Below are 144,179 nucleotides of genomic sequence, written 5' to 3'. Positions count from 1 at the left end.
TGTCTCACGTGTGGTATGTTCCATGCTAGCCTGCTGTCCACACGTCCCCCTCTTTCTGTCTTCACATACAGCAGCAACTTGGAGCCCCTCCTGCTTCCCAGGACCCTTGCCAGTACTGCTATGGTCAAACTTTTTCTTTAATTAGAGAAGTTGTAGATTTACAGAAAAATCATGCAGAAAACACAGCATTCCCATACACACACACACACGCCCATCATTAACACTTGACATTATGTGTTGCCTTTGTTAATATAGTATTATTAACCATAGTTATGGCCAAACTTTTTTATCTTTGCCATTTTCATAGGCAAGAAAAAAAATAACTGGTAGTTTTAATGTGTATTGGCTTAAGGCATCTGGTATGTTTAAGACTTAGATGTATGTCCGTCCTTTTCTGTGAACTATCTGTTCATGTCCTTTGACAATTTTTCTATACAATTGTAGCCATTTTGTAATTGATTTTAGGAGTTCTCTATGTAGTAAGAAAATTAGCCCATTGTGATACAATATGTTGCAAATATTTTTCCTATTTTGGTATTGTTCTTTGGCTTTATTTAAGGTGGTTTATTCAATGCAGAATTTTGTTATTTTTATGTATTTAAATTTATCAAATTTATATTATTTTTGCACAAATTTACTTTATAACTTTTGGGTTTTGTGTCCTAATTAGAAACACTTTTCCACTGAGATTATTTTTAGAGTGGGTGATGGTGGTGCGGTGGCAGAGTTCTCACCTGCCATGGCAGAAACCTGGGTTCAATTCCCACTGATAATATTTTAAAAGTTAATCCAATAGTGTTTTGTTTGTTTCATTGTCGGCAAAAATATGTATGTATAACATAAAATTTTGCATTTAACCATATTAAATGTATAATTCAGTGGCATTAAATACATTCCAAGGGTCCTACAGCCCCCACTCTCTAATTCCAAACCTTTTCCATCTCCCACTCACAACCAATAGCGTCTTCATGGTTTGAGTTTTTACATGACGTTAAGAACCCACAACACATACTTTCAAACTCCCTCAGGCGCAGCAAATCATTGTTTCAGGATGGATTTGTTTTAGAACCAGTCCAGAGTTATGGACAGGCAAGTCTGATGTTCAAATAGAGCAATACCATGTTTGGTGAGAATCAAGCAGGACTGTAAAGTAATGGGCCAATTCCTAAAGGGAACTTCAAAAGGCATGTGAGACCAGAGCAGTAGCAGTTACATAAACAATGTCCCAGGGCTAGAGCTTGGAGGAAAGCCCTACCCCTGGATATGCAATTTCTGCTGAGTTGTTTTGAAAACAACTTGCCTGGAGATGGTAAAGCAACTGGGGGAAGAAGCCTGGGGCTGGATGGGAGATGACGCTGTCCTCAGTATTACTCCAAAGATGGTCAGACAGGAGCCTTCTCTGTGCTGCTCCAGAGGCCATAGATCCAGTAAGTGTGTCAGAGTCACAGGAAGGCTAGTTTCTAACTGTCCTGAAAGAAGACCGGGTCTCACTGGGCAGGATCCTGAAAAGGATCCTTGCATCAAATGAGAGGTTAGAATCAACAACTTCCAAGGTCTCTTCAACTCCTAAGGTCCTCGGAAATTATCTTGAAGTTTATGTCTGAGTAGGCATATTCAGCTATAATTCCATTCATTTTTAAGTGAAAACCATGATAATAGCTGATACTTATTAAGTGTTCACCAGGCGTCCGACATGGTGCTGAGGCTTTGTGCATCTCAGTCTGGGGGCGCAGACACTACAGCAGCCTGCGGGGGAGGTACTACTATCTCCATTTGCTCTAGTTTGCTAGCTGCCAGAATGCAATGTACCAGAAATGGAACAGCTTTTTAAAAGGGGAATTTAATAAGTTGCTAGTTTACAGTTCTAAGGCTGAGAAAATGTCCCAATTAAAATAAGTCTATAGAAATGTCCAATCTAAGGCATCCAAGGAAAGATACTTTGGTTCAAGAAGGCCGATGAAGTTCAGGGTTTCTCTCTCAAGCGGAAAGAAACACAATCAGAGTTTCTCTGTTGTCTGGAAAGGCAGAAGGCAAATATGGCATCATATGCTAGCTTCCTCTCCTGGCTTCCTGTTTCATGAAGCTCCCCGGGAGGCATTTTCCTTCTTCATCTTCCAAGGTCGCTGGCTGGTGGACTCTGCTTCTCGTGGCTATGTCGTTCTGCTCTACTCTCTCTGAATCTCTCCAAAATGTTTCCTCGTTCATTGGACTCCAGTAAACTGATTACTCCAGTAATCAAGATCCACCCGAATGGGTGGAGACACACCTCCACCTAATCCATTTTAACAACCACTCTTGATCACTCAAGATCACATCAAGATCACATCAAGATGTGACTCCCTAAGTCACATCTCCAGGGAGATGATCTAATTACAGTTTCAAACATACAGTACTGAATTGGGATTAGAAGAAACGGCTGCCTTTACAAAATGGGATTAGGATTAAAACATGGCTTTTCTAGGGTACATACATCCTTTCAAACCAGCACACCATTGTATGGCCGAGAACGGCTCAACAACACCCAGGGAAGCCCAGGCTGGAAAATGAGAAATGGAGGAGTCACCATTCGAACCCAGGTCCAGGGAATATCCAACCCCAAATGAGGACGCCATGTTGCATTCAAAGTTAAAAGTAGCAACCAAGGAATTCTTCCTAATCTCGTTAGGCCTTTTACTCAACTCATTTATCAAAAGGCAGTCTCTCCAGTGAAGAATCGATTGTCATGCTAAAGTGCACTTTGCAATATTTCCAAAAACAGTTATACAGTAAAAAAAAAGAAAAAAATTGAAAACAGTGTCCACTTCCTTACTGTCTCCATTATCATTTTGGCAGCCTCTCATTCTTTTCCTCTGTTATTGATTTGGGGGAGTGATGGTTAAGTTCACATGTCAACTTGGCTAGGTGACAGTATCCAATTGTTTGGTCAAACAAGCAGTACCTAATTGTTGCTGTGAGAATATTTCATGGACTTCAATCATCAGGCAGTTTATTGCATCTATGGTTGATTACATCTACAATTAACAGAGGTGATTGTCTTCAGCAACGAGAGATGTCTTGTTGAATCAGTCAGCCAGTTTCCTCTTTTTCATTGAAAACCTTTGAAGTTCCCAGCTTGTGACCTGCCCTACAGAATTTGGGCTTGCCTATCCACACAGTCGTGTGAGCCAATTCCTATTAAACACCTCATAATATTTACATTATATATATATATATATATTCATGTATGTAGAGTGTGTGTGTGTGTGTGTGTGTGTGTGTGTGTGTGTGTGTCTGAATTCCATGTTGAAGCTTGTCATGGTCAGGTTCATGTGTCAACTTGGCCAAGTGGTGGCACCTGTTTGTCTGGTTGGGCAAGTGCTGGCCTATCTGTTGTGATGAGGACATTTCATAGAATTAAATTATGATCATGTCAGCTGCATCCACAGCTGATTCCATTTGTAATCAGCCAAGGGGATCATCTTCTGCAGTGAGTGATGCTAAATCTAATCAGTGGAAGCCTTTTAAGGAAGATTCAGAAGAGACAGGCTCTCTTCCTGCTTCGGCCGGCAAGCATCTCCTGTGGCGTTCATCCAGACCCTCCATCGGAATTGTCAGCTTCACAGTCTGCCCTGCGGATTTTGGACTCTGCATTCCGACAGTTACGTGAGACACTTTTATAAAATTTTATATTTGCGAGTGTTTCATGTTGATTCTGTTTCTCTAGAGAACGCAAACTAATACAAAGCTCAAGGGTTTAGAAAGGGCTCTGATGGCTTGCATGGGTAGTTGGTTTAAACATGGAAAAAATGGTGGCCTAATTATATTATATTCTAATTATAGAAATGCCAGACCACCCTGGTATAATGTAGATGAAGGGATCCAAAGGCATAGAGAGATTGGAGTGTTAGAGTAGATTTATCATCTAAGACCTGTCCACCCACCCCAGAAATGTCCAGAAAACACACCTTTCACCAGGGCGGTGAGGAATTAATCTGAGACTAAATGCATCATTCCTGAAGAGCTCTGTGGTCACTCTTCTGTGTAGGTCAGATATGACTGTAGGAACTAGAGTCACTGGACTTTGATCCTTTCATACAATGGGGATGGTCAGATTTCAAATTGGCAGAAGCCAATGGTAGCGCTTATTCACCAAAGGCAAAGTGGGCCTGTCATAATGGACAGCAGACTTGAAGCAGCAGTCAAAATAATCTGACTTGTACAGTCCTATAGCTTTGGCTAGTAAATCATGGGGTACCTGGAAGTAAAATATGTGGACAATCTACTAAATTCTTACTTGATCTGTAAAAAAAAGCGGGAGAGTTCTAATTCAAATGAATAAAAGTTGAAATTGAATTACAAAAATAAGGAGCTATGGCCCCTTAATTCCCAGACATGAGATGGTTTACAAAGCCAGAGCCCCTTGAGTGAAGGGAAGGCCGAGTCCCCTTAGGAAGGACTCCCCTTTGGCAGTTACACTGCCAAAAATTTACACTGTTATTCTTCCTCCCTGCCTTCTCTACTGCTTTTTACCAGGTGTTCTAGTTTGCTAGCTCCTGGAATGCAATATACTAGAAATGGAATGGCTTTTATAAAGGGGGAATTTATTAAGTTACAAGTTTATAGTTCTAAGGCCATGAGAATGTCCAAATTAAGGCACTAATAAGAGGTTACCTTCACTCAAGAAAGGCCAATGAAGTTCAGGGTGTCTCTCAAGTGGAAAGGCACACAACAAACAGGGTGATGTCTAACAGCTTCATGAAGCTCCCCCAGGGGCATTCTCCTTCTTCATCTCCAAAGGTCGCCGCTGGCTGGTGGACTCTGTGTCTCTCTTCAAAATGCTTCCTTTTTTTAAAGGATTCCAGTAAACTAATCAAGACCCACCTGGAATGGGTGGAGTCACATTTCCATCTAATCAAAAGTTAATACCCACAATTGTGGAAGTCACATCTCTATGGAGATAATCTAATCAAGTTTCCAACCTATAGTGCTGAATAGGGATTAAAAGAGATGGTTGCTCCCACAAGATTGGATCAGGATTAAAACATGGCTTTTCTAGGGTACAACATCCTTGCAAACCAGCACACTGGGTTAACTGTGCATTGGGGAAAAGGAAATGACAGGACATTTCAAGATCTTTAGTTACAGGCTCAGAGGTGATATTAATTCCAGGAGAACTGAAACATCACTGTGGTCCACCAGTCAGAGTAGGGACTTATGGAGGTCAGGTGATTGATGGAGTTTTAGCTCAGGTCCATCTCACAGTGGGTCCAGTGGGTCCCCAGACCCAATCTGTGGTTATTTCCCCAGTTCGGGAATGGATAATTGGCACAGATATACTCAGCAACTGGCAGGATTCCCACATAGATTTCCTGACTTGTGGATTGAGGATTATTATGGTAGGAAAGGCCAAGTAGAAGCCACTAGAACTGCCTCTACCTAGCAAAATAGTAAATCAAAAGCAATATTCCTGGAGGGATTGCAAAATTCCTGGAGGAATTGCAAAGATCAGTGCCACTCTTAAGGATTTAAAGAATGCAGGGGTGGTGGTTCCTGCCATATCCCATTCTATTCTCCTGTTTGGCCTGTGCAGAAAACAGATGAATCTTGAAGGATGACGGTGGATTATCATGAACTTAACCAGGTGGTAACTCCAATTGCAGCTGCTGTTTCAGATGTGGTATCATTGCTTGAGCAAATCAACGCATCCCCTGGTATCCTGGTATGCAGCTATTAATATGGCAAATGTTGTTTTCTCAGTACCTCTTAGAAGACCACTACAAATAGTTTGCTTTCGATTGGCAAGGCCACAAATATATCTTCACTGTCCTAAATCAGGGATATATCAACTATCCAGCTCTATATCCTAATCTTGTTAACAGAAACTTGATAATTTCCCCCTCCCACAAGACATCACACACATATTGATGATATCATGTTGATTGAACCAGTGAGTAGATGTAGCAGCAACTGTAAGTTTATTAAGACATTTGCATGTCAGAGGTTGGGAGATAAATTCAAGAAAAATTCAGGGACCTTCCACCTCAGTGAAATTTCTAGGCGTCCAGTGGTTGGGGCATATCAAGATATCCACTCTATGGTGAAGGATAAACTGTTGCATCTGGCCCCTCCTACAGCCACAAAAGAGGTGCCATACCTCTTGTGGCCTCTTTGGATTTGGGAGACAACATATTCCTCATTTGGATGTGGTATTCTGGTTCATTTACTGAGCGACCCACAAAGCTACTACTTTTGAGTGGGGACTGGAATAAGAGGAGGTTCTGCAACAGGTCCAGGCAGCTGTGCAAGTTGCTCTGCCACTTGGGCCACATGACCCAGCAGATCCAATGGTGCTGGAAGTGTCAGTGGCAATTAGAAATGCTGTGTGGAGTCTCTAGCAGGCCCCTATAGGAGAATCACAATGTAGGCCCTAAGCATTTTGGAGTAAAGCCTTACCATCCTCTGCAGATAACTACTATCCTTTTGAGAAGCAGCTTTGTTCTGCTACTGGGCCTTAGTAGATACTTAGTGATTAATCATGGGCCACCAAATTATCATGAGACCTGCATTGCCTGTCATAAGCTGGGTATTGTCTGACCCACAAGCCATAAAGTTGGGTGTGTGCAGCATCACTCCATCATTAAATGGAAATGGTATATATGAGACAGGGCTTGAGCAGGCCCTGAAGGCACAAGGAAGTTACATGAGGAAGTGGCCCAAATGCCCATGGCGCCCACTCCTGCCACATTACCTTCTCTTTCCCAGACCAGAGCTATGGCCTCTTGAGAAGTTCCTTACAATCAGCTGACTAAAGAAGAGAATATTCAGTCCTGGTTTACAGATGGTTCTGCATAATATACAGGTGACACCTGAAAGAGGACAGCTGTAGCATTGCAGTCCCTTTCTGGGATGTCCCCGAAGGATAGTTGTCAAGGAAGTCCTCCCAGTGGGCAGAACTTCAAGCAGTGCTCCTAACTGTTCATTTTGCTTGGAAGGAGAAATGACCAGAGGTACGTTTGTGTATTGACTCATAGGCTGTTGCTATTGTTTGGCTGGAAGGTCAGGGACTTGGAAGGAGCATGATTGGATAATTGGTGACAAAGAATGGGAGAGAGATATGTGGATAGACCATTCTTAGTAGGCAAAAATGAGGAAATTTGTTTCCCATGTGAATGCGCAGCAGAAGGTGACTTTATTAGAGGAAATTTATAATAACCAAGTGGATAAGATGCCCTGTTCTTTGAATACAAGTCAGCCTCTTTTCCCAATCACTCTTGTCATTGCCCAATGGGCTCATGAGCAAAGTGGACATAGTGGTAGGGATGGACGTTATGCCTGGGCTCCACAACATGGACTTCCACTCACCAAGGCCGACCTGGCTACAGGCACTGCAGAGTGCCCAAGCTGCCAGCAGCAGATGTTACTAGACAAAAGCTGTGGATTCTTTTGCCCGACATGCTCAACAAATTCCTGAGACACCGGGGTTCAAAGAGAGTTTATTACTACTTTTCACTACGCGTGTAGTAGGACAGCAGATGGTCTAATGGCCCAAAATCTGTCTTCATCGAGTTTAGGGGATTCAAGGTTTTTCAGGATTTTAGCAAGGGGAGATGAGGTCATTTCAGATAGTAAATTCAAAGCAGAAAGGAGACAGTTTTATCATTATCATTTCAATAGGAGAACATAAGTAGAAAGAAGGGGGAGCAGAGCTATCACTTCAGTACTAAAGGCTTGAGCCAAAAGGAAGGGAGACAAGTTATCTTTCAATAGCAGAATCTAGCTGATATGATTTACAAACGTCCAGGGCTGAGACTAGTTAATGGGTTACTTCATTAGCAATAGGGCCTTTGCACTACAAGAAAACTACCAGATAAAGGGCGTAACAGCTCTTATAGTCTCACACACAAGATAAGGGCTTTTACAATAATTTCAGATCTCAGGGCAGCTTAATCAGTTTAGGCTTTCAGGTATTACCCTCTGTCTATTCCAATATCCCAGAAAGCAAAAGGGAATATCTATATAACGATTCAGTAATTAAAATCATCCCTTAAATCCTGATTTCTCAGTTACACAGAGACCCACATTCAGTCCCCAGTTGGACATTTGGACCACTCCCATAATGCAAGGGTGGCAATTTATTCTAGCTGGAATAGACCCATACTCCACATGTGGGTTTGCCGTCCCTGCATGCAATGCTTCTGCCAAAACTACCTTCCATGGGCTTACAGAATGCCTTAATCACTGTCATGGTAATCCACACAGCATTACTTCTGATCAAGGAATCCACTTCATGGAAAATGAAGTGTGGGAATGGGCACATGCTTATGATCCACAGGTTTGCAGGCACCTTTTAAATGCCTGTTAAATGATAAAAAGCTGCCCGAAAGAATGAAGGAGAATTCAAAACCCTGGCAAGAAGGTATTGACCTTCGGCCTCTCCCACATTTCCTCGTGGTGCCAATGAGCCTCTTCTGTTTCCTCAATGGGTGTGCCCAGCCAGGGCTCAGCCCAAACCAAACAGCCAAGGTTGAATGGGTTTGGCAAAGCAAACAGGCTTTCCTTTGCATACCCTGTGGACAGGACAGTCACACTTGGTTCAAAGTTTCAACTGAAATTCCTGGGCACAAAATGAATTTCTAGAAGGAACTTTGTGCTTCTTCCTGGAGACCTACAGATTCAAATGCTGCTTGTTTGATGTTCTAGTTTGCTAGCTGCTGGAATGCTGGAGATAGATTGGCTTTTAATAAAAGGGGATTTATTTTGTTAGTTCTTAAGAGGAAAGGCAGCTAACTTTTAACTGAGGTTCTTTCTTATGTGGGAAGGCACAGGATGGTCTCTGCTGGCCTTCTCTCCAGACCTCTGGGTTCCAACAACTTTCCCCAGGGTGATTTCTTCCTGCATCTCCAAAGGCCTGGGCTGAGCTGCAAGTGCTGAGATGAAGTATGTCAAGCTGCTTGGGCTGTGCTACGTTGTGCTCTCTCATTTAAGCACCAGCCAATTAAGTCAAATATCATTCATTGCAGCAGGCACGCCTTCTAGCCCACTGCAGATGTAATGGGCAACAGAATGAGGTTCACGTACCATTGGCTCATGTCCACAGCAACAGAACTAGGTGCCTTCACCTGGCCAAGTTGACAACTGAATCTAGCTACTACAGCTGTGTTTGTTACTTGAGCTCTTTCTGGCTTTTTGCCTTTACTCCTGACCTGGCACATTTTTGTTAAAGAATGTTTTGTTTTTTTTTTTTAACTCTCATTTTCATTCAGTGAAATGCACAGACCTTAAAGATACAGTAAAGCACAGACAATACATACCATAGAGCCCACACCCCTACCAAAATACAGAAAATTTCCTGAGAATCCCCACTCCCACCCCACCTCCAGGCAAGCACTGGAGTTCAGATTTCTATCACTTTTGCCAGTTCTGGAACTTCATATACATGGAATCATACAGTATATACTATTTGTGTCTGGCTTTCAGCTCAGCATAATGTGTGCATTCACAATGGCCATAAGTAAGAGTTCCTTTTGCTCCACATACTTATTGGCATTTACTGTTTCAATATTTTGGATTTCAGCCATTTTAATAGGGTTGTAGTGGCATCACATTGTTTTAATTTCCAATTTCCTAATGATGTGTGATGATGATCACCTTTTCATGTGCTTATTTGTCATCTGTGTATCTTCTTTGGTGAGGCATCTGTTCAGATATTTTGCCCATTTTTAATTGCATTGTTTGTTTTATTGTTATTGAGTTTTAAGAGCTCTTTGTATATTTTGGATACAAATCCTTTATCAGATATGTGTTTTAAAAATATATTCTCCCAGTCTGTAGTCCCATTGTGGTTTCAATGTGCATTTTCCTAGGTGACCTAATGAATTTCAAGAATCCTCCTGTAACATATAGAAATAAAAAGAGCTATAAAGGAATACCATGAACACTTGCAAGGAGAAAACTTAGAAAATTTAGATGGAATGGACAAATTGCTAGAAAGTAGTCAAATACCAAAAAACTCAAGAAGAAACAGACATTCTGAATAGACCTATAACACATGAAGAGATTGAATTAGTAACAACAACTAAAAACTACACACAAAGAAAAATTCAGGCTTATATGGATTCACTATCAAAGTCTACCAAACATTGAAAGAAGAATTAATACCAATTATTTACAAACTATTCAAAGAAGAGGGAACACTTCAGAACTCATTTTATAAGGCCAGTATTACCATGATACTGAACACATCACAAGAAGAGGACACTTCAGGCCAGTATCTTTTATGAATATGGATGAAAAAATCCTCAAATACTAGCAAACTGAATCCAGCAGCATATGAAAAAAATGTACAGCATGACTAAGTGAGATTTATCCCAGAAGTGCAAGGTTGATTCAACATCCAATGGTCAATTAATGTAATCTACATCAATAGAATAAAAAACAAAATCACGTGATTAACTCAATAGATGCAGAAAAAGCATTTGCAAAACCCAAGACTCTTATATGATTAAAACACTCAACAAACTAGGAATAGAAGGTAACTTCCTTAACATGATAAAGGGCATCTATGAAGAAATCACAGTCAACAACGTACATAATGGTGAAACACTAGATACTTTCCCCTAAGATCAGGAACGAGACAAGGCTGTTCACTGTCACCACTTCTATTCAACATTGTACTGGAGTTTCTTACCATGCATATTGGAAAGGAAGAAGTACAGCTATCTCTATTTGCAGATGACATGAGCTTTAAATACACAGAAAATCCTTAGGAATCCAATAAAAAAACTGTTAAACTAATAACTTCACCAAAGTAAAGCATACAAGATTGATGTCAGGAAGATGGCAGAGTAGGCAGCTCCTAACTCCTATCCCTCTATAGAAACATTAAAAAATAAGCAGAAACTCTCACAGCTAAGTTTTTCAGAACTCTAGAAAACAGTCAAAAGTTTATGGCAACCAAGAGAATGCTGACTCAAGAAAAAAAGCAACTTAAAAGTGGTAGGAAAGCTTTGTAGTTCTTTTACTCACTCTTACCTCTCACTCTTTCCCAGCTTGGCAGCAGTCTTGAAGATTGAGAAACCTGCATTCCAAGTTTTTGATTCTGGTCTATGGTTCTGGAGGTTGCAAAATAAACCTTATTCATAAGTTAGTGTGTACATCTGTTCTAACCCATGTGGTAGCTACCTGAAGGACTAACCCAAGATGCTCACCTGTATTTTCCCTACTAGGAACTGAGGATGGAGAAGTGACAGGCATTGCTTGAAAATACTGTAAGGGAATGATTAAAGTGCAGCTGGCTAGAGCAAGAGATTATGACTGAGACATATAGAATAGAGTGTCTGGGACCTAGGACGGAAAGCTGGGAGAGTTTCTTTGGGGAATTAGGCATTCAAGAACACACATGTATACAGGGAAATTTGGAAATCCACATCACAAACCCAGGGAAATATGCATGTTCAGGAAAGACCTGAGAAAACCTAAGTTTTTACCTTGGGCTAATCTCTAAGCTCAGTGCCAGCATGGCATTAAAGGAGAACATGAGCACTGATTTTTTTGTTTCACTGGTTTCTCTTTTTTTCATTTAAATTTTTTATAGCTCATAGCATTCAAGGAAATCTCTGTCAGAATATTAGCTGAATACAAACAAAAGTAACAGAGACTTCAGTGACCAACATGAAAAGGAATACAGTATTTGCAAAGTTTTATCTATATATATATATTTGGAAATTTGGAAATGTCATTAAGTAAACAGACTACTACAGTATTCAGTAATCAAAAATAATAGAAGTCTGGACTTCTGGGCCAAGATGGCGGCTTAACAATGTGCGCATTTTAGTTCGTCCTCCAGAACAACTATTAAATAACCAGAAACAATACAGAACAGCTCCTGGGGCCACATCAGTGACCAGACACACAGCGTACCCCAATCTGGACCAGCTGGACTGGCTGTGAGCCCTCCCAGAACTGTGAGTTCCCCAAGCCATGGTGGCTGGTGCACCTCCCCCACAGGCCACTTCCCAGAGGGGGAAGGAAAGAGACTTTACCAGCAGCAGGGGCTGAGCCCAACCAAACACCAATTGTGGAATTAAATAACAAATTCTGACCACTAAAAATAGGCCCCCGGCTCAGGTGAACCTGGTCAAAGCAGAGGTCGCTCACTTTTGCCCTGGCACCTTCCCCAGAGGAGGGGTGAAACCCAACTCAGGTCGAATCCCTCTCTCAAGGAATTCAGACACCAGGGCTTGGTAATTTGAAACCATTAAAACCAGCCTACAACCTCTCCTTGGTCTCCACCACACCCCCAGCCAAAGTTAAAGGTACTGCATCATCTTATGCTGGTGGGACATGCAGGCAGACAAGCACCACATACTGGGCAGGATAAGAAAAACAGAGTCCAGAGACTTCACAGGAAAGTCTTTCAACCTGCTGGGTTTCACCCTCAGGGAAAACTGATGTAGGTGACTCTTTCTTCCTGATAGGAGGCCAGTTTGGTCTGGGAAAATCCAGCTGCGGTCTATAATACCTAATTAGACCCTCCTAAATGTGGGGGGAAAAGCCACCATACAAGCAGGGCAAGAAACTAGAAAACAAAAACTGAAAAATTCTCCCCTGTTAAACAAAACTTAAGTTAGAGGTCCAGATAAAGCGGAATTGAATGTCAAAAAACAGATAGACAACAAATTCATCCAGCAAGAAAACCCTAGGTAAAAGAAGTGCAAGCAATCTCCAGAATAAACTAATTAAGGTAATTAAATGCCTAGACGCCAGCAAAAAATAACAAATTACACTAGGAAAATTGAAGGTATGGCCCAATCAAAGGAAAAACCAACAATTCAAATGAGATACAGGAGCTGAAACATTTAATTCACAATATACGAACAGACATGGAAAACCTTATCAAAAACCAAATCAACGAATTGAGGGAGGATATAAAGAAGGCAAGGAATGAACAAAAAGAAGAAATTTAACATCTGAAAAAACAAATCACAGAACTTATGGGAATGAAAGGCATGGTAGAAGAGATGAAAAAAAAAACAATGGAAACCTACAATGGTAGATTACGAGAGACAGAACATAGGATTTCTTAACTGGAGGATGGAACATCTGAACTCCAGCAAGAAAAAGAAAATATAGGGAAAAATTGGAAAAATATGAGCAGGAACTCAGGGAACTGAAAGACAATATGAGGCACACAAATATACGTGTTATGGGTGTCCCAGAAGGAGAAGAGAAGGGAAAAGGAGGAGAAAAACTAATGGAGGAAATTATCACTGAAAATTTCCCAACTCTTATGAAAGACTTGAAATTACAGATCCAAGAGGTGTAGCATACCCCAAAGAGAATAGATCCAGGTAGATGTACTGCAAGACACTTACTAATCACAATGTCAGAGGTTGGAGAGGGGGAGAGAGTCTTGAAAGCGGCAGGAGGAGGATGGTCCATCGCATGCAGGGGGAGCCTGATGGGACTATGCGTGGATTTCTCAGCAGAGGCCATGGAGGCGAGAAGACAGTGGGATGATATATTTAAATTATTAAGGGAGAGGAACTGCCAACCAAGAGTTCTATGTCCAGCAAAGTTGTCCTTCAAAAATGAGAGAGAAATTAAAACATTTTCAGACAAAAAATCACTGAGAGAATTTGTGACCAAGAGACCAGCTCTGCAAGAAATACTAGAGGGAGCACTAGAGACAGATACAAGGACAGAGGAGAGAGGTGTGGAGAAGAGTGTAGAGGGGAGGACTATGAGTGAAGGTGGAAAGAAGGAAAATTGGATATGACAGATAAAATCCAAAAGGCGGATTGGTGGAGGTGCAGTATTAACACTAAATGTTAATGGGTTGAACTCCCCAGTCAAGAGACATGGGCTGGCACAATGGATTGGGAAACGAGACCCATCTATATGCTGTCTCTACTCAAAGGACATGAGAGCAGGGACACGGATGGACATTTGCACACCAATGTTTATAGTAGCATTATTTGCAATTACTGGGAGATGGAGACAGCCAAAATGTCCATCAACAGAATGGTGGCTAAACAAACTGTGGCATATGCATGCGATGGAATATTATGCAGCTGTAAGACAGAATAAAGTTGTGGAGTATGTGACAACATGGATGGACCTAAGGACATTGTGCTGAGTGTGATTGGCCAAGAACGGAAGGTCGGATGCTGTGTGGTCTCACTGATATGAACTAACATTAGTGAATAAACTGGGAATGTTTCGTTGGTGACAGAGACCATCAGGACATGGAATTAGGGTGAGATGTTGGGTGACTGGAGCTGGGGGGATACAGGTTGTGCAACAGGACTGAATATAGAGACTCAGAGATGGATGGCACAATGCTACCTAGCTGTAATGCAATTGTATTGGGACACTGGATGAAGCTGAGTATGAGAGTGGTGGAGGGAGGAGCGCTGGGGGCATAGGTGAAATCATAAAGAGAGATGGACGATAGAGATTGGGATGGTGTGGTCTGGGAATGCCTAGAGTGTGTGATGGTAGTGACTAAATGTACAAATTTTAAAATGTTTTTGCATGGGGAAGAACGGGGGAGTGTCATTGCTGCGGGGTGCTGAAGATAGATGGTAATTAATATTTTAAAATTTCAACTTATGTGTGAGACTGGATCAAAAAATGTCTATTTGGTACAGAATTTGTGTTTTGACTGGTGCATCTCTTAATATAACTTAGGTAGATAGTTGGTTGAACAACGTGAGTGCATGGAACCTTGGGTAGGACATTAGATTTTATTGGTTTGCTCAGAGTGGTGTCCCAGTGAATCCTGGGGTGGTTTGGTCAGTGAGTGGAAGGGTATTTGCAGGGTCCCCGTCGGGGAGTGGTGAGAACGGGGGAGAATTCAACCTCCCCAGGTTGAATTATTGATATTCTCGCAAGCAGTGCGGCTGGCCAGGGCTGTGGGCTGGGCCCCAAGTCTTGGGGTTTGTTTGCGTGAAGCTTAGCCCCACAGGGGATAGGTCAAGCCTACTTAAAATTGGGCCTAGGAGTCACCCCCAGGAGAACCTCTTTTGTTGCTCAGATGTGGCTTCTGTCTCCAGTCAAGCAACTGTCTCCAGTTGTTAAGCAAACTCACCACTCTCCCGCTGTCTACATGGGATGTGACTCCCAGGGGTGTGGACCTTCCTGGCAACATGGGACAGAAAACCTAGAATGGCTGGGACTCAGCATCAGGGGATTGGGAAAGACTCCTGAATGAGCTGAGACGCAGCATCGAGGGATTAAGAAAACTTTCTCGACCAAAAGGGGGAAGAGTGAAATGAAACAAAGTGTCAATGGCTGTGGGATTCCGGGCAGAGTCAGGAGGTTGTCCTGGAGGTTATTCTTATGCATTAAGTAGATGTTGCCTTGTTGTCCCGGGTGTGGTGGAGAGGCTGAGGGGAGCTGCCTGAGGGTGTGGAGCTGTGTTCCAGTAGCCATGTTGCTTGATGATGATTGTGTGGTGATGTGGCTTTCGCGGTGTGACTGTGTGATTGTGGAGGCCTTGTGTCTGGTGCTCCTTTTGTCTACTTTGTCAACAGACGAGTAGAACATACGGAATAAAAATAAATAATGGGGGAAACAAATGTTAAAATAAATTCAGTTTGAGATGCTGGTGATCGGTGGAGGGGAGGGGGGGTATGGTATGTAAAATTTTTTTTTCTTTTCCTGTTTTTGTTTTGTTTTTCTGTTGTCTTTTTGTTTCTTTTTCTGAACTGATGCAGATGTTCTGGGAGGTGGTCATGATGATGAATGTGCAGCTGTGTGATGATGTTGTGAATTGCTAATCGTGTGTGTGGAGCGGAGTGAGCATGTATTGGGGATGTTTGTGTTGTAATTTTTTTAATTAATAAAAATTATTAAAAAAATAGAAGTCTGGAGAAGTGAGAGAATCTGATTTCTATAGTTACCACATTATAATATTCAAAGGTCCAAATTTTTAATAGGCATTCAAAGAAACAGGAAAGGATAGCCCATCCAAAAGAACAAAACAAAGTGACAAAAACTACCCCTGAGGAAGCCCACATGGAGATGGTACATTCTAGGCAAAGACTCTAAACCAACTTATTAAAAATGCTCAAAACACTACAGGAAAACATGGACAAAGAATGACAGGAAATCAGGAAAACAATTGTTTTAGTTTGTAAGCTGCCAGAATGTGATATACCCGAATTGGAGTGGCTTTCAAAAAGGGGAAAATTTAATAAGTAACAAGTTTACAGTGCTAAGGAAGTGAAATGCCCAAATTAAGGCACCGACAAAAGGTTACAGGTTACCTTCACTCAAGAAAGGCCAAAGGGTAAGTGTGGTAGTTAGATTCAGTTGTCAACTTGGCCATGTGAATGTACCTAGTTTTGCTGCTGTGGACATGAGCCAATGGTATGTGGACCTCATCTGTTGCTCATTACATCTGCAGTCAGTTAAGAGAAGTGCCTTCTGTAATGAATGATGTTTGATTTAATTGGCTGGTGCTTAAATGAGAGAGCTCAATATAGCACAGCCCAAGCAGCTCAGCATACCTCATCTCAGCACTCGCAGCTCAGCCCAGGCCTTTGGAGATGCAGAAAGAAATCACCCTGGGGAAAATTGTTGGAACCCAGAGGCCTGAAGAGAAGGCCAGCAGAGATCACCCTGTGCCTTCCCACATAAGAAAGAACCTCAGGTGAAAGTTAGCTGCCTTTCCTCTGAAGAACTAATGAAATAAATCCCCTTTTATTAAAAGCCAATCCACCTCCAGTGTGTTGCATTCCAGCAGCTAGCAAACTAGAACAGTAAGGAACACCTCTGTCAGCTGTGTAGTCATGTGGTTGGCATCTGCTGGCCCCCTGCTCCTGGGCTCCATTGCTTTCAGCCTCTGTTTCTGTGGGGGTTCCTCACTTTGCTTCTCTGGTCTGGCTTTCTTCTCTTGGCTCCTCTTGGCTCTCTCCAGGCTCTGGCTCACTTGACATCTCATGGTGATGTCTGCTGGTCTCAAACCCTCTCCAAACATTGGTATCTCAGTTCTCTGAAGCAACTGTCCTCAAAGTGTCCATGTGCTGGTTTGAAAGGATTATATACCCTAGAAAAGCCATGTTTTAATCCTGATGCATCTTGTGGAAGCAGCCATTTCTTTTAATCCCTATTCAGCACTGTAGGTTGGAAGCTTGATCAGATTATCTCCGTGGAGATTTGACACACCCAATTGTGGGTATTAACATTTGATTAGAAGGAGATGTGACTCCGCCCACTCCAGGTGGGTCTTGATTAGTTTAGTGGAATCCTTTTAAAGAGGAAACATTTTGGAAAAAAGCTTCAGTGCCACAAGATCCATGAGAGCCAAGAACCATGCAGCCAGAGACCTTTGGAGATGAAGAAGGAAAATGCCCCCAGGGGAGCTTCATGAATTATGATACCTGGAGAGAAAGCTAGCAGATGTCACCATGTTCACCATGTGCCTTTCCAATTAAGAGAGAAACCCTGAACATCATCAGCCTTTCCTGAATGAAGGTAACCTCTTGTTTTTGCCTTAATTTGAACATTTTTATTGACTTGTTTTAACTGGGACATTTTAACTGCCTTAGAACTGTAAATTTGCAACTTAATAAATTCCTTCTTTTAAAAGCCATTCTGTTTCTGGTATACGCATTCTGGCAGCTAGCAAAATAGAACAGTCCGCATCTGCTGTGTCTGTTGGCTCTGAGGCTTCTGTTGTTTGTCTTTTCTCTCCAAAATGTTTCCTCTTTTAAAGGATTTTAGTAAACTAATCAAGACCCACCTGGAATGGTTGGAGTCACATCTCCATCTAATCAAGGACACACCCACAACATCGCTGTGGGGATAATCCAATCAAGCCTCCAACCTACAGTGCTGAGTCAGGATTAAAATAAATGACTGCCTTCACAAGATTGAATCAGGATTAAAACATGGCTTTTCTGGGGTATGTAATATTTTCAAACCAGCACAACAATACATGAACAAAATGACAAAATGAGGACACCAATAAGGAAATGGAAATTTTAAGAAGGAACCAAATAGATATTGGAGCTGAACATACAATAACTGAAATGAAAAATTTACTAAAGGAGTTCAGCAGGAGATTTGAGCAGGCAGAAGAAAGAATCAGTGAACTTGAAGATAGAACAATTGCAAGTATCCACCTTGAGGGGCAGAAAATAAAAGGAAATGAAGAAAAGTAGACAAAGCATAAGGAACCAGTGGGACACTATAAAGCAGGCCAACATGCACATTATAGGGGTTCCAGAAGGAGAAGAGAAGGAGAAAGAGGCAGAAAGAATACCTGAAGAATGAATGGTGAAAACTTCCCAAGTTTGAGGAAAGATAAGTTCTTAGTTTGCCAGAACTTCTATCACAAATACCACACAATGGGTTTGATTAAACAATAGGAGTTTATTGACTCATGGTTTTGAGATTAGGAAAAGTCCAAAATCAAGATACAGCTAAGGCTTGCTTTCTTTCCAGATTGCAATGTTCTGGGACTGGCTGATAGCAATCCTGGGGTTCTGTGGTGTGCATCTCTGCCTCCCATCATATGGAGATGTCCTCTCCTTTCTGACTTCTGTGTTCTGTTTATAAATCTCCAGTAATCTAGGTTAAGCCACATCCTGGTTAAGTATGCCACCTTAAATAAAAATAAAATCTGCAGAAGGCTCTATTTACAGTAGGCTCACACCCACAGGGACATGGATTAAGATTGAGAACATGTACTTTGGAGGGTACATAACCCACCCTACCACAGACATGAATCTACACTTCTAGGAATCTTAACAAATTCCAAATAAGACACACCAAGAAATATAATCAAACTCTGAAAAGCCAAAGATAAAAGACAATTTTGAAAACAATAAGAGAGAAGTGGCTCCTCACATACAAGTGATCCTAATAAGGTCAACAGCTGATTTCTCATCAGAAACCATGTAGGACATAAGACAATGGAATGGCATATTTAAAGTACTGAAAGAAAAAAAATACCAAACAGAAATTCTATATCTGAAAAAAAAAAGACTAAATGAAGACATTCCCAGATCAGCAAAAGCTGAGGATATTCATTAACCTGAGACCTTCCCTACATGAAATATTAAAAAGTGTCCTTCAGATGGAAATTAAAAGCCACTAAACATAATTTTATGAAGTCATAAGAAGAAATAATAACATAACGATATGTGGGAACGTAACTACATGGGTAAATATAAAGACCAGTATATTGTATTTTTGTTTTGTAGGTTCACTTTTTACTGTTTCACGGTTTAAAATATGAATGCAAAACATAATTTGGGACAACAATATATAAGGCAGGAAAAAAGTTTTCATATTCTATTGAATTTAAGTTGCGATCAATACAACCTAGATTGTCATGAATTTAGAATTTAAAATGTAATCCCATGGTAATCACAAAGAAAATATCTTAAAATTATGCAAAAAGGAGATGAGAAGGGAATCAAAGTGGTTTGTTATAAAAGATCAATTAAATACAAAATAAGGCAGTAATGGAAGAAATGAGGGACATAAAAGTATTACATCCTAAAATCAAATAACAAAATGGCAGAAATAGGTCCTGCCTTATCAGTAATTTTTTTGCACATGTGCTTGGGCCAGTAATTGAACCTGAGTCTCCTGCATGGCAGGCAAGCATTCTATCACTGAACCACCAATAATTACTTTTAAATGTAAATGCTTTAAAGTCTTTAATCGAAAGGCAGAGATTGCTAGAATAGATACAAAAGCATAATCCACCTACATGTGATTTACAAGAGACTTACTTTTGATCCAAAGACATGAAGAAATTGAAAGCAAAAGAATGGAAAAAGAATAAGCCATGCAAATAGTAACAAAAAGAGAGTTGAGATTACTATACTAATATCAGAAAAAATAGACACTAAGTCAATATTGTTACAAGAGTCTAAGAAGGACATTATATATTGATAAAAGGGTTAATTCATCAAGAAGATGTAACAATTATAAACATGTATGCACTGCATTAGTCAGGGTTCCCCAGGAAAACAGAACTGATAGGAGATATACATAGTACTATGAGATTTACTATAGGAATTGATGCACATGACCATGGGGAATAGCAAACCCAATTCTGTACGGAAGGCCACAAGCCAGGTACTCTGATGAAGATTTTCAGAGAATTCACCAGGAGAGTCTGGGTAGCTGAAGTAGAGATAGAAATTCCTTCTCACTGCTGAAATCATTGCTTCTCCTAAACAGACCTTTAACAGATTAGATGAGACATCTCTCATTATTGAAGGCATTCTCTGCAGTCAATTGTAGATGTAATCAGCCATAAATGCAATAAACTAAATAATAATTTAAATCCATGAGATACCCTCATAGTTAACAATCAGGCCGGTCCTTGCTTGATCAAACAACTGAACACTACAACCTAGCCAAGTTGGCACATATACTTAACCAACAATAGCACACCAAATACAAGAATTAACAGAATTGAAAGGAGAAATAGATGGTTCTACACTAATAGTTGGAGACTTCAATTATGGCTGTAACATCTAGACAGAAGATGGATGTGTTGGTTTAACGCTGTTATGTATCCCAGAAAAGCCATGTCCTTTTTCCTGATCCAATCTTGTGGGGGTAGCCATGTTTCTTTTAATACTGATTTAATATTGTGCAGTAAAAAATTTGGTTGGGTTGTTTCCATTGAGATGTGACACACCCAGTTGTGAGTGGGCCTTTTTGATTAGATGGAGATATGACTCCACTCATTCAAGTGGAGTCTTAATTAGTTTACTGGAGTCCTTTAAAAGAGGAAATATTTTGGAGAAATCTCAGAGCTGACAGAGATGCAGACATTTGGAAATGCTTGAAGTGCTGACAGAGAGAGCAGATGTCTAGACATGGACGTTTAGAGTTGCAGAGCCAAGCAGACATCGCCATTTGCCTTCCTAGGAGATGCTAAGTACGCTAGAAGCTGGAGAGAGAGAAGGGAAGAAGTATTTCTCTGAATACCTTAGTTTGGATGTTTTTATGGCCTTACAACTGTAAACTTGTAACTTAACAAATTTCCTTTCTAAATGCCATACCCTTTTTGGTATATGGCATTCTGGCAGCATTTGGCAAACCAAAACAATGAGTAAGGAAGCAGAGGATGTAGACAACATGAACAAACTATAAACCAATTAGACCTTACAAAGGTATATAGAACCCTTCATTCAACATCAGCAAAATATACATTCTTCTCTAAATGTGTAGAGATCATTCTTCAGGATAGACCAAACGGTAGGCCACAAATCAAGTATTAATACATTTTAAATTATTGAAATCATACAAAGTCTCTTTTCTGACCAAATGGAGTGGAGCTAGAAATTAATAACAGGAGGAAAACAGAAAAATCTACAAATATGTGGAAATAAAGCCACACCCTCTTAAACAACTTGTTGGTTAAAAAGAAATCACAAGGGAATTTTAAAAATACTTAGAGATGAATGAAAACAGAAAAATAACTTATTAACATTTATGGGATACAGCAAAGGCAGTGTTCAGAAGGAAATTTATGGCTATAAATGCCAACATTAAAAGAGAAGAAATATTCTAAATTAATAAACTAACTTCACATCAAGAAGAAGTGGAAAAAGAACAAATTAAACCCAAACTTAACAGAAAGAAGAAAACAGTACATATTAGAGCAAAGACAAATGAAACAGAACAGAAAAACAGAGAATCATTGAAACCAGAAGTTGATTTTTTGAAAGATCATAATATTCACAAACCTTTAGTCACACCGATAAAGAAAAAAATAAGAGGAAGGATGCAAATAGCTAAAATCAGAAATGAATGTGGGGAAATTTACCACTGATTTTACAGAAATTAAGGAGGGTTATAAGCAAATAAGTGAACAATTGCAAGCCGACAAATTTGAAAACTAGATGAAATAGACAAATCCCTAAAACACACAAATTACCTAAACTGAATCAAGTAGAAATAGAAAATCTCAACAGACCTATAACAAGTAAGATATTGAATTAGGCATCATGAGTTTCTCAACAAATAAATGTCAGGACGAGAAAACTTCACTGAATTATACCAAACATTAAAAAAAGAATTAACCTAATCCTTCTCAACCTTTTCCAGAAGATAGAAGAGAATAGAACATTTCCTAACTCAGTCTATAAGGCCAGCACTATTCTAATTTATTATTTTAATACCTAAGTCAGATAAAGATATCATAACAAAAGAAAATTACAGACCAATATCCCTAATGAAAATAGATGAAAGTCCTCAACAAAATCCTGATAAAACAAATCCAGCAATATATTAAAATGATTATATACCATTTCCAAATAGGATTTATATGGAATGCAAGAGAGGTTCAACATACAAATATAAAAAGTGCAATGTACTGTGTTGACAGAATAAAGAAAAAAATGCATAATCATCTCATTTCATGCAGAAAAAGTACAGGACAAAATCCAACATATTTTCATGATAAAAACACTCAGAAAACTAGGAATAGAAGGGAATGTTCTCAATCTGATAAAAGCTGTTTATGAAAAACCCACAGCTAACATCATACTCAATGGTGAAAGACTGAAAGCTTTTCCCCTAAGATCAGGAACAAGACAAGGATGCCTATTGTCACCACTGTTATTCAACCTTGTACTAGAAGTTCTAGCTTGAGCAATCTGGCAAGAAAAAGAAATAAAAAGCATCCAATTTGAAAGGAAGAATTAAAACTCTCTCAATTCACTGGTGAAATGATTCTTCATATAGAAAATCCCAAGGATTCACAAGAAAGCTACTAGATCTAATAATTAAGCAAAGTTCCAAGGTACAAGATCAACATGCAAAGATTTGTTGTGTTTCTGTACACCAGTAATGAACAATCTGAAAGGGAAATGAAGGAAACAATTCCATTTACCATGGCATCTAACAGAAGCAAGTATCTAGAAGTAAATTTAACCAAGGAGATGAAAGACTTGTATACTGAACACTAAAAAACATTGCTAAAAGGAATGAAAGAAGATACAAATAAATGGCAGGACATCTTTGTTCGTGAGTTGGAAGACCTAATACTGTTAAAATGTCAGTGCTACCCAGAGGAATCTGCAGATTCAATGCAATTCCTATCAAAATCCCAACAGCTGTTTTAGCAGAAATGGAAAATCCAATCCTTGAATTCATATGGAATTGCAAGGGATCCCATATAGCCAAAACAATCTTGAGAAGTTGGAGGACTCTCCCTGCTTTAAACTTACTGTTTTGCCAGTAATCAAAACAGTATGGCAGCCTCTCTTTCTAAGCCAACTCAGCAGGTGAGCTCACTGCCTCTCCCCTACATGGGACATGACTCCCAGATCCTGGCAATGTGGGATATGACTCCAGGGAATGAGCTTGGCCCTGGCATCATGGGAGTGAGAAAGCCTTCTTGACCAAAAGGGGTAAGAGAAATGAAACAAAATAAAGTTTCAGTGGCTGAAAGATTTCAAATAGAGCTGAGAGGTTATTCTGGAGATTATTCGTATGCAGTATATAGATATCCCCTTTCAGTTTTTGGAGTATTGGAGTAGCTAGAGAGAAATACCTGAAACTATTGAGCTATAATCCAATAGCTTTGATTCTTGAAGATGATTGAATAACTATAGAGCTTTTAAGATGTGATCATGTGATTGTGAAAACCTTGTGACTGACACTCCCTTTATCCAGTGTATGGACAAATGAGTAAGAAAAAAAAGACAATAAATAAATAAATAATGGGGGGGAATGGAGGATGGGATGTTTGGGGTGTTCTGTTATTTTATTTTTACATTTATTCTTATTTTTCTGGAGTAATGAAAATGTTCAAAAATCTATTGTGATGAATGCACACCTGTCTCATGATACTGTGAACCATTGATTGTATACTTTGGATGATCATATGATATGTGAATATATAATATATTTCAATAAAATTGCACTTAAAACGAGTGTGGCAGTGATATAGGAACAAACATACAAACCATTGAAATAGAATTCAGAGTCCAGAAATAAGCAAATGCATTGGGGAAAGAGTAGGCTCTTCAACAAATGTGTAGGTGCTAGGAAAATTGGATATCCGATGCAAAAGAATGAATTTGGACCTTTACATCTAACCATATGCAAAAAATAGCAAAATAGGTTAACAGCTTAAATATAAAAGCTAAAACAATAAAATTCTTAGAAGAAAACAGGAAACAATCTTCAGGACCTTGCAGTAGGCAATGGATTCTCAGATGTGACACCAAAACACAAGCAACAGAAGAAAAAAATAGATAGATTGAACTTTATCAAAATTACAACTTCTGGGTGCACAGGTAGCTCAGTGGTTAGAATGCCCACCTTCCATGTGGGAGACCCAGGGTTGATTCCAGGACCATGCACCCCAAAAATAATTACAACTTCTGTGCATACATGGACATCATCAAGAAAGTGAAAAGACAACCTACAGAATGGGAGAGAGTATTTAGAAATTATATACCTGCTAAGGGTTTAATATTCAGAATGTATAAAGAACTCCTACAACTCAAACAGAAAAAGAACTTGTAAAAATAGTCAAAGGGTCTGAATAAACATTTCTCCAAATGAAAGTTTGAGAAAAGCTGTCTTAAGGGGACATGTCCTCTCTGAAAGTGGGTGGCGCTCCATCTGATCAGGCTAACCCTGCCTGACAACACTCCAAACAAGAAATCTGGCTAGAGAAGCTTTTCCACCCTAGTTGCCTTATGGTGGTTTTATGCAGCTCACCACCGGCGTGCTTCCTAACAATCCTCTCCGTCTGTCCCCGTGTCACCCTGTCTCTCTCTCTCCAGGTAGCTACACAGAGGCGGGTGCACCAGATGTCCCCTGAGTGATGGGGCTTGAGGAGCCTCTCTTGTCCAGAGAGGCAGGATGGGGCAGTGGACAATGCCCGGGTTCCAGCCCTCTGTGACCCAAAGAGGTCCCTTTCTCCCTGTTTCTCATCTGTCCTGTCCGTGAGGCCCAAGTCCCTCCAGGGGCACTGACTCTAGTTGATTCAGGAGACTTCTGTTGACTAACAGGAACAATATATTAAGGACCCTTAATAATCGAAGTGCCAACTGGTGGATGGAGCTTGCCCACAAGTAACTGACTAATGGGAAGAGCAGAAGGCGGCAGGCTGCACATCCATCTGAGAGACTCCTCCTAACCCCTGACTCTAAATCCTCCGAGCAGATCCCTTCAGTCCTGCCCCTTGGATGAAACTCCGGACGGGTCCTCCCGCCTCTCTGGTCACTCTTGTGCAGCAGAAAGTCCAGACTAATGATCGACTACTAGGTTATCATCTACATCCCCAGTGCCCATCCAATTTAAAGCTCACCCACTCACAGCACCCAAAGTCTTTCAGAGAGGCTCCTCTCTCTTTGACATGTCCATCACCTCGGCCCTTCACCAGCTCCTGTTTATGCCACCTCCACCTACCACAGGGGATTAGGGGCGGCGAGCCGTGAGGTAGATATCCACTGCTTACTTTTGCCACACACAGGTGGTACCCTCAGCTTCAGGATTTGCCTTTTAGCTCCTGTAAAAGAGGGGTCTTGGGCCAGGGTTAGGGTCTTGAGGCACCAGATGAGCCAGAGACCAAGTCCTATTGATGAAAGCCCAGTGCCCACACCCACCCCTGGGGCACTTCAAGGGGCATCTAACTGCACTCCTATTTTAACCCAGGAACCCCAGCCAGTGTTAGGAAGGCCCCCTGGGGGACAAAAGAGACTCTGAATACTGTACAATGAAAAGAATTCCACACAACACATGATCCTGGATAGAATCTAACAATGAAGGAGAAAAGGCTCCAAAGGACATCATTATAAGTGAAGCTGTGTCCTTCTCAGTGCCCCGAATCAGGAGGCACATATTTTGATTTGTCCCCTTATTGGTGGTACTTAAGTTGGATCACTTCATTGGTTGGAGTCTGTGTCTTTCTCCCCTTTATAATGCTCTATTTTTTACCCTTGATAATTAATAGATAATCTGTGGGGTGACAGCCTGAGATTGTATGAATAGCCTGTTCCCCTGTAGCCATGGTCCAATGGTTCAAGCAGCCAATGATCCTTGCTAAATAGTGGTTTTCTAGTTCTGTGACTCAACATTTCTTAGCTGGCATTCTTCTGTAGGGCGAAGTTTTTCTTCCCTCCTCCCCACCCCATTTTATTTTATTTTAGTCTTACACTCATGGGTTTTTTTTTTTTAAGTCAATGTTTTAAAATATATAATGTCATTAAGAATGTGTTTACATACGCCATCAAAGAAAGGGCCCTATTTCCTCAGTATCATTACAGCTGGTGGTATTTACTCTACAGGGATTTATGATTACCAAACTCTCAAAAACAATTGTATTTGTGATTTGCCTCCTATTTCCTAAAAGGCATGGCCTGCACTTAATCGACCAGGCACAAATAGACCAGTTAGTTGCCAGGATCCCAGAGAGATTCTTTGCTTTTGGCATATGCATTCTCCCCAAGGACTGGAGATACTTTTGAGTGATTCATTTAACAAATATTTATTGGACAATTACTATCTATGAGACACTTGTCAGGTCCTCAAGTAGCTTAAGCCTAGCAGACTAAAAATGTCTGTTTTTCATGATCAATTTCTTCTAACTCCCAAAGTATTTCATTGCACACACAAGATGTCTCTCATTTCTATTTCTGAGGGGAAGGAATTGCTACAGACTCTTAAATGCCATTTTCATATGAAACTTATCCCAGAAAAGGATAGACTAAGCCTACTTAGATTTAGGCCTAAGAGTCACCCCCAGAGAACCTCTTTTGTTGCTCAGATGTGGCCTCGCTCTCTCTCAGCCAACACGGTAAGTGAACTCACTGCCCTTAGCCCCTCCATGTGGGACATGAATCCCAGGGGTTTAAACCTCCATGGCAACGTGGGGATTCTGTAATTCTTAGAATGAGTTGGGACTCCACATCAAGGAATTGAGAAAACCTTCTCGGCCAAAAGGGGGAAGGGAGAAATGAGACAAAATAAAGTGTCAGTGGCTGAGAGATTTCAAACAAAGTCAAGAGGTTATCCTGGAGGCTATTCTTACACACTCTATAGATATTCCCTTTTTAGTTTATAATGCTCTATCTTTTTTAATGCTCTATCTTTTACCCTTGATAATTAATAAGATAATCTGTGGGGTAATAGCCTGAGACTGTATTAATAGACTGTTTTTAGAGTGGCTAGAGGGAAGTACCTGAATCTGTAGACCTGTGTTTCAGTAGACATGTTTCGTGAAGATAATTGTATAATGATATAGCTTTCGCAATATGACTGTGTGATTGTGAAAACCTTGTGCCTTATGCTCTTTTTATCTATGGTATGCACAGATGAGTTAAAAATATGGTTAAGAAATAAACAAATGGGGGAACAAAGGTTAAAATAAATTGAATAGATTGAAATATTAGTGGTCAATGAGAGGGTGGGTAAGGGGTATGGCATGTATGAATTTTTTCTTTTTTCTTTTTTTTTGGCTGGAGAGATGCAAAAGAATATTTGTATGTCAAGAATGTTTGCATGTTTATTGTTCATAATAATAAATAAATAAATAAATAAAAATATCATTTTCAAAGAAATTTCAAGGTACTTATCATACCAATGGCTGTTTAGTCTCCTGGCTGCTAAACCAAATACCATGTAATGGGTTGGCTTAACATAGGGGATGTATTGGCTCATGGTTTCAGAGGGTAGGAGGTTGGCTTCCTCCTGGAGTTAGTATCTTCTGGCTGGCAGGCAATCTTTGGGGCTCCTTGACTTTTCCATCACATGGCAATGCAAGTGGCAGCGTCTCCTCCTTTCTCTTTCATGTTCTGTTGATTTCCAGCTTCTAGCTTCTCCAGCTTCTGGCTCCTCTCTCTCCATCTGACTTTCACTCTGCCTATAAAGGGCTCTAGTAATCCAGATTTAAGCCTGATGTGATTCAGTTGATCACACCTTAAATGAAATAACATCTTGAAGAGATCATATTTACAATGGGTTCCATCCACTGTGGTGGTTTGGAGCTGTTACAGCTGCTTCTGTACCCCAGAAAAAGCCATGCTCTTTTTTTAAAGTTTTTTTTTATTGTAAAATATAACATATATACATAGCAAAGAAAGAAAAAATCAGTAATTTTCAAAGCACACTTCACTGAGTAGTTACAGAACAGATCCCAGAGTTTGTAATGGCTACCATTCCACCACTCCAGAATTTCCCTTCTAGTTGTTCCAAAACACTGGAGGCCAGAAAGAATATTAACACTCTGAGTCAGCAGTTGTGCTCATTTGTTAATCCTATTTTCTCTGTTATACCTTCTCCTTCTCCTTTAATCCTTCTCCCAATCTTTAGGGATCTTTGGACAACTCCCATTCTGACTTTTTCATGTTGAGAAGGGGTGTCCACATCAAAGGATAGGGGGATTAATTAATTGATAGCCTTGGAGACGCTGGTCCCTCTGGGTTTCAGAATTTATCTGTCCTAGGAACCACCTGGGAATGATAGATTCTGGGAAAGCAAACATAGTGCACGAAACTTTTATAGAATCTCAGTTTGAGCCCTACATGTTCTTAAGAGTCAACAAAAGTGATGTTGTTTGGGGCTTAGCAAACCATGGCAATTAGCACTATCTAGTTGAAGCCTGCAGAGAGCAGCCTCCGGAATAGCCTTTTGACTCCATTTGATCTCTTTTGGCCAGTGATGCCTTATTTTACTACATTTCTTTTCCTCCTTTTGGTCCAGAAGGCATTATTGATCCCATTGTGCTATGGTCAGACTCATCCCGGAGAATCAAGCTCCACGTTATCGGGGAGATTTTCACCCCTAAATGTCATGTTCCATTTGGGGGCAGGGTATAATTTTCCTTCCAGAGTTGGGCTTAGAGAGAGACAGGTCACATCTGAGTAACAAAAGAAGTTTCCTGGAAGCAACTCTTAGGCCTCACTATGGGCGGTCTTACCTTCTCCTCTACAGAAAAAAGTTTCATAAGGGCAAGCCTCAAAATCAAAGGCTTGTGATGCTGCAAGTGAACTCACTGCCCTCCCCTCCTACATGAGACATAATTCCCAGGGGTTTAAATCTCCCTGGGAATGTGCGACAGAAATTCCAGGATGAGCCAGGACCTGGCATCAAGGGATTGAGAAAACCTTCTTGACCAAAAGAGGGAAGAGAGAAATGAGGAAAAATAAAGTGTCGGTGGCTGGCTGAGAAATTTTTAAGAGTGGAGCAGTTATCCTGGAGGTAATTCTTACACATTATTTAGTTCTGTATTGGAGTGGCTAGAGGGAAGTACCTGAAACTGTAGAGCTGTGTCCCAGTAGACATGTTTCTTAAGGATGATTGATAATGATATAGTTACAATGTGGTTGTGAACACCTTGTGTCTGATGCATCTTTTATCTAAGGTATGGACATATGAATAAAAAATACGGATAAAAAATAAACAAATAATAGGGAGAACAAAGGATAAAATAAATTGGGTAGATGAAAATACTAGTGTTCAATGAAAGGAAGGGGTAAGGGCATGGTATGTATGAATTTTTCCTTTTTTCTGTCTTTTTCTAGAGTGATGCGAATGTTCTAAAAAGTGATCTCAGTGATGACTACCCAACTATGTGATGATATTGTGAACCACTGATTGTACATTATGTATGGCATGTTTGTATGTTAAGAATGTTTGTATGAAAAACTCAAAAATGGACAGCACAATAATACCTAATTGTAAAGTAATCTTGTTTAAACACTGAATGAAGCTGCATCTGAGCTATTGGTTTTTGTTTTGTTTTGTTTTGTTTTGTTTTGACTTTACTATTATTACTTTTATTTTTGTCTCTATATTAACATTCTGTATCTTTTTCGGTTATGTTGCTAGTTCTTCTAAACCGATGCAAATGTACTAAGAATTGATGATCATGCATCTATGTGATGATGTTAAGAATTACTGATTGCATATGTAGAATGGTATGATTTCTAAATGTTGGGTTAATTTCTTTTTTTCCGTTAATTAAAAAAAAAAAAGGGAGAAGGGGTAATTGGAGCTGAAGGGATACAGACTGTACAACGGGACTGGATATAAAAACTCAGAAATGGACAGCACAATACTACCCAATTGTAATGCAATTATGTTAAAACACTGAATGAAGCTGCATGTGAGGTATAGGGTTTTTTTTTTCTTTCTATTAATGTTTTAATTCTTATTCTGTTGTCTTTTTATTTCTTTTTCTAAATCGATGCAAATGTACTAAGAAATGATGAATATACAACTATGTGATGTTATTAAGAATTACTGATTGTACATGTAGAATGGAATGATTTCTAATTGTTTTGTTAATTCTTTTTTTAATTAATAAAAAAAACTATAAAAAAAAAGAATGTTTGTATGCTAAGATTTATCAATAAAAATATTTTTTTTAAAAATCAGGGGCTTGGGCAGGCCACGGCAGCTCAGTGGCAGAGTTCTCGCCTGCCATGCCAGAGACCCAGGTTTGTTTCCTGGTGCCTGCCCATGTTAAAAAAAAACAAAAAAACAAGGGCTTGCTCACTCTCTTTAAGCCTAGCTTTGCAAGTGAAATCATTGCTTTCCCCGCTACGTGGGACATGACATCCAACGGTGAAAGTCTCCCTGGCAAGGTGGGGGATGACTCCCAGGGATGGATGAATCAGGCCCTGGAACCATGGGATCAACAATTCCATCTTGACCAAAAGGGGGAAAAGAAGTGTGATTAATAAAGTATGAGTGGCAGAGAGAGTTCAAATAGAGTCAAGAGGCTACTCTGGAGGTAGCTTTTACGCAAGATTCGTTAATTGCTACCTATCATAACCTGCCAACCTCCAAACAGGACCATTCCAGCCAATCTTAAAGAACACCCTAGGGCAATATATGAGATTCCACAAGGGTTCCATGCACTAGTGTAACTTTCCAGAAACCTACCACCTCCAGATAGGTCCCTGGATCAGATAAGTCTTGAAACCTAGAGGGCCCAGCCTCCCTAAAACATCAGATAATTCCATTTCCCTACCCCATATTAGTGACAGACCCTTCCAACATGAAAAAGTTTGAATCGCCATAGCCCAAACACCTCTAAAGAGAGGGATAGAAAGATCAAAGGTGATGGTGGAGTTATACAGAGAAGATAGGATTTAACTAATGAACATGACAGCTGAATCATTAAGTTGATATCTCTTTAGTCTCCAGTATCTTAGAGCAGCTAGAAGTAAAAACCTAAAATTTTGGAATCATAACCCATGTCAAACTCTGAAATATTTTCTACAACTAATTGTGGTGCTGTGCTTTGAAATTTATAGCTTTTTTGTATATGTTATTTTTCACAAAAAAGAAAGAAAAAAGCCAATTGTGGTGATAAAAAAATATTTAAGCCTTCTAGCCTCCTATATTCTGGAGCAACTAGAAGGAAAAATCTGAGAGGATCATATGGTAACCCATAACAAACTCTGGAATCTGTCCTTTAACTAATAGTTGAAGAGTGCTTTAAAAGTACTTTAAAGGTGCTTTAACAGTTTTAGGGAGGCTGGGCCCTCTAGGTTTCAGGACTTATCTGTTCCAGGGACTTATCTGGAGGTGGTAGGTTTCTGGAAAGTTACACTAGTGCATGGAACCCTTGTGGAATCTTATATATTGCCCTAGGGTGTTCTTTAAGATTGGCTGGAATGGTCCTGCTTGGAGGTTGGCAGGTTATGATAGGTAGCAATGTCTAACGAATCTTGCATAAAAGCTACCTCCAGAGTAGCCTCTCGACTCTATTTGAACTCTTCAACTATTAGTTAAAAGACAGATTAATAGTTTTTTGAAAACTATTGCTTTTTTATTTCTTTGCTTTGTATGTGTGTTGTACTGTACAGTAAAAAAGTAAAAAAAAAAATGAAAAGATTAACAACTGCCAAGAAAATATAGAAATATAAAACAAATAACCTGGAATGATGAGACATAATAGAATTCAGAAATTAAATTTGCATAAATTCAGACCTAAAACATAACTTTAATTTATAAAAGAGATAATTGATTGGTGATTTTTCATTAATAGTACATGAAAATTAATCAGTCAAAGGTATATGCTAATATGAAGACCAGAAATAATATAAGGTTAAAAGTCATAATGATAATGTCACAAAGAAGAACATTACAAGGCACACACAAAATTTTAGTGGTATATATCAGTAAATATTTATTACAATTCTATAAAGTGCATTTATTCACATATGAAATTAACTTAAAAATAAAGGACAAAACTGATCTTATTTGAAAAGCATAATCTCCCAAAATCAAATGATGATAATGAAAAAAATGTATGTTTCTGGGACACGCTAGATTAATATATTTGAAATTAAATATTTTAAGAATTGCAAAAAAAAATCAAGGGCTTGGCCTATTTTCTTGAGGGGGTAACTGGGGTTTCTCAAATAGGAAAGTTTAATAGTTAAACTTTTATATTTAACAGTTTAATTAAATATATATATATTCCCCCTTCGGAAGCTCAAGGGACTCTACAGTACTTTTTAATTATCAGCCTACCATAATCTGAGATGTATCCTGGTATTACATTAAGATACACAGAATTACATTAAGATATACACAATCGCTTATATGACTCTTCTCAAGGATGGTCAAATCACTTTCAGAAAGATTGTGCCAGCTTTGCGCTCAACCTTGCAGAACTTGCCCTGCGGGCAAAATTGCTAAAATCCAATCCTGCTGGTTTAACATCCTCGGGAAATAGTACAGAAGTGGATTGAAGTACGGGAGCCGGAGGGGATGCAGAGGGTGGGGCGCCAGGGGCGTTCGGATTTACTGCCCCTTGAAAAGTCTGTGGCTGGCAGGGGATCCAGGAAAGGAGACAGCCGGACACATGACCCCGGCATGCCCCTTAGGCCCTGCGTAAAGAACTTTTAACGACATCTCTCCTGCGGACAGTTGTGACCGCCGTGTAATTCGGGTCACTTTGCAGGGTCCTAGCCCAATCAGACTAAGCCCACCAAGGACAAGTCTGTGATCCGACAAAGACAGGTTATCGATCTACAGGACACGGTACAACCGCCCGGGGTCTCGTAGCGCCAGGGGAAGACTTATGGGATTTATGGGGAAGGGGGAGTATAGGTGACACTGAAATGAAGCAGAGCCCCCGTAGGCTCAAAGGAAACGGGGCTACATGCAAAGGCGCCTGCATGCGATCAGACTTCAAGGCGGACTCACTTGAGCTTCGTCTGTCCCAAGATTCCTCCTCCGAAAACGGTACGCCACTGGCAGCTTCCAAGGGCTAAGGCAGACCAGGCTGCAAGGCGCAGCGCCGCAGTCGGAGCCCGCGCTTCTCCGGCACGCCCCGCCCCCTCCCCGCCTCCCGGCCCGGGTTCTCAGCCTCCACGCCCCGCCTCGTCCCACCGCCCCGCCCCCGGCCAGCGCGCAGACGCGGCCCTTGGCCGCCGCAGTCCCGGCCGCCAGAGCTGCTGGAGCATCCTCGAGGTCGCCTCGCTGGGCGCTCCTCCTGCTCCTTCTCCTCCTTCTCCTCCTCCTCCTCCCGCGCCTCCTCGCCTGCAGCGCTATGGCGAAGCCCTTGACGGACAGCGAGAAACGGAAACAGATCAGCGTGCGCGGCCTGGCGGGCCTGGGCGACGTGGCCGAGGTCCGTAAGAGCTTCAACCGGCACCTGCACTTCACGCTGGTCAAGGACCGCAACGTGGCCACGCCCCGCGACTACTACTTCGCCCTGGCGCACACCGTGCGGGACCACCTCGTCGGCCGCTGGATCCGCACGCAACAGCACTACTATGAGCGCGACCCGAAGGTGAGCGCCGTGAGCCCCGCGAGGTCGCTGCCCGCCCCTCTCCCCCCACTGGTCTCTGTCCACCCCGCTGGGGCCGCGCCAAGTAATGGGGGCGGGACCCAAACTGCAGGCCGGTTGCTGTGTTCCCACCGCGCCCGCGGCCCCCCTTTTTGTCCGGTGAGTCGCAGGCCCTTAGGAAGCTCCGAGGCACCTCCCTCCCACCTAGAAGGCCCGTGCAGCCGGTATACCGAAGGCTGAGCCTAGGCCTGGAGTCCCCGTCGGCTCCCCCAGCCTCTCCGAGTCTCACCGAGGACAGCTGTACTGGGGTGGGGCTGACCTGCACTCCCCAAACGCATCCTCCAAACGCATCCCCCTACAATATCCGCCATATGCACCCGCGAAAACACTCCCTTAAACGCACTCCCCTTGCGCAGCGGGTTAACACATACCCAGTCGCACCCCTCGCGTCGGCCCCCTGCAGAGGTCTGGCTGGGCTTCCCACCTGGGCAAAGGTGGGCGCAGAGGCCCGGGGTGGGCTCGTACTGTGGATCGGTGCGTTCGAACCTGGTGACTCTGCCCCGGCCTCCCTCTGTCCCAGCCGAGCCGCAGGACCCTCCCACGGGGAGTCTGAGCCTGGCAGGCGACCTTGCGCCCCGCAGTTCCCAAGCCCTGGGATTTTGGCAGGCCTTGCCGGCTGCTCCTAGCCTTGCGCTTTCGAGATGGCTGCGGCGTTGGTGCTTCCTCCTCCTCCCTTTTGTTTTTCTGCGGCAGCCTGTGGGTGAGAGAGGGGTCCGGGCCTGGACCGGCTGATGTGTGAAACCCCGGGTGACCTCAGTGATTGCAGGGAGCTGGAGACTATGTAAGGCTAGACTGGGTTGGAAAAAAGGCATTTCATATGTTTGCTAAAGCAGGAGGGGTCAGTAGCTGGGGGAAGGAGTCCTCGAAGAAGGCTCTGTCTTTGAGATGCCCACTTCTTCCTCGGGAGAACTGTATAGGGGTTCAAGTTCCTTGAAGTTTTTAAAGTAATTGATGTTTCTTTTTTTAATTTTGCAAAAAGTTATGTTTGTGGTAAAAAACACAGAATACACTAAAGAAGTCGCTGATGGTCTCCATTATTCTTAATGTTAAAGTATAGGTGTATTCCAGATTTTTCTGTTTACAAATATATATGCATGTTAAAAAAAGTTGGTATTACACGTAGGACTGCAGCTTCCTTGTTTCATTCATAAACATCTGTAACGTTTTTTCACTCATAAACAGATTTCTGAGTCAGGAAATCTGCAGTCACACTCTCATTGGTAGTTTTTAGTTTGATGAGAATATCGTAGTCTTGGACAGCCCCCTGCTGCCAAGGGTTTTGCTCTCCACCGTGAACATATCCTTTCCACTAAACAGAACAAAAACCAATGAGAGAAGGACATCTGTCATGCAGCCAGATTGCAAAAATTTAACTGGCAGCATCTACCTGGGCACTGAGTGTATGCTTCTTTGCTGGTATTATGGAGCATTTTTGTAAGGTATTAAAATATATTTATATAGTCACCAAGAATGTGATAGATTGCATTTCCAAACTTATTCTGGGGTACGCTTACTTCTAAAATAGAGATGTGGAAAAGACAGCTTTTGTCAGAATACCAAGTGAGGCTCTTCATATTTAGTATGCAAGATGACCAAGAGAGAAGTATCACCAAATGGCTGAAACAGATTGTTACACCAAGGGCTTGGGGCAACTTGGCTGGGAGGCAGTAGCTGGGCTCAGAGCCACTGGTGTTCCTGCAGTGTCCTGTTCGCTGTTTACTGTCAGTGCTGCAGGCAGACAAGGGTATTGCCTGGTGGGCCGGCGCACTAAAGCGCACTTCCCTGGCAGGCTGAAACACATCTCCACACCGTGGGCTCCTGCTGCGTTTGTGTATACTTCCATCCTGAAAAGGCCGGTCCTAGGCCCAGGGATTAAGGAAATAACCTTTCAAGGACAGATTTCGTCCCTCTAACAAAACAGCATTCTTGATCTGGTGGCTGCGGGAAAAACCTCGTAAAAGAAACCGCACAGCCTCATACTGGATGGCTGTTTGCCTGTTCTGGATAGGAAGGTAGGCCACGTGAAGATGAAAAAAATGGAATCTGTGAGCTTCAGTCTGGCTAATTGATGTTGAAAATAAACTCATCATCTCCTTTCTCAGCAGTCCCACGTTTTCTCTTAGTGGATCAGAGCCTGGAGGGGAAGGTGGGCTCACTCCCAGCCCTGAAACTGGCCTCAGGGGCTTGTACCACCTCCTTCAGACTGTGGTAGCATGACAGTCTGTACGTGATAAATTAGAGTGCTTTTATTTATTTTTCAGTCTTTTAAAAATTTTTACAAGTCCTTATTATTGGAGGAAAAATTTGGAAATTAATATTAGACCAAAAGAAAAATCTGTGATCTAATCACCTAGTAACACTACAAATACTATATACACTCTGTGTAGAAGATCTTTTTTCTATACCGATAGAAACCATTTTTAAAAAACAAAAAATAGTATTCTCCTGTACCTACTGTTTCATAACTCATTTAGTGCTTATTTTGGTAATAACAGAACAAGTAAAGCCTCACTGTCACAAAGAAAGATTTTTCAAGCAACCTGCTTGACAAATCAGCAAGTCAAACAATCTAGCTAAAATTGAGAGGTTTGTCAGGTACTTTGTTCTGAAAATATTTTGCGAATTCTCAGATGTGATGGCAAGGTCAGGAGTGAAGTCCAGGATGAAATTTAAGAACCTGGGAACTCTGCTCTAAACGTAGGAACTGAAAAGAACCGGTCAGTCCTGGTTTTGATGTTCAGTCTGTGTGACCATGGACTAGGGTAGATGTCCTGACTTTTGTTGGCTTCTGTATTTTCATCTTTAAAGTAAAATGAGGGGAGCTGAACTATGTAATCCATTTCTGAAGTCCCTCACCATTCTAAAACGTTAACAGTTTTGCATTTATCTGCATCTAAAATACTATTTAACATTCTGTCTTCATCCAAGACAAATTTGAGGATGCTTAGATAAGATTATGGTACAAAAGGTTAAAAATAATAGGAGTCCTCAGAGAAAGTTGGGGTGAGGGTAGGAAAACAGGTTAAATTCAAGTGCACCGTCAGGACGTACAAACTGCAGACCCAGAAGGTCAAAGCAAATGGCGTGTGTGCCTGGTTACGGGACCCACAGAAACTCTCTGATAACTTCTAGGATGAAGAGGTGCAAGATGTCCTTGGTGAGTCTTTGTAGGGTAGATGGACGATATGACAGACAGCTGTCTGCAGGTGTCCCTGCCATAGATGGAGCAGTTTACTCTAGCTCCTCTCCATAAGCTCACAGTCTCAGTGGCAAATTCAGTAAAAGCAGCTGTACTTATTTCTAATAAGATAATAATAAGTACAATTTTAATCTTAGGGTTTGTTGGACCCAGGTGTTAAAGGAAGATTATCTGGAGCAGTGGTTTGCAATCCTGGCTGCCCCACAACTCCTACTTCTGAAATTTGCTTGAATTAGTTTGCAGTGGGGCCGGTAGTTGAAATCTTTGTCACACTCCCAATCAATCTCACGTGTCTCCTTATCCGTGTGAGTTGACTGGCTTCCCTGACACCAGAAATCTCTGAATTTACTTTCTGGCTAGAGGCCAGTCACAGGCAGGTGTTCTGTGTTGCTGATTACCCTGCCAGCTAACCATGGGGTACCAGGGTTCCTCCATTGTTTCATCAAATCAAGAATCCCCACCAGGGGTTTGCCATGCCTTTCAGGGGTGGTCTGTCTGGCCTCTGCTGTGCCAGGACTCTTGCATCTTGATGAGTGTAACCCATCGTACTTCTGTAGCCCCACTGTTTCTGACTGGCATTTTAAACTTTATCTTATGTAATTCCACACTTGCAGGATGCCAACTTGTACACATATGTGGTTAAAATAGGAAATTTGGGCGGGCCACGGTGGCTCAGGAGGCAAGAATGCTTGCCTGCCATGCCCAAGGACCCGGGTTCGATCCCTGGTGCCTGCCCATGTAAAAATAAATAAATAAATAAAATAGGAAATTTTGTGCTGCATATGTTATCACAATAAAAGCACAAAGTTGCAAGAATAATACAAAGAATTCCCACATCCTCTTCACCTGGATTCTTCAAATGTTAAACATTTTAACTCATTTTACATTATTTTCTCTACATAAATGTTTTTTCTCCTGAATCATTTGAGAGCCACTTGCAGACTTGGTGCTCCTTTACCCCAACAGACTTCATTTTCCGCTTCCTAAAAATTCTGTCCCACAGTTACAGTGTTGCTCACAGAATCCGGAAGTTTATATTCACATAATGCTACAGATCTTCACCAGTCTTCCCACTAATAAGAAATACAAATAAGGTACAATAATACAGTAATAAGAGTTAACACATAATAAAATGGAGAGAACTTTGTAAACCTCTTTGGATTATACCTGTTTCACGCCCCTCCCCCCATTAAATAGAGCTGGGGTTTGAACCAATTAGAAATCCACCACATTCTAAGACAAGAAGAAAATAAATAACAGGAGATAAGAGCTGGATTTTTTCCTAACCATATATAGAATGGCTTCTTAAGATCTGGTGAAGATAAGAAAAATGAACACAAATTTAGCAAAGTAATGGAGAATAGAAATGTTTGGTTAACAAGTCTTCCTTCAGCTGAGTCTTTTGGACTAGGAGTCACACCAGGTTTTGGTTCAGCTAAGTGGTCTCTCTTGGCATCGAAATTTGGCTCAAAATGAAAGATAAAAGCAGCTCTAACCACTTAGTACTGCGTGGTTATAAATGTAGTCTGACAGAGCCCAGACTACTTTGTATGAATTGCTTAGGCCCTGGCTTGTCCGTCAGTGATAAGGAGACTTGTCCATTATGGTCTGGCTCTAGGATGGGAGTGAGTCGACATTTTATAGAGTTTAGTAGCAAAGGAGACAGAACAGGGGACTATGAAAAGGTCTTGTCTCAGAGTGCAAAATAAAAGGTTTCCTTCAAAGACTAGGAGTGCCAAGATCCCTGAAAGTTCTAAAATTCTATCATTTTGTTACATTTTACATTTTTAAGATGGACTTTGAGCAAAATCCTGGGTACTGGTACCTAATGTGAAAAAGGGCCTTCTTTTGATCCATGTTGAAAAAATATCTGCCACATTCTCCTAGCCCTTAACCCTAAAAGAGAGAGCCTGTGTGACTCCATTGTTGAAAGCTTAAGAAATGTGGTGATGATATGTGATATTTAACATCCTTACAGCAAATGACAGCTTTGTGAAGCTGTCCTGAGAGTGACCACCCCAAACACCCCCGAAGGCCACGCTTTGACCCATGGGTAAAGGGGGGAACTGTTGAGCACATTGGGGGCTCCTGACATGTTCCCCTCTCGCTGGGCAATTCTGGAAGCTGCGCCCCTCGATTGTGGTCAGGGTGGCCTTTCCTTGTGGAAGCCTAGGTGCGGCCTGCGGGGGAGGCCCACCTAGGCCAGGCCAGTGGGGTGCTGTGCTCATTGGCCTTCGTGGCATGTCAGTGGTCAGTAACTTTCTACTCCTGTCCTCTGCGCCTGGGAGGTGGGGAGGAGCAGGCTGCCCTGGGAGCAGTCTCTGCCCATGTCCCCACCAGACGGCACTGGCCTGTCAGCAGGACATGGTGGCTTGGACAGGCACTAAGTGGGCAAAAGGACTGCTGCCGTTTCTTCTGGGCATGGGGTCTTGCCTTCATGTCAGATTCTTTCTTGGCTTTAACTGGTGGAGCATGAAGCTGCTTTTCTGGTTTGGAAGAGCCTTACAACTTTTTATTCCCTTATGTGTAGAAGCTGAGCCAGGAGATTGCTTATCCCAACGATAGTCAGAGCCCCAGTTCTTTCTTACACTTACTGAGCTGACCTGTTTGGGGCATGTTGAATCACGTCTCTCCCTTTAGACATGCTCATCTTACGCATGTCCCTGTGGGTGTGAGCCCATTCTGTATAGGACCTGTTGAAGTGCTACTTTTAGTTAATGTGGTGGGACTTAATCTGGATTACTGGAGGTCTTTTAAGGAGAACTGCTACGAGAAGAAGCAAGAAGTCAGTGGGGCCCTGGAAGAGAAAAGGAGAGGGAGGACACAGCCCCGTGTGAGACCAGAGATGCCCGCCCAGGCACCCCAGGGATCACTTGCAGCCAGCACCAGAATTCTGCAGACTTCGGGGGAGAGCATAGGCCTTGCCAATATCTAGATTTTAAACTTCTCCTAGGCTCAAGACCACGAGCCAATAAATTCCTGTTGTGTAAGCTGAAACCATTTTGTGGCATTTGCAATGGCAGCTCAGACAAACTAAGACAGTTTCTGGTACCTAAAAGTAGGGGGCTACTATTACCCACACCTAAAAATATGGATGTGGCTTTGGAATTAGATAATGAGTAGAGGCTAGGGGAAAGGTTTTGTGATGCTCGATACAAAAAGCCTAGGTTACCTTGAAGAGACTGTTGATAGAAATATGGATACTAAAGTTACTTCCTTCCAGTTGGGCCTTAGAAGGAAAGAATGAGAGTGTTACTATAAACTGTAGAAAGGTGAACCTTGTTATAAAGCGGCAGAAAACTTATTGAAAGTGTGCTCTGATGTCAGATGGGGGTAGAACCCATCATATCACCATTGGGTGTGATATGCAGCTCTGGGAGGCTGAGGCACTATTAGAGTAGCAGGTCCATTCTGGGCAGGTTCGAGTCCATCCCTGGACCAGACTGTGAGTTCCAAGCCACTGAAAGGGGCGGTAAAATGCTGTGTGTTCTGTGCCCCAGCTGGATCCTTGGCTGACCTTCCCTTGCAAAGTTGCACTTCTGCGCCTTTCATGCCCCTAGAGAGTGGTCGAGGCTTGAGAATGGCAAGTGTTCTTTGAAATAAATGAGGTATCTAAGAAGTGTCAGGCAGTATGGACACACTCTGGCCTGTGGGGTGGGCAGCTGCTATGAGGGCAACTGTCCAGGTGTGACCAGAGGCCCAAGGCTGCAAAGCAAAAGTACCCAGCACACCCCTCCTGGTGATGGTGGAAGGTGAACTCTGTTTTCTAGGGAAAGAAAGTAAGTTTAGCTTATTTATAATAGGCAAGTTACTTGTTCTTTAGGCAAATATCCATTCAAAGCATTGAGAATGGAATGTGCTTGGGAAAGGTTTGCCTGGGGGCTCTCTGGTCCGGCACCAGGAGGCTTGTTCTCTGTAGTCTTACTTTTCAGTGTGGGCTAAAGAGCACCTCTGGCTTTCCTTCCGGCACTGTTTCTCTTGGTCTTTGTTTTGCTGCCCTGAGTGTTGGGAAAGTTCTTTCTTTCCTTTTCCTGCAGGGTGAATGTCTGAATAGATCTTTTTGTTTAACAAAGACTTTCATTTAAAACTCTTTCATGAGATGGAGAAGAAATTGGAGATCCCTACAGGCGGGATTCTGTTAATTAAAGAGCAAAGTTAAACCTTACCTATTGGCTTGGAACTGCATTTCCAGAGTTTGAACTCATTAACCGCTCAGGTGCCTTTACAAGACTGATGTGTGGTGTGGTATTTGTGTAGATTGTATTTTTCTCTGTGTGTGCCCCAGAGTTGTTGGTTTGGGCTTTGTGGATAATACGTAATCCCAGTTAAAAAGAAGAGAGGCAGAGAGGGTGAAGGGAGGATGTAAATGACCTCCCCAGGCTCCCCAACTGTCAGTGGGGAGATAGGATATCTAAGAGTTGCTTCAGAAGAATCCAGTGGAGGGCAGGGAGTGTACGTGAATTTAAGCTTATAAGTAATTACAAGTCTTTCATCTTCTGTTGACTATGCATATGTGTGTTTTAAATAACACTAGCTTGAGGAGGAAATTCAAACTTGACAGAGAATCCTATACAACGTAGAGATCATCACAATTAAACCCAACATCCTTCTTAGGATTTTCTCCTAAGAAAGCTGCTTCTGCTTTGGTCATATGGTAGTCACATAGCCCAGGGAAAGGCAGAGTCGCCTACACGACATCTGGGGAGTGCACATCTGAGGCAGGGCCTGTCCTTGTTACCCAATAGAATTCAGGAAACTGAGGCCCAGTGAGGTTCAGCCCCTTGTCTGCTGTCATTCAGCCCCAGAGCAGCAGAGCCAACCTTCAGACCCCTGCAAACTGACCCCAGTGGACCAGGGGGCACAGTGGACAGAGGAACATGTCACATGCCACTTTGAGGCTGTAATCAACCATGTACAGAATGGCAGAAGCTGTAGATCAAACAATCAGCTTCTTCAACAAATAAAATGTAGAAAAGAAAAAGCGAGAAGGAATCAATAGTTAAAAGGAATCTTATGGGACATTTCAATCAAATGCCATGTGCCTAGAAGTAGGTTCCATTCATCTGTTTTAAAGTTGGGAGGATCAAGGCTCTGGGTTAAGTAACCCGGTGGGCTTGCCTCTAGAGCCCATCTCCACAAGTTCTGTAATTATTTAAAAAACAGTCCCTAGTGTTTATTAATGAAGAGTCTTAGGTCAGTCTAGGACTAACCTACCCTAAGTCTAAAGTTATCTTGATAACCAAGACTGAATTTAACCAAAATAGGCTTGCCTGATGTGCGGTTTAAACTATAACTTATAAGTCACTTAAACTTTATTATAAAACTGAAAATTATGCCCATTTTATGTTAAGGCTTCCATTTTTGTACATGCTTTTGTGGCTAAGCATGCAGTTAATCTGTGCATGCTCAATAATTAGATCCCTTTTACTTACATTGTTTGGGGCCATTGTGCTCATTATCTTGAAATGTGCCTATTTTTAAATTTAATGAAACTAGCAGAATTATTGTAGTTCAGGGAGGCAAATTTTGGGCTGATAGACTATTTGATTTCCTGCTATGTGCCTAGTAATAAACTTATTTTTCTTTGAAATCCTGGTGTTTTAGATATTTTTTGTTTGAGTACATCAGGCAAATGTTTATGTCTGGTAACAATTTGGCAGAGTTTAAGGCCCCACCTCAGTGTAAGGAGACAGCCCAGCAGTATTTGCTGGATTAAAGAGAGGCCAGGTTTCAAATCTAGGCCCAAAATTTAATGCTTCAGTGTCCCTCCTGTGCAAATGGACAGTATCAGGTTTTTGGCAGACCAACTACCAGACATTTATTTTCATGGTGCTAGGTAAAAGTTAGAAACATTTAAAGCTGCATCAGCTTTAAAAATATATATTTTTAGTTAAAGTCAAGATAACATCTTGATCATACTCACGATGTGCCAATTTTTATAAAACCTCTTGGGGAAAACTCCAAAAGCAGATATATGGGAGATTGTTTCAATCTGCCAAAGTTATTGGAATGCGATACACCAGAAATGGGTTGGCTTTTACAGTGGGGATTTATTAACTTAACTTTATAGTTCTTAGGCCATGAAAATGGCCCAACTCAAGGCATCCACAAGATGATGTACCTCGACTCTGAAAACCAGCTGCTGCATCGAGGACTCTTCTGTCACCTGGGAAGGCACATGGCAGTGTCTGCTGGCCCTTCTCTCCCAGGTTTCATTGCTTTCAGCTTCTGGCTGCTCCGTCTCTCAGCCTATCTGAGTTTTGTCTCTTAGCTTTTGCACGTCTTTTATTCTCTTATAAAGGACTCCAGTAAGAGGATTAAGGCCCACCTTGAATGAGGGGTTCATATCTCAATTAAAATGACTTAGCCAAAAGGTCCTACCCACAACTGGTCTGCACCACAGGAATGGATTGAAAGAACATGGCCTTTTCTGGGGTACCAAACAGCTCCAAACCACCGCAGAGATAAGGAGGCCTTTGTGTTTACCAAGGAAAAAGGAAGTAATAGTGCTCGAAGCCTTTACACACAACATTTCACGAGAGAGGTGGATTTTAGTGGGCTTGGTATTTTTTCAGATTCATTAATAAACATCACCAGAACAGTTCCTTCAGCTTCATTCGGGGGTGGGGTGAGAGGAGGTGGAGTGTGACGTATACCCCGGATAATAGTAAATCAATCATGTGTAGTGTAAATAAAGTATAAGATGCTCAAAGTCAGGAGAGAGGTTGACTGGTATGGCCGCAGTTTTATTTACAGCTGCTTGTGGAGTCATTAAATATGCTCCTATATGTTTTTTTCCCTAATTAAAAAAATTGTATTCACTTAGGAGCATTCAGAATGTCAGCAAAACAGCTGCAACTTTTTTTTTTTTTTCCAAATACTGAATGGTAGTCAGTTAGCAGAACAATGATTATTTTGGATAAGCTGCATCAGAGACAACTCAAGATGAAAAAACTACCATCCCCATATATAACTAATTTGTGCTGTGCACCAAGAACAATGCTCTAAATTTCCATGCCAATTTACAACCCCTATACTGAACCAGGCAAGGTTAGTGTCTACTGAAAAGCCCACCAGAACAGGGCTAGACACATTTGGTAGTGTGTTAACTATACAAAAGGGAGACACTGTACACTTGAGAACAAACCTTACACAGCCTTACATTTCAGTTTGTTTCTTTAGAAGGAATGAGTTGTGTACAAGGGGGTTAAATGCTTTATAGACAAGGGAAAAAAACCGCATCAGAAACTACTTATTCATCATCATCCTCTACATCTTCATCTACATCTTCCTCCTCCTCATCTTCCTCATCTTTATCTTCCTCCTCCTCCTTTTTCTTGCCTCTCTCAGCCTTGTCTACTCCCTTTTTTGCTGCATCAGGCTTTTCCTTTTTTGTATTCTCCTTCAGTCATCCACAGTGGTATTCCACATCTCTCCCAGTTTCTTTGCAGCATCACTAATGGATAGGCCAGGATGTTTGCCTTTGATTTGGGGGTGATACTCCAAACAAAACAAGGAGAAAGCCAAAGGAGCCATCTTGAGTGCATTGGGATCCTTCACCATCTTTTTTGTTTCCACTTAGGGATATAGATTTTCATTTCTCTTGCATAATGGGCCTTGTCTGCCTTGGCCATGTCTTCAAATTTTCCTTTCCCTGTAGCAGACATGGTCTTCCACCTCTCTGAGTACTTCTTAGAAAACTCTGAAAAGTTGACTGAAGCAGCAGGTGCTTCTTCTTGTGCTCTTCCCGGCAAGTTTGCATGAAGAAGGCATGTGATGACATTTTGCCTCTCAGCTTCTTAGAATCTCATTTGCCCAGATCTAGTTATTTTTCATCTGTGAGGCTCAGAGTTGCCCAGAGCCTGCCAGACGTGCACTTGTCACAGAGGGGTCTTTATGAAGCTCAATGTACTGCAATGACTGTCTCCTATATGTTTTTGTGATTTAAAGGACATTGGAATTTAGATAGCAATTTATAAGCCATATACTCAAATGATCAAAAAAAAGGTTTAAAAAGGCCTCTAAAGTGTATAATAATAGTGAAATGTACAAGGTACAATTTTAAAAATGTTTTTGCATGAGGAAGAACAAAGGAATGTCATTATTGCAGGGTACTGAAAATAGATGGTAATTAATATCTTAAAATGTCACCTTCTGTGTGAGACTAAAGCAAAAAGTGTTTATTTGTTACAAAATTTATATTTTGAATAGTGTATTTCCTAATATAACTTATGTAGATAGTTTGATTGAACGCCGTAAGTACATGGAATCTCAGGTAGGATGTGAGATTTTGCTGGTTTGTCCAGAGTGATGCCCCGATGAATCCCAGAGTGATTCGATCAGTGAGTGGAAAAGTATCTGCAAAGCCCCCTTCAGGGAATGGTGAGAACAGGGAGAAATTCAACTTCCCCAAGTTGAATTCTTGATATTCTCATAAGCAGTGTGAACAACCAAAGCTATAGGCTGAGCCCCCAGTCTTGGGGTTTGTTCATATGAAACTTAACCCCGCAAAGAATAGGTCAAGTCCACTTAAAATCTAGGCCTAAGAGTCACCCCCAAGAGAGCCTCTTTTGTTGCTCAGATGTGGTCTCTCTCTCCAGCCAACACAACGAGCAGTCTCACCACCCTACCCCTCTCTACTTGGGACATGACTCCCAGGGGTGTGGACCTTCCTGGCAACATGGGACAGAGATCTTGTAATGAGCTGAGACTCAGCATCAAAGGATTGAGAAAAACCCTAGAATGAGCTGAGATTTAGCATCAAGGGATTGAGAAAACCTTCTCCACCAAAAGGGGAAGAGGGAAATGAGACAAAGTGTCAATGGCTGAGAGATTTCAAACAGAGTTGAGAGGTTATCCTGGAGGTTATTCTTAAGCATTAAGTAGATATCACCTTGTTATTCAAGATGTAATGGAGAGGCTGGAGGGAACTGCCTGAAAATGTAGTGCTGTGTTCCAGTAGCCATGTTTCTTGAGGATGATTGAATAATGATACAGCTATAACAATGTGACTGTGTGATTGTGAAAACCTTGTGTCTGATGTTCCTTTTATCTACCTTGTCAACAGATGAGTAGAACATAAGGAATAGGAATAATAATAGGGGGAACAAATGTTAAAATAAATTTAGTTTGAAATGTTAGTGATCAATGAAAGCGAGGGGTAAGGGGTATGGTAGGTATAATCTTTTTCTTTTTTTCTTTCCTGTGTTCATTTTATTTCTTTTTCTATTGTCTTTTTATTTCTTTTACTGAATTAATGCAAATGTTCTAAGAAATGATGAATATGCAACTAAATGATGATATTGTGAATTACTGATTATGTATGTTGATGTTTTATTTTGTTTATTTTTTAATTAATAAATAAATTTTAAAAAAAGACCTCTAAAGAGAGAACACTATGACTTTTTTATATGTGTGTATACTTCTTCTGTTTGTAGATTGTAGATTTGTGGAATTAAATATTTTATTTGTGGAAAGTTTTCTAAAATTACGTATTGGGAAATTGTAAAGGTTTTGTGCAGTTTGTTTTTGCCTCAAGGGACACTAAATTATGCAGGTCTTGGGTATCCTTTGTCTTTGTGTTCTTGCCTTTTTTTTTTCCTTTTTCATTTTGCTCACTATTTGTGCCATTTTGAAAGGATTTATGTATCCTAGTAAGGCCATGTGTTAATCCTAATCAATCTTGTGGGAGCAATGATTTCTTCTAATCCCTATTCAGTACTGTAGGTTGGAAACTTGATTAGGTTATCTTCATGGAGATGTGGGTATTAAACTTGATTAGATGGAGATGTGTCTCCACCCATTCTACCTGAGTCTTAGTTACTTTGCTGGAATCCTATAAAAGAGGAGACATCTTAGATAGAGTTCCCTTTGAGAAAGAGGAGAGAGCCGCAGTACCATGACAGAAGGATGAGAGAACCACAAAGTCCACCAGCTCACAACCCGTGGAGATGAAGAAGGAGAAGGCTGCTGGGGAGCTTCATGAAGCAAAATGCCTGGAGAGGAAGCTAGGAGATGTTGCCCTGTTTACCACATGCCTTTCCTGTGGAGAGAGACCCTGAACTTCATCGCCTTCTTGAAACAAGGTATCTTTCCCTGGATGCCTTAATCAGATATTTCTGTAGACTTTCTTTTGGACATTTCCATGGCCTTAGAACTGTAAACTAGCAAATTATTAAATTCCCTTTTTTAAAAGCTGCTCCAGTTCTGCATGCCGGCAGCTAGCAAACTAGAATGCTGTTCTTTAGCAAGAACTTTTTGCCTCCAGTGGAGCCATTGTTTCTGTGATGGCATTATTTTTTTTTTCCTGCACTTGGACAGGTCCTTTTGTCCTGTTATCATTGTTTCTGGACTTGTTTGGTAAATCTGTATTAAAGAATTTCATTTGCACCACGGTGAGTGCTCCATGTCCTCATCTTCCCACATTTATTTTCAGACTATAGATGCTGGGTGGAGGTGGAGGGACTTCCTCCTGAACCAGGGCTCCATGCAGGGGCAGCCTGGAGGAAGCAGGTCCTCCCTGTGCCCAGGTGTATGACATGGTTCCAGTGACATGGCTTCAGGAGACAGAGGCCACTGTAGACAGTCAGACCTTGTCTGCTGCTCCGTCACTGGGTTGTGGAGTAGCACATGGGCTGGTTTCCTAGTTGAGCTCTATCTTCCCTGAGTTTCTACCTCTGTTACCTTGCAGTCACTGAGTTTTTGCCAGCAGAAGGTAGAGGCTCCTTCATTCCACCATGTTTAAAGTGGAAATATGTTATTTTATATACAAAATTTGTTATTCTTTCCAAATTCTTAAATTATTTTGTTTATTACTTTTTATTGGAATGCTTTATGAAATATAATCAAATACCCTATAGTGTACCCACAAAACCATACAGTTTAGTAGCTTATGATATATTCAGAGTTGTGCCACCATCACCACAGTCAAATTTACAGCATTTCATCACTCTGAAAATGAACTTAGTACCTTAAAGTTGTTGTTTCCCAGTCTTTCCTTCTCCTTAGCCTTATGCAACTGTTCTAATTTCTGTCTCTATGAATTTGCCTATTTTGGACATTTCTTATAAATGGAATCATACAAAATCTTGTATTTTATGACTGGCTTCTTTCACTTACCATAACGTTTTATAAAGTTCATCTAAGTTGCAGCTTGGATCAAAACTTCATTTCTTTTTTATGGTCTAATAATATTCCATCGTATGGATACACCACATTTTGTTCATCCATCATCAGTTGATGGACATTTGGGTTACTTCCACTTTGGGTTGTTTTGAGTACTGCTACTTATGACCAGTTGCTGTGGGGGCAAAAGCTATGTTTTTATGTCTCGTGTTAATCCCTAGTAGTGGACTTTCTGGGTACAGTGTTTAAATTTTTGAGAAATTGCCGGACTTGACCAAAGTGGTTGTATCTTCCCACCAGCTGTGTGTGAGGGTTCCGATCCCTTTACATCCTTATCAACACTTGTTAATATCTGACTTTTTGGTTATAGCAGTCTTAGAGTATGTGAAGTGGTATCTCATTGTGGTTCTGACTTGCATTTCCCTGAACACTGGTCATGTTGAGCATCATTTCATGAGCTTGTGGCAATCTGTATATCTCCTTTGAAGAAATGTCTATTCTAGTCCTTTGCCTGTTTTATAATTGGGTTGTTTGCCTTACTGTTGTTGAGTTTTGGGAGCTCTTTACATATTCTGGATGCTGTTCCCTTATCAGATATATGATTTGTAATTATTCAACCCTGTCACTTCCTTTGACAGAACCGCCCAAGACCCGGACACCAGAGTGGAGGATGCAGTATTTATTCATTCACCTAGGCCCTTGCTGTCGTCTCGTGCCTTAAGCTTGTGTACTGCAAACTAGACTTCTGCCACATCCACTGCTCGTGATTAGGTTTTATATCCTGTCAGGAGACAATTCCCATAGTCCTTGGGAGGTCTGAAGGACTTGGAAATTTCCAAGATCCTTAGCTGGGGTGCCTTTTCACCGGGGCATAGCAGCCCTTCAACTCCTGGGGAACCCGTGTATTGGTTTGTTAAATATTGTCAGAAAACAATATACCAAAAGTGGAATGGCTTTTAAAAAAGGAATATATTAAGTTGTAAGTTTGCGGTTCTAAGGCTATCAGTGTGTCTAAACAAAGGCATCCAGAGAAAGCTACCTTGACTCAAGAAAGGCCAAATTCTGTCACATGGAAAGGCATGAGGTTGGTGTCTGCTTGTCCGTGTTCATGGTACCGTTGCTTCTAGCTTCTGATGCCAGTGGTTTCCTCTGTAAGTATCTGTGGGCCTTCACTTATCTCCTCTGAGACACAACTCTGGGTTTTGGCTTACCATCTCTTGGGAAGGCGCATGACTACATCTGCTGGGCTCTGTATCTCTAAACAGGGTGTCTAGGCCTCTGCTCTGTGCTGGTTCTGAACTCTTTCTAAAATGTTTCCCCTTTCATCTCTAAAATGGGCCCAGACAATTAGCTATGACTGCACAGAATAATATCAGTGCTGAAGTCTGCAGCCCCGATGAACTAATAATAACTCATTTTTGCTGAGTGCTTACTATGTGGCAGATGCTGTGCTGAAAACTTTGTACCTGGGCCTCACAAGAATCCTGTGAGGGATTGTGGACTGCACAGGATTATGGACTGCAGATACCACAGCTTTTTGTCACTCAGTTTGGGATAGGGATAGCATCCGAGATTAGAAAGACAAAATTTACCTGACTGCACAGGATTATGGACTGCAGATACCACAGCTTTTTGTCACTCAGTTTGGGATAGGGATAGCATCCGAGATTAGAAAGACAAAATTTACCAAAATAGACAGCCTCCACTTCAGCCTTTCCTTGATGGTGTAGGTGATACAGTAATGTCCACAGTTCCAAAATAATTGCCTCAGAAGGTCCCTGGCATTTTAGTAGTTGTTTTAGGGGAATGAATGATTCCTCAAGTCCAGTTTCAATTTATTTTTCCAGTTTGCGTTTCAGTCTGCAATGTATGTGAATTCCAGTTATTCACATCCTCCCCTGCATGTGGTATTGTCAGTTACTTTTTTGAAGTTAAGCCATCCAAATGGAAGTGTAATACAATCTCATCATGATATTTTGTGAGTAATGAAAATGTTCTAAAATTGATTGTGGTGATGAATTCATTTTCAGTTTTCATGTATGAATCATTATCAGTAAATTAGTTCAGGATTCTTAAAAAAAAAAAAAAAAAGAATCCTATGAGGTAGGCACCCTTTTTTAGCCTGCCATGGCCTGGGGACTAACCTTAAGCGGTGACTGGGAGAAGAGCAAGAAAGCGCACTGGAGTGGAAGAGAAGTTCCTCAGGCTTTGCTGGTCTGAACCCAGGAAGCCAGTGTTGATCAATGACCTGTCCCTTCCTGAAAATCCACGCCTGAGGTCCCAGAAGTGAGAACAGAAGGCAGCAGGGCAAGGTGAGGAGTTGCACAGGGCCCTTGGCAAAACTTCAGGGTTTGCCTTGGAATCCACATCCTCATTCCACACCTTTTCTCCTGTCAGTGCCCCCTCCCCTGCTTAGGTCTCCACACTCTCATTCCTTCTGCACCCTCTGTTCTTTTCCACCTGTTGTTAAGACATTCTTCTCAATGAATATACACACCTTCAAACCGTCTTTAGTAAAGTATGTTCAACGTAAGTCAGCATACTTTTGATCATCCTGTGGAACATCCAGGCTTTTGTGGCTTGTAGTCAGATGAAGTGAATGGGGTACCACTCTGCCTCTCTTCTAACTGGCCCCAGATCACTCTGGGCGTTGGACCTGTTTTCACAGACTTTTGGCCACAGCCCCACTGTTTTGCCATCCTCCATGTCTTCTCCTTACCCTGCAACCTGTCTACTAAGCATTCACTAGCCATCTTGTTTGCTGCAGGCTGGATGCTCTATTACTGACCTTCTGGGAACCATAGAAGCAGATCCTGAGGGTGGCCGGGGAGGGGGCCTGTGAGTAACTGTATGTACTTTATACTAGGCCTCTGGAATGCCTACTTGTAACCTGGGTTCAAGCCCTTGTTTCCTCTCCTATGAATGGCCAATGATAATTAACAATAATAATAACAAATCCCCTAACATAGCAGCTGGTTCATGGGTAGAGATTAAAGGATATGATGTCACATGTAAAAAACATTCAGTGGTAGCTTTAATACTCTTATTTTGACTACCCTAGAATTTCTGTGTGTTTTTTCCTCCATCTCTTCTATAGTATTGAAGTTGTTGGAGAAGTTAATAAAACAGGCAGTTTCTACAAATTATTTTAGCCACAACTTTTACTATCTCCATAAGCACACTGTCTTTTCAGATCTCTGGTCTCTTTTGACCTGACAATCTCTTGGTCAGATTACCCTAATTTCCCAAGGGTGGAAAGTATACCTGATAAGCAACTCACAACTTCCTTCTTTCTTCTTTCTGTCTCTGTAACAAATAGTTCTCTATTCTGCTGATACTAAAATGAGATTGGAGCCTGGCCCTGGCACTGTGGGATCAACAAAGCCATGCTGACCAAAAAGGGGAAAGAAGTGTAACAAATTAGATGTCAGTGGCTGAGAGAATCAAATGGAGTCAAGAGGCTGCTATGGAGGTCACTCTTAGGCGAACTTCAGTTGGACATTGCTACCAATCATAGTCTGCTAAACCCCAACCAAAATGATTCCTCCCAATCCTAAAGAACACCTAGGGCATTATGTAGGATTCTATGAAGGCTCCATGCACTAGGGTAACTTTCCAGAAACCTAAACCTCTAGATGGGTCTCTGGACCAGATAAGTCCTGAAATGCAGAGGAGCCAGCCTCTCCGGAACATCAGCTAGTTCCATCCCCCATCCTATATTATCAACAGTCCCTTGCAACATGAAAAAGTTAGAATATGCATAGCCCAAATGCCCCTAAAAAGTGGGAAAAAGATCAAAGGTGATGGTGGAGTTATATAGAGAAGGTAGGGTTTAACAAATGAGTGTGATTCCTGAACCATTGTATTGATAGTTCGTTTAGTCTCCAGGATCTTAGAACAACTAGAAGTAAAAACCTAAAATTGTGGAATTGTAACCAATGCCAAACTCTGAAATCTGTTATACAACTAATTGTTGCAATGTGCTTTGAAATGTATTGCTTTTTTGTGTATATGTTATTTCTCACAAAAAGAAAAAAAAATGTTTCCCCTTTCAAAAGACTCCAGTAAACTAATCGAGGAGCACATCTAAGTGGGCGGGTTCACATCTCCATTTAGTCAAAAGGTCACACCCACAATTGAGTGGATTATAGCTCTATGGAAACAATCTAATAGAAAGGTCTCACCCTGCAGTATTGAATCAAGATTAGAAGGACAAGGTTTTTCTGAGGTACATAACAATTCCAAACCCAAACAGCCTGCTATTGTTACTTCTTCAGCTGCTTTAACACATACACGTTTAGGTTACATGTGCACTTTGGAAATCCATCTGTATAATTCACCTAGAAGAGGAAGTTATTTTGAAATTTGGGGAGTCCCACCTCTCTGAGACTACTTCTTGGTTCTGGGGAGCATAGTTTTAAAATTACTGCCATAAAGTGCTGCTGTTATGGTAAGAATTCTGTGAAAACCCAGAGTGAGATGTGGCTGAAGTAGCTGGCAGATAGCCACTATCTACTCTCTCAAATGGTTTCTGGTCAGCTAGTGGTCAGAATTCTAAACTGGGCATATAAAAGGCACTTGAGGTGTGTTACTGCATGTTAATGTGCACTCAAAAGCCAATGGCACAAAAGCTGCAGGCTGAGCTTCCCCAATGAAGTCCATGTCCTAGATAAACCCTCCTTTCAGAAGAAAAATCCAGGCCTTTTCCTGTCATGCATTCAGCAACCCATAGAGGAAAGAGATATTTGAATTTCTTATTTTGGAAATTTCAGCTCACACAAAGATAAAACTTTACTTTACTTCTCATATTCTTCACCCCTGGATACACCAACTGCATCTTGAGATTCACCCTCTCCTGCCTTATTGTAATTATTCATGTGTGTACTTGTGCATATGCACACACACACATACTTTTTAAGTTCTGTGGTTTTTTATTAATTTTTAATTTGAAGTAATAGATTGATTGAGAGTTGCAAAGATGGTATATGATTTTCCATATACGCTTCACCCAGTTTCCCCTATTATAACCCTAGTCCCATAACAAAACTAAGAAATTAACATCAGTTCAATACTTTATTCAGATTTTCCTTGTCAGGATTCTCTTGGGAAATAGAACTGATAGGAGCTGTATACACACATGCACACACACACACACACACGTATGTATAGTATGTAAATATTACGAGATTTTTTTTTTAATAAAAATTGGCTCAGACACCTGTCTATGGGGAAGGGCAAGTCCAGACTCACTAGGGGCAGGTCACAAGCTGGGAACTTCAATGAAGGTTTTCGGTGAATTCCCCAGGAAAAGCTGGCTCTCTGTATCAGAGATGGGAATTCTGTCCTCTGCCTGCTGAAATCATCAGTTCTCCTTTTAAGGTCTTCAACAGATTGCTGAAGGCAATCTCCTCTGCTGACTGTAGATGTAATCAGCCACAGATGCAGTCAACTTCCTGATGATTTAAATCCATGAAATATCCTTGCAGTAACAGGCCCAAACAACTGGATACCATTACCTGGTCAAGCTGACACATTAAACCATCACAGCCTACTCCTTGTCAACTTGGCATCTGTACAACTCTCCTTAAAACTATGCTTAATCTCTAGATAAGAACAATATAGTATATTTTGCCTAACAATACTCAATTGTCCTGTGTATAACTGGAAATGCACTAAATTTGCCCAGAGTAGGGTGCAATCCATGGGTAATGTTCACTCTTAAACTTTCTATCCTATAACTTAAAGCTGTGACATGAAGTTAATATAACTTAAGTTGTATGATAAAGGGATAAGATAGGGAAGAAAACAAAAATATTTGCTTTATGTTTTTATACAAGCATACTCATAAGAAAACAGAAAAAATACTCATAGCCACTAGAATTCTTGTTTCTGTTACTGGTCATATGTTCATAGTTTATATTTATAACTACCACCTTCCACTATCCATTCCATGTTTCCTTTACCCTCAACATACACCTCAGCTAGCTGTGGTTCTTTGCCTGGTGGAGTGATCCAAATTTTCATTCCTAAAGTTTCTGGGCTATTGGTAGTCCTGCCTGGATTGGGTTGTTGCAGTTTCCATTGACATTAGTCAAACACATGGTAGTTCTAAGAAATGCTTTAGGGGATCTCCAGGCAAATTCTTCTTTACCTGCGTGTATAGTTGCAATTCTATTTCCTCTTGATCTGTGTTCTAGTTTACTAGCTGCTGGAATGCAATATACCAGAAACAGAATGGCTTTTAAAAAGGGGAATTTAATAAGTTGCTACTTTATGGTTCTAAGGCTGAGAAAATGTCCAATTAAAACAAGTCTATAGAAATGTCCAATCAAAGGTATCCAGGGAGATACCTTGGTTCAAGAAGGCTGATGAAGCTCAGGGTTTCTCTCTCAAGTGAGAAGGCACATGGTGAACACAGCGCTTCTCTCTCAGCTGGAAGGGCACATGGTGAACACGACATCATCTGCTAGCTTTTCCCTCCTGACTTCTGGTCTCATGAAGCTCCCCAGGAGGCATTTTCCTTCTTCATCTCCAAAGGTCACTGGCTGATAGACTTTCTGCTTCATGGTGCTGCAGCATTCTCTGCTCTCTTCGAATCTCCTCCTTCTCCAAAATGTTTCCTCTTTTATAGGACTCCAGAAACTTATCAAGACCCTCCCAAATGGGTGGAGACATGTCATCACCTAATCCAGTTTAACAACCACTCTTGATTAAATCACATCTCCAGGGAGATGATCTGATTACAGTTTCAAACATACAGTATTGAATAGGGATTATTCTATCTTTATGAAATGGGAATTTGATTAAAACATGGCTTTTCTAGGGGAAATACATCCTTTCAAACCACCACAATCTGTCACCCCAGCTGGTCCAGTATTTCCCTTCTTTGTCTGTTGATTCAGAGACATGAGAAGCCCAGAGAAGCCAGGTAGCAGTCTTAACTTCTAGTTCAGTGGAGTCGTTATTGTGTCTCTTGGTAGAAGTACTCCTTCTTTTGGAACTAAGACCTGTAGACAAACAGAGCTTAAGGTTGCAGGGACAGGAAGCAGGAGTTCCTCTAATGGATCACTAGGAGTAACAGTGAGTGGTGTCACTCCGATTTCCACCCCTTGAATCCTAGACTATGGAAGAAACAGCACCATAGAGTGGATACTGATTCTGAGCACACACAGCCTCTTAGAGAACACTGCCCCAGCCCCACCAGGTATTACCACCTAGTTGGTGCCATAATTAGGACTTGAAAAAGCCATTCCACCATTCTGTCAATCCAACTGCTTCAGGATGATGAACATGGTAAGACCAGAGAATTCTGTGAGCATGTGCCCATTCCCACACATTATTTGCTGTGAGATAGGTTCCTTAATCATAAGTAATGCTATGTACAATACCATGATGGTGCATAAGGCATTCTGTAAGTCCCCGGATGGTAGTCTTGGCAGAAGCATTGCATGCAGGGGAGGCAAATCCATATCCAGAGTATAGGTCTGTTCTAGTTAGAATAAATTGCTGCCCTCCCCGTGATGAAAGTGGTCCGGTGTTATCAACCTGCTACCAGGTAACAGGCTGATCACTTGGTGTAATGGTGCTATATCTGGGTCTGAGTGTGAGACTCTGCTGTTGGCTGATTGGGCAGTCAGCAGTGTCTATAGCCAGGGTGGCCATGTTGTTGACCCCATGAATAACTTGCATCCCTACCACTGTGACCACATTGTTCATGAGCCCACTGGGCAATGACAGGAGAGACTGGTTAAGAGGCTGACTGGTATCCACAGAAAGGGTCATTTTATCCATTTGTTTATTAAAATCTTCCCCTACGAAAATCACCCTGTGGTGATTCATGTGGGAAGTAGATATCCTCATGTTTTTGCCCACTGAGAAAGGTCTGTCTGTACTTCTCTCCTGCACACCTCTTCATCACCGATTTTCCAGTCATGTTGCTTCTAAGTTGCTGACCTTTCAGCCAAACTGTTAGGAACAGCCCATGAGTCAGGATACAAATGCACCTCTGGCCAGTTCTCTTTCCAAGCAAAGTGAACAACCAGGTACACTGCTCAAAGTTGTGCCCACTGGGAGGATTGCCCTTCACCCCTGTCCTTTAGGGACATCCCAGAAAGGGGCTCCAGTGCTGCAACTGTCCACTTTTGGATGGTTCCTATATGTCATGCAGAACCATCTGTAAACCAGTCTCACAGTTTCTCTTCTTCAATCAACTGATTGTAAGGAACTCCCCAAGAAGTTGTAGCTATGGACTGACAAAGAGAAATCAGTGTGGTAGGAGTGGGGGCCACTTCCTCAAGTGACATATCTGTGTCCTCAAGGCATGCTCGAGCCCTATCTTATATATCTCATTTCCATTTTATGATGGAGCACTGCTGTGCACACCCAACTTTATGGCATAGTGGGTCAGACAACACCCAGTTCATGAAAGGCAACTCAGTTTTCATGGTAACTTGGTGGCCCATGGTAGAGCATTCAGTCTCTGTTATGGCCCAGTAGCAGGTCAAAAGCTGCTTCTTGAAAGGAGAGTAGTTACCTGCAGAGGATGACAGAGCTTTGCTCCAAAATCCTAAAGGTATGTGCTGTGACTCAACTTTAAGGGTCTGCCAAACTCTAGACATCATCTCTGTTTGCCACTGACATGTCTAGCACTATTGAATCTGCTGAATCATACGGCCCCTGTGGCAGAGCAGCTTGCAGAGCAGTCTAGACCTGCTTCAGAACCTCCTCTTCTTCCGGTCCCACTCACAACTAGTAGTTTTTTGGGTCATTGAGTAAATGTGCTAGAATACTGTACCCAAAAGAGGAATATGTTGTCTCTCAAGTCCAAGGAGGCCAACTCTGTGTTGTGCCTTTTTTTTGGTATAAGAGGGGCCAGATACAAAGGCTTATCCTCTGTTTCTGTAATTCGGATTAGATTTTTATTCAGCCTACAACATCTGTATGCTTATACAGATCAAGTTAAGAATTTAGTTGTTGATCTATTTTACTTCTAGGAATCCCATAATCTACTAACCAATGCCATAGGACTGTGTGAGTCAGGCTATTCTGACCACTGCTTTGACTCTGCTGTCATTGTAGTGAGTACACCCACCTTGTTTTTGTGGATTAAGTGATGCCTTGTGGCTTCTTCCAGGCTGGGATCCATCTTTCACCCTGTGTTTAAGCATCCAAGTTCAGTGACCGCAGTTCCACTGTCGGACCTACAGAGAAGAGCAGTCACAGTGCTCTCTAGGGATGATGAAGCAAGTCTCACAGTAATTCCTCGTGTTCTTGGTGAAAGGTGTGTCCTCTGAACATTCCTGGGGTATGTGAGGAGGTCTTCCATGTTAAATCCACTTTCGCATTTTAATCTTTCTAAGCCTTCAGATCCCCTCATCTACATTATACCAGGACAGTTCTGGCATTTCAGGTAATGTTGGCCATACTTGAGTCAATCATCTGAACAATTCTAACCCCTTGAGCTTCAATATTGTATCCAGAATTCTGCTTAGTGGGCCCATACTAGTAAATTCAGCCTGTCCAATTTAGATTCTTTCCACCATTATCCAGCACTGTTGTTATGTATTCCCACACATATTCCCTGGTTGGAAAGCTCAGGCAGTTCTTTTGGAATGTAGTGTGCCTCCTACACACTTTATACCTCACCTTTTGAGTCTGTTGGAACTTCAGTCTCGTTATTGCTCTTGAAGAAAAGAGGGAAGGTGGGGAAGATTAGAAGTGCCTTACAAGCCGATTACCTCAGGATATGCCATTATATTTTCATCTGAAATAGAATTAATTCATCTACCCTGTTTGCTCAGGGGATGTGGTTACAGGTTTTTCAGCACGGAAAGGTTTGTCTCTTCAGGTGGAATTTGGATGGCAAACTCCTTGTGGCAGATTAGAGTTAAGTGGCTGATTCCTCAGGGTAGACCATGAGAGGTTTATCTGGCAGAGACTCAGCAGTATCTAGTGTTTCAATGTCCCCACCAGTATTATTAACCCATATGTCCCTATTTCTGTTTTTACAATCCCATTCTTTTTCCAATCAGTGCCATCGTTTTAACAGGCGACACCCTGCAAGGTTGGTAATTCAATTTGTGTTGTTAGTCAGCCACTCACACAATGAGACCCCTTGTCTGGTTTTCAGAAATCTTAAGTCTGTGGCTACACAAAATAAGCAGGAAATAGGTGAAAACCAGACTTCTGCCTAGAGGAAAGTGATGCCTTTGTTCACTTAGTATCTGTTGACAGTTGTGTAAAATAATAATAATAGCTGGTGTCTGTTGAAAAATTAACAGTGGTTGTGTGCATAGGCTTTTATATTTAATACTTGAAATTATTTTCTTTTGTTTATTTTTTAAAATATTTTTATTAGCAACAAATATACAACATTCTTGACATACAAACATTCTTGACATGGTTACAATCAGTTGCTCACAATATCGTCACATAGTTGTATATTCGTCACCATGATCTTTTTTTGAACCTGCATCTCTCCAGCAAAAGAAAGAAAAAAGAAAAAACTGATAAATGCCATACCCCTTACCCTTCCTTCTCGTTGACCACTAATGTTTCAGTCTGCTCAATTTATTTTAACCTTTGTTCCCCCTATTTTTTGTTTATTTCTTATCCGTATTTTTTACTCATCTGTCCATACCATAGATAAAAGGAGCACCAGGCACAAGGTTTTCACAATCACACAGTCAGATTCCAAAACCTATATCATTATACAGCCATCTTCAAGAAACATGGCTACTGGAACACAGCTCTACAGTTTCAGGTACTTCTCTCTAGCCACTCTAATACACCATAGACAAAAAAGGGGATATCTATATAATGTGTAAGAATAACCTCCATGAATTCTTGATATTCTTACAAGCAGTGAGGACAACCAAAGCAATAGGCTGAGCCCCCCAATCTTGGGGTTTGTTCATATGAAACTTAACCCCACAAAGACTAGGCTAAGCCTACTTAAAATTAGGCCTAAGAGTCACCCCTAAGAGAACCTCTTTTGTTGCTCAGATGTAGCCTCTCTTTCTCAGCCAACATGACAAGTAAACTCACTTCCCTCCCCCTCTGTACATGGGACATGACTCCCAGGGGTGTGGACCTTCCTGTCAACGTGAGACAGAAATCCTAGAATGAGCTGGGACTCAGCATCAAGGGATTGAGAAAACCATCTAAACTAAAAGGGTGAAATGAGACAAAATAAAGTGTCAATGGCTGAGAGATTCCAGAGTCGCAAGGTTATCCTTACACATTAAATAGATATCACCTTTTTAGTTAAGTTGTAAATGCAGAGGCTGGAGGGAACTGCCTGAAAATGTAGAGCTGTGTTCCAGCAGCCATGTTTCTTAAAGATGATTGTATAATGATATAGTTTTCGGAATGTGACTGTGTAATTATAAAAACCTTGTGTTTGATGCTCCTTTTATCTACCTTGTCTACAGATGAGTAAAACATATGGATTAAAAACAAATAAATAATAGGGGGAACAAATGTTAAAATAAATTTAGTAGATTGAAATGCTAGTGATCAATGAAAGGGAAGGGTAAGGAGTATGGGATGTATGAATTTTTTCTGTTTTCTTATTTTTTTCTGAATTGATGCAAATGTTCTAAGAAATGATCATGATGATGAATATACAACTATGTGATGATATTGTGAGTTAATGATTATATATCAAGAATGTAATGATCATATGGTAAGAATGTTTGTGTTTGTATGTGGTTCTGTTTATTAAAAAAAAAAAAGTATAACCTCCAGGCTTACCTCAGCCACTGACACTTTATTTTGTCTCATTTCCCTCTTCCCCTTTTTGGTTGAGGTTTTCTCAGTCCCTTTATGCGGAGTCCAGCTCATTTCTAGGATTTCTGTCCCACCTCCCAGGGTGGTTTACACCCCTGGGAGCCATGTCCCACATGGGGGTAGGGGTGAGCAGTGAGTTTGCTTGCTCTGTCGGCTGAGAGAGAGAGAGAGAGGCCACACCTGACCAACAAAAGAAGTTCTCTTGGGGTGACTCTTAGGCCTAATTTTAAGGAGGCTTAACCTATCCTTTGCTGGGATAACTTTCATAGGGACAAACCCCAAGATTGAGGGCCTGGCCTATTGATTTGGTTGTTCCCTCTGCTTGCGAGAATACCAGGAATTCTCTAAATGGGGAAGTTGAAATTTTTCCCCCTTTCTCCCCATTCCCCCAAGGGGAACCTGCAAATACCTCTTTAGTTACTGTTCAAATCACTCTGGGATTTATTGGTGTTATCACACTAACCTGCACAAACCAACAAAATCTCATATCCTATTCAAGGTTCCATGGACTTATGGTGTTCATTTAAACTGTCCATATAAGTTAACTTAGGAATGTACTAGTCAAAATATAAATGTTGTACCAATAAACATCCATTGATGAGAGTGGGGAATTGAAGTCTCCACCTATTATGGTAGATGTGTCTATTTCTCTTGTCAGTGTTTGCCTCATGTATTTGGAGCACTATTGCACAGTGCATAAATATTTATGATTGCTATGTCTTCTTGTTGAATTGCTCCTTTTATTAATGCATAATGTCCTCCTTTGTCTCTTTTAATTGTTTTACATTTGAAGTCTAATTTGTTGAATATTAGTATACCTACTCCTACTCTTTTCTGGGTGTTGTTTGCATAAAATATCTTTTCCTAACCTTTCACTTTCGACCTGTGTTTGTCCTTGGGTTTAAAATGTGTTTCCTGTAGATGGGCCCTGTTTTTTAATCCATTCTGCCAGTCTATGTCTTTTTTTCTTAACTTTTTTATTGTATAGCATAACATATATACAAAGCAAAGAGATAAAGAAGCAATAATTTTCAAAGCACTCTTCAACAAGTAGTTACAGGACAGACTCAGAGTTTGTCATGGATTATAATATGATCCTCTCAGATCTTTCCTTCTAGCTGATCCAGAATATAGGAGTCTAGAAGGCTTAAATATTTTTTTATCAACACTTTTTTCCTTTTTTTTTTTGTGAGAAATGACATATATACAAAAAAGCAATAAATTTCCAAGCACAGTACCACAATTAGTTGTAGAACATATTTCAGAATTTGACATGGGTTATAATTCCACAAGGTTTTCACTTCTAGCTGCTCTAAGATATTGGAGACTAAAAGAGATATCAGCTTAATGATTCAGCATTCTATTCATTTGTTAAATTCTGTCTTCACTGTATCATTATCATCTTTGATATTTCCATCCCTCTCTTTAGGGTGTTCGGGCTATGGCCATTCTAACTTTTCATATTGGAAGTGTCTGTCACTAATATGGGGTAGGGAGATGGAAATATCTGATGTTCTGGAGAGGCTGGGCCCTCTAGGTTTCAGGACTTAAACCTGGACCAGGGATCCATCTGGAGGTTGTAGGGTTTCTAGAAAGTTACTTTAGTGCGTGGAACCCTTGTGGAATCCTATATATTGCCCTAGGTGTTCTTTAAGATTGGCTGAAATGGTCCTGGTTGGGGGTTGGCAGGTTATGGTAGGTAGCAAGGTCTAACTGAAGCTTGTGTAGGAGCAACCTCTGAAGTAGCCTCTCGACTCTATTTGAACTCTTTCTGCCACTGATACTTTATTAGTTACACTTCTTTTCCCCTTTTTGGTTAGGATGGAATTGTTGATCCCACGGTGCCAGGGCTGGATTCACCCCTGGGAGTCATCTCTTACATCACCAGGGAGACTTTCATCCCTGGATGTCATATCCCACGTATGGGAAGGGCAATTATTTCACTTGCAGGGTTGTGCTTAGAGAGGGTGAGGCCACATCTGAGCAACAAAAGAGGTTCTGCATGAGTAACTCTTAGGTATGCCCATAGGTAGGCTAAGCTTCTATGCTACCTACATAAGCTTCACAAGAGTAAACCTCAGGATTGAGGGCATGGCCTATTGATTTGAGTGTCCCTAAAGTTTGACACAGTATCAGGGAATTCCTTGACAGTAATGGTTTAATAGTTCCATATTCTTTCTCTCATCCCTCAAGGGACTTTGCCAGTACTTTTTGATTATCTGCTGAATATCCTCTAGGATGTATTCATGCATTACAATAATCTATACAGGATACAGGATTAAAAGACCTCTTTCTTATTCTGGACTCACTGTGTTTCATTTGTTCAAGTGAGCTATACAGATAGGTTGAATTAGATTATGCACTTCAGAAAATTTCAGTTCTAGACCAAATAAACCTTTCTTCTTTTGGTCTCAAAAAGTATGTGTGGTTCTAAAATACAGACACTGTCTTCCTCACCCCTGTGTTCTGAATTACTTTAACTACAACCTGATTGGCTTTGTACTTATCTCTAGTATAAGGTTTTATATTTATATGTATATAATCTAACCGCTCAAAAAGTCCCCAATATTCTGTATTATAAGCCTCTGATTATACCTTTATGCTGGTCATAAAAGTGGAATCATACAGTATCTATCCTTTTGTGTCTGGCTAATTTCACTCAGCATTATGTCCTCAAGGCTCATCCATTTTATCATGTGCTTCAGGACATCGTTTTGTCTTACTGCTACATAATATTCATCATATGTATATACCACATTTTGCACTCATCTGTTGATGGGCATTTGGTTTGTTTCCATCTTTTGGTGATTGTGAATAATGCTGCTATGAATATTGGTGTGCAAATGTCTATTTGTGTCACTGCTTTCAGCTCTTCTGTGTATATACCAAGTAGTATTATTGCTGGGTCATAGGGTGACTCAATATTTAATTTCTTAAGGAACTGCCAAACTGTCTTCTATAGCGGCTATACCATTATACATTCCCACCAGCAATGCATAAGTGTCCCATTTCTCCACATCCTCTCCAACATTTATAGTTTCTTGTTTATTTAATAGCAGCCATTCTTATAGTTGTGAGATGGTATCTCATTGTAGTCATGATCTGCATTTCAGCTAATAGCCAAAGAAAATGAGCATCTCTTCAAGTGCTTTTTAAGCCATCTGTATTTGCTCTAAAGAAAGATACCTTTTTCTCTCTTAACCCATTTTATAATTGGGTTCTTTATTCTTTTTTTTTTTTGAGTTGTGTGATTTATTTATATATACAGTATATCAAACCTTTGCCCGATATGTGGATTCCAAATGTTTTCTCCCATTGAGTTGGCTGCCTCTTCACCTTTTTGACAAAGTCCTTTGAGGTGCAGAAACATTTGATTTTTTAAATTTTTAAACAAGGGCAAACACTGGGAATTGAACCCGGGTCTTCAGTGTGGCAGGTGAGAACTCTGCCACTGAGCCACTGTGGCCCGCTCAGGAGCATTTGATTTTGAGGAGTTCCCATTTATCTATTTTTTATTTTGTTGATTGTGCTTTGGGTGTAAAGTTTATGAAGTCTACTTCCTATTACTAGACCTTGAAGATGTTTTTATACATTTTCTTCTAGAAGCTTTATGGTGTTGATCCACTTTGAGTTAATTTTTGTGTAGAGTGTAAGATAGGGGTCCTCTTTCATTCTTTTGGCTATTAATGCCCAGTTCTTCCATGCCCAATTATTGAAAAGACTGTTTTGTCCCAGTTCAGAGGATTTGGGGGCCTTGTCAAAAATCAGTTGACCATAGATTTGATGGTCTATTTCTGCACTCTCGATTCTATTCCATTGGTCAATGTTTCTATCTTTGTACTAGTACCATGCTGTTTTGACCACTGTGGCTTTATAATAGGTTCTAAAGTCAGGGAGTGTTAATTCTCCCACTTTGTTCTTCTTTTTTAGGATGAGTTTAGCTGTTTGGGGTTCTCTTTCGCTTCCAGATGAATTTGTTAATTAGCTTTTCCAAATCTGCAAAATAGGTTGTTGGAATTTTGATTGGTACTGTGTTGAATCTGTAGATCATTTGGGGAGAATTGACATCTTAACTATATTTAGCCTTCCTGTCCATGAGCAGGGAATGTCTTTCCACCTATTTAGATCTCCTTTGATTTCTTTTAGCACTGTTGTGTAGTTTTCTGTATGTAAGTCCTTTATGTTCCTAGTTAAGTTCATTCCTAAGTATTTGATTCTTTGAGTTGCTATTTTGAATGGAATTTTTCCTTCATGACTCCTCAGCTAGGTCATTGCTTGTGTATAGAAACATTACTGATTAATGAAAGTTTTACTTTTTCCTTTCCAGTTTGCATTCCTTTTATTTCTTTGTCTTGCCTGATTTCTGTAGCTAAAACTTCTAGCACAACACTGAATAATAGTGGTGATGGTGGGCATCCTTGACTCGGTCCTGATCTTAGTGGGGAAGCTTTCATTTTCTCTTCATTAAGCATGTTGCTGGCTCTTGGTTTTTCATATATTCCCTTTATCATATTGAGGTACTTACCTTTGATTCCTATCTTTTGCAGTAGTTTTATCACAACAGGATGTTGAATTTTGTCCTATGCTTTTTCAGTATTGTATTAGTTAGGGTTCTTTAGAGAAACAGAATCCACAGGAAACACTTGCAAATATAAAAATTTATAAAAGTGCTTCATGTAACCATGGAAATGCAGAATCCAAAATCCACAGGGCAGATTGTGAAGCTGATGATTCCGATGGAGGATCTGGATGAACGCCACAGGAGAGGCTCGTCGGCCAAAGCAGGAAGAGAGCCTGTCTCTTCTGAATTGTCCTTAAAAGGCTTCCAGTGATTAGACTAAGCATCACTCATTGCAGAAGACACTTCCCTTGGTTGATTACAAATGGAATCAGCTGTGGATGCAGCTGAAATGATCATGATTTAATTCTATGAAATGTCCTCATCGCAACAGACAGGCCAGCACTTGCCCAACCAGACAAACAGGTACCACCACTTGGCCAAGTTGACACATGAACCTGACCATGACAAGTATCAATTGAAATGATCGTGTGATTTTTCCTTTTCGATTTGTTAATGTGCTGTATTACATTAATTGATTTTCTTGTGTTGAACCATCCTTGCATTCCTGGTATAAACCCCCCTTGTCGTGGTATATAATTCCTTTATTGTATTGTTGGATTTGTTATGCTAATATTTTGTTGAGAATTTTTGCATATATTAGGGAGATTGGCCTGTAGTTTTCCTTTCTTATAGTATCTTTACCTGGTTTTGGTATTAAAATGATATTAGCTTCATAAAATGAGTTAGGTAGAGTTCTTTTTTCCCCAATTTTTTGGAAAAGTTTGCATATGATTGGTGTTCGTTCTTTTTGGAATGTTTGATAAAATTCCCCTGTGAAGCCATCTTGCCCTGGGCTTTTCTTTGTAGGAAGAATTTTGATGACTGATTGAATCTCTTTACTTCTGATTGGTTTGTTCAGATCTTCTATTTCTTCCTGAGTCAATGTAGTTGGTTTGTGTGTTTCCAGGAATTTTTCCATTTCATCTAACTTGTCTAGTTTTTTGGCATATAGTTCATAGTATTCTCTTAGGATTTCTTTTGTTTTTTAGGGTCTGTGGCTACATATCCCTTCTCATTCTGATTTTGTTTATTTGCATCCTCTCTCTTTTTTTCTTTGTCAGTCTTACTTGTGGCCCATGTGCTTTTCTCAAAGAAGCAACTTTTGGTTTTATTGATTCTTTCTATTGTTCTTTTGTTCTCCCATTCATTTATTTCTGCTTTAATCTCTGTTGTTTCTCTTCTTCTGTTTGCTTTGTGATTAGTTTGCTGTTCTTTCTCAAGTTCCGGTGAGCAGTTAAGTCCTTGATTTTTGCTCCTTTTTGTTTTTTAATGTAGGTATTTAGGGCAATACATTTCCCTCTCGACACAATCTTTGCTGCATCCCATAAGTTCTGATAAGTTGTATTCTAATTTCCATTCTTCTCCAGATAGTTACTGATTTCTCTAGTAGTTTCTTCTTTGACCACTGACTGTTTAAGAATGTGTTTCTTAATCTCCCTATATTTGTGAATATTCTCATTCTTTGGTGGTTATTGAGTTCCAGCTTCATTCCATTGTAATCAGAGAAGGTGCTTTGAATAATTTCAATCTTATTAAATTTATAAAGACCTGTTGTGTGCCCCAGCATATGATCTGTCCTGGAGAATGTTCCATGTGCACTAGAGAAGAATGTATGTCCTTGTGTTTTGGGGTGCAATGACCTATATGTGTCTAATTCATTTATCAAGTTATTTAACTTCTCTATTTCCTTGATAATCTTCTGTCTGGTTATTCTGTCTGTAGTAGAGAGTGGTGTATTGAAATCTCCTACTGTTATTGTTGAAACATCTGTTGCTCCCTTCCATTCTGCCAATGTCTATCTCATGTATTTTGGAGCTCCTTGATTGGAAGCATAAACATTTATGATTGTTATGTCATCTTGGTGAATTGGCCCTTCAATTAGTATGTTGTATCCTTCTTTGTCTACTATGATGTCTTTAGATTTAAAGTCTGTTTTGTCTGATATTAGTAAACTATTCCTGCTTTATTTTTACAACTTGCCTGGAAAATCTTTTTCCATCTTTTCACTTTCAGTCTATCTGTATCCTTGTAAGCAGCATGTAGCTGGATTATATTTCTTAATCCATTCTGCCAATCTGTGTCTTTTAATTGGTAAAGTTTAGTCTGTTAACATTCAAAGTTAGTACTGAAAAGGCATTTCTTGAATCACTCTTATCTTTTTAATTTTATTTGTCAGATCTATATGTTGTTTTCCCTCTTTCTCTTTTTATCCTTTAAGTTACCCTTACTGGTACTCTTTAATTCTGTGCCTTCCTCCAGGCCTCCCTCTCCTGTCCTTTTTTTTAGCCAGCAGAACTCCCTTTGGTATTTCTTGTAGGGCTGGTGTATTTTTGATTAATTCTTTCAGGACTTGTTTGTCTGTGAAAACTTTAATCTCTCAGTTTTGAAGGACAGTTCTCTGGGTACAAAATTCTTGGCTGGTAGTATTTCACTTTCAGAATCTTAAATATATCATATCACTGCCCTCTCACACCATGTTGAGTAGTCTGAAATCAGTCTTATATGGTTTCTGTTGTATGTAATAGATTGTTTTTTTCTTGCCACCCCAGAAGAATTTTCTGCTTCTCTTCAACATTTGACAGACTGATTAGTATTTGTCTTGTGGAAGGCCTATTTGGATTTATTCTCTTTAGAGTTCGTTGGGCTTCTTTGACTTGTATATTTATGTCCTTTATAAGGGTTGGGAAATTTTCCCCTATTATATCCTCAAGTACTCTTCCTAGCCCTTTACTCCTTTCTTCTCTTTCTGAGACACCAGTGATTCTTATATTTGTGCGCTTTGTTTTGTCTATCATTTCCGTGAGATCCAATTCAGAATTTTCCATCTTTTTTGACCTTTGCTGTTTTGAGTGTTTGAAGTCAGTTATCCTGTCCTCTGTATCACTTACTCTTTCTTCTGTTTCTTCAGATAGGGTGTTGTGTACCTCTAGTAAGGTTTTTATTTGGTTACCAAAGTCTTTAAACTTTGCGATATCTACTATTTTTCTATTTATTCTTTCAGATTCCTTTTTATGCTCTTCTACTGTCATCTTGATCTCCTTTCTGTCATTAGCCATCCCACTTCTTAAGTAGAGTTATATGAACATCTTTGATTAGTTGTTCCAACATCTGAGTCTCTTCTTGTGTTTTAATTTGCTCGTTAGGCATGTCTGTATCTTTCTGCATTGTGATATGCTTTGTGCTCTTCTGTTGTTTATGTCGCATGTAAATATCAACTTTGGGCATTGATTTCTTTTGGTAGTCTAAGGCCTTTTGTTTGCAGAATGGATGCACAGTAGGTAACAGGTACGGGGTGGGGCAAAACAATGCAGTGATTCGTTTCAGGGCAGGTATAGGATTGGGAGGTATAGGATTGCAGGATTGGGATATTTTGCTGGTGCTTGTGAAAGTGGGTGCCCAGCTGCCAGGGAGGATGTAGCTGTGCGGATTCACTGGTCTGGAGGGCGTAGCCCAGGTGTGCGCTGGTCTAGGGCATGGAGCCCTTTGAGCACATGCGTAGAGCTGTGGCAGTAGGTAGGTGTTATGCCATCATGTGTTGGGTTCAGATGTGACCCAGCTGCACAGGTCAGCTCTTTCTCAGAGCTGGGCAGCATGCCTGTGGGCTGTGTGCATGTGCGGATCTTAAGAGTGCTATAAACTGACATTCCCAGAGCTGAAGGACATGACTGGGGCTTGTTCATAGATCTAGGAGTTCCATAAACTGATGTGCAGAACTCAGACGGGGTTGGGTGAGGCTTTGTGACACTGTGGGTGGTAGGCTGGGATAGCCTGAGTATGGAGGTTAGCGCCCATAGCTTTGATGCACCGACGACAGCCTACAGGGAACAGGGAAGGGGAGGTAGTGCTCAGGAGGGCTGCAGGAGTGGTGGGTTGGGCTGCACTTGGGTGGAGGTGTGGGGCAGGTATGTGCACTGGGGCTGGTGGGGTGGGGGTACTTGGAGCACAGGGAATGGGTGTAAGTGACAGGGTTGGGGTGTGGGGTGTGGGGTGAGTTGTGGGTCCAGGACTACGTTGGTGAGGGTAGTGCTTTCAAGGAACACGGCGTGGCTTACTTCTTAGTCCCCAGCTCTCCATCTGTGCACTCCCATGGGCTCCACTCCTCTGCACCAGGTTCTAGCTTTCTCTTTTTTAGTTCCTTGGCCTCTGCAACCAGAGCACTCTGTGTGTTGCAGAAGACTCTCCCAGGTCAATAGCTTCACAGTCTCAGTTGCCCTCCCGTCGCTTCTCTAACTTTTCTGTGGAGCGGGGCTGAACTCGAGCTACTCTATTCAGCCATCTTCCTGGAAGTCCCAGTCTGCTTCTTTTGTTTGGGGAATTTAATCCATTAACATTTAGTTTTGCTACTGTAAGGACAGTACTTTCTTCTACTATTTTGCCTTTTGAATTTTATATGTCATACCTAATTTTTTTCTCTTTTTTACCTTTATGATAGTCTTCATTTTTATACTCTTCTCCACACCTGTCCTGTCTTTTCCTGTCTGCCCCTAGTGCTTCCTTTAGTATTTCTTGCAGAACTGGTCTCTTGGTCACAAATTCTCTCAGTGATTTTTTTTGTCTGAAAATGTTTTAATTTCCCCCTCATTTTTGAAGGACAATTTTGCTGGATCTAGAATTCTTGGTTGGCAGTTTTTCTCTTTTAGAATCTTAAATATATCATGCCACTGTCGTCTCACTTCCATGGTTTCTGCTGAGAAATCTACATAGTCTCATTGGGCTTCCCTTGTATGTGATGGATTGTTTTTCTCTTACTGCTTTCAAAATTCTCTGTCTTTGACATTGACAGTCTGATTAGTAAGTGTCTTGAAGTATGTCTGTTTGGATCTGTTCTGTTTGGGGTATGCTGTAGTTCTTGGATCTGTAATTTTATATCCTTCATAAGAGATGGGAAATTTTCAGTGATAATTTCCTCCATTAGTGTTTCTCCTCCTTTTGCCTTCTCTTCTACTTCTGGGGCACCCACAGCACGTATATTTGTGTGCTTTGTGTTGTCGTTCAGTTCTCTGAGTCCCTGCTCATATTTTTCCATTCTTTTCCCTATACTTTCTTTTGCTTCTCAGATTTCAGATATCCCATCCTCCAATTCACTAATCCTTTCTTCTGCCTCTTGAAATCTAATGTTATAAGTTTCCATTGCTTTTTTCCATCTCTTCTGCTGTGCCTTTCATTCCCATAAATTCTGTGATTTCTTATTTCAGACTTTCGATTTCTTCTTTTTGTTTGACAATTTCCATCTTTATATCCTCCCTCATTTTGTTGATTTGATTTTTGATTTTGATTTTTTTCCATGTCCATTCGAACATCCTGAATTAGTTGTTTCAACTCCTGTATCTCATTTGAATTTTTGGTTTGTTCCTTTGACTGGGTCATATCCTAGGTTTTCCTAGTATGACTCATCTAGGCATTTGATTGCCTTAATTAGTTTATTCTGGAGAGTGTTTTCATTCTTTTACCTAGGATTTTCTTGCTGGGTGGCTTTGTTCTCTATCTGTTCTTTGTCATTCAGTTCAGCTAATTCTAGAGTTCTAGCATAGTTTTGGTTTAATGGATCAGAATTTTTCAATTTTTGTTTTCCTGTTTCTTGTCCTGCCTATATGGAGCCTTTTTTTTTTTTTTTTAATTAAGAGGGTCTATTTAGATATTATAGACCCCAGTCAGATTTTTCCAGATGAAGCTGGCCTCCTCTCATGAGGAAGGAGTCACCTGCATCAGTTTTCTCTGAGGGTGAGACTTAGCAGGTTGATAGACTTTTCAATGAAGCCTCTAGACTCTGTTTCTCCTATCCTGCCCAGTATGTGGTGTTTATCTGCCTGCAGTTTCCCACCAGCATAAAGTGATGTGGTGCCTTTCATTTCCGCAGACTCTCCCTGCTGGGGGTGTGTTTGCTACAGAGTTGAGGTTATAGGCTGTCTTTAATTGCTTCGGTTTTCCTATCCCTGGAGCCTGAATTCCTTGAGGGAGGAATTCCACCTGAGCTGGGCCCCACCCCTCTCCTAGGGAAGGCACAACCTCCAGGGAATTGATTCCTTTCACCTGACCAACCTCTTTGTCTCTCAAATGAACTTAATTCTGCACTTACCTGGGGCATTTGGAGCCTGAGAAGCTTTGCAATTCTATCTATAATAAGTTGTTAAGTAGTAGAAACAAAGCAAAAAAAAAATCCTTTTCAGAGCAGGACCCCTGTTTCTCTGGTTTGTTAATCAAGAGCTTAAGTTGGCATTGCTGTATGTATTTCCAGGTTCTTTGTGTCCCCTGCCCCCCCTTTTTGAGTCCAGCCCTTTTCAAGTATTTTATGCTGTCTGATCCCCAAATCCTCTTTTTGTTTGTTTATTTTTTCTATCAGCCTGCCCCTCTGTCCCAACACAAAAGCTCCTAGTACCCTTAGCTCTTATTCTGAGCTGGGGCCTATTTATCAGTAGTCACGATTTGTTAATAATTCCACAATTGGAGCTTGGCTGAGCTAAGCCCCTGCTGCTAGTAAAGTCTCTTTCCTTTCCCCTCCGGGAACCTGCCTGTGGGCAAGGGGCGCCGGCCTCTGCAGCTTGGGGGACTTACAGTTCTGTGTGGGATCACAGATGGCCCAGCTTGTCCAGACTGGGGTATGCTGTATGTCCAGTCACTGACTTGGCCCCAGCAGTTGTTCTGTACTGTTCCTGACTATTTACTAACCACTCTGGAGGCTGAACTAAATTCCACACCTCACTAAGCTGTATCTTGGAACTCTCAAAAATATTTTCTGCCTTTCACATCCCAGAAAGACATGTTGAAATCTTAATCCACTTCCTTTGGTTGAGAACCCATTTGCAAATAGGACCCTTTGAAGATACTGCTGCTGGTGAAGGTGTGGCCATGTGGACTCAGGGTGCATCATAAACCCCATAGCCTGGGACCATCTGGACACAGTATGTGGAAGCAAGCAGTCTGTGGGATTGGAAGAGCAGACCCCAGAGTGCGATTTCCCCAGGGTGGAAGATTGCCAGCACCAGAGTGCTCCCAACTCTAGGAGAAAGCATGGCCTCGTTGACACTGGGATTTTGGGTTTCCAGCCTCAAAAACAGTACATTCCTTTTTAATGTTTTTAAGCCAAATCATTGTGTGGTATTTGTTGTGGTGTCTCCATAAACTCAGACAGCCTTGTGGGGCTGTTTTATCCCTTTGTTAGGGATGTGAAGGCCACACGTGGTGAGCGGGAAGTCAGGCTCAGTCCTGAACCCGTCTCCTTTGGGAGCCAGGAGCCTTGTCCTCAACTGTGAGCTGACCTTCCTCCCACATCTGGCTTCAGTGAAAGGGTGGCCTGTATCCACCTGAGAAAGCAGGCAGGGGCGTTAGAAAGGTTTTAGGTCAGCAGAGACTTGTTGAGGTAGGTGAGCCCATTTTCTGGACAATGTAGGGTCAGTGTGACATTACCAAAAATGAAACCCCCTAGATGAACTTACTCTTTACCCTCCAAAAATTAATGAAAGAAGAAACTGATATTGGTAGCAAGGATAATTTGTAAACTCTGAAATATAACTTTTAGACCTTAAAAACTAGTTCCTTGCCATTACCTTCCTAACTTCTGTATCCTTTGTTTACTTTAATAAATATTGTTCTGGTCTGTTAATTTTAAGAAAACATTTCTGCTTCTCAAGCTCTGAAACAAAATGTCTTAGTCTAATCAGCTGCTGACCATCATTCCATTAGGGCAGGGGGGTACACTCAGTACTATTTCTTAAAATATTATGCAGGACGGCAGAAGTAACATTTGGGGTGAAGGAAATGTCTGATATCCATGGGGATTTGGTTTACACAGTTGTCTGCATTTATTAAAATGAATAGAGTGTGGGCCACGGTGGCTCAGCAGGCAGAGTTCTCGACTGCCATGCCGGAGACCTGGGTTTGTTTCCCACAGCCTGCCCCATGCAAAAAGAAAAAAGAAAAATGAAAAATGAATGAAGGGTGTAGTGGTGGTTTGTAGAATCCTTGCCTTGCATGCAGGAGACCCAGGTTTGATTCCTGGACCATGCTCCCCCCCCCCCCAAAAAAAAAGAATGGAATGGTACATTGGAAATTTATGTATTTCACTGTACATAAATTTAAAGAACTGTAAACAAAAGCTGAGCTATAGCTAAATGAATACATGCAAATTTCATGCATGTGTGTGCATATGTTGCATGTCATATTTGAGATATGGCTGCACTTGACTTTGAAATGTGTGAAGAAATAAGATGGATGGATGCATAGATGCATAGCTATTTGATAAAGCAAATGATGTCAACTTTAAAATTGTAGCATCTAAGTGGTGTCTGTGGAAATTCATGGCACAATTCTTCCTGCTTTTCTGCATATTTGAAACTTCATAGGAGTGGGAACAATTAACAATGTAGGTAAAACAAATTGTTGAGTAGTTTTGCCTTCAGAGCTCATGGGTATCTCCTTGACCTTCCTAAGGCTCTTTCTTTTGCTTCCTCAGCGCATTTATTACCTTTCCCTGGAATTCTACATGGGTCGGACGCTGCAGAACACGATGGTGAACTTGGGTCTTCAGAATGCTTGTGATGAAGCCATTTATCAGGTAAGGAGTCTTGCAGCCGGTTGTGGGTGGGCCTTAGTGCCTTGAGGCACACTGACATTTTAGTCCATTCCCTGGAGAGGTAGGCACTGAGGTTAAGATTCTCAGCACCTGGGATGGTGTGTGGGGGAGAATAGAAAGTGGTGAGGTGCTCTTTATTCTTTCTGTCTTCCTCTCCTCCCTCCTCCTAGAAGGGCAGGAAGTACGAGTTGGGTGGAGATTTGGAGGTTTCCAAAAGTTGGGTGGAGATTTGGAGGTTTCCAAAAGTCATTGATCTCCTTACTCCCACCCTGGGGGCAGATTTGCAGCATGACGTATCTCTTTACTTTATTTAAGCCATTACCTACCTCTGGTTCACTCCCCCACCCCTAAGATAACCCTGTGAGCCCCTCCTGCCCTTTAGTTATAAAATTGCCCCTTTCTCCTCTAATTAGAAATAAAACTGCCTTTCCCTAAAGATTCTCCCTTCCCAGTTACACACTCTGAGGCATAATCCTTCTGCATTTCATTTGTAGTTTTGCTTGGGAGCTGAAATTGGTTGCATCCTGTTTTCTTGGTCTGTTACTGTCACTTCCTCCTCCCTGCGGCTGTCTTCCTTTTCTGACCAGTGTAGAATGTCCAGAGAGTGTAGTAGATGAAATACGAGCAGTCAGGTCATCATCAGTTCTCCTTCCTCCCCAGCGCCCTTGCCTCCCTTTGTTTTCTGTTTAGATTTGGTTTTGTGGGTGGGTGAGGGGCTTTGGCAGGAATTGTGGGTGCAGGTCCCTTTTAAGAGACAGTGAAGAGTGGTGTCTGGGGCAATTCATTTCACCTGGCATTTCACTCCCTCCAAAAAAAAAATTGTAGGAAATGTTTATACCATAAATAAGCAGTATCTGTTTATAACTTTTATGACACAAATGTGTTAATTGTAGAAACTGAGAAAATGCCGGTAAGCATATATCCTTTTAAACTTAATACCTTTCTCTTAAAAATGGAATTTCACTTGCAGTTTAGCTTTTAATTTTTTATCTTATTTCATTTTTATTTATTTTTTACTTTTTTTATTGTGAAATATAGCGTATATGCAAAAAAGCAATAAATTTCCAAGTATATTTTAACAAGGAGTTATAGGACTGATTTCAAAGTTTGACATGGGTTACAGTTCCACAATTTCAGGTTTTACTAGCTGCTCCAAGACACTGGAGACTAAAAAGAAATATTAGTGTAATGGTTCAGTGGTCATACTCATTTGTTAAATCCTTTCTCTGTTATAACTTCTCCTCCTCCTCCTTTGAGCCTTCTCAGTCTCTTGAGATATTTGGGCTAACTTTTTCACATTGGGAAGGGGATGAAGCTAATTGATGTTCTTTGAGAGGTGGCCCCTCTGGGTTTCGGTACTTTTTGGTCTAGGAACCATCTGGAGGAAAGTAATCTTAGCGTGTGAGACTTTTGTATAATCTCAGGTGGGGTTAACAGGAATGATTTTGGTTGGAGGTTGGCAAAACATGACAATTAGCAATATCTAGCTGAAGATTGCATGAGAGTAGTCTCCAGAATAGCCTCTCAATTCTATTTGAACTCTGTTAGCCACTGATACCTTATTTTGTTACATTTCTTTCCCCCCTTTTGGTCAGGAAGTTGGTGTTGACCCCATGGTGCCAGGGCCAGGCTCATCCCTGGGAGCCGTGTCCTCCATTTTCAGTTAGACTTACACCCCTGGATGTCATGTCTTACATAGGGGGGTGGGTAATGGTTTTCCTTGCAGAATTGGGCTTAGAGAGAGAGAGAGAGGCTATATGATGGAATATCGTGTGGCTACAGAAAGGAATGAAGTGTGAGGTATGCAAGGAGGTGAATGAACCTTGGGGATGTTATGCAGTGCAAAATAAACCAGAAACAAAAGAGAGGCTATATCTGAATAACAAAAGAGGTTTCTTGGAAGTAACTCTTAGGCATAATTATAGGTAGACTTAGCTTCTCTGCTACAGAAGTAAGTTTCATAAGAGCAATAGGCTTGGCCTATTGATTTGGGAGTCTCTGAAGTTTGAGAGCATATCTGGGGTTTCCCAGGTGGGGAAATATAATTTCATATTTTTTCCCAGTCCCTCAAGGGACTTTGCCTATACTTTAAAATTATCTTCCCAACATAAGCTATACAGAATTACAAGCCCCTGTTCTCATTCTGGGCTCCATGTGTTTGGGTTGTTAAAATGAGGTATCAGGCAAGTTGAGTTAGATTGTGTGCTACAGAAAATGAAAGTTTTGGACAAAATAAACCTCTCTTCCTTTGGTCTCATACAGTAGGTGAAGCCCTGAAATGCAGGCGATATTATCCTTTGCCCTGTATTCTGATTTACCTCAGTCCCAACCAGATCGGCTTTGTCGGTATCTGTGATCGAAGCCTGATCACTTCGATGGTTTCTTTAGCAGTTGTATGTAGCAATACTTTCAGAGCTGTGGAACTCCAGCTCTGAGTCTTACGTGTCACACAGGTGCCCAAAGTTCCAAGGAAACACCAGGTTAATCACATACAACACAACATCTCAGAATCTAGAAATAACACAGCTCTGGACTAAATGTAACTGCTGTAAGAGCTTACAATCTACATCCCAATTTTCTGATAAATATTTTCTAAAAGAAACCATACAATATTTGTCCTTTTGTTTCTGCCTTATTTTGCACCACATAACATCCCCAAGGTTCATTCACCTCGTTGCATACCTCACACTTCGTTCCTTTCTGTACCCGCACAATATTCCATCCTGTGTTTATACCACAGCTCACCTTTCTGCTTCTCCATCCGTGTACCCTTCAACCAGTTTCATCTTGCCTGTGAGAGATTCTCATGAGTGAATCTTTAGTATTTCCACCTATACCTTTGCTGGGCCTTTCTGGATGTAAGAGGGTGCCAGATGCTTTGTGTGGGAACCACAGTGCCTGCCTTGGACCAGCTTACACCCCCATTTATGATGTAACGTTGGAAACCACGCATGACAAGCTGAGTGATAACAGGATTGATACATGTTCACAGTTTATGTTAAAAATTAAGTTCAAAAGCAGCATGTCTACTGCTTGAGCTGACAAGGGAAGATTTAAAAAATGTTTCACTGTAGAGAATTTCAAATACATATGAAAATCGAGTGACTATTATAACGAACTTCCTCCACATACCCACTGCCTCCCCTCACTAGTCCTCAACTCTGGTTCATGGGCCTGTTTTTATGCCCTTATACTCTACCACTCCCAAGTTATTTAAGCCACCATCAGAGGCATACAGGATAGGTATGTATCTCTAAAAGAGAGAGCCTCCTAAAAGCAATCACACCAGTATGACCCCTAAAAACTTGTCAGTACTCTAATCATCAGTGTCTTAGCCAGTGTATAAATTTCTTCAATTGCCTCATGTGCTGGTTTGAAACTGTCATGTACCCCAGAAAAGCCATGTTCTTTAATCCTGATTCAATATTGTTGGGTGGGACCTTTTGATTACATGGTTTCCATGGAGATGAGTCTCCACCCATTCAAGGTGGGTCACTTATTGGAGTCCTTTAAGAGGGAAAGATTTTAGAAAAAGCTTCAGAGCCAACACAGGCAACAGAGCCAACATGAGACCCAAATGTTTGGAGATGTAGAAAGTAAATGATCCTGAGGAAGCTGCTTGAAAGCAGATGCTAAAGACCCCAATAGTTGCCAGCCACGTGTCTTCCCAGCTGACAGGAGTGTGCTAGACCCATTGGCCTTTCCTGAGTCAAGTTGTCATTTCCTGGATGCCTTAGTTTGGAAATTTTAATGGCCTTAGAACTGTAAACTTGTAATAAATTCCTTTTTTAAAAGCCATTCCATTTCTGGTATATTGTATTCTGGCAGCTTTCTCATAATTTTTTTTACAAAAAGATTTTCCATTTCATGTTTATGGGCAATACTTCAATATTGAACATTTTTTCATTATTAGTTATACATGGACAAAAACAGTGTCCTTCAAGTGTCACCTTCCCTAGTGCCAGTCTTTTCTAGTAAATATTGATTTCCCGGAACAAAATAACCAAATGTCACATGATTTCTGGATATGATGACTCCATCAGCATAGTTAACCCAAATTATGGAAATGGCAATACTTCAAATCATGCTTATTACTTGACCACTTCATGAGACTTCTTTGTAAACCTGCACACACTTACCCACTGTAAGAAGACTTCTCAAAAAACCCATGATAAAGGTAAACTACAAAATCTACTTTGGAAAAGAAGGGGGTTGTTTTTCTAATTTTGGCTTTAAGGTTTTTTTTAATCTGTGAAAGAAATATGGTGGGGGAGAGTTTGTTGAGAGAGGTGAAGAAAATGGAGTATCTAGTTTGTGGATTCAACGTGTCTGAAAAAACTTAAGTAGGGTGCACAGGGGTGGTTCAGTGGTAGAATACTCGCCTACCACGCAGGAGACCCGGGTTCAAGTTCTGGATCATGCACCCACCTCCACCCTTCCCACCCTACCTCCAACCCCCCCACCTCCACCATCCCCCCACCAAAAAAGAAAAAGAAAATACTTAAGTAACATAAAGAAAAACCTTTCCGAACAAGAATATATGTGATAAATAAGAGTCTTTCAGCAAGATGAGCACCTGAGCAGTTCTTGTATCTTGTGGTTGTCCCTGTGGGAGAGCCGTCTTGATGAATGCTTGTTTTTAGAATCTTCTGTAAGATAGAATTGGCCACCTCCAGACTTTTACTTAAACTCTATCATAAGAGTCCAAGTACTGTTCTAAAAGTTCATTTACTGTACAACTTAGATAACCTGTTTTCAGAATGTATTCAACACAGTTACTCCATCTGCTGTTCTTAAATCTCCTTTGGCATCTCCCAGCAGAGTTTCGTTACTGTTGCTTCTAGCCAACTGAAACGTTTTGTGTTCTTTAAGGCACCATCATATTTGTTAAATACATGAATTAATTGTCATTTAAATCCCTATTTTCAAATCCCTGAATTTGAACACGACATTTGGACAACAAACAGTAGCTTAACAGATAACCTCCTCTAGTACATCACCAATACCAGCCAAGGAAATGAACACAGGGATACTGGGTGGTTGGAGCTTATCAAGGAAATTCTCATATCCTTCCTTGAATGTAATATCAAATTTTTCTTTAGGTTTGGCTTTGGTCAAGCTTGTTTAACAAACAAACTACATGACTTAGTTTATCAGTTTACCATATAAGGGTGCTTCTCTTCTGTGGTAAGGACAGGATCAACTTCAGTAGTGTTGTATTTTCCTTTAGTTGTAATAACTTTTTTTGACACTCATTACTAACCAGCTTACAATTGTCAGTGATATTATGACATGTTGGGCATATTTTCCATGTAACTTAGTGTCAAATTATCTGAAGTGTGGCAGCCTTTCCTTTGGTAAGACCACAGATGATTTCTTCTACTCTTGCAGGGTCTCCATGCAAACTGAACGTTTCTGAAATTCTGGCATTGTTTTCATGTGCATGGCAGACTTGTGATTGGTCGCTTCCTGAGAATCCATCTTCCTTAAGACGCTTTGAGGTCTCCTGTCCTATAGGTTGCCCTGGAACAGCTGCACAGGTGGAGGCAAATTCAGAGGCGAGGGCTGGGATGTAGCATCCCGATAGTCGTGGTCTTCTACCCGTCTCCTCTTGAAGGTGCATAGGGACTGGGCCAGCCCCACCTTCACCACCAGGGCACACACACTGGCGCTCGCCACCATGCCTGTCCCCCACCCCCCACAGCCACCCTGCTGAGTTTCCCAGCCTTGAAAAGGAGAGGCCACTCGGGGTGGCCATGGCCATCGCATGCACTCCACAGAGAAGCTGACGGATACCCACCCTGAGCGCCACCCCTCCTAATTCTTCCAGCAGCATGTTCAGAAACTAAGGTCCGTACACTGATCATTTGGTTGCAATGCCTCTTTGATCTTTCTTAATCTATAAATTTCACCTCTTTTAATTTTTCTGCCTTTCAGTTTATTTACTGAACTGGGCCCCTCCTCTGGAGTTTCCTGCAGGCTGGCTTTGACTACTGGCTCCCATCTTGTATTTAGCATGCTATGTTGTCCCCAGGATGTCCATTCTTGCCACTGCTAATCAGCACTATACTAGGTTCTAGCCAGGGCAGTTAGGCAAGATAAAGAAGAAAGGCATCCAGAGAGGGAGGAAGAAGTGAAACTAGCTCTGTTTACAGATTATGTCATCTTATATATAGAATGATATAAATAATCCGCTGAAAATCTATTAGAGCATGTCCAGTAGGATTGCAAGATACAAGATCAATCTACAAAAATCAGTTGCATGTATAAATATAAACTAGCAGTGAACATTCTGAAAATGAAATTAAGAAAACAGTTTCATTTATAATAGTTTCAAAGAAAATAAAATAGGAACATGGCTAGACTGGGGTAAGATGGTGGCATAGTGAGGTGTGGAAGTTAGTTCATCCTCCCGGGCAGCTAGTAAATAGCCAGGAATTGAATGGAGCAACTGTTGGGAAGGACATCAGTGACCAGGCCCACACTGTATACCAGTCTGGAATGGGTGGCTCGGCCAGGATCCCACACAGAGCTATAAGTCTCCCAAGCCACTGGAGGCCAGTGCCCCTCCCCCAACATGGCAGGCTGGTTCCCAAGGGAAGAAGAAACAGACCCTACTAGCAGCAAGGAAGGTAGTTCAAATCTAAGTTTCAGGTGTCACACAGACACTTGAATTTCCAGGGAACTACTGGGCTTTATACAGAGAGAAAAGCACCTCAGAATTTAATGACAGCAGTTAGTACTTACAATCTGAGCTTAAATAAAGCTTCTTTCAAAATAAAAACATTAAACAGCTATTTTATATTAAGAAACCATAGCAGTTTTGTTCTATTTCACTATTATACATTTACCAGAGTTATGTTATTTAACAGATAAAATATAGCATATATATTTCTTCAACCTTTCCTTTAAAGTTGAACACATATACTTTTAGAGAAGTATTCGAGCATAGCAGTGCAACTGATAATTTGATTGTCTCTGTGATCTGTAGCCTTGTAGCCTTTTTAGAATAACTGAAACCTTGGCTAACACCATACCATTGCTTAACATCATACAGATTAGTATCAGGATATAACATCAACAATGAGAATATTGTCAAATTTTTAGGAATTTATACAATCTCTAAATATATGAATATTTTACCTATACAAATTTAACCAGCAACAAGATAGAACCACTATAACCACTGTGATATTTCCCGAACACCTCCTATGCAACAGGTTAAGCTATTTTAGCACTTTACTTATACAAGGTGAAAGTTCTTTCTAACAGTTTTTCCCTAACAGTGAGAAGACTTGTCTTCTGAAATAAAGGATAATGCCAACATTAGCACTAACAAGGATATTTTTCTGGTGTCAACGTTATTTTTTATTTAATTTTTTATTTTTTACATGGGCAGGCACTGGGAAACGAACCCGGGTCTCCGGCCTGGCAAGCGAGAATTCTACCTGCTGAGCCACCATCACACTGCCCTGTTCACATTATTTTAACAGGAAGAAAACTAAACTTTAGTTTTGTATGAATATTCAGCTTAACACAAAAGCTTTCTTTCATTAAATATATGATACACAAAGCTTTTGAACCTGCATATTTCCTTTCAATAATAGTATTCATGAAAGGGAAAGAGACAGAGATACTATAAAATAATGGAGGAAGGAAGAAATTTATGCTTGGGTATAGAACACAGCCAGGCATCTATATACTTTATACTCAATACACAAATGGTTACTTTATAATATATTTAAAAATCTCTCATTCCAATTCAGTGCTACCTTCAGAGGTTAGGAAAGCCCCAAGTTTGAAATATAATCTACTTTTTGATATTGAAGGCATTTATATCAGAAAAAAGCTCAAATTTTTCTCAACAATATTCCCAACTGCTAAACAATGTCAGAAATGTGTTAGTTCATAAAATTAAGTTATGGTTTCTAAAAACTAGTTCAGAATTCTATTTGTTTAAATGCTACTTTCTTATTTAAAGGTTTTACATGTGTTGTCTCTGTGAGGACTTCTTTGGTCATTCTTAATCTCTCTGCTTTTTAAATTCTTCCAGCATTTTTATTCTTTCATTATGACTGTTTTATACTATGCCCTGGTACAACTATTAGTCTAACAAGAATATAAACTATTTTAAGCCAAGAATTAGGTTTTCTTTATTTATGACAGCATTTACTAACAGAAATATTCTGATTGACATTAACAAATACAAATTCAGATTCTTTCACATACTGAGATAACAAATGGCCAAGTAACTAAAAGCCAGGTTCTTTGAAATTCAGGTAATCAAAGTTATAAAAAAATTCATATATATATATATATTTAAACTTAACTGACTTGTTAAATAGAATATTTGAAGCATTAACATATCTTTAATTTTATTATACTTTATATAAATGTTATTATTACCAGGTACATTACTTAGTTCACATAACCTAACCTATCTAGTTAGACTTTTTAAAGAGGAATTTCAAGAATGTATTTACAATACTAGCTTAATTTATCAGTAAGCTTATATAGATTTAGGGAGAACACACCCAAGCAGAATAAAATTTCATTTGTTCAATTCAAAATTCATAATAAAATTCCTTTAATCAGAGGTTGGAAAAAATCTGTTTTCATAGTATCTGAAAATACAAATGATTTTAAAAGTACATTGACTACAAGGTTCTAGAAAATACACACATTTAATTTGTCCCAAGTTTAAAATCCAGGAAGACTTTTCCTTATCTCTCAAAGGTCTTTCATTTTACTTACTGAAATTTGGTAATTAGATTTTATTCAGTTACTCCTATCCCAAGACTATTTATGTATTAATAATGATCTGATTATTACCACTGCAAAGGTAATAACAAACGTAGCCTATTTATAGCGTTTTTATGCTTGCCATTTCTAATCTCCAGGCCCAGTAAAAAAAAAGAATTCTAAACTGTACCTCTCCATCTCTTTCTGTGCCTTGTCTTCCCCGTAACTGCTTTAAGTGGTTGAGCCTTAGGGCAGGGATAGGTTGCACACATGGGAAGGTATCAGGCTTGCTGGGTTTGAAAGTTTTAGGCGAGGACCATGGAGTTTTGAGAGTATCTATGCTTTTCTTCTAACTATTTCTAATTATTAGATTTATTTTACTAAAAGATGTGACCAGGACCATTGGAAAAGGCCTTTGCTTTTTCCAGAGATAGACCTTTGGCAGTTTTTTGCTGCCTTAAGGAAATTCTAGGGACAATTTCTTTCTAATGTCCCAGGTTTGTTTATAGTAATTATAAAACTAAGGTTTTGAATCTTGCCATTCAGATGTTTATTTTCTTGTTTTACTCTTTTGCTTCAGAAATTTCCATTTATATGTTTATAGCAGGCACCTGATTATTTCTAAGCAGTTCAAATAGAGCTCTTTAAAAATTTTCTTATTAATTTGCTGTTACCATCTGGAGGTATGAGAATATATTAAAAATGCATAGAGACGCAAATAGAAAATTAGTTACTCAAAAACACAGAAACACAGAAATCCTCTTGAGAGGGACAAATAAATAATTGAATATATTATCTTATCCCATTTCTACCTTTTTGCAGAACAATTCTAACTGTAGTATCTTTAACTTTAACTATAATAGTAGTATTTTCATTTTAAATCATATTGAGGCCAGATCATGTTACAGAAGTAAAACCTTTTTCATAGACTCATAAACAAAATCTTTTCAATTATTAATACAGCCCAAAGCTCCCCTTTTAAAAGAATTTCTGTAATCAGTAACCAGTTACAAACATTTGACCAATACAAATGCAGGAACACATCAGTTACTACCTATACTCAACACGTCAGCTAACAAACAGGCATTAAACACCTAAAACAGACATTAACTCCTACTATAACCAGGTAACAGACTGGCTAGCATTTAAACAGGCTTACTTAACTTCATTAAATGCCAATTGTTGGATTCCTCATATTTTAGGAGTATAGTCTACAAACAAATTTAGGCCAAGTCCTCAAACTCAAACCCTGTACAGAACACACACCGAACACATCAATTAACATTTAAACAGTCATAAAGCACTAATCACACCAATTTAACAATTAACCAATACCTAGGTAACATGCCGGCTAGCACTTCAGCAGGCCAACTGAATTCCATTAAACACCAGTTAATTGTTGGATTACATCAGGGCTTCACATCCTGTACATTATGGTACCCAAAATCAGAAGGTGTAGAGGTCAGAGCAAAGGAAGTCATTCTGGAAGCATGAACCAGGCCTAGGTCAAAGGGGAATCAAACTGCCTATTTACTTCCCGACCCATTTCTACCTTGATGACCCCACTCACCCAGTCAGATGTCCTGACCTGGAACTGGAAACGGTTTCTCTCTTTGAAGCTTTGTTAAGGCACCAAAAGTCGCTCAAGTACTGGCAGAATAGAGAAACCCCAGTGGCCCAGCCTCTAGACTAAATTCAGTCCAGCAGCTGCAGAAGACTCGGTTACCTGGCTCATCTGCTGTGCTGGGACTATGGAGATTCAGGCATTCGTCTCTTCGTGGTCACCAACTTTCTGCTGACAGAGGCTATGGATTCTTCTGCCCAACACACTCAGTAACCAATTCCTGAGACACCTGTGTTTCAAAGAGAGAAAAAGTTTATTATTTCATGTGTAGCAGCAGAACAGACAGCCTAATGGCCCAAAATCTGTCTCAAGGTTTTTAAGGGTTTTAGCAAGGGAAGATGAGGTCATTTCAGGTAGTTAAGTTCAAAGCAGAAAAGGAGATAGGTTTATCATTATCATTTCAATAGGAGAACATAAGTTGAAAGGAGGGAAGGCAGAGCTGTCACTTCCAAAACAACATGGTACTGGGTAGATATACTGACCAATGGAATTGAGTTGATCTCATCTGTGGACAGTTGATCTTTGATAAGGTGATCAAGCCAATCCAACTGGGAGAGAGCAACCTCTTCAAAAGAAGGTGTTTGGAGAACTGGATATCCATATGCAGAGAAATGTAAGAGGATCTGTATCTCATAGAAAACTTAACTTAAAATGAAATCAGAGAGACTTCCGGAGAAGATGGCGGCTTAGTAAGACGCGCGGGTCTTAGTTCCTCCTCCAGAAAAGCAACTAAAGAAACAGAAACAATACGAAACAGCTCCCGGAGTCACGACAGAGACCAAAAAGACAGCGTACCCCATTCTGGAACAGCTGAACGGGCAGGGAGAATCTGCTGCGGTGAGCTACCCGAGGGGCGCACGTTTTCCCGGCCGGGGCGGCTGGCGACTGGGGTCCCCTCCACGCACGTGGCTCACCGGCCTGACTGGGAACGTTGGATAGCGGGGCCCTCCCGTCACGCTTGGCGTTTCGGGCCAGCTGGGCAATTTGGACAGGCACTCTCCCAAGCCGTGGCGGCCAGCGACCCCCACCTCCACGCGCGGTTTCCCGGGCCAACTGCGGTGCAGACAGACGAGCGCCACGAGCGCCACCTACTGGGCAGGAAAAGAAAAGCAGAGCCCAGAGATTTCACAGAAAAAGCTTTCAACCAGCTGCGTAACACACCCAGGGAAATCTGATCAAATGCCCAGACACCAGCAGAAAATAATGGATGACGCTCGGAAAACTGAAGATATGGCCCAGTCAAAGGAACAAACCAATAGTTCAAATGAGATACAGGAGCTGAAACAACTAATGCTGAATATACGAACAGAAATGGAAAAATTCTTCAAAAACCGAATCAATAAATTGAGGGAGGACATGAAGAAGACATGGGCTGAACAAAAAGAAGAAATAGAAAATCTGAAAAAACAAATCACAGAACTTATGGGAGTGAAGGACAAAGAAGAAAAAATGGAAAAAACAATGGATACCCACAATGGTAGATCTAAAGAGGCAGAAGCTACAATTAGTGAACTGGAGGATGGAACATCTGAATTCCAAAAAGAAACAGAAACTATAGGGAAAAGAATGGAAAAACTTGAGCAGGGGATCAGGGAACTGAATGACAATATGAAGCGCACAAATATACATGTTGTGGGTGTCCCAGAAGGAGAAGAGAAGGGAAAAGGAGGAGAAAAACTAATGGAAGAAATTATCACTGAAAATTTCCCAACTCTTATGAAAGACCTAAATTTACAGATCCAAGAAGTGCAGCGCACCCCAAAGAGAATAGACCCAAATAGGCGTTCTCCAAGACACTTACTAGTTAGAATGTCAGAGGTCAAAGAGAAAGAGAGGATCTTGAAAGCAGCAAGAGAAAAACAATCTGTCACATACAAGGGAAACCCAATAAGACTATGTGTAGATTTCTCAGCAGAAACCATGGAGGCTAGAAGACAGTGGGATGATATATTTAAATTACTAAAAGAGAAGAACTGCCAACCAAGACTCCTATATCCAGCAAAATTGTCCTTCAAAAATGAAGGAGAAATTAAAACATTTATAGACAAAAAGTCACTGAGAGAATTTGTGACCAAGAGACCAGCTCTGCAAGAAATACTAAAGGGAGCACTAGAGTCAGATACGAAAAGACAGAAGAGAGAGGTATGGAGTAAAGTGTAGAAAGAAGGAAAATCAGATATGATATATATAATACAAAAGCCAAAATGGTAGAGGAAAATATTATCCAAACAGTAATAATACTAAAAGTTAATGAACTGAATTTCCCAATCAAAAGACATAGAATGGCAGAATGGATTACGACCCAGCAATACCACTGCTAAGTATCTACTCAAGGGACTTAAGGGCAAAGACACAGACGGACATTTGCACACCAGTGTTTATAGCAGCATTATCTACAATTGCAAAGAGATGGAAACAGCCAAAATGTTCATCAACAGACGAGTGGCTAAACAAACTGTGGTATATACATACGATGGAATATTATGCAGCTTTAAGACAGACTAAACTTATGAAGCATGTAATAACATGGATGGACCTAGAGAACATTATGCTGAGTGAGTCTAGCCCAAAACTAAAGGACAAATACTGTAAGGTCCCACTGATGTGAACCGACATTTGAGAATCAGCTTGGAATATATCATTGGTAACAGAGACCAGCAGGAGTTAGAAACAGGGTAAGATAATGGGTAATTGGAGCTGAAGGGATACAGACTGTGCAACAGGACTAGATACAAAAACTCAAAAATGGACAGCACAATAATACCTAAGTGTAATGTAATTATGTTGGAACACTGAATGAAGCTGCACCTGAAATATGGTTTTTTGTTTGTTTGTTTGTGTGTTTGTATCTTTTGTTTTTGTTTTTTTTCTTTTTCCTTTATATATATATATATATTATTAGTATTATTATTTTAATTCTCTTCTCTATATTAACATTCTATATTTTTTTCTGCTGTTTTGCTAGTTCTTTTCCTAAATCGATGCAAATGTACTAAGAAATGATGATCATACATCTATGTGATGATACTAAGAATTACTGAGTGCATTTGTAGAATGGAATGATTTCTAAATGTTGTGTTAATTTCTTTTCTTTTTTTTGATTAATAAAAAAATTAAAAAAAAAAAAATGAAATCAGAGACCTAAACATTAGAGCGAAGACTATAAAGAAAACATAGGGAAGTATCTATAATCTTTGTGATAGGAGGTGGTTTTCTAGACCTTACACCCAGGCATGAGTAATGAAAAACAATAGATAAATGGAATTGCCTCAAAATTAAACATTTTGTGCATCAACGAACTTTGTTGGGAAAGTAAAAAGGCAACTTATGCCACAGGAGACAATATTTGGAAACCACATGTTCTAGTTTGCTATCCGTCGGAATGCAACACACCAGAGACAGATTGGCTTTTAATAAAAGGGGATTTATTTTGTTAGTTCTTCAAAGGAAAGGCAGCTAACTTTCGACTGAGGTTCTTTCTTACATGGGAAGGCACAAAGCGATCTTCACTGGCCTTCTCTCCAGGCCTCTGGGTTCCAACAACTTTCCCCGGGGTGATTCCTTTCTGCATCTCCAAAGGCCTGAGCTGAGCTGTGAGTGCTGAGATGAGGTATGCTGAGCTGCTTGGGCTGTGCTATGTTGCGCTCTCTCATTTAAGCACCAGCCAGTTAACTCAAATGTCAGTCATTGCAGCAGACACGCCACCTAGCCAACTGCAGATGTAATTAGCAACAGATGAGGTTCACGTACCATTGGCTCATGTCTGCAGCAACAAAACTAGGTGCCTTTACCTGGCAAGTTGACAACTGAATCTAACTACCACACCACATATCAGATAAGGGTTTAATATCCAGGGTATATAAAGAGATTCTACAACTCAACAACAGAAAGGCAAACAATGCAGTTGAAAAATGGGCAAAAGACATGAACAGACATTTTTCAGAAGAGGAAATACGGATGGTTAAAAAGCATATCAAAATACTCTCAACTTCATTGGCTTTTAGGGAAATGCAAATCAAAACCACAGTGATGTATCATCTCATACCCACTAGAATGGTCATTATCAAAAAAGCAGAAAACAAGTGCAGGAGAGGATAGGGAGAAAGAGGCATATTTATCCACTGTTGGTGGGAATGTAGAATGGTGCACCCTCTCTGGAAGGCAGTTTGGCAGTTCTTCGGGAAGCTAAGTATAAAATTGCCATATGATCAGCAATTCCATTAGTAGGTATATATTCAGAGGAATTGAAGGCAAGGATACAAGTGGATATTTGCACACTGATGTTTATGGTAGCATTCATGATTGCCAAGAGATGGAAACGGCCCAAATGTACATCAGCAGATGAGTGGCTAAACAAGCTGTGGTATGTACATATGATGGAATATTATACAGCTGAAGGACAGAATAAAGTCATGAAGCATGTAACAATGTAAATGAACCTTGAGGACATTATGCTGAGTGAAATTAGCCAGAAACAAAAGGCCAAATACTGAATGGTCTCACTAATATGAACTAATGTTAATGAGTGAACTTTGAGAGTTAAATTTAAGGAACCAAGTTACCCAGAGCTAGAAAGAAGGTAGAGATTGGGCATTTGGTGCTGAAAATGTACAGAATATGCAATAGGACTGGTAGTAATGATTCAGAAACGGTTAGCACAATACTTTTTGATGGTAGCACAATAATAGAAGTACACTGAATGAAGCTGAGTGTGAGTATGGTTGGGTATAAGGGCTGGGGGCATATATGACACAAGAAGGAAAGATAGAGGCTAAAGACTGAGATGTTATGCCTGGAGTAGACCATCATGGTGATTAAACATACAAATATAAGAATGTTTTTGGATGAGGAAGAACAAATGAATGCCAGCATTGCAAGGTGTTGAAAATGGGACAGTATTCAAGAAAAAATATAATCATTGTAAGCGAGGGTCTGTATTTAGCAGTAACATTGTAATATGCTTCCATTGAATGTAACAGAGGCAGTATGCCAAAACTAAATGTTACTAAGCGGGGGATATGGCTGAAGGATTTGGATTCTTTGCAGAAGAAAAGGAAACATCTTCATAAAGATTGTGGTGGCAAAGGCATGGTTATGTGATTGTACCAGAAACCACTGATTTTTTTTTAGTTAGGTTGGATTATTTGGTGTGCAAATAAAACTATTTAAAAATTAACAGATACACATGCTGGAGAAAACATCCTAGGCACAGCTGGTTGGGAAGCAGAGTGATGTAGCCCCTCTTGAGGGCAGTGTGTGATTCCACAGGAGGCGAGAGGTGGGTTTGACATATCCTGCAACCCTGTGGCTTGGTATATACTTGGAGGAACTGAGAATGGGGATAGGAATGGATATTTGCACACTGGTGTTTATGGGGGCCGTGGTCATGATTTGCATTGGATAGAGGTGGCTTTAGGAACATTGATTAAGGATTAGAAGGAAGAACTCTGGTGTATACATACAATGATTGGTTACTGAGTGGCTGCAAGAAAGAATGAAGTTTTGAGGCCTGCATCTAGGTGAATGAACCTTGAGGACAGTATGTTGAATGAAATTTCAGAAGCAGAAAGACAAATATTATCATGCCTCAGGTATAAACTAACTATAATGTACAAAGTTGGAGTATTAAAGTTGAGAGCATATGTTGTCACCTTGGGACCTATCATAAAGGGTTTTAGATTTTAAGCCCTTACAGCAGTCAAATCTGTTCTGGAGTTGTAACTGTTTTTTTTTTCTAAATTCTGAGATGTTGGTCATTCCCTGGAACTTCAGTTATGTGTGAGACACCTGAGACTCAAGAGTTAAAGCTGAAGCTTTCATAGTCAGAATTACATCATACAGCACTGTTAAAAAAAAAATGGAAAAAGTGATCAGACTTCATGGAGAGATATGAATTAAGCTGATCTGGATAAATCAGAATTCAGGGTGAAGGATTAGATGGTTTATATTTTAAAACTTCAACTTCTGTGTGGGACCAAAGGAAGAGATGTTTGTTTGGTGCAAAATTTATATTTTTGTAGTGCTTTATCTAATTTAACTTCTGTGATCAGTTTGTTCGAACACATAATTACATGGGATATTGAATAGGGACTGAGATCATGTTGGGTTGTATGGGTTAGTGTGAAGCCCTGAGTCATCCCAGAATAATTTGGGTAGAGAATAGAAAATTATTTGTAAGGTCCCCTTGTAGTTAGATTCAGTTGTCAACTTGGCCAGATGAAGGCACCTGGTTCTGTTGCTGTGGACCTGAGCCAATGATACCTCATCTGTTGCGGATTACATCTGTAGTCAGCTAGGAGGCGTGTCTGCTGCAGTGAATGATGTTTGACTTAACTGGCTGGTGCTTACGTGAGAGAGCTTAACGTAGCATAGCCCAAGCAGCTCAGCATACCTCATCTCAGCACTCGCAGCTCAGCCCAGGCCTTTGGAGATGCAGAAAGAAATCACCCTGGGGAAAGTTTTTGGAACCCAGAGGCCTGGAGAGAAGGCCAGCAGAGACCACCTTGTGCCTTCCCATGTAAGAAAGAGCCTCAGTTGAAAGTTAGCTGCCTTTCCTCTGAAGAACTAATGAAATAAATTTCCTTTTATTAAAAGCCAATCCATCTCTGGTGTGTTGTATTCTGGCAGCTAGCAAACTAGAACACCTTGGGAGACTGGGGAGAAAGGAGGAAATATTGAACTTCCCCATCTGGGGAATTCCTGATATTCTTGCCAGCAGTGGGAACAACCAATTCAGTAAGCTGAACCCTTGATCTTGGGGTTTTCCCCTGTGAAGCTTATTCCTGCAAAGGAGAAGCTAAACCTACTTTATAATTATGCTTAAGAGTCACACCGAGAGAATCTCTCTCTTTTTTTTTTTAATTGAGAAATCTTTACACACATAGAGTCTGTACCTGGTGACACATAATATCATCACATAGTTGTGTATTCATCACCATGATCATTTCTTAGAAGCATTTGCATCATTCCAGAAAAAGAAATATAAAGAAAAAAGTTAAAACTCATACGTACCATACACTTTACCCCTCCCTCTTATTGACTGGTGTTTCCATTTACCCAATTTATTTTACACTTTGTCCCCCCATTATTTATTTTTTTAATCTGTATTTTTTACTCATCTGTCCTTACCCTGGATATAAGAAGCATCAGACACAAGGTTCTCATAATCACACAGTCATATTGTAAACGTTATATCTTTATATACTCCTCTTCAAGAAGTTAGACTACTGGAGCACAGCTCAGCAGTTTCAGGTACTTCCCTCTAGCCACTCCAATACATCATAAACTAAAAAGGGATTTCTATATAATTCATAAGAATAACCTCTATGATAACCTCTCGACTCTGCTTAAAATCTCTCAACCAGTGAAACTTTATTTTGTCTCATTTCTCTCTTCCCCTTTTTGGTTAAGAAGGCTTTCTCAATTTCTTGATGCTGAGTCCCAGCTTATCCCAGGATTTCTGTCTTGCATTGCCAGGGAGATTTACTCCCCTGTGAGTCATGTCCCACATAGGAGGGAAGGCAGTGAGTTCACTGAGTTGGCTTAGAGAGAGAGAGGCCACATCTCAGTAACCAGAGGTCTCTCCTCTCTAAGCCAATACGGCAGGTGAACTCACTGCCCTCCCGTCTACATGGGACAGGACTCCCAGGGATGAGCATCATGGGACTGAGAAAACCTTCTGGACCAGAAGGGGAAAGAGAGAAATGAGACAAAAAAAAGTTTCAGTGGCTGAGATATTTCAGAATCGAGATATTATCCTAGAAGTTATTCTTATGCATTATATAGATATCCCTTTTTAGTTTATAGTGTATTGGAGTGGCTAGAGGGAAGTACCTGAAACTTGTGTATTCCAGTGGCCTTGATTCTTGGAAGATGATTGTATAACTATTTAGCTTTTACAGTGTGACCATGTGACTGTGAACCTTGTGTCTGATGCTCCCTTTATCCAGGGTATGAATAAATGAGTAAAAAATAAGGACAAAAAAATAAATAATAGTGAGTGTGGATAAGAGGTAAAAAAAGAAACTGCATAGATTTTAATACTAGTCAGTGAGAGGGAGGGGTGAGCGGTATGGAATGTATGGGTTTTTTCTTTTGTCTTTTTATTTAATTTTATGGATTGGTACACATGTTCCAAAAGTGATAATTACTGTGAATACACAACTATGTGATGATATTGTGAGCTATTATTATTATTATTATTTTTATTAATTAACGGAAAAAAAGAAATTAACCCAACATTTAGAAATCATACCATTCTACATATGCAGTCAGTCTCTTAACATCATCACATAGATGCATGATCATCGTTTCTTAGCACATTTGCATCGGTTTAGAAGAACTAGCAACACAACAGAAAAAGATATAGAATGTTAATATAGAGAAAAAAAATAAAAGTAATAATAATAGTAAAAAAAAAAAAAAACAAAACAAAAACCTATAGCTCAGATGCAGCTTCATTCAGTGTTTTAACATGATTACTTTACAATTAGGTATTATTGTGCTGTCCATTTTTTCAGTTTTTGTATCTAGTCCTGTTGCACAGTCTGTATCCCTTCAGTTCCAATTACCCATTATCTTACCCTGTTTCTACCTCCTGCTGGACTCTGTTACCAATGACATATTCCAAGTTTATTCTCGAATGTCGGTTCACATCAGTGGGACCATACAGTATTTGTCTTCTAGTTTTTGGCTAGACTCACTCAGCAAAATGTTCTCTAGGTCCATCCAGGTTATTACATGGTTCATAAGTTTATCCTGTCTTAAAGCTGCATAATATTCCATCGTATGTATATACCACAGTTTGTTTAGCCACTCGTCTGTTGATGGACATTTTGGCTGTTTCCATCTCTTTGCAATTGTAAATAACGCTGCTATAAACATTGGTGTGCAAATGTCCGTTTGTGTCTTTGCCCTTAAGTCCTTTGAGTAGATTCCCAGCAATGGTATTGCTGGGTCGTATGGCAATTCTATATTCAGCTTTTTGAGGAACCGCCAAACTGCCTTCCACAGTGGTTGCACCATTTGACATTCCCACCAACAGTGGATAAGTGTGCCTCTTTCTCCGCATCCTCTCCAGCACCTGTCATTTTCTGTTTTGTGGATAATGGCCATTCTGGTGGGTGTGAGATGATATCTCATTGTGGTTTTGATTTGCATTTCTCTAATGGCCAGGGACATTGAGCATCTCTTCATGTGCCTTTTGGCCATTTGTATTTCCTCTTCTGGTAGGTGTCTGTTCAAGTCTTTTTCCCATTTTGTAATTGGGTTGGCTGTCTTTTTGTTGTTGAGTTGAACAATCTCTTTATAAATTCTGGATACTAGACCTTTATCTGATATGTCATTTCCAAATATTGTCTCCCATTGTGTAGGCTGTCTTTCTACTTTCTTGATGAAGTTCTTTGATGCACAAAAGTGTTTAATTTTGAGGAGCTCCCATTTCTTTATTTCCTTCTTCAGTGCTCTTGCTTTAGGTTTAAGGTCCATAAAACCGCCTCCAATTGTAAGTTTCATAAGATATCTCCCTACATTTTCCTCTAACTGTTTTATGATCTTAGACCTAATGTTTAGATCTTTGATCCATTTTGAGTTAACTTTTGTATAGGGTGTGAGATATGGGTCTTCTTTCATTCTTTTGCATATGAATATCCAGTTCTCTAGGCACCATTTATTGAAGAGACTGTTCTGTCCCAGGTGAGTTGGCTTGACTGCCTTATCAAAGATCAAATGTCCATAGATGAGAGGGTCTATATCTGAGCACTCTGTTCGATTCCATTGGTCGATATATCTATCTTTATGCCAATACCATGCTGTTTTGACCACTGTGGCTTCATAATATGCCTTAAAGTCCGGCAGCGCGAGACCTCCAGCTTCGTTTTTTTTCCTCAAGATGTTTTTAGCAATTCGGGGCACCCTGCCCTTCCAGATAAATTTGCTTATTGGTTTTTCTAATTCTGAAAAATAAGTTGTTGGGATTTTGATTGGTATTGCATTGAATCTGTAAATCAATTTAGGTAGGATTGACATCTTAACTATATTTAGTCTTCCAATCCATGAACATGGTATGCCCTTCCATCTATTTAGGTCTTCTGTGATTTCTTTTAACAGTTTTTTGTACTTTTCTTTATATATGTTTTTTGTCTGTTTAGTTAAATTTATTCCTAGGTATTTCATTCTTTTAGTTGCAATTGTAAATGGGATTCGTTTCTTGATTTCCCCCTCAGCTTGTTCATTACTAGTGTATAGAAATGCTACAGATTTTTGAATGTTGATCTTGTAACCTGCTACTTTGCTGTACTCATTTATTAGCTCTAGTAGTTTTGTTGTGGATTTTTCCGGGTTTTCGACGTATGGTATCATATCATCTGCAAACAGTGATAGTTTTACTTCTTCCTTTCCAATTTTGATGCCTTGTATTTCTTTTTCTTGTCTAATTGCTCTGGCTAGAACCTCCAATACAATGTTGAATAATAGTGGTGATAGTGGACATCCTTGTCTTGTTCCTGATCTTAGGGGGAAAGTTTTCAATTTTTCCCCATTGAGGATGATATGTGAGCTATTATTGATTGACTACTTTGGATGATCCTTATGGTACATGCAGATATCTCAATAAAAATATTTTTAAAAAATACAAGAAGAAAACAAAAACATCTCACATTTATGACTGATTTTTTTTTTCCTTTTTAGTTTTTTATAATTTATTTTATTTTATTTTTTTAAATACTAAAAAAAACCCACCAAATAAATGCAGACATTCCTATTTTGATCATTCCGTTCTACATATATAATCAGAATTCACAATATCATCACATAGTTGCATATTCGTCATCATGATCATTTCTTGGAACATTTGCATCTATTCAGAAAAAGAAATAAAATGAAAACAGAAAAAAAAATTATACATACCATACCCCTTACCCTTTCATTGATCACTAGCATTTTAAACTAAATTTATTTTAACATTTATTCCCTCTATTATTTATTTTTATTCCATATGTTCTACTCGTCTGTTGACAAGGTAGATAAAAAAAGTATCAGACACAGGGTTTTCACAATCACACAGTCACATTGTGAAAGCTGTGTCATTATACAATCATCATCAAGAAACATGGCTACTGGAACACAGCTCTACAGTTTCAGGCAGTTCCCTCCAGCCTCTCCATTACATCGTGAATAACAAGGTGATATCTACTTAATGCATAAGAATAACCTCCAGGATAACCTCTCGACTCTGTTTGGAATCTCTCTGCCATTGACATTTTGTCTCACTTCACTCTTCCCCGTTTTGGTCGAGAAGGATTTCTCAATCCCTTGATGCTGAGTCTCAGCTCATTCTAGGATTTCTGTCCCATGGTGCCAGGAAGGTCCACACCCCTGGGAGTCATGTCCCACGTAGACGGGGGTGGGGTGGGGGGTGGTGAGTATGCTTGTTGTGTTGGCTGGAGAGAGAGACCACATCTGAGCAACAGAAGAGATTCTCTTGGGGGTGACTCTTAGGTCTAATTTTAAGTAGGCTTGACCTATCCTTTGTGGGGTTAAGTATCATATGAACAAACCCCAAGACTGGGGGCTCAGCCTATGGCTTTGGTTGTCCTCACTGCTTGTGAGAATATCAAGAATTCAATTTGGGGAAGTTGAATTTTCGCCCGTTCTCACCTTTCCCTGAAGGGGACTTTGCAAATACTTTTTTATTCACTGATCAAATCACTCTGGGATTTATCGGGGCATCACTCTGGACAAACCAACAAAATCTCATGTCCTACTCAAGGTTCCAGGTACTTATGGTGTTCAATTAAGCTGTCTACATAAGTTATATTAGGAAATGCACTAGTGATCATATAAATTTTGTACCAAATAAACATTTTTTTGCTTTAGTCTCACACATAAGTTGACATTTTAAAATATTAATTACTATCTCTTTTCAACACCCTGCAGTAATAACATTCCTTTGTTCTTCCTCATGCAAAAACATTTTTAAATCTGTACATTTAGTCACCATCATTATACACTCTAGGCATTCTAGATTATACCATCTCAATCTTTATTGTCTATCTTTCTTTTTTTTGATTTCATTTATGCCCCCAGCCCTCCTCCCTCTATCATTCTCACATTCAGCTTCATTCAGTGTTTTAACATAATTGTATTACAGTTAGGTAGTATTGTGCTGTCTGTTTCTGAGTTTTTACATTCAGTCCTGTTGTACTATCTGTATTTGTATAAATGAGGATGATGTTAGCTGTGGGTTTTTCATATATTCCCTTTATCATTTTGAGAAAGTTCCCTTCTATTCCTTTCCTTTGGAGTGTTTTCAACAGGAAAGGATGTTGAATTTAATCAAATACCTTTTCTGCATCGATCGTGATGATCATGTGGTTTTTCAGCTTTGATTTGTTGATATGGTATATTATATTAATTGATTTTCTTATGTTGAACCATCCTTGCATACCTGGGATGAATCCTACTTGGTCATGATGTATAATTCTTTTAATGTGTTGCTGGATTCGATTTGCAAGCATTTTGTTGAGGATTTTTGCATCTATGTTCATTAGGGAGATTGGCCTGTAGTTTTCTTTTTTTGTAATATCTTTGTATGACTGATTTTTGAAAAGGATACCAAGACAATTAAATGGGAAATGAATAGTCTTTTCAAAAAATAGTACTGGAACAGTTGGATAGTCACATACAAATGAGTGAAGATGAACCCCTGAATCATACTGTGTAGAAACAGTGACTCAAAACATGACTAAAGCTGTAAAACTCTTAAAACATACATAAGTATAAATGTTTGTGACCTTGCATTAGTCAGTGATTTCTTAATATGACACCAAAAGCCCAAGCAACAAAAGAAAAGACAGATAAATTGGACTTAACAAAATTAAAACTTTTGGGCTGCAGAGGACGATCATTGAGAAAATGAAAAGGTAACCCAGAGAACAAGAAAATGTCTGTAAATCATATATTTGTTAAGAGAGTTGTATGTGAAATATATAAAGAACTCTTTCAACTCAATAACAAAAAGACAAATAACTCGATTTAATAATGGGCTTAGAATCTCAGAAGATATTTCACCCAAGATGTACAAATGGTTAGTAAACACATGAAAGTATGTGCAGCATCAGTAGTCGTTATGAAAATGCAAATTGAAGCTACAATGAGATCCCACCTCACATCCTCTTCTTTTTTTTTTTTTTTGACTTTTAAAAAGGGAAATTTAGTAAGTTGCTGGTTTACAATTCTAAGGCCAAGATAATGTCCCAATTAAAGCAAGTCTATAGAAATGTCCAATCAAAGGCACCCATGGAAAGATACCTTGGTTCAAGAAGACCAGTGAAGTTCAGGATTTCTCTCTCAAGTGAGAAGGCACATGGCAAACACAGGGCTTCTCTCTCTCTCTCAGTTAGAAGGGCACATGGTGAACATAGCATCATCTCCTAGCTTTTTCTCCTGGCTTCCTGTTTCATGAAGCTCCCCGGGAGGCACTTTCCTTCTTCATCTCCAAGGGTCACTGGTTAATGGACTGTCTGCTTCTTGTGTCTATGTCATTTTTCTTTGCTCTCTCAGAATCTCCCGTTCTCCAAAATGTTTCCTCTTTTATGGGACTCCAGTAAACCAGTCAAGACCCACACAAATGGGTGGAGACACATCTCCCCTAATCCAGCGTAACAACCACTTTTTTTTCTATTATTAATTTTTAATTCCTTTTTAAAAATATAGTAGCAAACACAAACATTCTTAACTTATGATCATTCTGCTCTACATATATAATCAGTAATTCACAATATCATCACATAGTTGCATATTCATCATCATGATCATTTCTCAGAATACTTGCATCAATTCAAAAAAAGAAAGAAAAAGACAACAGAAAAAAATTCATATATCCCAAACCCCTTGCCCCTTCCTTTCATTGATCACTAGCATTTCAATCTAAATTTATCTTAACATTTGTTCCCCCTATTATTTGTTTTTATTCTGTGTGTTTTACTCGTCTGTTGATAAGGTAGATAAAAGGAACATCAGACACAAGTTTTTCACAATGACACAGTCACATTGTGAAAGCTGTATTATTATACAGTCATCTTCAAGAAACACCACCTCACATCCTCTTGATGGCTACAGCCACAAAGTCACAAGTGTTGTCGAGGATGTGAAGAGATGGAACCCTCCACGCAGTTGGTGGGAATGTCAGACAGTGCAACCACTTTGGAAAGAGACTGGCTGTTCCTCAAAAAATTAAACAGCAGACTTCGGGAAGATGGTAGAGTGGAGTGAAATGAGTTCACTCCTGCTCTGTGGAACAAGATAGGAGACATAGCATAATTGTTTATTTTAAATTTTTATGTGTATATATATATTTCATATTTTGATTACTTATTGTATATATTACTTTCTACTATTCTGTTTTATTTCATTTTTTTAAATTATTTTTTTCTTTTACTTATATTTTCTCTCTCTCTTTGGTGAGCACCAGCCTGAGTTCACTCCCAATATATCTTAGTGTATCTCTTTCTGAGTCTGGGGCCTACTATTTTTGAGGAATGTTTTGTTCTTACTTTTTCATATTTTTATTATATTCTTATTTATTTTATTTCTATCTTTTTTTGGGTGGTGCATGGGCAGGAGTCGAGCTCAGGTCTCCTGCATGGTAGGCAGCTGTTCTACCACTGATGTGCACATACATTCTGGCCTAGGTTCTGGTAGATCTTCGTGTTGAATTATATCCCCTACATGAGATCTGGACTTTGGTTTGGTGGGGGCGTAATTGACAAACCAAGTAAATAAAAAACTTTAGAGGAAACTTTTGAAAGGAAGCAACTTGCAAAATTACCATATTAAGATAATGAAATGCCCCGAACACAGCAGAAAATCACATAGCACACGAAGATCCAAGCAGAGATGCCCAGCCAAATGACCAAATTAAAATTCCACAGGGAACGCAGAATATGGAACAACTACTCACAGATATTTATGAAGAAATAAAGGGTGTCATGAAAACACTAGAAGAGTATAAGAAGAATTCTTAAGATTAAATAGAAAAATGATAGATCTCACAGAAGTGAAAGATACAATACATCATTAGAAATATACTAGAGATACACAGTAGAATTGAAGACACAAAAGGAAGACTAAGTGAGCTAAAAGACAGAACAATTGAATTAGAGCACACAAAAGAACAAATGGCAAGAAACATGGAAAAGTACAACTGGATCTTAGGGAAATGATAGATAATAAGAGGTACACAAATATAAGAATCATTTATGTCCCAGAATGAGAAAAGAAGATTGAATGACTGTAAAGGTAGTTGTAGATAAAAACAAGAAAACTTCCTAACCTTTGTAAAAAACATAAATATGCAAATCAAAGAGGCCCAGTGAACTCCTCATAGAACAAATCCTAATAGACTGCTCCAAGACACAAATTAATTAAACTGTCAAATGTTGAAGAGAAACAGAATGTCCTGAAAGCAGCACAAGAAAAGTAATCTATTACATACAAGGGAGAGCACATAAGACTGACTTCAGACTACTCATCAGGCACCATGAAAGCAAGAAGGCAGTGGTATCATATATTTAAGATCCTGAACAAGAAAGGCTTTTCAGCCAGGAATTCCTTATCCAGCAGAGTTATCCTTCAGAGTTGAGGGAGAGATTAAAATCTTCAAAGACAAATACTGAGAGACTCACCTTACAAGAAATACTAAAAGGAGTCCTATCAGCTGGGAAAAAAAAGAAAGGAGAGCACAGAATTGAAGAATATGAGTAATTAAAGGATAAAAAGAGAGAGAAGGAAAAGTATGTATAGATCTCACAAATAAAGATTAAATGACAAGATGATAGAGTCAAGAACTGCTTTTACAATAATTACTTTGAATGTTAGTGGACTTACCTCACCAACTAAAAGATACAGACTGGCAGAATGAATTAAAAAACACCTGGATGAATGAGGAAAAGAGAAGCAAACTAATCCCAAACAAGCAGAAAGAAAGAAATATCAAAGGAGAAATAAGTGAAATTGAGAGCAAAAAAGAATGGAGAGAAGCAACAAAAACAAATTTTTAAAATTCTGAAATAAATGAAATTGACAGTCCTTTAGCTATGCTGACAAAAATGAAGATACAAATATATAAAATAAATAGTTGCGTGTGGGGTCATTACCACAGACCCCATGGAAATAAAAATTATCATAATAAAAATGGTCATAAGGGGATAATATGCACAATCTTATGCCAACAGTTCTAGACAATGTAGCTGAAATGGACAATTTCCTATAAACATGAAGAACCAATGCAGTCTGTCAAATAAGGATATTCAACATTAGTAGGTTTTAGGAAAATGCAAATCAAAACCACAATCAGATATCATGTCACACCTACCAAAATGACTGCTGTTAAACAAATAGAAAACTACAAGTGTTAGTGAGGATATGAAGAAATAGGAACACTTATTCATTGTTGATGGGAATATAAAATGGTGTAGCCACTGTGGATGACAGTTTGGCTGTTCCTCAGAAAGCTAAGTATAGAACTTCAATCCCATTAAGTTTTGTTTTGGTATATACTCAAAACAACTGAAAGCAGGTATGCAAACAGACTTGCACACTGATTTCCGTAGCACACATTCACAATTGCCAGTAGAAGGACGCAACCCAAGTGTCTATCAACCAGTGACTGGATAAATAATACGTGGTATACACATATGATTGAATATTAATTTGCAGTAAGAAGGAATGAAGTCCTAAAGTATGTAACTTGGAGGAACCTTGACAACATTTATTTGAGTGAAGTAAGTCACACATAGAGGACAAATATTGTATGATCTCAGTAATATAAACTAACTATAAGTAAATTCATAAAGTTAAAATCCAGAATATAGGTTACCAGGAGATAGAATGAAGGTATAGGATGGAAAGTGGATGCATAATGTGTTGGATGGAAAGTGAATGCATAATGTGTTCATGATTATTAACTAGGTTGAATCTCAATGTTTAGAAATTGAAAGAGGTGACAGTAGCCCATTATGGTAAGTTTAATTAATAGCAATAAATTATGTGATTGTGACTGAAGTGGGAAATTTAGAGTCATGTATCACACTAGAAGAAAGAGCAGAGGAAAAAACATATTATATAATACTGTGATCCTTGGGGATAATGACTGATTAATAGTACAAATATTAAAATTTTTTCATGAACTTGAACAAATGTACATCACTATTGCAAGGAGTTAATAATTGAGTGGTATATAGGACAAATGCGCCTATTATAAAATATGGGTTATAGTTAATAGTGATATTTTAATATTCTATCATCAAAAGTAATAAATGTACCACACCAGGGCTAAGAGTCAATAATAAGGGGAAATAAGGGCTATAGAATTTTTTTTGATTAATGAAGGTGTTCTAAAATTGATTGTGGTGATGAATGGACATTTATGCTGTTACTCTGAGCCATTCACTGTATAGCTGGGAAATTATATGGTGTGTTACTATATCTCAGGAAACCTGCTAGTCATCAAAAAACAAAACAAAATACTAGCATATTGAATCCAGCAACACATTAAAAGAAATATAGATCATGCCAATTGGAGTTTATACCAGGAATGCAGGGGTGGTTCAGCACTGGAAAATCAGCATAATATAGCACATTAATAAATCAAAAGGGAAAAATCACATGACCATATCAATTGATGCTGAATGAGCATTAGACAAAATCCAGCTTCCTTTCCTGTAAAAAAATACTTCAGAAATTGGGAATCAAAGGAAACTTTCTCAATATCATAAAGGGCATATATGAAAAATCCATAGTCAGCATCATACTGTATGGTTAGAGACTGAAAGCATTCCTCCTAAGATTGGGAACAAGACAAGAATGCCTATTGTCACCACTGTTATTTAACTTTGTACTGTAAGTCCTAGCTGGAGCAATTAGATAGGAAAAAGAAACAAAAGGCATCCAAATAGGAAATGAAGAGAATAGAACTTGTTATTTACAGGTGACATGATCCTTTACTTAGAAAACCCTAAGAAATCTGAAGCAAAGCTACTTGAACTAATAAACAAATTCAGCAAAGTGACAGAATACAAGATTAATGTACAAAAATCACTAATGTTCTTATACATAAGCAATAACCTATGTGAGGAGATAATTGAGGAGAAAATTGCATTCCGAATAGTGACCCAAAGAATCTGGTATCCAGGAATGAGCATACCCAAGAATGTCAAAGACTTATGCATGGAAAATTACAAAAAAAAATTGCTAACAAATAAAAAATGACCAAAATAGATGAAAGACATTCCATACTCATGGATGGGAAGGTTGAATTTCGTTAAGATGTCAGTTCTACCCAAACTGATCTACAGATTCAGTGCAATACCCGTGGAAATCCCAATACCTACTTTGAAGACTTGGAAAAGCTGGTTATCAAATTTTTTTGGAATAGAAAGAGACCTTGAATAGCTAAAATTATCCTTAAAAAGAAGAGTGAAGTGGGAGGGCTATCACTTCCTGACTTTAAAACTCATTGGAAGGTCACAGTGGTCAAAATAGCATGATACTGATACAAAGATAGAAGTGTCGACCAATTGAATAGAATCTAGAGTGCAGAGATAGCACACCGAATTTATGGACAATTTGTTTTTGATAAGGCCCCCAAATCCATGAAATTGGCACAAATAATCTTTTCAGTAAATCTGCATGGGAGGACTGAATTTCAATAACCAAAAGAGTGAAAGAGGACCACTACTTTACATCCTATACAAAAATTAATTTAAAATGGACAATGAGGCGGGCCAAGATGGCTGCTTAGCTATGTGCGTGTTTTAGTTCGTCCCCCAGAACAACTACTAAATAACCAGAAACAGTACAGAACAGCTCCTGGGGCCACGTCAGTGACCAGATGCACAGCGTTCCCCAGTCTGAACCAGCTGGACTAGCTGCGAGCCCCCCCAGAACCGTGAGTTCCCCAGGCCGCGGTGGCCGGCACCCCTCCCCCACAGGCTGCTTCCCAGAGGGGAAAGGAAAGAGATTTTACCAGCAGCAGGGGCTCAGCCCGACCAAACACCGATTGTGGAATTAATTCACAAATTCTGACTACTGAAAATAGGCCCCCAGCTCAGGTGAACCTGGTCAAAGCGGAGGTTGCTGATTTTTGCCCTGGTGCCAAGGGACAGGGCTGACGGAAAAAGAAAAAAAAAAAGAAACAGAGGTTTTTGTGGCTATGTTTCTACTTAGGCTTGACTGCCTTTGGATACAGTGGCAGGGCTTCATAGGCTGCAACTGCCCCAGGCATAGGCAGAAACAAGCTCATTTGAGGGCTTGTCTGGAATCTGTACCTTCCCCAGGGGAAGGGTGAAGCCCAACTCAAGAGGAATCCCTCCCTCAAGGAATTCAGACACTAGGGCTTGGTAATTTGAAGCCATTGAAACCAGCCTACAACCTCTCCTCTGTCTCCACCATGCCCCTAGCAGGGATAGTCTGCCAAAGTTAAAGGTACCATATCATCTTATGCTGGTGGGACCTGCAGGCAGACACGCACCACATACTGGGCAGGATAAGAAAAACAGAGTCCAGAGACTTCACAGGAAAGTCTTTCAACTTGCTGGGTCTTACCCTCAGGGAAAACCGACGCAAGTGACTCTTTCCTCCTGATAGGAGGACAGTTTTGTCTGGGAAAATCTGGCTGGGGTCTATAATACCTAAGTAGACCCTCCTAAGGGTGGGGGGTAAAAGACACTGTACAAGCAGGGCAAAAAACAAGAAAACAAGAACTGAAAATTTCTCCTCTGTTAAACAAAACTTAAGCTAGAGGTCATTGCCTTCTTTATATCCTGCCTCAGTTCATTGATTTGGTTTTTGATGAGGTTTTCCATGTCTGTTCATATATTCTGAATTAAATGTTTCAGCTCCTGTATCTCATTTGAATTGTTGGCTTGTTCCTTTGACTGGGCCATGTCAAAGGAATGTCAAAGAACAGATAGGCCACAAATTCATCCAGCAACAAAACCTAGGAAAAAGAAGTGAACTCAATCTTCAGAATAAACTAATTAAAGTAATTAAATGCCTAGACGCCAGCAAAAAATAACGAATCACACTAGGAAAATTGAAGATATGGCCCAGTCAAAGGAACAAGCCAACAATTCAAATGAGATACAGGAGCTGAAACATTTAATTCAGAATATATGAACAGGCATGGAAAACCTCATCAAAAACCAAATCAATGAATTGAGGCAGGATATAAAGAAGGCAAGGTAGGAACGAAGAGAAGAAATCGAAAGTCTGAAAAAACAAATCACAGAAATTATGGGAATGAAAGGCACGGTAGAAGAGATGAAAAAACAATGGAAACCTACAATGGTAGATTTTGAGAGGCAGAACATAGGATTAGTGAACTGGAGGATGAAATACCTGAAATATGACAAGAAAAAGAAACTATAGGGAAAAAATGGAAAAATATGCACAGAGACTCAGGGAATTGAATGACAATATGAAGCACATGAATATACGTGTTGTTGGTGTCCCAGAAGGAGAAGAAAAGGGAAAAGGAGGAGACAAACTAATGGAGGAAATTATCACTGAAAATTTCCCAACTCTTATGAAAGACTTAAATTACAGATCCAAGAAGTGCAGCGTACCCCAAAGAGAATAGATCCAAATAGATGTACTCCAAGACATTTACTAATCAGAATGTCAGAGGTCAAGGAGAAAGAGAGAATCTTGAAAGCAGCAAGAGAAAAGCAATCCATCACATACAAGGGAAACCCAATAACACTATGCGTAGATTTCTCAGTAGAAACCATGGAAGCGAGAAGACAGTGGGGATGATATATTTAAATTATTAAAAGAGAAAAACTGCCAACCAAAAATTCTATATCCAGCAACATTGTCTTTCAAAAATGAGGGAGGAATTAAAACATTTTCAGACAAAAAATCACTGGGAGAATTTGTGACCAAGAGACCAGCTCTGTGAGAAATACTAAAGGGAGCACTAGAGACAGATACAAAAAGACAGAAGAGAGAGGTGTGGAGAAGAGTGTAGAAAGGAAGACTATGAGTAAAGGTAAAAAAGAAGAAAATTAGATATGACATATAAAATCCAAAAGGCAAAATGGTAGAAGAAGTACTACCCGTGCAGTAATAACACTAAAAGTTAATGGACTGAATTCCCCAATCAAAAGACATAGACTGGCAGAATGGATAAAAAGACAGGACCCATCTATATGCTGTCTCTACTTAAAGGACATGAGGGCAAGGACACAAATGAACATTTGCACACCAATGTTTATTTCAGCATTATTTACAATTACCAAGAGATGGAAACAGCCAAAATGTCCATCAACAGGTGGCTAAACAGACTGTGGCATATACATATGATGGAATATTATGTAGCTGTAAGACAGAATAAAGTTATGAAGTATGTAACAACATGGATGGACCTTAAGGACATTATGCTGAGTGAGATTAGCCAAAAACAAAAGGACAAATACTGTATGGTCTCACTAATATGAACCGACATTAGTGAATATACTTGGAATATTTCATTAGTAACAGAGACCATCAGGAGATAGAAATAGGGTAAGATATTGGATAATTGGAGCTGAAGGGATACAGATTGTGCAACAGGACTGAATGTAAAAACTTAGAAATGGACAGCACAATACTACCTAACTGTAATATAATTATGTTAAAGTGCTGAATGAAGCTGAATGTGAGAATGATAGAGGGAGGAGGGCTGGGGGCATAAATGAAATCACAAAGAAGAATAGATGATAAAGATTGCGATGGTATAATCTAGGAATGCCTAGAGTGTACGTGTAATGATAGTGACTAAATGTACAAATTTTAAAAATGATTTTGCATGAGGAAGAACAAAAGAATGTCATTACTGTGGGGTGGTGAAAATAGATGGTAATTAATATCTTAAAATTTCAACTTATGTGTGAGACTAAAGCAAAAAAATGTTTATTTGGTACAGAATTTTTTAAAAAACTCAAAATGGATTAAAGACCTAACTCTAAGAGTTAGTACCATAAAACTTCTAGAAGAAAATGCAGGGGAACATCTTCAAGATCTAGTAATAGGAGATAGCTTTTTAAACTTTATACCTAAAGCATGAGCATCCAAAGAAAAAATAGATAAATGGGAACTCCTTAAGATCAAGGGCTTCTGTACCTCAAAGGACTTTGTGGAAAAGGTGAAGAGGCAGCCAACTCACTGGGGAAAAGTACTTGGAAACCACATATTGAATAAAGGCTTGGTATCTTGTGTACATGAAGAAATTATATAGCTCAACAACAAATGAATAAACAATCCAGTTATAAAATGGGCAGAGGATATGAAGACACTTTTCTGAAGAGCAAATACAGATGGTTAAAATGTACATGAAGAGATGCTCATTTTCATTAGCTATAAGGGTAATGCAAATTAAGACGACTGAGATATCACCTAACACCTAGAATGGCTGCTATTAAACAAACAGATAACTACAAATGTTGGAGAGGATGTGGAGAAACATAAATAATTATTTACCGTGGGTAGGAATGTATAATGGTTCAGCTGCTATGGAAGACAGTATGGCAATTCCTCAGAAAACTAAGTGAGTTGCCCTATGTATGACCCAGCAATGACAGTACTCAGTGTATACGCGGAACATAGAGGGCAGTGACACTAACAGACATTTGCACAGTGACGTTCATAGCAGCACTGTTCATGACTGCCAACAGATAGAAACAATTCAAGTGCCCGTCTACAGGTAAGTGATAAACAAAATGTGGTATGTACTTAGAATGGGATATTATGCAGCAGCAAAACGAAATGATGTACTGAAACATGACAATGTGAATGAACCTTGAGGACATGATGTTGAGTGAGGTAAGTCATACACAAAAGGACACTGTTCTAGTTTGCTAGCTGCTGGAATGCAATATACTGGAAACAGAATGGTTTTTAAAAAGGGGAATTTAATAAGTTGCTACTTTACATTTTTATGCCGTGAAAATGTCCAAATTAAAGCAGGTCTACAGAAATGTCCAATCTAAGGCATCCAGGGAAAGATACCTTGATTCAAGAAGGCCGATGAAGTTCAGGGTTTCTCTCTCACCTGAAAAAGCATGTGGCAGTCATGGTGATGTCTGCTAGCTTCATCTCCAGGCCTCTTGTTTTATGAAGCTCTGCTGGGGACATTCTCCAAAGGTCGCTGGCTGATGGACTCTGCTTCTTATGGCTATGTCCTTCTGAAGCTTTCTCCAAAACGCTTCCTCTTTTAAAGGAGTCCAGTAAAGTAATCAAGACCCACGTAGACTAGGTCTCCACCCTGTCGCCATCTAATCAAGTTTAATACCCACAATTGGTTGTCTCTGTAGAGATAACCTAATCAGGTTTCCAGCCTTTGTACTGAATGGGGATTAGAAGAAACTGTTGCTCTCATCAGGCTAATTAGGATTAAATAACAGCTTTTCTAGGGTACATAAATCCTTTCATTGGCACAGACACATACTGTATGATTTTGCTATTATGACTCTGGTAACAGTAATCTCACATAGTAGACCTAGAAGTACATAAAAACAGGAGGCAGAGGAAAGATTACTCAAAGTGGTTGGCTTTAAATGCAAGGGAATGCATAGAAGTGATTGTAACTAATTAGCGAGTGTAAAAGTAACATTGCCATGTTACTTTTTTTTTCATTGAAGGTGAATATAATTGAAAGGGGATGTATAGTACCATGTATCCCACTGATTTATTAGGATTACAAAAGAGTTCTTGCAGAACTATTTTTGTGGTTTTATAGTGGACAAAGAGTCTAGTAGTAGAGGAATGTAGGAGGAACATTGAAAATGCATGCTATGACCAATACTTAACAAGAAGACATCAGCAGTACCACAGCAATATCAGGGGCAACTAACTGGGGAGGAGGGGGACAAGTGATAAGGGGTAGTTTTGATTTGATAAATGGCGATGTTGTGTTTGCTGGTTCTGTGTCATTATTGACCAGTGAGAATTGTCTCCGATTGAGAGTGCTGCTGATTATACAACCAAAGGAAGATACTGGAAGACATGCTTTACTTTGAACATTCTCCTTGATGCCCAATAGTCAGAGGGATCTGAAGGATTCAATGAGAAGCACAGTGGCTAATGGTGATACATTTATATGATGGAATTTGGCACAGCTACGAAAAGAAGGGACACCAAGGGGCACACAGCAAACTGAATAAACCTTTGGGACAATGCGCTGTGCAAAATAAGTCAGAAACGAAAGATCAAACATGCTACAGTATCTCTCAGAAAATACTTCAAAGAAAATGGGAGCCTAGACTGTAGACCCTTATAGTAGCCATATTCAGTCTGAAATTATAGATATATTTCTAGATTCTGAGACACGGACCTATATGTGTATTAGCGGGTATTTCCCTGGAACTTTGAGTAGCTCTGTGACACCTAGGTCCCAGAAGTGAGTGCTGCAGACCTGAAAATTAGCATAGCTATATATAATAACAGTTAAAGTAACGAAAGAAAAAGATATCAGGTCTCAATTAGAGTTTAAAACAAAGCCAATCTGGCTGCGTCTAAGGTAAATTAGAATGCAAGGTAAAAGATGATAGTATATGTACTTTAGGCCTTCAGTTACAATAGGAGATCAAAAGCAGAGAGGTTTATTATGTCTAGAACCTAAAATTTCTGTTGACACATGAACCTTACCATGTCACCAACCAGCATCACTCCTGTTGGCGCTTAAGAACACCAGGGACTTGAACTGAGACTCTATAAAGGTTTCATGCACTAGGTTTGCCTTCCTTGAACCTATAATTCTGGAGGGTTCCTAGGTCAGATAAATGCTGAAACTCAAAGGGGCAAGTCTCTCCAGGATTATCAGTTAATTCCATCGCCCTATCCTTTAGTGTAGCCATCCCTTCTCAACATGGAAATATCAGAATAGGCATTACCGAAAGATCCCTATAGATTGAGAGAAGGATTAAAGGAGAAGGAGGAAGTAAAACAGAGGAAGTGGGATTTAACAAACAAGTATGGCTACTGAATTACCAAATTAATATTTTTTCTAGCCTCCAGTGTTTTAGAGCAGTTAGAAGGAAAAATCTGAGATGATGGAATCAGAGCCCATGACAAATCTTTTCTGTAACAACTTGTTGAAGTGTGCTTGAAAAGTACTGCTTTTTTCTTTCTTTGCTGTGTATGTATGTTATGTTATGCAATAAAAAAAAGTTAAACATAGCGTTACCATTTGCCTCAACTGTTCCACTTTTAGGGATATATAGCCAGGAGAAATTAAACCAGATGTTCACACAAAAACTTGTACACTGATATTCATAGCAGCTTTATTCACAGTAGTCAAAAACTGGAAACAACCCAAGTATCCGAGGGTAGATAAATGGATAAACGAAATGATCTCTCTATACAATTGAATAGTCCTCAGCCATAAAAAAGAATGAAGAACTGATACGTCCTCCCATATTCAGCCTTGAGATCATTATGTGAGTGAAAGAAGCCAATCAGCAAAGCCACATATTATATTATCCCATTTATATGCAGTATTCATTATGGGCAAACCAGGAAAACAGATGTGTGGTTGCCCAGGTCTGGGGGAAGGAAATGGGGAGTGACTGCATGGGAGTTTTTTGAGTGATGAAAATGTTCTGGAATCACATACTGGTGATGATTGTACGATTTGTGCATTTACTAATACCATTAAACTGAACTTTTGAGATGGTGATTTGTATGTTAATGTGAATTATATCTCAATAAACAGGTTACATAGTTGGATAAGTTTGGAAGATGTTATAATTAAACATGTTTTTAAATAATATCTCATTGAGTACCTCTCCCACGTCTTTTGTGGAAAACATTCTTTGAAATTGCTCTGAGGTTAAGTCATGATATTTTGAAATCTTTCACTAAATCAGATCACTGTATGTATTCATACATACTCAAGCTTACATATAATTACATTTTCTTTATGATTCTGATGCTTTTGTTTTCTCACAACTTTTCTTCCATTCTTCATAATTGGGTCTTTACATTATCTCAATTAGTCATTCTCAAAATGAGTCCATGAAACTCTGGGGTCTCTGAGACTCTTTCTAACAGTCTCCCAGGTCAGAACTACTTTCATAATAACACCAAGATTCTGTTTGCCTTTTTCACTCTCATTCTCTCACGGGTGTACAGTGGGGTTTTTCACAGGCTCTCCCTGGTGATACCACAGCCGAGGGAATGCAGGAGCAGAGAATCCTGGTGACTTTTTTTTTTTTTTTTTGCATGGGCAGAATCGAACCTGTGTCTTTGGCATGGCAGGCGAGAACTCTGCGGGTTGAGCCACCGTGGCCCACCCCTGGTGACTTTTATTACTTTTGAAAGTAAAGCAGTGCCACTCATCTCAGTAAATATTTGTTATGGAAAATATAGTTATTTTTCATGAAATTGTGTCATTTATGTTAACATGTTATGGGTTTATTGTTATTTTTAAATGAATTAATAAGTACTTTAAAAAAATTTCTAATTTAGTGTTGACAGAAATAATCCATGTGAACAACCTCTTTATGTCCTCCCAAGACCCAAAAGTTTTGAAAACCACTGACTAGGTAATGGGAGCAGTTTATCATGTTTATCCATTGTAGCTTAGACCAGTGTAATAGTTGTCCATAGATCCTAATTGAGAATCTTAAGCTCTACATTATGGTATAGTTTGAAGTCAGTTTAAATAATTGTGAATTTGTTGCTTTATCTCTAATTCTTAGGATGCCCCACCTGTTTCACAAGATTGCTTGCATACAATCGGGGTACCCTAGGAAAGGTGCTTTCAGATTTTGGTTTAAAAGCATGTCACATAAGCATCATTAGAACTTGTGAATTTAGAGGATTACTATGACCATCAGTTTACATGTTAAATTACTTTTTGCGGTCTGTCCACTATACATGGCTTAATAGCCCGGTAATAAATATCTGTGGCTGTTAAGCCATGTCTGATTTTGGCCATTAACCATTTTTTGAAATTTCTGAAAACTATCATTTTGGTACATGGATTTTACATTGGATTTTCAAGTCTGAGAAGCAGACTCTGTCTTTTGATATAAGCTCACGAGATTTACTATTCCTTGTCCTGTTGTTGGAGGGAAAACGTTAAGTGATACTAAGTTCTTGCTTTGGTTTTTATTTGCAGTTGGGGTTGGACTTAGAAGAGCTGGAGGAAATAGAAGAGGATGCGGGCCTTGGAAATGGAGGCCTTGGGAGGCTGGCAGGTGAACGTCGTCCCTAACTTCGTGTGTGGTTGCTGGTGAGGCGAGGTCAGGCCAAGGTCAGGCGGCTGCCTCAGCGTTGCCAGAGAGTGTGTTTGCTCTTCAGATCAGAATCATCACTGCTAGTAGAGAAAGGCAAAATACATATTCTCTTTTGTGCAAGGGGCAGTTCATAATTATGTTAAAGAGCAAGCTAGATAACGCTGGACACACTGGCGTGGGGGAATACCAAAGATGCAGACCACTTTCTAGTTAAAGCTGTCACTAGGTGGGGGAGATGGATAGGGACCCCCCCAACCCCAACACACACACAATTGGTGAACATAGACCAACTAGCAGCGTGCTACTCTGGCTTCCAGATGAAGAGCAGATTGCCTTGAAGTAACAGAGTGTTCCTTTGGGGGACATGGTCCCTTTGACTATCTTCATTCAAAACATTGGTCTTGTATTTTTGTTTGTTTTTTTAAAGAAATTCTGATCAGTGTAGGGGTTCAGTTTGGTGATACACTGCTCCAGACCCCTTCCCAGGGGGTCCTGGGGGCATGCTGGCCCTTCATGGCCTTCTCTAGGGATCCTTCGCCTTTGTCCCCTCCCAAATAGCCACCAACTCAATATCTTCTTGGCATGGCCCCAGGTTCCCAAGGTGATGGGGAAGAGAGGGGAGTTCAGTTGTCCTGACGTGGACTGTGGTCCCCACCAAGTAACTGTCTGGCACCCTGTAAGTCAGATGGCCTCCCTTTCCTGCCCCTAGCACCCCAGCATCCCACCACCTTCTTAACTTGGGTTTCTGTGCTTTGGTTCTACTGGTTGTCTTTGATCACAAGAAGTTCTTTCTGTTTGAATTTCCAGCCTGTTTCCTTGATTCCATGGCCACCTTGGGACTGGCAGCATATGGCTATGGGATCCGCTATGAATTTGGAATTTTTAACCAAAAGATTGTCAATGGCTGGCAGGTAAGTGAGATTTGATTTCTTCACTGGTTTCCAGCCCTTGTCCATACAAGAAAATCAATGGAGCACTTACTTTATGTTTGGCTTTTTCTACTACTTTTCCTTTTTCTTCTTCCTGGGAGACTACAGATCAAAGGACAGTTCGAAATGGCAGTTGTAACTCCGCCACTGGGTGGAGAAGAATATATTTAATTTAATCTGAGGTTTACAGGTCACAGATTAAGCAGAACTGGGGTTAGCATCAAAAGATTTGTAACAGCTGAGTAGTACAGTCTAAATGAAAAAGGGCTGAGAGTTGGTGGAAATGTCCCATATCTCGATGGGTTTGGGCACATAGTGTGTATAGTCAGAGTTCACCAATGGTGTGCTTCAGATTTATGCATTTCAGTGACTATAGATTAACCTAAACAGCAAGTACATACTGTTCATGTTAGTGACATTCTGCTGATGTTTAGGGCAGTGTGCTGATATCTGGAACTGACTTTGAAATGCATTAAAAATTTAGCTGGACTGTTGGAGGGATATGTGATAAATCAAGAGCAGCAAAGTGTCAGCAATTCTAGAATCTGAGTGGGTGTTGGGAAAGAAAAGTCACAGCTAAAAGAACACTCACAACAGACTTGGACCCACTGCTGTTGACTCATGCAAGGTCTCTCCTGTTTTCAGAAGAGGCGTGCTAAGTTCCTTGCAGGTCTTTCTGGTCATCTCGTCCACTTCTTTGCGTTTGTCCCATGTCTTCTTTGTTCCATCCACGTTCTTGTAGTCCATATGTAATTTGTGTGTTTGTTAGACAAATTCCAAGACGACTTCTTGCTTCATTGGTGCCATGATTACAAGCAGGAAGGTTGTCTGTCTGTCTGTCTGACTACACAGATGTTTGTTCTTCCTGGTGCCCCTCAGTCCTGCAGCTCTGCCATGTTGTGTTAACAGTTAGTGCAGGACTGTCTTAGTGGTAAACCTGCCCCTTGTCCTTGTCCTCTCCTGTTTTCCTGGACCTGGCTATGTAGAGCAGGTCTTCGTGGAGAAAGCAGGCAGTGGGTGGCCGGGTCGTCATGGCAGGTGGACACATTAGTTAGGGACACAGGCCAGAGAGGCGTCCGATGGGAGCTGCCTCCTCTAAACAAGGACTTGCCCTGTGGGAGATGGCCAGGTCGTGGGTGTTGGAGAACCTACTAGTGTACCTGAAGGTCAAAGGCAGGACAGGCTGCTCGACGCAGTCTGCCATTCCCTGGGACAGAAAGGCCCTGCCAGGGGAGGTGGAGAGGAGCATATGCAGCAGTCCTCCCAGGCATGCTGCCTGCCCGTGGCTCTTTCTGTGCAGTGTTCCCTGGCTTGCAGGAGTTGTTTAAAAAATTAAAATGAAAAATTCCTCAGTGTGATATACATAGAGCTGTTTGTTAAATTTGAAGGAAAAAAAGAAACCCTAGATTTGATTTAAATTTTAGTTGACTTAGAATTTATCAAATTTTCTCCTTTCACTGAGAATTATCCTTGCAAGCAAAGTAAATTCCATAGGGTTGTGGGGAAAGCCACCAACCAGGTGCTTCTATTCTAAGTATCGTTCGAGTCTTCAGGGTGATTTTTAATTTCGTATGTGGGGGAGAGGTCTCTGCATACTCATCAGTCTTGAATGTCTTTGGGTTTAGTTTTTGGAAAATAAGCTATAGCAAGATCTTGTCGGCAAGTTAATGGACAGGTCCTGTCTGCAGCACTTCTGGGGAGATGAGGGGATCCTTTGACATTTATGAATCTTGTGGTGTCATTTTCAACGCAGAGGCTCCAAGTGATTCTATTTTAAATAACAGCTTTATTGAAGTATAATTCATCCCTTTAAAGAAGTATGCAACCCAGTCATTTTTGGTATATTCTCAAAGCTATGCAGATGTCACCACTGTCTAATTCCAAGTCATGTTTATCACTTCCAAAAGAACCCCTGTCCCCACTGGTAGCCACCCCCAACCCCTGGCAACCACTAGTCTACTTGCTGTCTCCTCGGAGTTGCCTGTTCTGGATGTTCATATACATGGAATCTGAACACACGTGCTCTTCCCTGATTGGCTTCTCATGTATCCACGTTGCAGTATGTATCACTCCTTTATTTGTAAATCGAGGTGATTCTCCTTTCATATGTTTTTCTGAATTTTGAGGTGCTTGGGACTCTGGTAGCCCAAGTGTCCAGTCTTTTAAACTTTTGTGGGAGTAACAAATATACAACTTTAAATTTTCCATTTTAACTGCTTTTGGGTGTACAATTCAGTGGTAGTAACTATATTCACATTATCGTGCTACCAGCCCCAGTATCTATTAAATTTTCTATCACCTCTAAGAAATTCTGTACCCTTTAAGCAACAACTCCCCCTTCTTCCTCCCTCTGCTCCAACCTCTGGTCTACTTTCTGTCTCAGTGAAATTTGCTTCTTCCAGGGATTTCACATAAGCAAGATGATACAATATTTGTTATTTTGTGTTTAGTTTGTTTCCCTCAGCATGATGTCTTCAAGATTCATCCATGTCGTCACATGCGTCACAAAGTCATTCCTTTTTAGGGCTGAATAATATTCCAGCGTGTGTCCACATTTTGCTTATCCATTCATTGGTTGATGGACACTTGGGTTGCTCCCACCTCTTAGCTACTGTGACTGCTGCTGCTGTGGACATTGGTGTGCAAATATCTGTTTAGTCCCTGCTTAAGTTCTTTTGGGGGTACACCAAGAAGTGGGATTGCATGACACCACTTTACAATCCAGGGGTTCACTTTTAACACTCAGCCTTGGCTGGAATTGGAAATCCTTATGTCGTGAATAGGCTTCAGTTTGTGTTAGTGTCACACCTGCTGTCTGGCTCCCCTGCACCCACCCCCCTGCCCTTGGGAATCCACCTCCCTGCCGCCCTACAGGTTGAAGAGGCCGATGACTGGCTGCGCTACGGCAACCCCTGGGAGAAGGCCCGGCCTGAGTACATGCTTCCTGTGCATTTCTATGGGCGCACGGAGCACGGTCCCGACGGCGTCCGGTGGGTGGACACACAGGTATCAACTGTCGGCTTCTGAGTGGGATGCCTTGATATTCGTTTGTCATTAGATCAATTTCTCTTCAGGAGTGGGAGCCTGGCTGCTTCTCTGAATATCATAACTTGAGACAGAAACTTAGGGAAGCTTTCCAAATAGTGGGAGACACTAGCCGTGTTGGGAAGAGGCCTGTGCTGAGGCACACGCGTGGTTTAGTGGAGGTCGGCAGCTCTGCCCTCCCTTCACTCGCCACAGGACACACCACTGCTTCCGTGATGTCTTCTGGGAAGGGATGTTGTTCTCTGGGTGGACACAGGCAACCCCAGAGCTCCCTGGCAAGCCTCCAGGGAGCTCACGTACCACACTCTACTTCCTGGTACCGCTTCAAGCCCATGGCTTGCAGCTGGCCTGTGATTGGCTGGACCAAGCCTGAGTGTGCAGATGAGGCCTGGTGGGTGCCTGGGTCTGGGGTCCAGGGCAGGGTCACAGACTGCTGTGCTCAGCAGATGGAGCAGCTGTGGGAAAGGCACAAATGTGGGAAGCCTGTCTCCGTGTCAGGGATGGAGAGAGTACACCCCTCCCTGGTTTTGGGGAGCAGGGTAGGAGTTGAGAAGAGCAAGAGAAGCTTCGTGTGTCATTTAGATTTGACTGAATAGTGAGGAAGTAGAAAGAATAAAAAGCAACTTGAGGTGGGAGGCCAGGAAGTCCCAGGCATGTTTGTGGTGTGCTGACTTCCTGAAATATAAGCTTTAAATCAGGTAGATGGAGCTGGAGCAGGCTGGGGCTACAATAAGCTTTGTTAATTTGAAAAAGCAGGTTGGGGACTGGGTTTTAGAATGTGTGTGCTTGTAGAAGGTGAACTTTAGGAGGAGAGAGATGAGCTGCAGAAGAGAGAAGCTGAAGACCAGGCATCCAAGTGGGGTGCGAGGGGTTCATGTGGGAGGGAAGGAGGAGACATGGCTGCGGGAGGCAGGGTAAAGGAGACGAGGAGTGAAAGATGATCCTGGGGTGTTTAGTGTTGGTGGAGCATTGCAAAATCCTTTCATTTTCAGAGCTCCTGTGATTATCTAAAGCCACGTGGTTGTATTAATGTGAGCTACCTTAAACAAATATGAGCATTAGAGAACCCAAGGTTTGGAAGTGACCTTGAGGTTTTGCTTGATTGTTCCTGCATTTAGCAAGAGCAGAGCAGATAATTAGGGCGGAAAAGAATGTGGGACACTCAGAGAAGAGTAGGCTTTGTGCCTGGAAAGCAGCCGACTCTTCTTTTGGGCATTCAGAGGGAGTGGTTGGCAGTGGCTTGTGAGGTTTGGGGTTTGTCTGTCTTGTGATTGACATCCACCTGCAGAGGCTTGGAGAGGTTGGTCAGAGGTGGGGTCCTGTGCTGGGAGGAGCTGGCCGAGCAGGGAGCGGAGGCCTGGAGGGGGCATTGGACGTGGGCTGGAGGAACCAGGCTCATGGCGAGGCACTTCCCGAAGTCCAGGGTTTTTGCTGAGGGTGGAGGAGGACAGGGAGGCATGGTCTCAGAGAGTGTGCAGGGACAGAGGTCCTGGGGCGAGTGCTGGGCCCCCAGCATGGGTGTGCACTTGGGGCTGCGCACGCGAGATGGGGTTGGGTGGGCAGGGAGGCCTATGGCCTTGGGCTTGGGGTGCCCTGCTGGTCCTCCTAGTCCCTGTCCCCTGCAGGTGGTGCTGGCCATGCCCTACGACACCCCGGTGCCCGGCTACAGGAACAACACCGTCAACACCATGCGGCTGTGGTCAGCCAAGGCGCCCGACGACTTCAAGCTACACGACTGTATGTCTGGCACTCTAGCCGCCTGCACTCTTGCTTCCATCTGACTGTCTGCACTGGCCTGGCCCAGCCTAGACATGCATACCCTCGTCTCTGTCTGTCTCTCTGTACCAGCCTGTCCCACACTCATACCTTCATCTCTGTCAGTCTTTCTGTACTAGCTTTTCCCAAAAAGGCACACCCTCATGTCCATCTGTCTGTCTTACCAGCTCATCCCAGGCAAGCATACCCTCATCTCCATCTGTCTGTCTCCCTGTCCTGTCCCAGATGTACACCCTCGCCCCATGTCCCCATCTTCACGCTCCTATTATGGGCTTGTCCTCCTTATGATTTTGCTGGTCTTCCCAGGGTATGGGGGGTAGGGACACCTCGTCTCTCATGAGAACACATGAAGCTGTCTTTAATGGGGCCAGCCCTGCAACCAGCAAGGCTCGGTGCACTCCAGAACCTTTCTGGGGAAAGACCCAGGTGGGGGGAGCAAGATGCCCCCTGTCATTTGCTCTTAAGAAGAGAGTGGGGGTCTGCTGTTGTTCATGTGGGAAACTGGCCTCATGGCCCCCACCCCACCCTAGGGGACAAGTGTCTCTGAGAGCCAGCCAGGTGGGCAGTGAAGCAAAGCACCCATCCCAGGGAAAGGGATGCTGTGCTCCCCTGAGATGCTTTTCTCTGTAAAAGCCACTGTTAAATTGCTGTGCTCGTCCTGGGTGAGCCCCGGGAGTCTGAGGAGGTCATGCACTCTGACTTGGCTTGTCTCTCCGTTCAGTTAACGTGGGAGACTACATCGAAGCCGTCCTGGACAGGAACTTGGCTGAGAACATCTCCAGGGTCCTGTATCCAAATGATAATGTGAGTAGCTCTGTGGTTAGACCTGTGGGTGGGTGCAAGGGTGTGCATGCATGGGCGTGCACTCATGGATGTGGGTGCACAGATGGGGTCCCATGGGTGAGTGTGTAGGTGTCCGCGTGTAGACATGGGTGTACAGATGGGGCCTGTGAATCGGTGTGGGTGTGCATGCATGCACGAGGGCACAGATGGGGCCTGTGAGTAGGTGTGTAGGAGTGCATGCCTGGACCCATCTGTGTGGGTGTGCACACCTGGATGTGGATGCACAGATGGGCCCCATAGATAAGTGTGTGTGTATGTGCGTGCGTGTGTGTGCATACATGGACCTGGGTGCAGACAGGGCCCATGGGTGGGTGTGTGTGTGCACATGTGGATGTGGGTGCATAGGCGGGTCCCATGGGTGGGTGCATGGGTGTGCACATGTGGATGTGGGTGCATAGACGGGTCCCATGGGTGGGTGCATGGGTGTGCACATGTGGATGTGGGTGCATAGGCGGGTCCCATGGGTGGGTGCATGGGTGTGCACATGTGGATGTGGGTGCATAGACAGAGCCCATGAATGTGCATGTGTGGATGTGGGTGCACAGAAGGGGCCCACAGGTGGGTGCGTGGGTGTGCATGTGTGGATGTGGGTGCAAACGGCACATGGGCAGGTGTGTGAGTGTGCATGTGTGGATCGGCACACAGATGGGGCCTGTGGGCAAGTCCATGGTGTACACACATGGTCATGGGCCTGTGGGCGGGTGCCTGCTCACGAGAGGAAGGGTGGGGCACTGCCCTCAACAGGGTTTCATCAGGGAATCCCACAGCCTCGGGGCTTGCTTTCTTGCCCTGTCCATCCGGAAGAGCTTTGAGAGAGGCTTGTGCCTTCCCTCACAGTGAAAACCCTCCATCAGTGCGCAGCGGCACCTCTGGGTGGGAGGGGAGGAGCCGGCCCAACCTGGGCATCTGTGGGAGGGGCAGCTGGGAGAGGACATGGCCCTAGTGGACCTTAGCCTGTCTCAGTCTGTTCTTCCTGGCCCTGGATGCAGCTTGTCCAAGTCCCAGTGGGAGCAGGGGCCTCCATGGCAGGGTGTCTGGGTCTGGTCTGAAAGCCGTCACTGCCTGGCAACCACCTTGGAGTTTGCCTATCGCAGTGGGTTGTGTGTCTCCTTAACTTTTTATCCTATTGAAGTGATAGGTGCACGTAGTAAAAGAGTACATGGTAGCACACTGCCCCAGCTCTCAGCCCCAGTCTCCCACCACTCCCCTCCATTCTCCCCTGCTCCTCAAGATTTTAAGCAGATTCTAAAGCTCAGTGTGCAGGGTGCTTTATAAAACCTGTGCTTTGGAAACTGAGACTTCTGAGTAACAAACGTTTGTCATATGCTTGGCTCTTGTCCTCACATTAGCATACTAAACATCTTAGGTCCTGCTGTTGTGCACACAGAAGCATAGCCCTTTGCCTTCTCCTTGGTAGGGGTCAGGCAGGTTGGATGAGGAACTCTGGTTGTGACCTGAGCCTCTGGCTTCTGTAGGGATGGTAAAGGCCTCTGCTCCTTGGGCTCTGGGATGGAGTGAGGTCAGGCAAGGAAGCCTTAGGGCCTGGGAGTGGACACAGCCTAGCCCAGCCGTCTCCCAGCCCCTTTGTGGGGAGCCTCCTGGCCCAGCTGTCCCCAGCCCCTTGGCAGGGAGACCCCTGGCCCAGCCATCACTCAGGCTCTGGGGACCTGTGGCTGAGTGACTACTGCACATTTCCCAGTTCTTTGAAGGAAAGGAGCTGCGCCTGAAGCAGGAGTACTTCGTGGTGGCTGCCACACTGCAGGATATTGTCCGCCGGTTTAAATCCTCCAAGTTTGGCTGCCGGGACCCGGTGAGGACCTGTTTTGAGACATTCCCAGACAAGGTAAATTGGTGGGTAGGGACCGCGGTGCCTGGTAGGGGTGTCCTTGGCCTTGGCCTTGGCACAGTGAGGGTACGAAGGGTTGGGCCAGCTCCCTCCTCCTGACCCTGCCCCAGGACCCCTGAGCCTCTGGCCACACCCTGTAACCCTCAGACCCTGGGAGTCACCAGGAGCCAAGGCAGTGGGATGTGTGGAGAAGCTCCCAGGTGCAGCTGGCCCTCTTGGAGGGTTAAGCACAGACTGTTTTAAAGCAAAGAAATTGTATTCTGGATTAGAAAGAGACACCCAGAGACAGGGAAAGGAGCATATTCCTGGAGTGGTGCCCCAGTTCAGCCCAGGAGCAACCCTGAGAGGGCCACTATCCAGCCAAGAGTGGCTTGGGGGCTCCCCAGCTCCCTCCACCTGCAGGACCCTGCTTTTGAGAAGTCTTGGGCACCTCTGCTCCTTGGTCCTGAATTTGCAGCTTGGTCTTAGCCCTGGGGGAAGGTTGTGTCCCCACCACCACCACCTGCTTCCTCTTTGGGGTCAGGCCCCAGGGAGAGGGTGGGGCGGGCATGTGCCGTCCTTTCAGCACCCACCACCAGCCCTCTGAGGAGGTGGCAGCAGGCACCGCCCTGTGTGATCTCAGGTGGCCATCCAGCTGAATGATACCCACCCGGCCCTGTCCATCCCGGAGCTCATGCGGATCCTGGTGGACGTGGAGAAGGTGGACTGGGACAAGGTCAGTGCCAGCAAGGGGTGGGGTTGCCTTGCTAGGGAGCTGGGGGTTGGGGCTCTCGCGGGGGTGGTTGTGTAAAGGGCCAGCATCTTGCTGGGAGTGGGGGTCCTGCTGGGGATTTGGGGGATGGCCTCTGGTTGGGGAGCTACTGTAGGTGGGGGTGTCTCTGGGGGGCTGGGGGTGGCTCTCTCTGGCCTCTGGGCCTGTCCTCAGGACACATGTGCTGGCCAAGTGCACTATAGTGAGCGAGAGGCATCTGCTCTGGCCTTGGGGATCCAGGGGGCTGTCACCACTGAGAAGGACCCTGGAGAAAATTCCAGAGAGGACCGGGGGACTTCTCCTAAGGATGAAGCTGAGGGGGGTCAAGGGTGACAGCAGGAGAATTCTGGTACCTCCTAGGGTTTCGAGTACATTCTCTCATCCTTAGCAGTTGTGATGACAAAACAGGATGAAGATTTAAAAGAAATACATATTTATAAACGTCTTCTAGTAATTCCATTTATCTTGGGCCTAGATGCTTTAATGTAGTAGGATTGTCTTAATTAGCTGTAAATCAGCATGTGAACCCATGAAAGTTTTTACCCCATTTTACATACAACCAGAGCCTACTTCTGTGAGGAGGAAAGGGTTGGGCAGGGCAGGGTGGGTCCCTGGGCCTCAGGTAGAAAATGACCAGGGGGTCTGTTGTGTTTACCAATAAAGATGCTTTGAAGAAAGTAAATACTGAAGGTGCATCCCAGGTGGTACAGGTGTGCGTGTGCCAGGCCGGGGGTGGACAATTGAATCCCTGTCATGAGTCTGTGCCAGGCTAGGGTGCGTGCTGTCACCCCCACCTTGGGTCAGGTCGGAAAAACGAAAAGCCTGGGCTGAGAGTGGACGTGAGGGCGCTAGACGAACTGGGAGTGAACCCAGGGCGACACTGGCATCCCTGCTGCCCTCTAGACATTTCTCCTGCCCAGGCATTCTGTCAAAAGCCTGCTCGCCTCTGAACAGAGCAGAATAACTCACAACATGCCCGTATGGCCTTTTTCTCTGGCCCAGGCCTGGGAGATCACCAGGAAGACCTGCGCATACACAAACCACACGGTGCTGCCCGAGGCCCTGGAGCGCTGGCCAGTGCCCATGTTTGAGAAGCTGCTGCCACGGCACCTGGAGATCATCTACGCCATCAACCAGAAGCACCTGGACGTGAGTGTCGGCTGGGTGGGGCCGCCTGTGCCATGTCGAGGCTTGGAGGGCGGCTATGGGCCAGGGGGCTGGGGTCACTTCAGTGCACGCGCTCGTTTGTGTGCACATGCTGGTGCTCATGTGGGAAGTGTGGGCTCTGCCCCTCACATGAGGTCACATCACTAGGGAAGTGGAAGGGTCAGTGTCATAGACCTGGGGTCAGTGTCACAGAACCAGCCCTGTTTGTCCTCCACTGCCTGCAGAGGGGACAAAAAGGGGGTCCAGGGTTTAGCTGTGATCACAGTTCCCTTTTTTTTTTTTTTTTTGCATGGGCAGGCTCCGGGAATTAAACCCAGGTCCCCAGCATGGCAGGCGAGAATTCTCCCACTAAGTCACCATTGCCCACCCACAGTTCCCTTTTTGACCCTTTACTGGAAGCATAGCAGATCCAGCCAGAAGGAGGTTGAGTCTGTGACAGAAGAGCTGCCTGGACTGGCCTTCAGCTGCAGGCTCGTCCCTCCTAGGCCAAGCCTTTGGCCTGCACCCCTTGCCCCCCTCAGCTGGCAGCGCCTGGGGATCTGCACCACCATCGGGGCCTTTTCCTTGGTGCAGCAGTGTGGGGTTGGTTCCTGCTGCGCTCACTCCAGGCCATGTCCCAGAATCGCCGGGTGGGGGCGCCATGTGCCGCCTCTGAGGCAGCGGGAAGGTCTCCGCAGCTGTGAGCAGGCGGCCACGGGGAGACTGCCTCCATGGGCAGCCTGCTCATGGCCTGTTTCCCGGTACCAGCACGTGGCTGCCCTGTTTCCTGGGGACGTGGACCGCCTGAGGAGGATGTCTGTGATCGAGGAGGGGGACTGCAAGCGCATCAGCATGGCCCACCTGTGCGTGATCGGCTCCCACGCTGTCAATGGTGTGGCGCACATCCACTCCGAGATCGTGAAGCAGTCCATGTGAGTGGGATCCCGAGTGGGAGAGGACGCCCACCCCCCACACCCCACATGCTCCTGACTCCAGCTGGTGCACGTGCCCTGTGCTGGCCCGCAGTGGGCGATGCCGGGCCGGCCACAGACCTGTCACACACCCCGTGGCCCGGGTGTGCTTCTCTTGGCTGCTCTCTGGGTGCTGAGCTGGGAGGGGCCCCCAGAGGGTGCGGGGGCCGAGCCCACCCATGAGCCTGGCCGTGCGTGTGGCCCAAGGGGCTTCGTGTATTATCCTTTGGTCCTCACAGCAAATCTCTGGGTTAGGGGCTCCCCTGTTTTATAGATGAGGAAACCGAGGCTAGGCTTTCTGCAGCTCTCACGCCCGTGGGTCTCCCGTCATGGCCTGGGGAAAGTAAAGGAGCCTCTGGTTCCCCTGAGGGCCTGGCTCTGGTTCTCACAGCACATGCAGCATACTCTGAAAAACACGCACTGTGGCTCAGCACTCTTTCTTATCTATTCATTATTTTATTTTTCACGCAGATGTAGGTTTACAGAAAAACCACGCAGAAAGTACAGAGTTCCCACATTCCTCCCTCCCTCTTGATGTTCCTAAACATGTGATCACAGAAATGCTCTTTGCTTGTTAGAAAATAGCAGAAGGGCCCCGAGCTCTGGGACCCTCCTGGGGTTTCACAGAAAGGTCCCTGTGTTTCCTTGCTCCCCTCCTCTGACATGAGGCACCTGAAAGAGCCCCATGCCCTGTGTCCCCAGCTTTAAAGACTTTTATGAACTGGAGCCAGAGAAGTTCCAGAACAAAACCAATGGCATCACACCACGGCGGTGGCTCCTGCTGTGCAACCCTGGCCTGGCTGAGGTCATTGTGGAGGTGAGTCCATGTTCAGCCCCGTGACTACTGCCCTGTACCTGCTGCCCTGTACCTGCTGCCTGCTCTGTGCCTGAGTCCACCCCATGGCCCCGCCCACCCATGGCCTCTGTTCCATGCCTGCAGCCTACCCCATGCATGCTAATCACCCTATTCCCGCTGCCTCATGCCCACAGCCCGCTCCATGTCTACTGCCCTGTGCCTGCAGCCTGTCCTCTGCTGCTGCCCATACCATGCCTGCTGCCTTGTTCCTGCAGCCTGCCCTGTGCCTGCCGACCACTCCCAACCCCGTGCCTCAGGCCCGTCCCATGGCCTCTGCCCCAAGCCTGCAGCCTGCTTACTGCCCTGTTCCTCCTGACCCGTGCTTGCTGCAGTGAGGCCAAGTTTGTGCTGCTGCACAGTTACTGGGAGGGTTGGGTCCACTCCGTGGATGTGGAGAGCACAGGCCCAGTAGCCTTGTGATAGTAGGAGCTTGGTCTGGCGAAGGGTCCAGTGTGAGCTGCCTGCCCAGGAAGGGTGTGGGGGTGCTGGGTGGTACAGCAGCATGGGCTCCATGAGCAAGACTAGAGCTGAAGGACAGAGCTGAAGTCCGAAGCACAATCTGTTCCTGTGCAGTGCCCCTGGCAGAATGGGTCTCTGGTCCAGGATGGAGAGGGCTGGGGTGGCTGCAGAGCGAGACCAGGCGAGGCTGAGGGAAGTGTGGGCCCCATGGAGTGTGCCCCCTGTGTCCTCAACAAGTTCAGAGAGCTATGAGCAGGATGGGGTACATGACACTGCAAACATGGAAGGCCACCTGCTCAGCAGGGAACAAACGGAGGCAGGCCAGGGGTAGGGGGTACAGGGCAGCGAGGGGAATCGGGTTACTCAGGTCCCAAGGTGGACAGTGGTGCAGACTTGCAGAAACTCTGGGCACAAGGCCCATGTCCCAGCAGGCTCCGGAGTTTGGTCATAGACATCTTTTTTTTTTTAATAATTTTTTTTTTTAAGTACCAAAAAACACCAAACAAACACAAACATTCCTATTTTGATCATCCCGTTCTACATATATAATCAGTAATTCACAATATCACCACATAGTTGCATATTCATCATCGTGATCGTTTCTTGGAACATTTGCATCTATTCAGAAAAAGAAATAAAATGAAAACAGAAAAAAATATTCATACATACCATACCCCTTACCCCTCCCTTTCATTGATCACTAGCATTTCAAACTAAATTTATTTTAACATTTGTTCCCCCTATTGTTTTTTTTTATTCCATATGCTCTACTCGTCTGTTGACAAGGTAGATAAAAAGGAACATCAAGACACAAGGTTTTCACAATCACACAGTCACAGTGTGAAAGCTATATCATTATACAATCATCGTCCAGAAACATGGTTACTGGAACATAGCTCTACATTTTCAGGCAGTTTCCTCCAACCTCTCCATTACATCTTGAATAACAAGGTGATATCTACTTAATGTGTAAGAATAACCTCCAGGATAAGCTCTAGACTCTGTTTGGAATCTCTCAGCCATTGACGTTTTGTCTCACTTCTCTCTTCCCCCTTTTGGTCGAGGTTTTCTCAATCCCTTGATGCTGAGTCTCAGCTCATTCTAGGGTTTCTGTCCCACATTGCCAGGAAGATCCACACCCCTGGGGGTCATGTCCCATGTAGACAGGGGGAGGGTAGTGAGTTTGCTTGTTGTGTTGGCTGGAGGGAGAGGCCACATCTGAGCAACAAAAGAGGGTCTCTTGGGGGTGACTCTTGGGCCTAATTTTAAGTAGGCTTGACCTATCCTTTGTGGGGTTAAGTTTCATATGAACAAATCCTAAGACTGGGGGCTCAGCCTATAGCTTTAGTTGTCTACACTGCTTGTGAGAATATCAAGAATTTAACTTGGGGAAGTTGAATTTCCCTCGTTCTCACCATTCCCCGAATGGGACTTTGCAAATACTTTTTTATTCACTGTTCAAATCACTCTGGGATTTATCAGGGCCCCACTCTGGACAAACCAACAAAATCTCATGTCCTACCCAAGGGTCCATGTACTTACGGTGTTCAGTTAAGCTGTCTACATAAGTTATATTAGGAGATGCACTAGTCAAAATATAAATTTCGTACCAAATAAACATTTTTTGCTTTAGTCTCACACATAAGTTGAAATTTTAAAATATTAATTACCATCTATTTTCAGCACCCCGCAGTAATGACATTCCTTTGTTCTTCCTCATACAAAAACATTTTTAAAATTTGTACATTTAATCACTGTCATTATGCACTCTAGGCATGCCTAGATTATACCATCTCAGTCTTTATCGTCTATCTTTCTTTCTGATTTCATTTGTGCCCCCAGCCCTCCTCCCTCTATCATTCTTACATTCAGCTTCGTTTAACATAATTGTATTACTGTTAGGTAGTATTGTGCTGTTCATTTCTGAGTTTTTGTATCCAGTCCTGTTACACAATCTGTATCCCTTCAGCTCCAATTACCCAATATCTTACCCTATTTCTATCTCCTCATGGTCTCTATTACCTACGAAATTCTCCAAGTTTATTCACTAATGTCAGTTCATATCAGTGAGACCATACAGTATTTGTCCTTTTGTTTCTGGCTAATCTCACTCAGCATAATGTCCTTAAGGTCCATCCATGTTGTTACATACTTCATAACTTTATTCTGTCTAACAGCTGCATAATATTCTATCATATGTATATACCACAGCTTGTTTAACCACCCGTCTGTTGATGGATGTTGTTTCCATCTCTACGCAATTGTAAATAATGCTGCTGTAAACATTGGTGTGCAGATGTACCTTTGTGTCCTGGTCACGGACATCTTGATGTAGCCTTGACATCCTGGTAGAGATGTGGAGGAACCACATAGATCTAGACCAAGAGGGGTCTGGGGAAGGGGCTGGAAGCCCAGGCCGAGGATGGTGTTTCCTGTGGGGTGGGGGGTGGTTTACCACAGGAGCAGGTCTGGGGACCCAGCAGGTGATGGAGGGGAGGGGCCGACAGCCATGGCCCAGTGCCTCTCGGAGCCGGGGCCAGCGATGAGTGGAAACTACCGGATACTCTGTAACCCTCTAGAAAATCGGGGAGGGCTTCCTAACCGACCTGAGCCAGCTGAAGAGGCTGCTGCCGCTGGTCAACGATGAGGCGTTCATCCGGGACGTGGCCAAAGTCAAGCAGGTAGGCCGGGGGGCAGTGTCCTGGCTAGGCCCCCTGTGCTCCTGGGGAGGGGCTTGGGAGAGGGCCCCAGAGCCTGTCAGGGCAGGAAAGGTTGAGAGCAGTGGGGGCCAGCCCCATTCAGCCTGGACTTTCCAGGTGCTCATTCTGAGAGAAGCGCTCTGGAAAATCAGTTGAAAATAGTTTCGTCATCTGGTGAGCTTTTAATTGCATGCCAGTCTCCCATGGCAGCCAGGCTCCATGCCAGAAGTTCACCCCATCGTCACCACTGGGGGAGCGAAGCCAGCGTCAGGCCACCTGGGACCTTCCTCCCAAACCTGTAGCAGCCTCAGCACAGCTGCTTCCAGGAGACCATGGCACAGGTCTGCCACTGTGTGGCCACTGGAAGTAGCCCTTCCTCTTAGATCCTCTGTTTTCAGGCTGCCTGGGCCTTACCCTTAGGCTGTCCTTCCCTGACTGCACCTCCTTTCAGTTTAATTTTGTGGTGATGTGTGTAACATGAAATTTGCCATTTTACCCACTTGCAAGTGTTTGATTCAGTGGCACTAGTTACATTCGCCACGTTGTGCTCCCATCACTGCCATCTGTTACCCAAATTTCCCATCACCCCAAAGAGAAACCGTGCACGCGTGAAGCAGTAACGCCCCTTCCCCTCTCCCCCAGCCCTCGTCATCTCTGATCTTTCTGTCTCTGTGAATTTGCTTATTCTAGGGATTTCTCCTAAGTGAGATCATGCAGTATTTGTTTTTTTGTAGATCTGGCTTGTTTCACTCAACGCGATGCCCTCAGGCTCATCCCTTGGTAGCCTGATGTCAGGGCTCTTTTTCTGCCTGAACACGGTTCACATTCGTACACTTTCTCTTCTTCGCACATGTTGGTTTCCTTTCATCTTGCTCGTCTCCTCTTGCTGTTTGTCTGCAGTTTTGCTCTGTGGTCTAGTGCCCGTTCAGTTTGCCCGTCTTGGTGTCGAGCTGATGTCACCCTCTTTCCCACCCTCCCCTTCTCCTCTCCCTGGGCTGCCTCGGCCCCCATGGGCCCCCCCCCCCCGGGTTTCTGTCTCGGCTGTGTCCACGTCCTTGCGGGGAGCTCTCGGGTCTCAGCAGCGCCTCTGGCTGGTCCCACAAGCTCTAAGCCTCCCTCCCCCATCCTCCCAGGAGAACAAGCTGAAGTTTGCGGCCTTCCTAGAGAAGGAGTACAAGGTGAAGATCAACCCATCCTCCATGTTCGACGTGCACGTGAAGAGGATCCACGAATACAAACGGCAGCTGCTCAACTGCCTGCACATCGTCACCCTGTACAACCGTGAGTGTGCCCGGGGCCAGGGGCCTGGGGACCTGCCCTGGAGATGTGGGGCACCTGCCCTGCCCCTACTGTCCTTCCCACCCTGTCCCCGTCCTCTCCCACCCGGTCCCCCCACCCTATCCCCCCACCTGGCCTCCTGCCATGCTGTCTCCACCTGTACCTTCCCCCCATCTCTGCCCTTTGTGGACCTGCCAGGCCCTTCCTATGCTCTATTTTGTTCAGCCTCTGCCTCTGCCTCTGCTGGCCTCTCCCTTTCGGTGCTGAGGTCAGGCAAAGGGCTCACCCTTGCCCTTTGTCTCATCCTCAACCCCATCCGTTTCTCATGCAGTCAAAGCCAGGCAGACTGTGGGGAGACACTCAACTTTTGTTTTAAAATAGTCTTATGGATTTTTGTGTTTGGTGCCAGAGTACTTGTTGAAGTGGTGAAGCAGGAGCTCTGCACCACTGTACTGGGATCCAGGCCCGGAGCATATGCAGCAGCCACTCAGCAGGACCCCTGAGGGTCTTTATGCCTGTGCAGCTGCAGTGGAGTCCCCGAACCGTCAGGGCAGCCTCCCAAAGATGGTCAGCACGCCCTCCCTGGTGGGAGCAATGCAGGACCCTGCAGGCTTAGCTTTCAGGGTCAGTTCAGTGCTTATTTCAAGTTTGGCTATTATCTTTATTAACTTGTATTAAGTATTCAGTAAGATTTGGCATATTAGAGATATTTAAGGTATATTTAAAACAAAACTGTATGTTCAGTTTATGTACATGCATCCTAAGTTAAGTGGTATTATAATTATGAAAATAAACACGATTCACAGTCCCCTTAAAAGTACATATTTAAATGTCTATCAGCGGATAAGCAGTGTTTTAGTTTGTTAATGCTGCTGGAAATGCAATGTACCAGAAGTGGGTTGGCTTTTGCAAAGAGAATTTAAATTACAGATTTGTAGTTCTAAGGCCATAAAAGTGTCCAGCTAAGGCATCCAGAAAAAGATACTTTGAGTCAAGAAAGGTGGGCGTGGGACTGGCATCTACTGGTCCTTTGGCTTCTGGTTTCAAACAGCTTTCCCAGGGGCATTTTCTGTCTGCTCTTCCAGAGGTTTCTGTGTCAACTCTGAGCTTTCTCCAAGATGTTTCCCCCTTAAAGGACTCCGGTAAGCAAGTTAAGACCTGCCTTGAATGGGCGGAGTCACATCTCCGTCTAATCAAAAGGCCACACCACAGTTGGGTGTGTCATGTCTCCATGGAAATCCCCCAGTTAAAGTGTGCCCCCACAAGATGGGATCAAGAAAGAGGAGTGGCTTTTCTGGGGTACGTAACAGCCTCAAACTGGCCCAAGCAGATAAGTTGTGGTGTATCCACACAGCGGAATAACATTCAGCCGAAACATGAATCAGCCTAGAAAATGTGAGGCTGAGTTGAAATGAGCCAGATACAAAGGGACAAATGTCTGATTCTACTTGTATGAAAAATTAAGAATAGGCAAATCCGTACACCGAAAGTAGAGTGCAGGTTACCAGGAGCTGAAGGGGGAATGTGGAGCTGTTGCTTAACGAGTGGGTTTCTGTTTGGGTGATGAACACAGTTTGGGACTGGACGCAGGTGATGGTGGCACAGCTGTGAGTGTAGTTAATGCTGTCAGATTACCCACTCTAAAATGATTCCTTTATGTTATATAAATATTCAGTCTTTTAAAATGAAAAAAAGTCCAGAAAAGATGGCTTTAAAAGAAAGTATTATTAACTTTTGCTAAATTTATTAATAAAACTTTATGGGAAGATGAGGTTTTTAAATTTTTGTTATGCTAATAAAGAGAATATTAATATGAAAAACCCAAGGAACTACCAGATCAAAAGCTCCTATCAAGAACCACCCCAGCCTATTATTACAAATGAATGAGACTTTCTGGTGGAAGAATCTGATCTTTTTTGAGACATTTACATGATGTGATAGATGAAGTTTTTGTTGAGCACTTGCAATGCTGAACCTTCCGGAATCAGAGGTAGTGGCCCCCACACTGGGACCCCCATCTCCCTCCCCTCCTGCTGCAGCAGTTCCATGATGAATGGGCCCACCTCCAGCCCCCGCCAGGCGCAGGAGCTCATGCAAACCTTTTGTTTTGCTTTCTCTGCTGTGTTGTTCTTCTGCAGTTATCTTCAGAAGTTATCTTGTGTGTTCTGCAGTTACCTTCACCGCTTTGCTCTACCATGTCCTAATGCCCCTGCTTTGGCAGTTCTCCTAGTTTGCCATTTATATGCAGCAGTGACAGTAGCTTCTACTCATTCCTTCCTTCCACCGACCGCAGCGTCGGTCCATAGTGTTAGCTTGTTTTAGTGTCGGCTTTGGTACTCTGCAGCACGCTCATGCCTCCACTTGATTTGTTAGCTTTGGTGATACCCAGAACCCTGGCTGTGTAGATCCATATTCTGCAGCTGCCCTGCTTTCCTTCTTGGCCCCTCTTTGCCCTCTTCCTTCTCCTTCCCCTCCTCCTTGCCCTCCACCTTACCTTCCTCTTTACCCTCTTCCTTGCCCCTTCTTTTTTTTTTTTTTGTATCCTTTTGCCATGTGACTATCCCATTATTACGGCACCATTTGTTGACTATTTTTTGGGGGGTGGGCACAGGCTGGGAAACAAACTTGGGTCTCCCACATGGCAGGCGGGAAGTCTACAACTGAACTATCCTTGCACCCCCCGTTGCCGCCTCTTTGCCCTCCTCCTTGCTCCCTCTGCCCTCCTCCTTGCCCCCTCCTTACCCTCCCCTTTTTTTAAAATATTTTTATTGACAAAACAACATGCAAACACAAACACAATCATTCCATACATAGAGCATTCCATTCCATCAGTGGCTCACAATATCATCACACAGTAGTGTATACATCACCATGATCATTTTTTAGAACATTTGCATCACTCCAGAAAAAGAAAAGCCTCATACATACTATATCCCTTACCCCTCCCTCTCATTGACCACTAGTAGTTCCATCTACCCAGTATATTTTAACCTTTGTTCCCCCTATTATTTGTTTATTTTTTTATTCGTATTTTTTACTCACTAGATAAAGGGAACATCAGACACAAGGTTTTCACAATCACACAGTCACACTGTAAACATAACATCTTTATACAGTTGTCTTCAAGAAACAAAGCTACTCTTACCCCTTCTTAACTGTATCTTTGCCCTCCTCCTTCCCCTCTTCCTTCCCCTCCTTTTCCCCTCTCCTTGTCCCCTCCCTTGCACCCTTCACATCCCTTGTCAGAAGATGAGGCGTTTCCATTCAGCTCTGTCCACCTGACTCCCTTCTTCCATTTTGTCTTTATATACTAAGCAGATAAACAACTCAGGACTCGTCACCGGCTTCTTGTCGGCGTTGTCCTGCCCACCCCTCTGGGTTCGAACTTGTCCCAGCAGCAGCCTGTGTCCACAGCAGGCCTGAGTTCTCCTTGTGCACCTGGAGCCTTTACACCAAAGGCTGTTTCATTTGGCTGGAGATTAATTGTTGGCTCCCCTCCTCCCTCGAGTAGCTCCTGGGTGCTGCTTCGCAGCCTTGGGGGCAGTGAGGCATGGGGAGTCTGGCTGCAGCCTGCTTTCTCTGGCCTCCCTCCCCGAGGGCTTGCATTCAGCTTTGTGGACTTCCTCCTGGTCGAGGGTCGCTCCAGCCGTCCTGGGGAGCGAGTGGACTCCTGGATCATCAGTGGGCGGGGTCGGGATGGGGAGCATAGCGGAGGGAGGCTGTGGTCATCTCCAGCAGCTCACTCGTTGCTGGGAGGGAGCAAGTGCTGCCTCAGGAGATGGGCCCTCTTCAGGCTCAGGCGTCCACCGGCTCCAGGCCATCCCCTCAGGCTGGCCTCCCTGGGGGCTGCCCAAGAGGCCGCATCTGCCAATGCGTCGGCCTCTCCAGGCTTTACCTCCCAGTGTGGAGTGCTCTCTTGGGGTCCCCTTTGTATCGCCCCAGACCAAGCCCTGTTCACAACACTTCCCCTCAGGTGGCAGGAGGCCCCGAGTCCTGCAGTGCCTGCAGCGTGGCAGAATTTAGGGAATAATCTGGGGTTTGGGTGCTTTTCCTGGTTTGAGTGATTTTCCTTGTCATTTTGTCCAAGTTCCAAAAGTGGGATTAAGGGGTAGCCACGGACACAGGCTGCGACTTCCCACTGGGGCTTTGTCCCGGCCAGCCGTGGTGGCTCCTGTTAGCCGAACCCCCATCTACCCCCACTGCAATCCAAAAATTAGCAACTGACAAGGGCAGCCTCGGTCTGTGGGGCCACAGGCCTGTGGCCTTGTCTACAGATGGGCCTCAGGGGGCCTCTTACTGGCACTGGAACAAGGGCAGGTTTAGGGCCTGCCCTAAACTCGCACTGGGCAATGGGGCCGTGGCCACGACCCTGGGTCTCCTCTGTCTGTGGCCACAACCCATTGTGTCTGCCAGCTTCGCTAACGGTGACCAGATCCCAGGGTCCTATAGGGCTTCCTGGAAGTACAGGCGCCAGCTCTCCTGTGAGTGGGGGTCCTGGGTCCTGGTGCCCTGCATCACCGTGGCTTGTGCTGAAGCCCCCAGGGACTGATTCCCCATCCAGCTACTGTTGAGTGCTGATCGTGGATGACATAGACCCACAGTGTGGGGCAGGGGTCCTTGCTCCAGGCTCTGTGTGTGTGGTGTGTCCCATTGCCTCATTTGCACCTTCTGTCTGTCCTGCAGGGATTAGGAAAGACCCAGCCAAGTCTTTCGTGCCCAGGACAGTTGTGATTGGGGGAAAGGTGAGTGGCCTGCAGCATCTCAGCAGCGGGAAGCCCAGGTGGCTGTGCTGGGGGCGGTCCGAGTCAGCTGGCCCTCAGCTGTGCCCCTGGGGGTCACAGGGCTTCTCACCCAGGTGACCAGCTCCACCAATGCCCTGCCACGGGAATGGTGGGTCCCCAGCCCCCTGTGGGACACAGCCTGTGTCCTCCATGCAGCTACCTCCTCCTGCTGTGCACTGGAGCCCAGGGAACCTGCTGCTGGTTCTCAGGCATGGGACATGGTCTACTTTCTCCCTCCTGGGCAGTGGCCTTTGGAGTGGATGAACGCAGGTCCGATGTGGCAGCCTTCTTGATCTGCTAGAAACTGACTGGGCTCAACTTGGCTTGTACGATTTGGTTGGTGTATTCCCCACATTGGTAACACTGGAGACATGTCAAATGTGGACATCACCAGGGGTGGCCTTCAGGGGTGTCCTGCCTTGTGCACCGACCCCCCTGCCAGGATCCTGGTCTTCATCGGAGAGTGCAGAGGACCCCCCGGGGGCATAGCTCCCTCCTGAGGGGCTGGGGGTCTAGACTGTGGGGTGGGGTCTGGGGGCCTGTGGGCACCGGAGCCTACACCCATGTTCCTGGTACCTGTCTGTGGCTGGCAGGGCACTGCCTCTCTCCAGCCTATGCAGAGGCAGATGGGATGGCAGGACGTACCCCCGGGCTCCCAGTTTCAGACAGGAGCTCTGGCACTGTGCTTGGGCTCCACCACCCTCAGCCTGGGGGTTTGAAGCAAATCCTAGACATCGTATCATTCATTTGCCAGTATTTTAGCATGAATTTCTTAAAGATATGGAGTTAAAAATTTTTTTAAGCCTTATAAGAAATCTGAGGCCTAGAGGAAGGTAGAATGAATCGTGGGCCATCTGTTCCCGTCAGCAAGATCCAGCACTGTTGAACATTCTCTTACTTGCTCCGTCTCCCCTAGACATTTGCTGACTCATAAGTAAGACACGAGAACACTTCACCCCTAATACTTCTTTGCCATCTCCACCAATGGATGTTTTTCTCCAAAACTGCTGTGTGGACTCTCTTTAAACATGGCCACCATCACCATCTCCCCAAGAACCTTCTTGGGAGCACCCAGCCTCGGAAGATAAGCAGTTGCTGTCTGAGTAAAGTGAAAAGTGTTTTTAATGATTTGTTTCAGTCAGGATTCAAATGGGGGCCTCCCCAAGAGACAAGTCAGTCTACCTTAAAAAAAAAAAAAGGCCCTTTTCATTTTGCTTTAATTGCAGGCGTACAGGAAGGTTGCAAAAAGAATATAAACAACACAGAGAACTTTGGCATATCCCCTACAGATGCCAGTTTTACCAGCTTTCAGCGTTTTGCCATCTTTGTTACATCGTTCTGTCGTTTGTCTTCTAAACACTTCAGAGCAGGCTGCACGTGTCATGCTCCTTGGAAATTTCATATGTCCATGTACATTTCCTGAGAACAAGGATGACACGTCTCTGAAATCCTTTCATCTGTAGGTTTTCCTTCTGCTTCTCTCATTCTTTTTTCCCTTGAACTTTATTATTAGAAGAGATTGGGTGTTTGTGCTCAGGCTGGCCTCTCTGTCTTCTTCCCTCTCGGCCTTGTCTGGCGTGTCCCTCATTCCTGACTTCTTCCTGTTTGTTGGTGGTCAGCTCTGGAGGCCCCTTTTTGAGCTCCTACTTTTTGAAAAACTTAACTAGACCCTGAAAAACTGAACTTCTGAATGTTGGTGGAGCCAGCGTCATGAGCAGTGCCTGAGCAGGGTCCTTCTGGAGGCAGGTAGGCTCTCGCCTGCAGTGGCACTTGGCTCCAGGGTCTGACCTGCCGGGTGGTGGGCACGGCCTGTGTTGGAGCCTCGGTGTCCCCTTGGCACTGCAAACCCGTGCTGCCACAGTGCAGTTTCTCAGCCGGATGTGCCCCATGCCACCCATACCTGCTGTCCATGCCGGGGACGAGAATGGGGTGGGGTCCGGCACCCCCCTCACTGGCCTGCCCTCCCCTCCAGGCTGCTCCTGGCTACCACATGGCCAAGAAGATCATCAAGTTGGTCACGTCCATAGGCGAGGTCGTTAACCAGGACCCCATCGTTGGTGACAGGCTCAAAGTGATCTTCCTGGAGAACTACCGGGTTTCTTTGGCCGAGAAAGGTAGCACTGACCCCAGGGGCCTCTGGTGCTCGTGGGGGTGGCTGGCAGTGCGAGTCTGTGGCAGATGGGCTGGTCCTCAAGCCCCTGACCATCCTACTGCCTCTGGGCTTTGCCCTCTGGGCCTGGGTAGTGGAGGCAGTTGTGCTGCCTACAGGGTCAACCTTCCCCTTCCCACCCCCTCAATTCGCCTTCCTTTTCTTCTCCTCCCCTCTGTCCCCTTGCTCTTGTCTTCCCTCCTTTATCCTCTTTCTCCTCCCATTTCCTGCTCCCCCCTCCCCCTTCTTTCTGTGTCAGGTTCCCCTGACACTTTCAGGTACCTTGTGAGGTCACACATGGGCCTGCCCCCCTTTCACCTGCTTCCCTGTCACCCTTCCCTGCATGTGGTGGGCCTATCACATCACCTGTGGAGGTGCTAGCTGGGGGGTCTCTAGGATACGCCCCCCCCATGCTGACCAGGTGGGATCTTTTCTACCCAATCCACCTCTGGAAGTCCTGGTAGTAAAGCAGAGTGCCTCTGTATAGTAGGAACCTTGAGCCATCCCCTTGTTCCTCTCACTGCAGGGCCTTAGGGGTCCCCCTCTTCTGGGTTTGGTTGCTTATCCCTTCCCTGGTCTCCCATATGAAATGGTCCCCCTCAAGGGCTGCTGACTCCTGCGCATCTTAGAACTGATCCTAGAGTTGGGGTGCTCGGGGTCCCCACAGCTCCCTGATGTGCTCCTGAGCTGAAGGGCAGAGGTACCATTGTCCCCTTGCCTGCCCAAGCTTGGCTGTGCTGCCTCGGAGGCTCCAGGCCCACTTGCCTGCCCCAGTCTGAAGGAGGGCCAGGGAGCCCGGGAAAGCAGCACGAGATGCGAGTAGGTCGGCTGGTTCCTGGGTGGGGTGTGACCAGGTCAGGCTGATGGGGGCAGGGTCCCACATGGTCTCTAGCCCTTGTTATTCCCCTGAACAGGGGGAGACGGCCTTGCCTCTCTCCTCTGGTCCCAGAGCCTTCTGGAAGCCTTTCCAGAGCTTGTAGGCTCACCAAAACGACCTAAGTGGTGTCAGATGGAAGGTAGCTTAATGCCCACTGATGGGCCTGGGTGACCAGGCTTTGGTTTGGCCCTGGTCCCTAAAGATTCCGGAGTAAAGGACCTTTGCCACCTGGGGGGCTTCTAGGAGTCTTTATCTTGGGCCCCCTTTCCAGGGGCTGTCCTAGACTGGCTGGGTCCTGCCAGAGCCCTGGCTGACACTGGGGGGCTGGGGGAGATCGTGACCCGGGGGGCCCTGGAGTGGGAGGACAGATGGCTGAGGGGAGCAGAGAAACACTGGAGCACCTGGGGCTGCCCACTCCCCACACGCACTGCCTGACTGCCCCCTGGCCTCCAGCCATCCCCGCCGCGGACCTGTCACAGCAGATCTCCACTGCGGGCACTGAGGCCTCAGGCACGGGCAACATGAAGTTCATGCTCAACGGGGCGCTGACCATCGGCACCATGGACGGCGCCAATGTGGAGATGGCCGAGGAGGCCGGGGAGGACAACCTCTTCATCTTTGGCCTGCGGGTGCAGGACGTGGAGGCCTTGGACCGTCAGGGGTGAGCGCCCACCTGCCTGCTTCCAGCTGGAGTGCCCTCCCTTCCTCCCAGGCCCTCCCTCTGCCCCCTTCCAGCTGGGATGCACTTCTCCAAATCTCTCCCCCATCCCAGCTGGGGTGCTTTCCCTTTCTTCACAACCTGCCCCCCTGCCCCCTTTGCTGGAGTGCACCCCCCCACTCCCCATGCCTGCTGGGGCATATGTTGGCATCTGTGGTCACTCCTAAGAACCCCAGGATAGGGACCTGAAGGGCATGTGTGCAGGGGGAGCTGACTTTGAAGGAGGTCTTGGGAGCCAGGTCTCCCCACCCGCAGAGTGGAGATAGGAGTGGCTCTTGGCTCACTGGCCATGTCTGCTCCCTGTGTCTGTGGGAGACAGGTATGAGGGCTGCCCCTGTGCTTATCTCCCCAGCAAAGCCTAGGGTGTCTGTTCTAGTTTGCAAGCTTTCAGAATGTGATATACCAGAAACGGAACAGCTTTTAAAAAGGAGAATTTATTAAGTTGCAAGTTTACAGTTCTAAGGCTGTGAAAATGTCCCAGTTAAGGCACCACCAAGGGGTTACCTTCACTCAAGAAAGACTGATGAAGTTCAGGGTTTCTCTCTCAGCTGGAAAGGCACATGGCAAACATGGCAACATCTGCTAGCTTTCTCTCCTGGCTTCTTGTTTCATGAAGCTCCCCAGAGGGCATTCTCCTTCTTCATCTACAAAGGTGGGCTTTCATTGTTCTTGTGACTTTTGTGCTTTTTCCAAAATGTTTCCTCTTTTAAAGGATTCCATTAAACTAACCAAGATCCAACTGGGATGGGTGGAATCACATCTCCCTCTATTCAAAGGTTAATACCCACAATTGGGCAAGTCACATCTCTGGAGATAACCTAATCAAGTCTCCAACCTATAATACTGAATAGGGATTAAAAGAAATAGCTGCCTTCACAAAATGGATCAGGATTAAAACATGGCTTTTCTAGGGTATGTAATCCTTTCAGACCGGCATGGTGTCTGAGGGTGCTTTTGCAGTGGGCCCTCAGGGAACCACTCTCCCTCAGTAAAAGCTCAGCTGCAGAGCACACTGAGGGCCCTTGCTTTGGTAGTCCCTGGTGCAGAGTGCTGTCCTGCTAGGAGGGGTGCCACACGGAGTGGAAGCCAGAACTGGGGTCCAGCATAGGCTAGTGTGCAGTGAAGACGTGCAGCTCCCTCACCTTGGGGTTACAGCCTCTCTCTGAGGATAGTCAGGGACCTCCATTTGGCCCAGGAGTTTGCTGATTGGGGAATTTGAGGTGTTCCCACCACCAAGGTTCTGGACCTGTTTTTTAAGTAGCTGTTTTGCTTTGTAATAATACTAGATTTATGGAAAAGTTGGAAAGTTAGCATAGGGAGTTCCTGTAGGCCCCTGACTCAATTTCCCCTAGTAGTTAACTTCCATGATCAAGGACCTTGTCAAAACTGAGCAGCTAGCTTAGGTGTGTCCTTGTGGCCTCAACTCCAGGCTGTGCTCAGGTCTCACCCCTTTGCATCGGTGTCACTTTGTCTCCCAGGATCTCATCCAGGGATGACAGTGCATTTCATCGCAGGTCTCCCTGTTTCCTCTAGGTTGTGATGGTTTCTTAGACTGCCCTTGGTTTTCATTACCTTGGCATTTTCCAGGTGTGCTAGTCTTGGCCTAATTCTGAGGAATAATTAAAACAAAAAACAAAAAAACTGCTACCTAGTTGTCTAAAAGCTCTCCGGGCACCAGTCAGGCAAAAACCCAAATGTACGGTCACAACTCCTTGTCACAAGTGCCCACTACCTCCACTGGGCAGCTCGGCTCCCCTTCCCTTAGCCTGGCTCCTGTCCCGTGTCTTGAGGTGCAGCTGCTCAGCCCCACCTGCCTCATCTGTCTAGAACCCAGCCTGGCGCAGGCCCTGTGCCCCACCCCCATCTTTTCTTCACCTTCACTTACTGGTTCCAGTCGAGGGTGTGGCCACCCTGGCTGGGTGGACGGGTTTGGGGGACCTCTGGTTGTCAAGGCCCCGTGGGGTCTGGTGGGGAGAGAGCTCGGGCAGTGCTGAGCGGTTGGTGTGCAGTGTGAGCCCCAGAGGGCCCTGTTTCCCAGCACCTGCATTGTGGACAAGTGAGGCACAGGCGACAGTGCTGGCAGCCAGTCCCCGGGGCTCAGTGTCCGTGGAACAGCAGCTCCTCCCCTGTGTGGCCCATCCAGGACTAAGGGTGGCCGCCCGCCTCCTGGCTGCCCTGAGGCCCAGCTGTGACCGTGGCTTGGCTTTCCTGCAGGTATGACGCCAGCCATTACTATGCTCGCCTCCCTGAGCTGAGGCAGGCCGTGGACCAGATTGGCAGCGGCTTTTTCTCCCCCATGGAGCCCGGCTGCTTCCAGGATGTCGTCAACATGCTGATGCACCATGACAGGTGGGACCCCACCTTGCCCATTCCCCAGGCGGAAGGTCCCAGAGAATCTGGAAACCCCTGTCCCAAGGGGAGGGCCCTAACATAGGGCCCTGGGGGTTGAGCTGGAGCCGCTGCCTGTGGGTCTCCGGGGCAGTCTGCACAGGGGGTGTATTCCCATTTCCTATGCCCCAAGGACAGGTGGGCCTCTGCACTGGAGCGCCAGGATGTCCGTGCTGCACGTGCCAGGTTACTGTGGGAGATTAGTGTAATGAATGTGTGATTATGACTTACCTATGATGGCAGACTTGGTGCCTCATAAAATCCACGGTGCCCTTCTAGCTGCCAGGTACATCTGGCTGGTGCCAAGAACCGACCTCTCTTCAATTTTCAGTTTTTGTTGGTTTAGTTTTTTTGTCCAGCTGTTTCAGTTATTTTCTGAGAATTATGATTGGCTGGCTGGTGAGTCCAGATCATGACACACGTGCATACATGCATGTGCACACACCTCCCTGAGTTGAAGGCGTGGCCAGGCTGAGGTTCGTGGGGGAAGGACTCGTGACCACCCTGTGAACTGTGTTCCTGGCTCAGCAGTCATCAGAGGTGCCTTGTCAGTGCACACGTGTCCTTCAGTGTTGGAGCACCAAGCAGGGCACTGTCATCATCCATGACTGTTTTCAGCTGCATTGGGTGGGGCGGGGGCCTTGGCTGGAGCCTGCATGCAGGGCAGGTCCCCCTCCTTTTATAGCAGAGAACTGAATGCATCTCCAACTGGGGCGTTAGGACTGCTATCTGCCCAGGGCCCATCCCATGCTCAGCTGGGTCAGGTGCAGTGGACAGGCCTTCCCCTGTGCTGCTGCAGGGCCACAAGGACTGGGGCGAGGGTCTGGGGCTTCCAGGGACCCCCAGATCAGAGCTCAGCTCTGCTGCTTCTCCTGCTCCTGCTGCTGTGTCTGGCAGCAGCAGCTCCTGTTTCTGTTTCAGGTTCAAGGTGTTTGCGGACTACCAGGCCTATGTGGAGTGCCAGGCCAAGGTGGACCAGCTGTACCGGGTAAGATGCTCAGGCCTGGGGCCGGCAGAAGGTGGAACTGCCATAGGCCGTCTTGCTTGGGTGGGGGCACCCGACCGGCTCGGAGCCATCCCCTGGCACTGTGTCCACATGGTCACTGTGTGTCTACTGTGGGTTTACATTTTCCTGGTTGGGCAGGTGGACGACTCACCCATCAGGTACCCCAGGGAGAAGCCTGCACCCCCAACTTTCACGCTAGGGGCCCCAGACTCTAGGCGGCCAAGTCCAGGGGTCCCCTAGCATGGGGAAGAAGGCCAGCCCCCATAGGGTGACAGGAAGGGTGCGGGCCTGTCTGAAATAAGGGAAGCAAGCTGCTCCCTGAACAGGCAGTTTCTAGATTACCTACAGGTCTTCTGGAGGGACCCCTTGGCCCCTACTGCCCTGCGGTTGAGCCCTCATGCTGTCTGGGGGGTGTGAGAGCCCCGCCCAGCCTGGGGGGCTCTTTATCTCATGTTGGGCCCTGTGAGTGACAGCAGTGGTCCCTGTATGTATGGCCATGCACAGCGGCCAACCCTGGTCTCAGCCCGGGCACTGCCGCCCATTTCTCCCCTTGGGTCCCAGAAGTGCCTGCCGCTCTGCCAGTCTCCACCTCCTTTCTGCACGGTGACCCTTTCTGGGCTCAGTCCTGGGGACAGCTGCTTGATGAGGGATGAGCCTGGGGGGCTACTGAGTCCCTGGGTGAGCAGCAAGGTGGTATGTGCCTCAGCTCCCCACTTCCAGTCAGCAGGCCAGCTCTGGCCACAGCCTAGAGCATTAGAAGTTGGGGGTTCCTGGGAGGGAAAGCTGTGGGCTGATGGCTTTGTGTGGGACATCCTGGAAGCCACCGCCTTGCCCGTGGGGCCCTTATCTTGGGGCCCAGCATCTCACCCTTCCACTGTCAGTGCCCTGGTCAGGGTCTTGGCAAGCCCAGGTGTGCAGGTCAGGCCCCCTCTATAGCTGCTGGACCTGGAAGGGTAGGACTCCTTCCTTTCCCCACTGCTACTCCCACCTGGGGTGGGTTTGGAGCCCTTCTTGACTGCCTGCCAAGACCCTTAGTGCTAATGAGGGACCCTGCTACCAGGAGGTAGGGACTGGCCTGTTCCCTGGTGTTCCCTGCTCCTGGTTTTGTCCTGCAGAAGAGCCAGGGCTGAGCGAAGGGGCTCACATCAGGGCCCTGGGGGCAGCCAGGGCAGCAGGCCATCCTGAGACCCCAAGACTGCAGACCTGGCTTTCCTCTGCTTTTGTCCTTTGCTGTCTCATCAACTCCACTTCCTATAGGACAGAGCAGCCCACTGAGGTCCTGGGAGGGGAGATAGCCTCCTCAGGGACTCAATGCCACCCCTCCTGGCTGACCCCTTTTCTTCGTATCACCCCTCCCGGCTGCCCCTGCCTTCCTTTGTCATCCCCTCCTGGCTATCCCTTTCCCATACCATCTCGGCTTGTCCCCTCCCCATGTTCGCCCTCCCAGCTGTCCCTGCCTCGCTGTCCTCATCCAGCTGCATGGTCTGACTTCAGGCTTTAGGCTTGTTGGCCCTCAGCCCTGGCCACCTGGTAGTCTTTCTGACTGGGGCCGCCTTTCCTGGTCATTTCTACCTCAGGGCACAGGTGGAAATGACCTGCCCTGAGGGCTGACACTTGTTGGGGTTCACACTGGGTTCTAGAGACTCTGGTTCTCCTGGGCCCTCGGCCCACAGCATAGGGACTGACTGGCCGTCCCTCCTCCCCAGAACCCTAAGGAGTGGACCCGGAAGGTCATCAGGAATATTGCCTGCTCGGGCAAGTTCTCCAGCGACCGGACCATCACGGAGTACGCCCGGGATATCTGGGGTGTGGAGCCCTCAGACCTGAAGATCCCGCCACCCGAGCTCCCCAGGGACTAGGCTCGGCAGGGCTGCCCCAGCCTTCGGGCTGCACCTTCAGTGTCTGTAGCAGCCAGTTCCTTGCTTTTCACTGCTGTTTCTTGGGGATGGGGGTTCACTGGAGGTCTCAACCTGCCATGAGCCTTAATATTTTTGGAGGCTCTGGGTTTCAGGGCTGCAGGAAGGCATGGGAAAGAGCCTTTCCACAGACGGGCCCAGCCCCCTCTGGCCCTCCGTGCTGGGAGACACCACATCCCTCTCCCTCCAGTGCTCTGCCACTTCTCTGCCACTTAGAACTATTTTTTAAACACTTTCAATTCCAGCAACATCAAACCTCGGCACTGTACACAGCAGCACTGGGACGGCCCCACAGCCCGGCCTGTTCTGACCCTCCCCTGCTATCTTGAAGCCAACCCCAGTGTTCAGGGTTATACTTTAGCGCTTTTGTTTTTGTTTTTTTTTTTAGAAGCATTTTTTTTTTTCCTTTTTGCAACAGGTCAGTGGCTAAATAGAAAGCACATAGCTTGATTTCATGGGGGCATTAAAAAAATGTCAGCTTCAGTTTGCAAGTTTAAAAGGTACAAATCAACGGAAAAAGTAACTGGGACCCCAAGGGTAGAGGGTAGCTGCTGCAAGGGGCTCCTGCCCCACTCTGGCCTCCTCTCTCTTTCAGTCCTGGCTGGGCCACAACTGGGCTCCATGGAACAGCCGGGGAGAGGGTGGTCCAGAATCCAGGGAAGCACCGTGTCCTACCCGCCTTCAGTGGGTTCCAGGCCTGAGGAAGGCAGGGATGGCCCTACCTGGCCCACTCTGCTGCTATTTGGGGAGGGGAAGGCTGATGAGCAGAGGAAGGATGTGACGAAGCTGTGGGCGCCAGGTTTGTTTTTCAGAGGAAAGTTAACCTCATGAAGCATTGAAACGAGTTGAAGCCTTTTCTCATTTGGAAGCTGCCTGTGCAGCTCAGGATGGAGGCAGCAGTGCTGTGGCCACTTTGACCTGGCTGGAGGCTAGTGCCCCCCACCTCCCAGCCCTGGGTGCGTCTGTGGGCTGAGGGCTGAGCCCCCCACCTCCTAAGTTGTGTTGATACATCCTTTCCTACACGAGAGTTGGCTCCTTCCTGCATTTACCACTGGCGCAAACAATAAGGCTGGGGATGTCTGTAAGGGGAACCCAGAGGCCCACAGGTAAGGGAGGATGAGGCTGGCCTGCCCAGGCCGCCTGGTGGTTACTTTGCCCAGGTACAGCACTATGGGCAGGCTGGTTCTCAGGACTGCTGGGAAATAGTGAACCCTCTTCCCAACCCTGGCTCCTTGCTCACAGGTCTGGGCCTGCAGTGAGGTTTTGCTGGTAGGCACTCAGCTTCACCAGAGCCCCCAGGGTGGTTTTTTTTAGGGGAAGGAGGCTTCGGCATCCCCCAACACCACCTGCTCTGCTGTGTGAGCCTCACTAGCCACTTACTGTCCCTGTCTCGTGTTAAGAACCCCATTAAACCTGCCTGCCTGCGCTTGGTTGTCTTGGTTGTCTTGGTTTGTTTATTCACTGCCCACTGGGCCCAGCTGGTGTCTCCTAAGAGCTGCAGAGGGATAGGGGTGGGAGTCGAGTGAGGCCCAGTGGCCATCCACAGCCCCTGGAGGTGGTCACCCTGGGACCCCACATGGTACCTCCATGTCCCCCAAAGACAGCCAGACCTCAGTGCATGTATCTGTGAAGCAGGGGGCACATACTGATGCCCTGGAGCTCAGGGTCAAAGGCCAGTGGGGGCCTGCAGCTGCTCCGGTGAGCTGGGCTATGCTGAAGGGGCCTTTGGTATCTGTCTCTCCTGAGAGGGTTAAATCACAGCTCCTCATTCTGAGACTGAGGACAGAAAATCCACCCTCTCGTCCCAGCTCTGTGGTAAACCATCAGCTGGGGGTTAAAAGTATTCAGGTTTTTGGTGTGGATTATACTGGGCACCTTCCTGGCCCTGGGAAGGGAAATGTCCCAGGGACCCAAGCGTTTTTCCCTAAACTAGGTGGCTACAGGTTGACTCAGAAACCACTAGGGTCACAAATTCACAGCACAAAGTGACCAGAGGCTCCATGGTTGTGCTGGCTACTGACACAGCATTGGGCAGCTCTTGCTGGGAACAAATCTCTGTTTCAGTAAACACAGCCCCACATGGGCCCTGGAGTGGCAAACCCTGAAGCCAGTTGGGGGGGGGGGGGGTGTCTGGGAGCCCACCTACTGACTCCTGACCTGTGGCTCACAGAACGCCCATGTCTCAGTGCCAAGCTCCCAACCATGAGTCACACCCTTAGGCTGCTCAACCTCATATTCCCTTTTCTTAACCCAAGGTTTAAGTTGGCTACTTGGGGCAAGGTCAGAGCCCAGGAGTCATGGCATGGGATCCGGAAAGCACCTCCTCTGGGCCTGTGCCACTGGCACTCTCACTTCATCACATTTCCTTACACCTGTCAGACAGCTGTGGAAAACAGTTAACAGCTAGCATTTTAAATTTTCTCTGTGCTGCCTCATCCCCTCCTCCCTGCCTCCCCCAACCCAAATTATCTCAGGTACCTCACATAGACAAGAAGCTTAAAAAAATAAAAAGCAGCAACTTGAGCCCAGGTCAGGAGGGCCAGGACTCAAGAGCCAGGCTGGGTGAGGACATGAAGTTCCCTTAGCTGGTGGAGCTAGACTGAAATTTTGGTCCAGAATTTCCAGCCTGCAAAGCAAAGAAAGGGACACTCAAGGCTACAAAACAGCACGTAATACAAAATCAGAAGGTCTTTTTCTGGCTCTGAGCCTTTTGAGGGGAGGAGAAAATGTGCACCCCCATATTAGATATCAGAAGGGGATAATCCCTGTCCAGAGGGACCACAAGGCCTTCCTGACAAATTGCAAACTTGTGAACACTGTCTACTCATTTCACTTGTTTAGAAAAGGACCGTGACAGACAAGGACCTCCTTCTGCCGTATCCCATCCACAGCTGCTGACACCTGCATGTACGTCTTAATGAAACATATTCAGACTGGCCATGTCCTGCCCTGCCTGGGCCAGTGAGCAGGACGAGACTCCTGGGTGGGATTCTGACCTGTTGGGACTCAGA

The 144,179-nt window shown here is 43.0% G+C and overlaps 1 protein-coding gene and 2 pseudogenes across 1 annotated transcript; 1 reads left to right on the top strand and 2 right to left on the bottom strand.

The window, feature by feature from the left end:
* The first annotated feature begins 33,343 nt into the window (after nucleotides 1–33,343).
* Nucleotides 33,344–142,595, top strand: PYGB (glycogen phosphorylase B). The gene is made up of 20 exons (XM_077114180.1): nucleotides 33,344–33,730; nucleotides 72,971–73,072; nucleotides 110,617–110,695; nucleotides 111,542–111,645; nucleotides 114,538–114,669; nucleotides 116,334–116,445; nucleotides 117,206–117,288; nucleotides 119,027–119,170; nucleotides 119,796–119,888; nucleotides 120,927–121,073; nucleotides 121,839–122,002; nucleotides 122,744–122,858; nucleotides 125,936–126,037; nucleotides 127,189–127,336; nucleotides 132,017–132,075; nucleotides 134,087–134,228; nucleotides 135,594–135,801; nucleotides 138,073–138,207; nucleotides 139,168–139,234; nucleotides 140,959–142,595. Exons 1-20 carry the CDS (start codon nucleotides 33,488–33,490, stop codon nucleotides 141,109–141,111), a joined length of 2,532 nt encoding a protein of 843 aa, XP_076970295.1. The 5' UTR covers nucleotides 33,344–33,487; the 3' UTR covers nucleotides 141,112–142,595.
* On the bottom strand, nucleotides 44,239–50,863 carry LOC143678243 (high mobility group protein B1-like 1 pseudogene; annotated as a pseudogene).
* On the bottom strand, nucleotides 75,832–78,571 carry LOC143678239 (cytosolic 5'-nucleotidase 3A pseudogene; annotated as a pseudogene).
* Nucleotides 142,596–144,179: the final 1,584 nt, after the last annotated feature.

The sequence above is a fragment of the Tamandua tetradactyla genome, chromosome 1, assembly GCF_023851605.1.
Source record: "Tamandua tetradactyla isolate mTamTet1 chromosome 1, mTamTet1.pri, whole genome shotgun sequence".
Classification (NCBI taxonomy): Eukaryota; Metazoa; Chordata; class Mammalia; order Pilosa; family Myrmecophagidae; genus Tamandua; species Tamandua tetradactyla.
Note: the sequence above shows the minus strand (reverse complement) of the source record. Positions and strands in the feature narration are given on the sequence as shown.

What these genes read in the sequence shown, in the direction of transcription:
- PYGB (XM_077114180.1), top strand. Translation starts at nt 33,488, where the DNA reads ATGGCGAAGCCCTTGACGGACAGCGAGAAACGGAAACAGATCAGCGTG. An exon ending in CGACTTCAAGCTACACGACT is followed by an intron (nt 116,446 to 117,205) that starts GTATGTCTGGCA and finishes CTCTCCGTTCAG; the next exon opens with TTAACGTGGGAGACTACATC. An exon ending in CAGTTGTGATTGGGGGAAAG is followed by an intron (nt 132,076 to 134,086) that starts GTGAGTGGCCTG and finishes CCTCCCCTCCAG; the next exon opens with GCTGCTCCTGGCTACCACAT.